Source organism: Anopheles bellator, chromosome 2, assembly GCF_943735745.2.
Source record: "Anopheles bellator chromosome 2, idAnoBellAS_SP24_06.2, whole genome shotgun sequence".
Taxonomy (NCBI): Eukaryota; Metazoa; Arthropoda; class Insecta; order Diptera; family Culicidae; genus Anopheles; species Anopheles bellator.
This window is the reverse complement of record NC_071286.1, coordinates 56,549,838-56,654,394: the sequence shown is the minus strand read 5'-3', so window position 1 is coordinate 56,654,394 and position 104,557 is coordinate 56,549,838. Positions and strand designations below refer to the sequence as shown.

Here is a 104,557-nt window from a genome sequence, read left to right as displayed (position 1 = left end):
ATTTTGACAAAACAAAGGACGATGAGTTTATAAAAATGGCGTCCAAATTGGATCCCCCGTCAAGCAGCATGGCGAAGGTAGACATTACCAAAGACAAGGATCACATTGAATCGGTCGTCCAGGTTTTGGAAGCGTGTAGTGGTGGTCGCCCTTAATACTCAACAAAGATGGACACTAATGTACGTTGCGGAAACGGTGTGATCACTTTTGTTTGACAAAAAACTTTGATTGTCTGGTAGACCTCAGCCGGTCGACCACAGTTTCCAGCCCATTTGCGAGATCTCAAGGATCTTATTTCATTCGGAGGTTTTCTTATTCAACCCCACCATCTTCTGCAACGATCAAACCTTTGTTCAACTTTTTTTTCTTAGTATGTAAGTGAATGTTAATGTTTTACGATAATGATCGCACGAGAGACGCATTCCAGCGAACAAACAACGTAGTGTGATAGTGAGCAGAAGGAGGAACAGTGTAAGCGAAGTGATAAAGAGAGGTGAATCTCGTTCCCCAAAGGACTCAGTTGCTATATCGTAACGAAACAAGTATGGGTTAGAAGGACATAGGAAGGGCAATTTGTATATACAGAAAGAAACTGTTTTATTTAACAAAACGGATCCTAAATGTGATTTACGTTGAGGTGTTTTTGTTCCCCGTACTTTCGATAAAACATTAATGATTCACTAGTTCTTTTCTACACCCTCTCGGACGTTAGGTATTTGTTTTCTGAACTTTTTGCTCACACGCTTCATAAGAGATTTATTTTACATATCAGAATTTTTGAATTCTAAATTATTCGAGTTTCTTAGTGTGCTAGTTCGTGCTTTTGCTTAATTACATTAATTATACACATCTACAATACGTTTAGTGCATAGTTTTGGCAATATGGACAGCATATCTCGGTTTCCTCGATTTTTGTTTTATTATAGTTTCTATAATATGGTATTTGTCTCATGTTATCATATCTAAGTAATTTGTTTGTTCATCTTCGAACATCATTACGTTCCTTAGTCCGCTTTGCTGACTATGAATCTTGAAGTCGTATTTTATTGATGTAAGGTTTCGTACACGAAAAAAGGTATTTTGCAGAGATCTCACAACGATGCACCGTTTTTACGAGAATCTGCTTGATTCGAAGATTTTCGCCCTTTAACAGCATGCAAAAACAGAAAAATCCATTCTAGTCCAATAGTGTCTAAGTTTCTTTTCTGTGTTTAAAAAAAACGGGCGTGGACCGAAGCTTCAGAAAGTCTGTAAATAGAAGAAAGCCCGAAAAACCATGCAGAAGCGTATGCGAAAAGAACCGGAACATTCCGCAACTTTAAACAGAAAGTTCAAAGCAAAGTTCGAAGCATTTGCGATGCCGCGTAGCCTAGTAAGATGTGAGTCACACATATTCCATCCAGTTTACTTTCCAGAAAAGTTTCATAATTATTTCGTTTCTAAGTTTACTAACTATGTTAAGTGAAGTATCGGTAATCTGCTGTGGTGTGGCGGAAAGTGTTATGTCTTACGAAAAGACAAAAGGAAAAGAAAATAGATAATGAACAGTCTGTTTGTGTCCTAGAGCTAAACACTAGATAAGTAATTTATTTGTTTTTAACATCACCATCCTACTCGATTGAGTAGATCCGTCTCCGTTCCGTTCAACTTCGTTTTACTGACGCTTACTTTATGCATATCTTTCCCTACGATTCTCCGTTTTCGACACTCGGATGTGCGTCAGGGCTGATGAAGTGAAGAAAAAATGAAACACATCAGTCCCAGAGCCTGATTGAAGATAGAGGAATCATACTAGCATTAGAGTTGTTCATGAGGTCAAAAAAAGGGTCTGCGTGGTGGCAGAAGAGGCATTCGAACCCAGTATGGTGGATAAGGTTGGCCGGATGATGTGCAATTAGTTCAGATAGAGTTAGCTGAAATATCGAGCCCCCGTTCGCACGACGGCAGACTTGTGGGTAGGCTAAAGTGGAACGATCCTGTGGAAGCTCAAACGTGTGCAATAGAATTTAATCGAAAACGGATGTTTCAAAACTGGAATCGTATGTAAGAAGACATGGTTGTTTCATAATATTGAATATGGTGCATTACAGAACCACACGGAACCAATCTAAAATATTCTTCCAAATTAAACTGCGAAGCTAACGAATTCCTCAATAACGACGTCGTTCTATCCGGTAGATTGATACAGGATATCTGAAGAAAGTTTCTGCAGTAGACCTTGTAAAACGGTACCGGTATGCGTGTTTGAATAAAATTGGGGACGGGTAAACTAAGAATCTCTAGGAGCCACTACGTAAAGTAAGAAACAAATCTTTAAAAACCCAACAAAACACACGAGAACCCTTAACGAAGTAATGCAAATGTACGATTAGAAACTGGATATTATGGATAAAATGTTGAATGTTGAATTAAATTGATAACCCTTTAGTGAAAATGAGCAAAACGAGGACAAACAAACTAAAACAAACTACGCAAATGCGCACCAACAATAAGACAGGAAGATGGGCATGATGGAGCAACATCAACGGTGTCAGAAGAGCTGAAAGCAACAGCAAAGGGGAAAGCAAAAAGAGTTTCAACGTTCTAGACACACTCACGGCAAAGTCCAACATTTTTGTGTCTACCGCAAAGATATGACTTTACAAGAAGTGAAAGACTACACACCTAACAAATGAGAGACCAAAACTAGCTGAAGCAGGAAAGCAAAAGGTGGTTTCGTAAATCGAAGTTCTATGTTGCCATCCTGTGAAATTAGATCGTACGATTGGAAGTTTTTCGACAACGTTTTGACATGATTCGTTTGTCCTGTTTACTTGTTTCATAGCTTCCACACGTGAATTACTCATTGAACCGAGGAACCCCAAATAGATGTTGAAACTCGAGAAAACATTGCATTAATTAACATGATCTCAAATGATGGCGCCCTTTTTCACGGTTTGCATGTTGATTCGCTCCTCTAGCTGGCTCATCCCCAATTCTCGTCTTTCTTCAGGTTAATTTTCGAACGACGATTACAAATCAAACCCAATATAAGTTGCCATGTCGGAAGATCCTTTACGAGAGAGCACAGCGCCCAAACCGATGCGACTCCTATTGAAGGATAAGGCTCGAAACCTGTCGAACTGGGAGGGGACGAAAGCTGTTCACAACATTCTAGAAATAAAAGTTTAGCATGTTGATATAAAAAACCAAAAAGGAAGAAAAAGTTAGAAAAAATACTACAAAGTTGAGAGCAAATCGAAGCATGATGCATACAACTAAAGATTTACTTCGCAAAAGACAGCGTGTAAGAAACACATAGTAACCAGAGCAGAACACGTGAAAAGTAATTCTCACACCGGCCATCGGTAACGGGTAACGGCGTTGGAAAGGGCAAACGAGCGATGCAAGTGGTGTAAAAGTTTGAGTAAATTGAGGAAAAAATACGACAAATTATAATTTTTTAAGTAGAGAAAATAAACCAAATGAAAACGTTCATAAAAACAGAAACCATCGTTTGAAAACTTATTTCGTCTGTGCTTTAAGAGAAAATCCAGAGTTGAAGACTACTTTATTTCCGTTTGACATTTTTGACGCACTCAACAATAATAACTTCAACACTCTTTGGTTTGAACTATTTATTTAACATAACTTAATTTTTGTAATATCACATCTTTCGTTGTTATTTACTTTCGTCGATTTCGCTTTCAGAGCCTGTCTCGTTTCGTTGAGTTTGAATGACAGTTGGCTGTCAAATCACTGTGCTCGTTCCCGAGGTTCTCTCCAACGGTCGTAGCTGTCAAATTCGTGCAAGATTCGAACAACTGAATCAACTGGGAGAAGCGTGAAAAGAAGATTTGCCATTGCGTGTTTTGTACCCGTTTTCCACGGACGATTCGCGCGTTCCGCGCGAGAATGTGACGCACACGACGACGGCTTTTGTGGTGTGGTCCTTCGGTTCGAGGCGAAAATAGCTCCTTACTCCTCTCCTTGAGATGCTGACTGTGAGTGGTGAGCAATGCCCCGTTTATTTTTCTTTGTAATGCACAAAGTTGGTGACTAAAAGCCTCCGTAGCGCAGCGGAGTTAAAAAGTAAAGTGCCCTCGCCAGCGCGCGGTGTGCCTCTCTTTTTGGGGAGAAAAGAGAGAAAAATTGGCTCAGGGTTGCGAAATTGGTTTGTTTTCGTTTGTGGTCGAGGCTCCAAAAAGGGCATTTTTCGTCAGTTTGGTGTGCTGCAAACAGTTTCCCATGATTGGTGTGCATGTGTGATTACGCGCACGGTACGAGAGTGAGAAAATGGTCCCCAAACCCATTATGTGATCCAATACTGTCCGGCATGGCTCGTCCTCGCTGAACAATTGTTTCTCTTGCTTGCTTTTGGCAATGAAATTTGCGGAGTTTGGGTTTTCATTTCCGTTAATCTAGTCGTCTTCCGTGCTAGGCAGGTGAGACTCAATCGCGTTGTGCAATCAACATCGGAGTTTCTTCGTTTATTGTTCTGCATCCTGCTTAAAAGGAAAGTGTTCAATGAAGCAATTTTCGGCAGCAGCGAAAACACAGATCAATTGTTATCAAAGTGTGTGACAAAAAAAGTGACAAAAAGTGAGAGAGCAAGAGCGAGAGAGCGAGAGAGTGAGATCAAACGTCAAAACGAATATCGTCATATGGGTATGGGTGTGTTGTGATCGATCTCGTGTAGTGCAATTTTTCGTGATTTTTTGTGAATTCAATTTGGCCTGTCGTGTTTCACCAAACACCAAACGTAAAGACGAGCCCAGGAAGCGACGAGTGGAACCAAATAATAAAGAGGAATGTAACTAGCCGTGTGTGGAGCCTGTGCTAAATCGAAAAGGTAATAAAATGGTAGAATTCGTCTCTACTGCGAGTTTGTTTGCAAAATGAAAACCAATAGTTATCGTCCAAACCACGATCCATCTTCGGTTTCGACAGCGAAAAAGTGAAGGGTGCAACAGTAATCAAAACGACACGTGGAAAACCCCTGCTGTGGTTATTGGATTTTCTTTGGCCAAAAGAAAATAGAAGCACAACACACATACACAAGCGCAGAGAAGGGATACCCCGAAGGATAACGCTCCGTCAGCTGTGTGCGCCAGTGACCGAGTGAGCAATGAGCGAGTTCGGCTCTCCCCTTTGGGCACGGAAAAATGCGTTAGCCGTGACACAGTTAATCTCGACAAGGAGCTAAACTTGTTTTGCGTATCAAGAAGAGAAGGAAGAAGGTGTTGGAAAAGGTAAATCAAGTGCCCAACATATGATTGCTGATGATACTTTTAACCGCAAAATGGTTGGTTTTGTTTTTCGCCTCACTGTTCGTCGCTCTCGCTGAGCTCACCACGATTATGTCATCGGCTTTGCTTGTGTGCGAAGCTCAGATACGACTCGATCCTCAATATAATGCACTGAAACCAGCAAGCAACCAACCAGGTGCAACGAAACTGCAGCAAAGTTTTGATAATTTTAAATTATTTTCTACAAAAGCGACCGTCACACTAAAATATGCACTACCAACTCAGGTCTCCCAACCCGACGATGAAACATCTGTACAATAGGATTAGTCCACATGAACTCCTCTTTTACTGCTAAATATGACGCGATTAAACTGTCGACACCGGCGACCCTAACCTTGAAAGTGGTGATGATGAGTTTTTTGGCGCTTCCTTTCACGTCGTACAAATTGCGGCCGCACAATGGCCAAACAGTCCCGTGGTCCGGAAAACCGGTAGCGATTGCTTCGTGGTTGCCTGCTTCAGGTTAATTCATGAGCCTAGACAAAATGCGTTTCTAGAAGCCAGAAAAAGCAATCCTCCAAAACTGGAGCTGTAAATAAAGTGAAGAACGTTAGTAAGAAGGTAAAACAGCATGTTTTATTCTTACCAGAAGCACGTTCGTTGCAGAAACATTATTCAACTGCTAAATGTTGTTTGGTTTCGAGTGATGAGACCATGAAACACTCGCAAGTATTATTGCTGGTAGGCTCAAGAAAGCATTAAATATTGCAATATAATATTATAATATTTATTGTAAAAACACAGTAAGGAATGGAGTTTTCATTCACTTTGTTTTTTTCAAATAAATTTACCGATGCGATGTGGTTAATGATAAATTTATGATGTACGACATTTATCATTTGGTCAACATTTTCAGATGCTTAAAAGGGTACTTAAAACCAAAAACCTAAAACTGTTAGATGCCGAATGACGGTAGCTGTCCATCACACATTCAAAAATTGTGACATTCAGTGAGTAATGTGATCTATTGTAAAACTTGATAGACGAATTATCCTTCTTAAAGGATTTGAGACTGCAGGGATACTGCAGGACTGCAATAAGGAATCTGAAACGTAAGGCAACGTCTCGTCCTGGCTTTCGCGTTTCGTGTATGCTGTTTGGTTTGACGTGATTTCATTCCCACTCGCTAGGGTTATAATAATACAATATATAGGGAAGCAAAAGAAATCTCAGCAATAGCAGCAGCATCTAGTATCAGCATCTTAACAACAACGATCACGTTATCAACAACAGCAGGAAAATCATCAACAGCAACGGAACTAAAGTATGTTTGTACCGATTAGTTTCGGTAGTCGACGGTTTAAAAAAGTTTTCGGTTTCAATCCCTGACAGTGCATAAACTTTAAGTTGGTGCTTATTATGGTTCTGTCCGTTTTAATAATAATAAAAAAACAAGATGGCAACAAGATTATTTTTAATTTCACATGAAAGGTGTTACCTTATTTAGCGTGTGTAAAAACTTGTTTATTTATATTAACAATCAATTTCTTGCTTATACACCTTAAGCTATCTGGCAATCTGATAATTTAAAGACGATTTATGGAAAATTGTTCGTAGTGCGCGTTATATGATGGTATATGAACGAAATGTTTTTTTGTGTTATTTCAGTTTTTCAGGAAAACAAACCAGACTCGGAAGTAACAGAATGGCAAAATGATTCAACTTTCCTCGTGTATTGCACACAATCGCTCGCACAATCATAACCCCAACGAACGCACATCATTTCATCAGCAAAAGGTAAGTACGAAACTTAATCTTATCATGTGCCACCCGCCTAGCACTAAGTGTCTTGCTTGATAAAGACGACTTATCACGGAGCGAAGTTCGACAGCAAAGTGACGCAAACTTGTTCTATGATGCGATAAATTTGCATAGTTGCGTTGACCATACTTGCTGTTCGATATACTAAAGTTTACTAACATTCATCGTTTAGACACACATTGGACTGTTGAAGTTTTATTTCGAAAATGTTTGGATATAGGGCGGCTTACGTAAAACCCCCTATTTGGGTCGCAGACCGTAGGGCGAAGAGAATGTTTTCTACAGTATCGTTCCGGTTATATTTGGATCAATAAATCGTTTGCTCTGAAGAGGCGAAAAGCCGTAAAGCCGACGATAGTTCACGAGAATTTCGATTTCAGAAATAAAACAACTTTGTCCCGAGTGCAATGTTGAATCGGTGTGGAGATGCTTAAACACATGTTGCATGTAAAATGCATATCCCCCTCGAGTGGCATATTTCTTTCAATCGTCGGTCTGTTAATTAGTGACTTCATTTTGCAACATGATACACAAACGATGGGAACGGATTACACTGGCCACATCCCGTTGTCGCTGTGCGCCGTCATGTGGAAATGATTATCGTGTTTCCGTGGCGCCGTGGCACCAGTTCCTATAACAGTTACACAAAAATGTAACAATTTAGCGTTACGAATAGATTTCAAATTCATGTTCCATAATGAAATGGCTTCGAGGAATTTTGTGCAAAGCTATTGCTGCATCATTGGGAATTAATTTCAAACCTATTTGTGATGCGGGTGATCGCACCAAAATTAAAGCACTCCATTAAACACAGGTTTCATTCAAAATTTACCGGCCGGTAAAGCGGTACCCAACGGCGGACAAATGGAACAACTGCATTGGTTGGCATCTTTCGTAGCACAGTTTTGAATTCAAAAATAGCTCAAGAGGGAAACGCTTGGCAGAATAGCAACGAAAGTGGGTAGGTGTTCAATCCCACGCTACGCCTGCGGTTGCGGAATGTGCTCACGTGCTTACGGGAGACTGGACATACTAAGCAGACGATAGGGCAGCTACCAAACCATTATATTTGACAATAAACATAAAAATAAGCTCTACTTTCCGCCTCTATTTGGGATTATTCTTATCTGTCACAGACTTACATACTACAGGCTACTTTTCATTTGAGTCTAGAATATAGATCGACATAAATCTACTATTTACTAGATTCTCTGAAATGAAAAAATATGCATGAAAAATTATTCTCTTAGTTACATTCCAATGCATTTCGAGCGCCACGACTCTATTTGCTTATCAACCCTGTTAATTCCCGGAAGCACCAATATGGTCTCTTCGGCTCAAACACAAAAAGTAGCCCTTACCATGTGCATGTGTGATGTACATGGAAATGTGCACTTTCGTGTTGGCTGTTAGAATGGCTCCCGGAATAGCCATGGCGCTGAGCTCCCCAGCATCTCGAGAAGAAATTCTTCCACAAACACGGGATGTGTTGCTACTAAAAATAAGTTCTGACTCACCGACCGAACCTCCTCGGCAGTGGATGGATGAATACTTGATGAGCTGTACCTATGCGAGGTGCCCTCGTGTTCCGTGATTTTCTTGGGTGCAGATAACAAATGTAGGAATCCCCATAGATAAAGCCTTTCATACAGAGCATCACTTGCTTCCAAAGTCCGTTTTTGGAGTTATCGGATTTGTGGGACGCGCTGGTGTATGCAAACAATCTTTCACCGTCTTATGTACTACATCAACATCATCACCCGTGCTGTTCCGTTTGGTAGTCCAAATTATTTCCTATTATGATATCCCTGCATTTGTCAATGTATGTTTCGAATGCCGCAAAAGGAAGTAGTTTAAAGTTTTACTTTCACACTTTCGGCGGAATCTTTAACCTGACGGTGTATGACGTAAGACATAAGTCATGTTGATAAGTGAGAATCCTTTCCGCTGCTCTTGATAAGCGGCAGGAGAGAACTTGATTTCGAAGGCACGGCTTTCGTTACCTATGAAAACCGACGACGGTCGATGTGCTGGCCGATGATCCTCAATCTTCAATCCGTTATCAGTCGCTCATCTGATTCATCCGTTAGATTAAATACTACTAAAGCGTTTGCTTTCAAGAGTACGATGTATCATGATTGTTATCAACACCAGAGAGTGGAACGAGAGAACTACACACCATCGTTTAGCTTATAGCGTAGCGTATTCGTTTATCAAGCAAATCTTTGGCTCCACTATGTCTGGCCAAGCCAAACGCTAGTGTCGTCGACAATGGCCCAGCATCTATGCGATTCAGATCGCAGACAGACAGAGAAAACTTTGTGTAATGCATATTCATACCATATTGTGGCCGGTTTGCCTGTGCTGAAAGTGGTTCTCATCCTTTTGAAAGACGATGAGAAAGGAACAAAGATTAAGAAAATTGGCGATGGCTTTCTCTCTATATCCTCATCGTCTTATGTGATCTTCTTAGAGCTTCTAATGTGATTTCTCCGTTAATTAGCCTGAAAGGTTCGGTAAAGCGTTTCTTTGCATTTAGTATATTTTTTGTTTTCATATGAATAATATAAACATTCCTACGAATTTATTTACAGCATTTTAAATTTTTTGTCTTGCCACAACTGTTGTGAAAAGTAGGTCATTTAAAAATAATGTTCTATCTTAGAAAGATTAATTACCTGTCATGTCTACAATACCGTTGGAGTGATACGGCGTAACCTTATCATATACAGCCAGAACAATCATGTAGATGGCGTTTTATTTTCTCTATGGATCTGTTTTTAATCGAAAAAGACTGCAGTATTCGTTTGTACACTTAAAAGTACTGAACTGAACTGAAAAAAAACATGGTAACTTCCGTTCTAGTTCGTTCTAACAATAAATATCAGTTCTTTCATCCATAAAAAGCTTGTTATTCAATTTGTTCGCATTGCTGTCGGCAGCAAACGAATTTCGCAACCTGCGCTTGTTGTCCGTAATGGTTATCAGTGTCAGCCGTCAGCGACAGAGGGGCAAATAATTCCCACAAAAAAGGCGGCAGCTTTTCTGGTTAAAGTGAACTCTCACGATACTCTCTCACATGACGCCCGAAACTTTTTCAGTCCGTTCGGTTTCACCGTGATTATTTATTTCATTTGTAAAGTACAAATCTAACAGTAAATTTAAAGAAAAACATTCCAGAGCCCTATTAATCTCCAACGTAAGCTTTTGCACTCAAGTTGATGAACTGTCAGCGTTCGATCTGCTCTCTTTCGCATAGAAACTAATGATTCGGTGTAACCCACTTACGGATTATCTTGGGACGATCTACATATTTCATTTTATAATTAACTAACGTACTTACAAGTGTATTTTTTGCCAATTATCCTTGTTCATCACCAGACAAAAAAGGCCTTATAATACCCCAAAATCTCGATGCTCCAAAAGCACCTGGAGCTTTCCGTGCTCTCCGATGCTCCGCTGTTTCTCTCCATGCTCCGGCCTCTCGCAAAATTCGCAAAGTGCATACGTGATTTGGCGCACACGTTTATCTTGAAAACGGGCGAGACCGGCGAAGGAGCGTCGTAGGCAGGGTGCTAGAGGCACAACATGGGTGTTAAACATCGCGGCGAAGGTCATGTTGGCTTGGTTGGAAGGCTTGTTTCGACGTGTAAATGGTTTCTGGTAGGTAGTAATGCTCTGTTTTGTTGGTACGACCAATCAGCCGATTCGGTTCCGGCCACGAAATATGTTGCGTTTCCTTTTTCCGGCTCGACAGACACTGGTGATCGATTTGCTCCGTGGTGGGGTCACGATGTCTGAGAATTGGGTTGCTAGCTCCCAGTGGGCCGACGCTGGAAAACCCGTTTATATCTTGCCCCCGATGCGTCCAGGGCGCTCAGTTCCATTGGCAACCGCAGAAGGCGTCACCTTGATTACCTCAGGTCCTGATACTGCAGCTATCAGGCGAATTTCCAACACGTCGGGCTGCAGTAAAGGGTGCGAAACACGAGCGCGAGTTCACCAGTAACCAGCAGCTGTTGAGTGGGTGATGTTTAATCGAACTCCCCACAAGCAAAGTCGCACCTATCATACCTTGTCAGCAAAACCGGACGGGCCCACTTCAGGTCACGTGTAGTGCAAACGAAAATGTGTATTACAAAAAATGATCGAACTGTGGTAAATATTTATACTTTTTTCTTCATATAAGTTAAATTATACATGCGGTAAACCGTGCGAGGCTTGTTTGTTGCGAAGCGATGAAGAGAAATCGTTGTGAGCGGCTCAAGACGACACGCGAATCGTTCAGAAGAAGAAAGTCACGTGAGTGATTGTGGAGCCGGATGCGCGTTGGTTTTGCGATTAGTTTGTTTTCCTTTTTTGTCCAAACCCCATCGGGTGCAGTGGATCGTCCACCAAGACGTGCCAAGAGACCTGGGTTGGAAATTGTGAACACTTGCCGCGCTATTTTTGCGAAATGTATATTACGAGCACGGTTTGGCATTGAACTGTCGTGAAAAATCGATGGAAAACATCGCACGAAACGAAAATGGCCAAAAAGGTGACAAGAACGGCTGTCATTTTTCGGGAACAAGTAATGGACGTACTTGGTTGACTATGCGAAACTGTTTTCGTATATTTAACACAAAATATGTGTACTAAATTTGGACCACAGGTTTGTTGGTCAGCAATTGTTTAAATCATGTCCTTCCAACAGTGTTGTTTATTTGTTCTATTGATTGTTGGTATTTTTTGAAAAGTCTAATCGATAGGATTCAAATTCTCTGTTGACATGTCACAGTGAATGATTCAAATTGTGCAAAACATCCAAAGTGTTGATGTGCAGTGTTTTTTTGACGAATGTATCCTGTTAATACGATAAGTAGATATAGTTGCTATGCTGATCACATACACAAAATGTCACTACTGTAAAAAATATTTAGCTTTGTTGGTTGGTGCCTTAAAATGCATCCGGGGACCTTCGATGCTTATCATTATCCTTGGTTTATGCAATCTCATCCCGCACAGAGTCATATGACGGCTACGTCATCGATAAAATTTATCTACCTTTTAAAACCTGCGTCATCTTTCGTTTGGGTGAATTCATGTTTTTTGTCTTAGTTTTCCCATTTTTCTATTCAACGCTACATGTCGCGTAGGTTCTCACGTGATCATTCATAACGCCAGCACGAGAGCCAATTTGGCGGTATTTTGGGGTTTTCTTCTTCCTTTTGTCAAGGTCTAGACACGGCTGCGTTAGTCGTGGTTATTTTTAACGATTCGTTCATGTATTTATGTTCAATGTTGTCGGCCACTTCGACTAACTTCGCACCGCCAAATAACGGTTCCCGATCGGTAGAACGCTTTGGTGTGGTTGGTTCGCATGGTATGACGGTGGGTTTAGAAATCTGCTTCACACGACTTGAATTAAGCTTATGTAAGTGTGCGAAGCTGAAGGACGTTATGAGGCAAGAAAATGTTTGCGCAATCGAGCAGCTCTCCTCCTGAGTGCGATTTTTGGCCAACATTTCCATACTCCATTTCACGCTCCATGCACATGCAATCGTATCGTTGATGCACCGTCGGCTGGGTGCATCGCGAAGAATATAATTTATTCCATTAAAAAATAGTTTCCTGTTTCGCGATGCTCATGTTTATGAAGTAATTACTAGAAATAGGCCTATTAGCCTTAGGCTTAACTTTTGATGCAGTTTTCTTGTTCACATAGTTTAACACAAATTTTCCCACAAGCTTATATTGCATCTGAATATGTTTATAACTTTGACCCGGAATTGATGAAATTTTATATTTATCGATGAAAGTATTTCACGATTAACGTCGCTTTCTTCGGATGATCGCTTACCATTGTTGATGCAAATTTGAAAGGATTAATCTCAGATGGTTATTTTGTGTGCAATGACGTCCGGTTCTATTTTTCTTTTACTCTTTCTGAGTGCCATAACAATGTATTTTACTTTACGTACAATTACCCCAGTCTGAACTAGAAAGGCGTGATTTTTTTGGCCTTGTTTGTGCGAGATGACGTAGGAACCATTTTGCCCTAAACGGTTTCATCTCTCGATTCTCAGGAAACGCTGGCAGCATGACGTGTGAAGGAAAGAAGTCACCGAGCGCACATAAAAGGTCATGCTGAGGCGACTGGTTATCTAACGATTGGCACTAAAATTACCCGTTTCAAGTTCACCTCCTTAGCGAGACCTTTTCGCCAGTAGCAGGTTTCGAGAGGCCAAGACAAGCCAGATGTTTGTGTGTCCGTTTGCCACAACTGGATGGAACTTGGTGTAAGTGAACAATATTTTACCGGCGGCAAGACACTTAGCCGTAAGTGATGCGCCGGCAGTATCGCTTAAAGCGGTTTCCTTTCGCACATCGTTTGAGCGGAGCCAATTTGTTGTCAGCCGTGACTCACTTCCGTGGGGAATTTTGCGGTTTTGATTGATTGAAAATTGATTGGCACCTTTGTGAAACAGCTTTCGGTAAGGTTCCGCCCCCCATGGCTATGATCGTGATTATTTGATGTTTTCATAAAGTGCTGACGCAAGCAACGCAATAATTTTAAAACAATTAAATTGCGATTTTATTAGAAAACGAATTTTTCCGACTAATTTTAATGTGCTGCCCTGTCATCTAACATGCTGGTAGAGCAATTTCGACCAACCGTAACCGAACCAATCCAATCGGTAAGAAAGTTTTGTCCCCACCTTTCGTTTGTCATCAAGCATGACTCAATCCGTTTCACAGTCCAAAGATCGAATCTCCGATCGATCGCCGGGCACGCGCTTTTCACGCAGCCTCGTGGCGTTTGTTAACTTCCGCCGGCAAATGGATTGGGGAAAGCAACAGTATATTTTCTGTGTTTCGCCGGGCGGTTATGCTGGCGGATCTATTTTGATCACTAGCATGAGCGTAGCGCGCATCCCGCAATTCGCACCCCACGGTCAATTGGCAGTCATAGCTGCCAATGGCGCGCGGACTCTCATCGGCGCCTTGCTGCTGCTGTGCTGCGATCGTCATGCGCGACGCACCGAGCGCGAGGCGAATGTTAGCGAACTTGAAGCAATTTTCCGAGCCACTTGCTAACAAAGACAAAAACAACACAAAGAGAAGATCGTGGTGCACGAGATGATGCAAAAGTTTGGTTGCTGCTGCTTTCATAGCATGCATAGCCACGCAAGGAAAGTGTTTGCTGAATTCTGAAAGTAGATTCAAATTGTGTTTTAAACCGTAATTTTGTTATAAATATAAACGAGGGCATAAAGCCACAATTGTGAAAATAGAAACAGAACAGTAAACAAAGTAAAGTAAAACCAAACTAAAGAAAAATAAAGTAAAATCCGCGAATAAAGTTTCTAAATAAATTCACAAATTACATTATTTCAGTCTTAGATATTGCTAAGGTTTTGCTTAATTGTGTAGCATACTTTTCTCATTGTTTGAAACACATAAAATCGGCCGGCAACCGAAGCACCCCTCAGCAAGTGTTTCACCGACCGATGGCGTCTCGATGAGTCGTTCGCCCTAGTTTATCTCCGATCTAGTTTGCCTCTCCGCTTGGTTCGGTTGCAGTGTTCAAAGCGCTCGCTGTGCCAAACCTTACCACGGTTAGTGTCGAAAAAAGCCACGAATGCGTTGTGTAACGTACTGAAAACGTGCAAATGTGGGTTTTTCGATAGTAACCCTACGTATTGCTTTTATTTAATTGTTTTTTTTTAGTAAAGTTTGTGAAACCACAAAGCAAAGATGAGCTTATTGTAAAATGTCTCGTCCTCGTGATAGTAGCAGTACTTTGTTCGCGGTGTGCAGTGTTTCTCGGGGCACAACTGTTCCATGACGAGTGCGCCGTAGCAAGACAAACCTAGCTTTTTGCTATGCTCACCTACTTCAAAGCCACACTCAGCATAGCATTCTGCCGGGAACGGTACATTGTGAGCAGCAGCGGTGCACTACTATGCGTAAGTGTAATAATGTTCAGCAAAACCAGACCCGAAACGTGTTGCGTGTTGCGTCAAAAATCAAAACACATCACGAACGACGAGAACACCGTTCATCCTGTGCTCCAGTTCGGCACTTCTCGATTGCTTCACAATAATTGATACCCATTTTCTGTTGCCTTGTGTTCTATTTAACGTTGTAGTATCATTTTCTAACTGTTAACGATGCTGTGTTCTAGTTTTAGTACCAGGCGAAGAACTGTTATACTTGCGAAAGGGTTTCTCATCAGGGCTTTTTGAGGTATAGGAACGGCTGAATGTTCATACTAAATCGATAGTACATACCGTGGCAGAGTAGAACGTTTGTTTTCTAGTTGCCATATTGTCGAGCGGCAATGGCTTAAATGAGCATTAAGTATTCATAACAAATCCCGATGGAATCCGGCCAAATTTTCGATCGAAAATCTCCATTTTTAAGTTTTCTCTTTTTTCATTGATTAGATTATCAGCATATTTCTAACCCCCCACGAATCCTGGTTTAACGCTTCTTTATATGCCGCCCAGACAAAGATTTTACGCTTATCCCACACAAATTGATAAGATAATCGTATCGTATTTCCGTTGGCGCTGTAAAATCAAGAGTTGCTTCGAAACTAAATTTTCTGCTGACTTCCTGTGTTTGTTCACTGGACTTCGTTTTATGTCTCCACCGTTAGTTGTGTCTGCCGTTATTTCCTGTGACATCCGGTCATGCTCTTGAGACAGTAAATTATGCAGAACGTGTGCCGGTGCCACACAGCCGGTGACTAGAGGTGGCCAGGGTTCGTTCAACCCCTGACCTGACCCAATGTGGTGGCTCTCTACTACGCCGTCCCATCGATCTACGCCAGGAAAGGGTCAGTTGCTTCGTGACCGTTTCACAGTTACATAAGACCCCCGACGAGCAGCAAACGGAGGTCACGTGTGGGGTGCGTTACACTTTTGGGTGATTTATGAATTTTGTTACACGATTTAACTAAACCACTGTGCTTGCCCCAGTGCCCTTCGCTGGCTAGACTATGGTTTGGTGGGTTCGTAAGGATCGAATAAAACAATTTACAGCCAAACTTCTTGGCACTACTCATTGCTAAATTTGCAAAAGAAAAAAGTCGTTTTTGGCTTGGGTTGTTGAAAGTATGCCAACATTGAAGGGATTTAGGTAGATCATGTCCATCTGCAGCAGTGGGATGAATAATGGTTTTTCTTGTAGCTTTCACGCGTTACGTGTTTGGTTGTCACGTGCGTTCTATGGGCGGTTCACACCCAGGACTTTAATTCAGAGATACAATGTACATTTAACTATCTTTCGACGTTTTTTTTTATTTTCTGTTCAGCTTCATCGTTAATGTAATGAAAAATTAAGATTTTTTTTTTTTAATTTCCTTTTCTAATAGAAGCCTTGTTTGTCATTATTGTCACATCGTTTGAGTGCGAAAGTTTTATGTACGAACCTGATCTTTGGTGTAATTTAATACCTAACTTGGTTTAGCTTAAAAAACAAAGGAATGCTGAGTGCTCTGCGTGTAGACGAATGTAAACAGTCATAAGTAGGATAATACAATTAGAGGTACTAGTGGCGAACATCTGTTGATCGATGTTAATTAACAAACAAACATTGTGCATTGTGACGCACATAAACATTTTTAACTACAGCCGCAATTGAAACAAATGCTTCAGACGATTCAAGTAGCGGTATCTTACGCAGGCGATATCCTTTATGTCTTGTATTCTTGTTTGACAACAAATCTCGTTTCAACTAGTGTTATCTGCTCCTCTTTAAATTCACTCAAACTCGTGATGAGCTGCAACGCGCATCGTAAAATGATCTCCCACACCGAACTCGATCGCTGCGTGTGATGATTATGTTGTCTTGTTCGTTGAGTCGATCTGTTGTGTGGTATTTTTAATCCATCGTTCACCCGCCGCTTTACGACCAATGGTGCGAAAATGGCAGCACTCTAGGTAGGTGGTAAAGAAGCGATCCAAAAGGGCAACCAACTTCGACGTGATCGCACTTGAAACTGTTAGCAGCCCCACACCCAAACCGTGATTCCGAACATCTAACCTGCTTTGGTTGGCAGACGGTCCAATGGCTTCGGTGGTTATGTAAAACCAGCGTTGCTGGCCGTCATACACTTCGCCAACACCTTTCGACGAAGGGTGTTACTGGCCCGTAATTATGTCACAGCCGGACTAGCACATGGTAACCTAAAAACCAACACCAGCCAAATTTACGAAGCCGTCTTTTTTGTAGCGAAACTTCGAGGCCTGACTAAGAAAGGTCGCATCTGACCTTTAAGATCGTGTGAAGACAATTTATTGTATCAAAATTAAATTCGAGGAATTTATGCTACGGGGCCAATGATGCTTAGCCGTTATTTCTCAGGGAAGCCGTTTTCTCACGAATTAGGGTCAAACTTGTGACGATGGTGGATGAAGTTAACGGCCTTGACATTGGCCGACCGTGAGCTGGTAAGGTCGCATTTTCTTCGCACCATTCATATTCTGTCCATGCTGCATCGTGGGACTTTTTCTCATATTTAATTATTGTAAAATGAATTGACAATGCCATTTGTAATTAGTTTTCTTGCTTTCTATAGATTAATTGTTAAACAGTGTTGTTTTTTAAAACAATGTTTTTGTTTCTTTTTCTGCTTTCTTCTACAGGAACGGTATCAATCCAAACTGGCTGCCTCACAATGTGGGGCCAGGATACCCCTGAGCCCCAACACACAGGCGACAATCGAGAAGCATTTGCCGGGCCTGCCGAGCAAGCGATTGCTCATGCAGCAGGCCTCCAAGAAGGCCACCGAGAAGCGAGACGTTGGATGCATAACAGGTGAGTTAGAACTGGACTTAAAGAATATTTACGTTTATATTCAAAGTGTTGCAAAATGTGGTTCATCCAAGAAAATAAGCGGACGAATAAATATACCTGTACTTTAGCGATAAATGACTAAAAACCGATTACCATAAAGAAAATCGATCTAACATGGACATTGCGAAAATGCACACATTTCGAGAGAGGTGTACACAAACAATCCGTTTCGCGTTTCACAGAAACCTTACCATCTATTTCGTGCTCACTCAAATTGCTTCCCAAAGAGAGTGATTGAACGAAGATACGGTGCGTTCCGATGTGCGCGAAGAGTGAGAAAGTATGATGTGTACCAATGAATACTACATATATCCTTCCCAAAACACAGTCTGTCTCTTCTGCTTGCCTTGACGGAGGTAGTAGATAGAGAAAGTAAGAGCCACAGCCATCAATCATATGGTATTTCGATGAAACCTTCACTCTGAAGCTTGGAATACTTTGCACATACACAGCACGTGATAATTGGGGAAATTAAAGCACTATTTTGGGAAATCGAAATCGCTTGTCCTTGACCATAATTTTCTTCATCGGATGTTGCAGATGCACCCTCTTCGACCGTGAAAGTCAATCAAACGCCCAGTGCACGGTGTACAGAGACGATTTTTTGTCTGTAACGCACTGTCCCACTGAACGCAGTGGTTCAATTTCACCGATCCGTTATGCTCTAATTGTGGTGCCCGCCGCCGTAATGGATGGTGGGAAGAAAGTCCAGTGAAGCGCGTAGGTTTTATCGCTTTAAAGAGGAAGATGCCGTCGGCTATTAGATGATAGTTGAAGCCCCACAATTTGTTGCAATGACTCAGAACCATATATGAACTCAGCAGGGAATTCAACAATGATTTCAACCCTAGAATATAAATATATTTACGACGTGTTATCTGGCGCCTTGCGTTGCAGTAAATTTTTACCACATTACATGATAACGTGTTTGTAGAATAAACAATTAATAAAAGGCAAGTTGACGGGGAACTGACTGGAACGGGAGGTTTACTATTAATAATGTACATATTAAAGAACAGAAGGATGCATGCATCGCTTCGTTAACGCTCAATCAATTTCAAACGTTTCAATTAACAATAAACAATTTACAATAAATATTTCAATCACAAGGAACTTTATGTGAAGTATACAAGCACTGCCGATGCTATGTTGAAAAATTATTAGACAAGTAGTAAATGTTTATAGACTCATAGATCAGCTTGACTGATGGTCACGCCGTACAAAAGTTGCGTTTAAATTTTGGTAATCGAACGAAATTGAATCCCAAATACAACACACACAAAATATTTAAGCTAACTTTAACTATAGTACCAACGAACAAACAACAAAAAACGTTGAACCAGAGAGGAAATAAACAAAATTATGGAATGTGAAAAAGCCTACGCAAGACTCATTTACCGTAACTGTAACTGAAGCATTTTTATCTGAGTTCTAAATGATTTTTGTCAAATAATGAAAACTCAAAATAGTATTAAATCCCTTTTTCGATTTCCACACTAGAACTTGTTTAGCCAAGTCTTAGCTAATTGGCCAACCACCAACTTATCCTTAGAAAAGATTGACAACAACAAAAAAACCATAAATTCTGTAGAACATTGTATTCTGCGTCAGTCACTGCATTATAAGTATGCCATTAGTTGTCGTCGATAGTTGTTGATACGTTGCATTTGCTGTTACAGGGAGGTCAGCCGAAGAAGTTTCTAAAAACAGCTGCTGTCTGTCAATGAGTTTTCAACACGCTCCCCGCTCCTGGTATGCTACTTGTTGAGAGTTTAGGTGACGATCGCTACTGCTCGCGATGCCCCAGATTTCCCCCCATTCGCTGGGTCCAGAAAACTCTCCAAATAGCTTCAAAGTGCGCCAGCATGCACGTGAGCTACGTGCGCGCGTCTTATTGATGTGTAAATAACGTATGAGGAAAAAAGCATATTTTCAAAAAATAGTTACCAGCAGGACCCCGGTGTTTTACGTATTTCACTCGCGCTTAAATTATCACTTCGCTGATGTAATATTTGGTTCATTTTTGTCTCCGGTCTTCCATTTTACCCACAGAATTATGCAGTTCAGACAACCTACCGGAGGTGGAAATTTTTTCCCTGCTCGAGGAGCAGATCCCGCGCTACAAGATCCGGGCGGACACGACAACTACCTTTGGCGGTTACGAGAATCAGGACTGGTTTGTGCAGTATCCGGCCCTACCGATCCCGACCGAGGGCCTCGGACTGACGACGGAGCAGACGCGGGAAGCACTTAACTATTTCCGTAAGTAAATAACATCTATTTTGCCGGCACAACAATCATTTCACATTCCGAGGTTGGTTGGACTCCCTGTTTTGGTTCTGGACGCAAACCAAAACGGTGTGAGCCATCTGTGAGCCATCGGAGGAACTATGGGCGCCTAAGTTCGCCCATTTACCGCGCGATGGCGCTGTAAATCGGGGATGTTTTCGTTGCGATATCGATTTTCAACGGTCGTTTCGGCCTTTTACTTATGTCCGTGTCGTAGTACATTGCTGATAGCGTCAGCAGTAAAAATAAGTAATAAATAGTCTGGCTCTCGATGGCGCTAAGAAGCGTGCGGTAGACATTATTGGATGGCACCGAAGGTAAGTTTGTATGTGTTTATTTATCTTATCAGTTTGAACTTTGTCGAGAAGTTTGCGTTGTGTCGTTTCCTATCAGGAAATTGGCGACTACGTTCCTGATAAGTACGGGTCGAGCGACTTGGTTAATTTTGCACAAGAACAAAACAAATGCAAAACTATTTTATATATCAACACAACTTCTGTAGTTTATAATTTTTTACTATAGCTGAACCTTTTAGTCGGTTTAAGTCTTCTCCAAATGGACAACATTTTTTGTAGGTTAATGGAAAAGGCAATGCCATGCATTCTGCACTAACGTAACCTCTTAAGGTGAATCTTCAAATACAATTAAACACGGCTCTGAAATGGCATCCTTTTGCAACCTGAACGACTTTTCACAGGGTGGATAGAAAAGTGGGCGATAAAAAAGAAGCCTTTGTGGCCAGCGTCATCAAAATCGACAGTTGCGATGGCCCTAATGTGCGACACTTCGCACGTTGTTACTGAAATCGATTAAGAAACGGAGCTCGCGGTTCTGCTTGGGGTGCAGTTTTCTGTGCCACCGCTTTTTCGTTTAACCCGACCGGACCAGTCGGTCATCGGTCAACGACGACGAAGCCTAGTGACGAAGTGATGAGGTTTTTCGGAAAAATGGGAAATTAATTTACTCCGTGGGAACATTGAACTCATCGCCGTCGCCGGCGGCGTCTGCGTGGGGAGTCGTAAATCATATTATCGCTTGAAAGAGTGACCCTTTTTCGTGGGTTTGAGAACTATGCTGTGTGCAGGTCCGTTGGGGCGAAGGAGAGTAAACTGGTCGATTACGATAATTCCTGTGCTGCTAATGTTTTGAGTTACACAAGAGACCACCGTAATAGTGCCGGCATACGACAACGAGTATGCGACCTTCACCCTTGAGGCTTGGACCCACCCATGTAAAATGTGACCTGTCGTGGTTGTCTTTTAAGAAGGCTCTTAAGCCTTCTTAAACGACAACAAGGTTCAAGGTGTTTTTTCTGTAGAAGAAGAAAATCTGTGAATGAAATATGTACATCAGATTAAGGGCTTCTCAAAGAAACCCGTGCGAGTGTTTTCAAATGACTACATTTCAGTGACCCACTGAATCCACTTTCGCGCGGGAAATGATATTAATGATGATTTCATTTTGGCTTATAAAACTCGACGACTCCAATCATTTAGTGTAATTTTCTGCAAGTTTAACTTTCACGGTCATAATTTTTATATCATGCCCTCGGGGCTGTGTGGGGCCAAAATGAAATATTAATTCCGCTACCCACCGAGGTAAGCAATTGCTTTTGATGCATTGTTTTGTAAAGTGCAAAAAGGTTGATTGTTCTGTTGGGGTTGAATAATGTTATACATAAATTCAGGAATTTCGGAACGCATGATAAATTCGAGGTGAAGGTCTCTGTCCACAAAGTGGTTTTTGTACTCCCCAGATATGTTTTATGTTTTCCATTCAAGTGTGAATGAAAAGTTCAACCACAACCCTTAAGTGTCTTGCGATCTTGGCTCACATTCCATCCATTTTTCCATTCCACACCTCTTGAAAACGAAAATGATCATTTTCGGTTGGGGCTCATTTTTCAACTGGTTGACCTTAATTGAAGGTAGAACTTGCTTCGATGATCAGTTGGACCATGAAAACTGACATAGGGTTTAGAATTAGGCATGCGCCAAGATTGCGACTGTGAACGAAGGCAATCCATCAACAGCAAAATACTTTTGAACAGCACTGGTGATTTCTATTTCTTTTCTTTGGTGAGAATTGACGACACTGTTGTAAAGTGTGAGCTATTCCTCCGAAAGTACGGTACGATCGAGCATTTTATGTTGGTCGTTGGAATATTGTGGCTGTAGATCCGCTGAACTAATGGAACTTTCTCTCCGAGCAGTTAAACATTTTTCTTCTTAAAAGCTAGAAAACGCTGTATAGGAACTAGTCCGGAGGAACCACATAACCGTCGCACACAAATGCACAAATTTCCTTATCGATGACGAAACCGCCTGGCCCAGAGGGAGGTGCCCTATGAAAGCAAGTAAACGTCTTCAGTTAAGAAGCTTTCCGTTGCATTCCTTTTTTGCCCAACATTGTACTGGGACTGTGCGTTGTCTAATTTTGCACGAAAGAAGGAAATTGGCACCTGTTAGTCATGCTATAGGGCTGCGCGTGGCCACCTGAAACTCGTCGTTGAACGTTGAGCCAAAGACAGCTAATCGAAGGGGCGTCCAGGCGTAACACGAACGGATTACGACGTTGGTGCGGCGATCGATGCAGTTCACGTGCAGTTTAAAAGTAGATTAGTAGAGTTAAACGCCTCTTTCGAGAGCTGTATTTATTCGCCATTCCCTCGCCAAAAGACCACCAATTGATTTCATGGAAGTATCAAGAAACGGTGGGTCGTAAAATGTTTATCCCCCGGTTTTTTTTTTTGTAACGATTTCTTTATTGGATGGTTCGCTTTTTCGAACAATTCCGACCACCCTGGTTGCGTTGCGAATGCAAATCCGGTTAGTTCCGAATGAAGTATCAAGTTGATCTCGGGAGACGATGTATTTTTGCATGAATCCATATTCTCCTTTCCTTTTACGTTTGCATGATGCATAAATGCAACTAATTCACACTTCTGTGGGGGCTTAGTTCGACATAATAAATGGACGCCACATAAACCGTTGACCACCGACGTGACGGTGTTGCACGATTTTTTCTCATTGAACCGTTCTTGTCGACTTCGTGCAAGTGCCGCGTCACGAACAATAAACTTACCGCCATATGGTGCAATTAGGCATTTAATTGTTAATAATTTATTCAATCGGACCGTCGGATTACCCTCGTGGATATTTCTAACGGATCATAATCGTGATCGGTTTGCTGACTGGATCATACCTTTTAAACCTGCGATGCAGTGTCAGCCGACGACTGCTCTCTGAAAGGGCGTCAATGACTTAGGCGGGCCACCTATTAAAGGTTAAAATATCTATAATTTCGATATTCTTTGCTGTTGTGCTCTTCACGATCCACACAAAAAACAAGCACCGGAGGAACGCGTGAATGAACTTTTAATGAAGGTATCTCTCCAAAGTTGCTGTCCATTCGAATCCAATAAGGCCGGTATGTGTAGCGGAGATCACGACGCTGCTGCGCTGGTAGTTGCGCTGGTCATTAAAATTTCGAGAACATCAGCCTCTATCGCCACCATAATCAATTCGGCATGAGACATGTTCCGGACGATTAGAGGCGTGCGAGGATCGACCGGAAATGTCTTCATCTATGGAATAAAACATGAAGAAGAGATTTTCTGCCTCATTTGCGTTCATGGAATTTGCGATCGATCCGTTCACTACTTTGTTGCAGCCGTTTTAGGTCGTTGCATACCTTTCCATTATTGCGGTGCTGTGTGATGATTAGTTTTCGTTTCTAGTATTTTTATTTTCGTTATATTTCAGCAATTCACTAGTTGCTTCATTTACTGTTGCTCGTGTTTTCATTTTGCTTTGCCTTGCCTTTTCTTACAAATGGGGTTTTCGCTTTTAAAACATACACCGGAGCAGGGGCTGGTTTTTGCTCCCGTTATTGAAGTTGTTTTACAGATGATTAACTCGATGGAGCATATCCTTGCCGTGGTTTCTCATACATTGTTGAACGACCACCGCACCCAGTAGAGGAAAGCCGGATCCGAAACCCAACGATGCCGAAAGTTTCAATTGAGTTTTGTGGTGATCATCATCAGAGTGTACGATGGTAATTCACTAGAAATGAGGCACTGCTTGATGTTTGCTCGATCTTATGTTCCGCAGCTACTCATTTTGCCTTCCTCTGATCCTGTCTTCCCGTGACGTAAGTTGAATCGTTCCCCGTCATGGCACAGATCTTTTCAGCTTGCTTCGACGAGGATTATGGAAGCCCGCAAACGCAGTGGCCTACATTAAGCCACAGACATCAAACGAGGCGTGTGAACCGCACGATCGTTTGACCACTTCATTAAGCGTTAGGTTAAAAAATGTTGATGACTCTATCGAAGAGTAGCAACAACATACTTTTTAGACCAAATCTAACCAAAAGCCCGCCGGACTGAAGTGTCCTTCTCACGTTGTATTACATTGCACGCTTCACGCTGGTTGGATTAAGAGATTTATGGATTTGATGATGGAACTTTGGATCTCATTGCTTACCCAAAACATCGAGGTCAATTGATTAAATCGTTTTACCGATTTGCTAGCTTCAAAGCTGGCTTATAAATTCGTTCGATCTTTAAACTGCAAAAGAAAGAATTGAAACGAGTGATAAGAAAGCGAACCTCGATCGTCACGTACGCCACGATTTGCGACAAACTCAAGCAAATAATCGGTTTTGTCTGGAAGTTTAAATCAATTGCGCATCGGTTAAAGCGGGTCGGATAAGAAATATTCGCGAAACGCGGTTATCTTTATACCCTGCGCAAGTGTGCAAAATTTTGTGTGGGACTAAGTTTGCGAAAAAGTTATCACCAAAAGCACTGAAAGCCAACGCAGATAATTCTGTTGTTTGCCTTTGGTGCGTTAGGTTTTTGCCCACATTTCGGCGATAAAAGTTTACAACCAGTCACCCTGATATTTAGTCGATTATGAAATACATAAACTGCGGTGACAAATCCGTTCCGCTGACAAACCAAACCGAGTTCTGCATGTCGTGTTTTGAAGTTGAATGCATTTGCATGGACTCTGTTCCCACATGTCGATCGCTGGGCCGATTGCAACTTAGAAGCCGGTTCTCGGGAGCTGCACAGTAACCAAATACTTCGTCGTGGAGCATTAGGGATTAGGTGCGCTTAAATCAAACGGTGTCAATTGTTAGCTTGCGGTTCACTGCGATTTACTATTGTTTGGCTTCCCTTCGGTGTTGGGTTTTGGTATGTGATTCACAAGTTAAGCGCCTTTTCACGGTTCGTCGCTTGAGTCATAATTGTATTAACTTACGTGGGCACCATACTTACATAACGGTTTATTTAAGTTCAAAAGTAAACAATAGGAATCTTCTGTAACAGTGATCCACAAATCGTTTGATACAGCAACTGCGACACTCCCGATTCCCGCCAGGAATAGCTTCTTAATCAGGTCGATTCTTCAAATTCCTCAAAAATAATTGTATCGACGTGAAGCGAGTGGACAATCAGAGAGTTTCGGAAAATTTGGAATACTTCATTAGTGTACCGATTCGATATCCGTGCGGTAACCTATTGTTGGGAACCCACAGTCACCATCTTTCCAACAAAGGGTAGTTGGGTTTTCGGGCAGATTAGATAATCAATTTTGAAATGGGTTTTCATACTGAAGAAAAATTGTTTACCAGAATTCGTTTGTCATTGGCATTCCAGGCCAGCAAGCTACTTGTTTCGAACTGTAAGGTATTTTAAAGCTATTTAAGCATTTAGTAAATTCGAAATTTATGTAAGTTTTAGTTTTTTTGCAAGTTGCAAGTCTCGCGACCTTTTATTTCTCTCGTTTTTATGTTGATGTTTCATAAACATTGGTCGCAAAAGACAACAATAGCCCTGTTTACAGTCATTTTCAAACAGAGTTAAGTAAATGTTTAGAGTGTTCTACAAAATTGGCAAACATTAACCCATAATGAGTCACCGAATCCAGCGTTGGCTAGAAAGTAAATATGATCAGTTTAACCTCTTCTGAGCGTGGCAGCTCCGACGCAGGCCGGTGTTTGCCCTTTTCGATTTTTGACTACTTTGTCCGCGAAAGATGCGATCACCACGCATGACGCATACCTCACACACCTCTCTGAAGGCACATTAGTTTGCATTTCTGCGCGTCTCGGTACATCAACATCGGCCGCAGCTCACGTCTTACAGGCCAAGGCGATCCAAGTCAGACAGCGCCCCGACAGCGTCTATTGGTTCTTGTGCGTCAGTTCAACCGTTCGGCGGCGCGTTTCGTCGTTATTTAACATTTGCAACAACTCTCTTGATGAAGGTTTTTGCGCAAAACAAAACAAAAACAACGGATACAAATGGAAGGAATTGGCTGCAGACGCGCTGAAAGCAGCGTAAAACAACGCGGGGAAAATATGGCGAAAAATCAACACCGCGGGGTGTCAGGCTTTTCGCCCCTGGTCCCCGTAACCATTTCGTGGCTGAGCGGGTGAGGTTCGCCCCGATGGGTGGGTTTTGACGTTGCTGGTGTCTATTTTTGCCGATTGTTGTCGATGCTTTGCAAAATGCGTTTGCCGCGCGCAAGTGTCGACGACTATTTTGTCGCTCCCAAGGCGTGTTGAGTATTTCTCGCTCTATCTCTCGGTTTCTGAGACCATAATCGATATTCGCTCCATTCCGTCGAGCACTGGCCGGGGTTTGCAGCTGCTGAATAGCTGCTTTGCATAATAAGGCTTACAAAATTTATCGTTTGATAGATGGTTGATGTAGCACGAGACCGTCACGTTAATGAAATGAACATACGGGATGAAGTTTTTATGGTATCGATGTTTAGATAACTCATAGGCTTAATCAAAATTAGGGTTTACATTAAAATTAGAGTGTCACCTTTGTTAGCTGAGCGAATGCTGGTATTTGAAGGCCGGTTAATTGCACAAAAAATTTAGAGCGATTCGCGTTAGCCAAGCTTCGGTTTCTCAAGGTTCATGACTAAACGGTGGAAAATCGGCTGAAAACTTGTGCTGAATAGTCACCCTAGATTGCCCCAGCTGCACATTCTGGACAGCGCCGAAGTGCGCAAGACTTGATTTTCTAGATCAATCGTTTGTTGAACGACAGGTCCTTGAATTGTGGTGTGTCTTAAACCACTCTCCACGTTGCGTGGAATGGCCATGAATGGCGGCAAAAGCTGGTGTTGATCGTGATCATTCCGCACGCTTCATGGAGATTGACTTCGTGGAAACCAAAAAAAAGGAGCAGGAAAGTATTCGTTCTCTTATCATCGGTCGCTACTGGAGCGGGTTCGCTCCTTCGTTTCACTCCGGTGGGGCTGTTCTACACTCGACATGAAAACCGTTTCACAGCAGCGAAGTCAATGCCTTCTTAAACGGTGGGCGCAAGTTTCATTGGTTCTGGCCGGCAACGGTCTCTGCAAGTTGCAACAGGAGCGAACGGGCAGTGTGCATGTACGTAATAAACATGTTTAAATTATTTTTTCCACCGGAAAACAGTACTGTTCTGTCTGCTGCAACACCAACCAACCTGTTGATTGTGCGGACCCGGCCAGCCGAAGCCATGATTGGTCAGCAGCCCGTTGGGAATAAACCCGTTAGTAGCAGTAACGGGCAGCGATTGCATTCTGGGCCCGTGTCTGGACCACAGGTTTGCACATAATTAAGATACAAACGTACGTTTTGCGGTATGAGCGAACCCATGCTCTAAGCTTGTTTGTACCATAACTAGAGACAAGATTCCTGTCGTTGTAGTGCATTCCACTTCGGGCTGGTGGATGCTGAAGGCGTTGTTCAACCGTTTGCTTACGCATAGCTGTTCTTCAAGATGCACCCCTCTAGGCTGTGGTTCGTTTCTGGAAGATATGGTTCTCGAGGGAACAAATTCCTTACCAGATTTTGTCTAGGCTGTGTTCTACATGCCGCTACAATTTGGTTCCAGCCAATAACCCGCGATGGCGTGTACGAAATCGAAACGCGCTGCCATACGGGGCTGGATCATTGCTCTGCTGCACCCTGCTGTAACGTCAGTATGGCTCGGAGTTGGTATGCATTTTGATTCTTCCCCAGTCCACGTGATACCACAACGCGCTTCGTTGCACTTTAGTGCCCACTAGATCCGGCCGAAGATGGAAAAGAAGGTCTTGAGTGGAAAATTAAAGATTCTCTTCTCTGTTTTTTTGGGTGGGTGTTCCGTGGTCTCCGAGAGTGGGCCAAACAATGCATGCTGAATGAGCGCTCTGCCCGATTCGGCTCGCCTAGAACGAATGGAATTATGATTTGTGCTCCGACAGAGTGTTATGGCTTCCTCCGTGCGCTCGGTATTTTGTAGGCCAACGGTCGCCTGCGCTGATCATCGCGTTTCATTCTTGTTGGCCCGAGTCATGAATCATGCTTTGCCTTGTGCCTTGTGCCGGCTTTCTGAGTTCGGTGCATTTCTTCCAGCACCACCCCGATCGCCGTGAGGTGATCCCAGAGTGATCGGCGATGGAATTTTTCACCGGCTCGGGTTGTCTGGCTGCCGGCCTCTCCCCGACGAATGACTAATCCGCCAGCTCTGGGCCTCTTGTCGGGAGCTGTCTGGCGAAGGTGTTAAGCGGTGGAGTCAGGGCGTGGTGAATGGTTTGTAATTGAAATGCTGAACACATCATCGCGGCGGCGACCGATGCCCCGGTGTGGAGGAAACATTAAATCATAAATTCACCGTTTTGGGAAGCGGTTTGCATTGCATACGACTGGGCCGGCCATTTTGACGGTTTGCGGTGGTGACAGATCGGGCACACAGTAGTGTCCAGCCCCGCTTATAAATGTTCACCGAGACACGATCGAGGTAACGCGTGTGTCGCCGACCTATTAGACACCCGGAAGCTGCAAGATGTGCTCTCCCGGGAGCAGCCACCGTTTGGATGGCGTGTTGTTCTCATAAGGAAATGAGGAAAGTTAATGAAGTCATTACTCAGTCGGCGGCCGCATGGGGACACATAAAAGTTTAATGAGCCGGCAAAAGTACTCCTAGAGAAGAGTGAGGCAGAGTCAAATTTTGTTAGTTCGGTCGGCATCGCCTTTAGAACTTATTTGATGATGATCACGAAAGCCATCATTCCTTACATAGATTTGTTTTTCTTCGATTTCGATTTTAAATTCACGTTTCACTCCCGACGGCCGACATTTGGCACAGTTTCCTGTCTCTCATTTCTTCAACCCGAACCCCTAATTCTATTGCGTGAATCGTGAAGGAATTCCACGACGGCCCGTGTAACACACTCGCGCCTCCTCCATTCGGGGAATGTCTTCGGTACAAAAATAAATCCCACCGGAGGCCGCCGCCGTAGTTCCCATTTCTCGAGATTCGATCAGCGATCAGGTCTCTGTGAGTACGTTTGTTACGCGCGCTTAATCGAACTCCCTGGTTTGGCCAGCCTCGTGCATTCCCACGGGAAGATCGCGACAGAAACGCGCTCTCCCCACCGGATGGCTCGACGGAGATTAGCGTTGTCGGTCGGTTTGGGACGCCCTGGCAACGAGATAGGGCTTCGATTCTCGACCGAATGGCGGTTTCGATCTCGCTCGCAGATTAACTGTCAAACCGCCCCGGGGATCCTGGAAGTGTGGCGGTGTGGCCCACAGATCAACCACCTTTTCTTGCAGGCAGCGGAGATAACGGATGGGCCTGCGTGTGTTCGTATGGAATGCATTTTGCTCCTTTGGATCCGGAATTCTTGTTTGCCTATTTACTCTTCTCCTATGCTCTCTGTTTACACAGCACAGCATAGTGAAAGAACACAAGGTTGGAATCGTGGCGCCTCTGACGGTTGTTTGAACAGTTCGAGTGTAACCCTGTCTAATAACCCCGTTCTGAATAGGCAAATGAACGGCAAATATGCTCCACGATCGGGCACAGTTGATACACATGTTCACAGCATGAGATGGGAAGTAAACATTCAAACGTTGTGATGGTATGTTGGGTCAGCTGGTTCTAATGGCTTATCGCGTTCCCTCTCAGACTCAACTTCGAGAGGACGCGCAAATCGCGAGAGATTGTGGTTTATCGATTTTATCGTTTTTATCGTTTCCAAACCTTTAACGCTCCTTGCCGAAGGAATGGGGCGCAAACTTGAGCAATAGATTATCGAGAGAGAGAGAACGAGAGCGAGAGAGAAACTGATACGAGTATGGTGAGAGAGAAAGAGAGGCAAACACCGGCACGGCTAATGCGAGCGAGAGAGCGCCTTTGGATGGGGCAGCCGTTTTTGCTCTCTGGCAGTGTTATTCGAACTTTCAGACGGAGCGGAACTCTGGAAAAGGTTAGACCCGGACTCGCTGTCCTTTCCAAGCGGCTATCAACGTGCGGTGTTTGTGTTGTGTGTTAACGTTTAGCGGCCGTTTTAAGGAGTTTCTTTTTTCTAACCGGGCCTGTGCGTGCTCGAACTATCCGTGTTTGTTCACCACGGACACGGATTAACGGTTTTAACCTCCTTATCCGATCGCGGCGCTACGTGTTCACCACCTCCCTGTGTGTGGTTGTGCTTTTGTGGCATTATCATTCAATTCGATGTCGCGCGGTGGTCAATGCGCGATGACAGCCAGGAGTGCGAGTGAGTCAAACGCGGATTGACCAACACAAAGACGCACGGGCGGATGAGACTCACATTTTCGAATCGCCGGTCGCGGCACACGATACGGCGCGCGTCATGTGATGGGTATTTATAGAAATTCTCAGCTAAAAGCAGCAGCCGGCGATCCTTACGCCTGGTGCGCCTGTGTTTGTGATGCGTTTGGTGCTCGTTTTGTTGGAGTAAAGGTCGCCCGATTGATTCAAAGTCCGGTCTGGAAGTTGTGAAACCAAACCCCCTTTGTGGGGATGATGTCCTTTCGGGGCGAACACACGGAATCAAGTGAGACATTCGTTGGAAGAAGCGTTGAAGGAGTTGCGACGGTCTATATGGCCCCTCTCGAATCGATTGTGTCATCGATCGCTGTGGGGATTTTTGCTTTCTTTTCAATGGTAACTGGATGTGGTGTGGTACGTTGTGAGTACGCGAGAGACAACCCGTGACACGCCGGTGGGCTTGAAAAAGTGCAAGTTTGAAGTAAAATTAGATTTTCAAATTGTTTAACCGCGACCCCGTCGGAAACGATGATCAGTCAGAGGGAACATCTAGTGCTCTTCGGTCGGTCGGTCGGGGCCCCAGCTCAGCTGAGCTGAGTTTCCCCTAGCAACAGGCTCGACGGATCGGTGTGTGACAGTAGAAAAATTTGAAGAAAAAATAGTTCACAGTTTACTCGATGTGATGTGCATTATTTGTGAGTTGTGAAACGAAGCAGTGCAAATAAAAACCGGCTCCGAACCGTCTGTTGACATAGTCAGAATTGTTCTCTCAGCAGCATCAGCAGCAAAATGGCAAAATTACTGCAAACGTCAAAATCGGAGAGCGAGAGCGAGCGAGAGAGAACACTGCGTTGCAATGTGTTAGTTGCATCGCTAGTTGGATCGTTTTCAAGGACACATCTCCAGCGAGTGCATCTCGTGACGCTGCGTTACGCGTTTGTTTATCCTTTCTGTGTTTGAGTTACCAATCGATCCTAAGGCCTTTGGGCGGTCTATTTTCGATGATTTTCAATCGTTAAACAAGCCACGTCATTCTTTTGAACATGTTTTCGGTTTTATTTCCGGCTTATAGAGCCCACCATGATGTGAGGGCCATTTGGTGGCAGTTGGTTTCTGAATCGAAAGTGCACCGTTCGAGCTGCCAAAACATCTCTGCGCGCAACATATTACTGTCGCTGTGCTCCACTCCCCGACACACGCAGCTTTTCGCCATCGTCTTGGAGGACGCCACGGAGAGAGCGAAATTCGGTTGCCCGAAATCGTTGGACCGCGATCGGGGGGCCAAGCCAACAACATGACGACGCCAAGCCAAGCCGCGCGTTGTTCACCTACTTGTGCCCGATTGTGTGGCGTCATTCCGTCTGAGACCCATCCCCAGACATCTTCCCCCCATATTGGTGTGGCCTTGGTGCGTTTTTTGCATTCCTCTCCAAGACCAAGCGGAGAGTGCTGCAGTAAATTGGAGCAAAAACAAACTACATCCTCCAAACACTTTTGCTGGAATGAAGAAACAAGGCTCCGAACCGAACTCTCTCGAATACCCCGCGATGTGGTGCGTTGAAAGTGCAACATAACTGCTACCACGCGGTATCCACCCACGCCACCGCCACCGATTGGTGAATTTTCACCGTCTTACGGAGGAGAGACCTCACAAAAACATGGACCCACCCGCCACCACCCAAAGCCGTTCGAGTGTGAAGGGGGAGATGAAAAGCGCCAAAAAATTTCATTTTTTCCAATTCGAATTGATGATTGCCGCCCGCTTTTCACTCACCCTTTTTAGTGTACGTTTAGTGGGTAATAGAGCCACCCGTAAGCACCCTTTTTAGACCTTACCTGAGCTGGGCAAGGAGATGGAGACAATATTATCTTTGCTTACGCGGCCACGGACACGCGCTGGCTTTGTTTCAAGAGTTGTAGAGACACCGCACGGAATTCTTCCTTTCTGAGTTTGATAAGATAAAATATGACGGGGACTCCGTGTGTTATCTTTGTATTATAACGAGCACTGTGCACGTGAAGATCGGACTCAATCTTGCGAAACAATGTCCAATCAACCTGAAGGTTTGTCAGAGATTCGATTCATTTCGATTTGGCTTGCAATTTAAACGGTGACGCCTTCCACCGACCATTTCCGGTTTGCGGTTTTACTTAATTACATGACTAATGCATGTTGACGGCACGCGATCATTGACTCGAATAGTTTACAGCATCTTGTAGGAATAGGGAATAAGAGGAAACACTTCCACGAGAAGCACTGATGGTCCAGGAACGCAGTGCTAGACACCAAAACGGTGGTGACACCGTTCTCATAAGGGTTTGGAGGGCCATCATCCAGCACACAGCCGCCATTCAGGCCGCCAAAAGTGTCGTGTCGTACAATTAATCGACACTTAAAAACTGTGTTTCACTAATGCAAAACTCAACACCCTTTAAACCTCGGAGGGCAACAGAAGCAGCATGATGGCCTCTCGCTCAGAAATGATGTCAATTACATGTTTGACATCGCCATTATCATAACCGCTAGCCATTGTTACGTTGCGATGGACTGGAAATTATTTATCTCTTTTCCTTTACGTCGACGATGACGATGATCATCCCCGCGATTCGTGGTGGCACATTAAGAAAATCAACCAATTTTACTTAAACACTCGGTGGGATTTAATTTTCTCAAGAAGACCCTCTAACTGACCGCCCTTTAACGTGTCGAGTGATTGAGGTTAGAGAGTGTAAATGACTTTTTTCGGGATGAATAATTTGAGCCGCGGTTTTTGTGCCGGCACCGAGGAAAGTGTCGATGCAGTGCCGGTGCCATTAGCGCTTCTTGTAATGGGTTGTCGCGTGCTGCTGTTGATCTTCTTGAAACCCGCGTTGGAAGATGGTTGTCGCCGGGTAGCATCTTCTGTTTGCCCGTGGTAGAAATGAATGATAATTTTATCGCTTTGATGAAGCATTAAACAGCCCCATCAAACCGCGGTGCTAATGGTGCGCTGTGTTAAGCGATGTGACCCTAATATGTTGTACCTACACCTGGTCAGTCTGTGGATGGATAGCTTTGCGGTCAAGACGTTCCCGCTTCCGATAGACAGATTCATTTCTTACGACCATTGGAATGCTGGCGCGATGGAAGATAATCCAACGGAAGTTGTGCGGTCCGTTCTGCAAGAAGAACGCTTCGATTCTGGTATGCCATTTGCAGCCTTGAAAAGAGCAGCCGACGACGTAACGGCACATTATGCAGCGCCGTGTTAAGTATGTTTGCCCCTTGAAACATAGAATTCTTGGCATGTCTTTCCTACCATTCGAAAGGTGGTTTCCGCGTTTGCACTTCCTAAGAGAATTTTTTTTGGGCACATCTGAATGAAGATGCCATAAGTTTCTCGGCATAGCGTGTGTCTAAACCATGGAATCGTTATTTTCCCCACGTTCAGCGGACGACCAAGAACTGTGGTGCCAGCCCCCTGTAGGCATGCATTCCTCTCGTTTCCATTTTTGTTTATCTTGGGATAATGTTTGCTTAAATGGTGCTCAAACTACTCAACACTTCTCTTGGTCTCAAGAAGCCCGCGCAAGACGGAGCAAACGGAAGCACACCGATGGTAGATATTTTTAGAGATGCTTCAGACACTGGAATTCGATACGGCACTTCCGGGGTAACGCTCTAGACTCTCTAATATTTATGTTCGGCTAGATCAAGATTCGATGGCTTACGACAAGTAAGATGTTCGATGATCTTTCAATTCTGTCGGTGATCGGAACATGAAAATAGATTGTCAATGTTTGGTAATCCCTAAATAAAATGAACTACCTCTTACGAAAAGTTTGCAATATAAACGCAAACCCATAAAAATAAAGTTGGGCTGCCCCGTAGCAAATACAAGAATTCTTCACTCGTTAATAGTCAGAAAAACTAAATTGTCATCGTAAATTTGATCTTCGTCGCGTTGATGGACGTGACGTTGATTTTATAAAATTGCCTGCATTAAACTACCGGCCAAAATATGCCGCCTGCCGATGCCGTTGCTGTCAGATTGTGAAAAAGTTGTGAAGAAAGCTAAGGTTTAGCGGCAGCAGTTGATGGTGTGCTGCGCTGTGTCGATGCGTCCTCGCGTCGATCCGTTTCCTCCTTGGCGGCTGTCTCCATCGTGGGTGATGGACGTCTGGTGGTCAGTCGTCCAAAAACTGCATTCACGTCTCTACCGCAGTGAAGTGTGGGCACGAGCTAGGCAATCAAGCTGCAATGGGCGGCCCCTGGTGCGCTCTATTTGACGGGCCGGTAACACAACATAAACCAATGGCCACGGCACCAGAACCGATGGTCCGAAAACTTCTATCAAATGCTGTTGCGAGGTGGCAGTTTTTTCCGAGCTGGTTTTCTCAATCATCTCACGCTAAGTGGCGCTTTAGAAGTTGGGCAAGTTGCGTGGTTTCAAATTTCGTCCAATGATCACGCCAATCGAGAGCCCCAGTCAGTCGAGAGGTGATCAGCCGTGTCGATGTTCTTGCGGCCAAGCGAGAGCAACTCTTAGAAATGGTGTGAAGAAATTTCAGTCATTGACACTAAATAGGGCGAAGTTTGTGGTTAGACCGGAGTTTGTGCTGCCCCCCAAAGGCAATCAGCTTGCCAGTAGTCCTTACCTATTAACGTTTTAATTAGCAGCTTATCAGATTACGCTTCAATGTGGGGGCTCAAGTTGCAGTATCGTTCCCCTGAAATCGACCCAAATTCTTCGCATTACACGCGGTCTCCTGCTGCAACATGGTACGTCTCAAATCGATCACCGATGCGCAATGCATCTAATCCCTCACGACCGAACTCAAGGCCCCCCGTCGGTTGGGGTCGTGCGTTGTGGCACCTGCATGGCGATTAAATTTGCCCGTTTTTCCGCTTATTTACGACGACGGAAATTGTTTCGATCGTGTACGGTGAGATAAGATAAGTTGGTTTACGGTGCGACCCTCTCTGTGGTGCATCGTAAACCACCGCACCGAGCGACGACGGGTTTATGCTGCGGATTTCGTTGAAAGTGGTCGGGAATGTAGCAGCAGCAGCGCCAAAAGGTTGCACAAAAAATGTGTTTATTAATTAAGGGATTTGTTTGAGTGGCGCTCTGAATGAGACTAGATATTTATTGTTGCCATTATCCTATGCGGAACAACTCCATCTGCCTCTAGCTATGCAAAAAAATCACTAATCACCAGAAAGGAACACGCATGCGGATCATCGACGGATGGGATGATTAGCACCTATTGGTATCGGATGCGATAAAGCACAGTGATGAACATTCAATTAAGTGTTTTTGTGGAGTCTGTGGAGTCTTAATGTAGGTCGATCGTATTCATTGGGTGCATTAGTTTAACTTTTTTTTAACCACCAACTTCAAAAATCGGTTTGAGGTGGCCAGGTGTGACTGTTTGATTTTTACGCTATATAAATATTATTTTTTGTATAGACATGTTAAAAGGTGGTTCAATCAGTCGCTCACCATTTTTTGAAGCTGTGTGTAGCATCCAACCATTGGAAAGTCATATTGACTTGGTCAATTAGTAACTTACGTAGCACGTTTCCCTTTGCGCACTTCCCGCGGCCAAACAATCTCTCCACAAATCGAATGAAAATGGCGGCACTTTTGGGTTTCTGTCGGCCACCATTGGTAGGGAATCGATTTTCTGTGTCTCTCAGCTGTGGTCACCTATGCACCATTAATGCTTCGGCTTTTAAATTGCGTCGCGAATTATTGTAGTTAGCGAACCGTGCATGCGAAAACATTAGCCGCGTTGTAAAAGCAATTTTCACTCGGTCCGGCTGTCGCTTAAATGTGTTCAAGGTTAATTTCTGTTGGGTGATGGGTTTGAGTTACTTTGCGTTTGAAGCGAGGCCAGTCTCCAATTTTCTGGTTAACCAGTCAATGTTCAAAGCGAAAGTAAAACAGCTTGATTGTTTTCGATAAAAAAATGTGATTTATGACTACATTTTTGTCAACTCATTTTCGACCAATGTTAATGGTGAACGTGGAAGAAACCACTTTAGGCGAACGAAACGCGTCCATATTTCGACACGCTTTTCGAAAGGCTCGCTCACACGTGCCCAACAATGTCAACGTGCTCACTGCATAATTGATAGAAAAACTATTTCCACCCAAAATCGTTTTGCTTTTCGTAATCAAAATAATTCGCCTTTCGTTGGGCGGAGAACGTCGTTTGTCTGGCGCCAACCGGCATCAGCGGACTAGACGTTTCCTTGAATGTCCTTCGCCGGGTGCCACCGAACTCGATTTAATAGCATTCGCTGCAAGGAAGCAGGTCCACGTCGGTATGACATTTTATAGGGTGTGTTGAGCTTAGTTAACCTAAATGCCGTACATCCGGCCGGAACAAGGGACGACAGTCCGTCCCTAAGCGTAAAAGGTTTCAATGTAATCAGCGTATTTCCCGAAACCACCACTAAAAGCAAAAAAACACATTGCGTTCAATTAAGGAATAATTTACAAATTATTAGCCCAAAGAGCTATGGTTTCTCCGAAGGTTTCCATCAGAGAGGCGAAGCTCACGCATCTTGTTTGCGCTCCTCAGCCGATCCTCAATCACCAAACCGCGTCAAAACGATTGTTTTCCCTGCGCTTCCCTGGCCGTTTAGGTGGAGTAATCGTGTTACTGTTCAATGGCGATTAATTTCACGTCTTCGCGCCGCAAATGCTCAGAATGCTGATGAAACGGAAACGGAACTGAAAACAAGCGGCGAGTGCCACAACTTCCCTACTTCCCTGGAGGCACTCGCAGCATAAGCTAATTGAAATTGATCTACTTTCGCGATCTCTGCTGAGCGTTTTGAGGGTATCTGTAGCCGGCTTGTAAAGGCTACAATTACTTTACTCGTTTCTCTCGGGGAATTAGATTGCGGTGCAACCCGCCCGCTGTGCCCTTATTAGGAGACAGGCATAATGTTTTAAACATAACACGCCCTACAGCGCATCTCCTGCGAACGATGGTTTGGCACAAATAGGTGTTTTGGATGATAACGATTCGGTCGGTCCCGGGTTTCTCCGATTGGTCGACCGAGAAACGCTCGCGATGTGCGTGTTGAGCTTTGCGACAGTTTCCCCGATCATCGGTTCTGCTGGATTGCTATCTATGCCGGCTCGTCGTCGATTATGCGGTCAGCGATTTATCAATATGCAACGACGGCGAGTCCCCAGCAGGTGAAAGGCTGGCCGAAATTTATGCGAACGGCTGCAATGTTGGGCTTCGAGCTTCGATCGTTCGTTACACAATTAATTGTTAAACCGAGAGTTTTATGAGGCCCTCGGCGCTTGTGCCTCAGTTCGTCACGATGCCTTTCGGATATCAATAATCGTTTGAGTTTATTGGCAAATTACGGGCAGCAAATGACCAATAACAACGTTACCAATTAGCATAAAATAAAAGCATCATTTTGGTAATGATTTTCCACGAGTACGGTGAACTGGTAGCTTAAATGCAATGGTCACCAGACCACCTTCCGATCACTGTTTCGAACACTATGGGTCTAGGTCCGTAACAAAGGCATAGAATAATAACATTTAGTTCTAAAGTTATCATAATTTTCTTTTTCGTACTCTGCAATGTTTTCAAAACTTTTTTTTTTCTTTGAGACAAGATAAGATTCAATTTAAGTGGGAAATATCATTTACAAACAAATTTTTAATGCATCACCTTTTTGACTTTCTACATTTTGTAAGATTCGTTTAATGTTTTCTATTCAAAAATGTTTCCAAAATCTTAGAACAAAATGTTAGATAAAAGTAAAGGTTGCTCTTTCGAAGGAACCTCATATAAACCTCATGTAAGCTGCCTTAAACAACAACAAAATGCCCATGTTAAACGGTTTTTTTTATTCATGCCTTATTTTAATGCGCCCTGGCTTTGTAACCTTCGTCGACATGGCTCCTTTGCTTACCATTTTTGGCACGTGACACTTGCAAGAGGTCAAATTGCAACTCAAGTTACGATATTGGTAAGGAACGTCATTTGTTACATGGCGACACCGTGACATGTCCCAGTTAAGGGAGCGCACTTTTAAGCGTGAATCTGGTTTCCGGTTTCTTGGCGTAAACTGGGCAACATTTTCATTCCACCTGATTGAATATGGTCGATTGGGTTGCTATTTTTGTTTCATCCCGGGGTTGCTGTAAAAGGAAAAGGATCGTGGTAAAAATATACGATAGCGGAATGCAATATGGATCGAAAGTGATGCCGTAATGCTGCGCAGTTCAACGAAAGTCCCTTTTTACCCTCTCTGTTAAGTTTGCTCTGTCCGCCTGTCGCTGCTGTTTTGGTCCTTGCCATTCTTGCCTGTTGTTGCTGCTGCTTCTTCGATCGCCATCTGTGTGCGCCGCGCAGAAGTTTACAATTGCACCCTTTTTCTTCCCCGTATTTCGAAGGAAACCTGTTTAGGACTCAGAAAAGGGACAAAGGTCCCCACTAGTGGCGTGTAATTATGTAGCGCGTGTAAGGAAAGTATAAAAGAGAACCCGTGCGGCAGCCTGCACGGCGTAGTTTGGCGTGTAGTCGCCGTGAACAACAAGTGTAATCCACAGAAACAACAGTTCCCAACGATCCAGCAACGTCCGATCAGTTCTCAAGTGGCGTCGTTCGAGAGCAGATCGGTTTTATGCAGTGGCCGAATGATGTGATCCTTGGAAGAGGTAGTTTCGTTAACGAGAATGTCCGCGGTAGATACGACCGATTCGTGTGCGATTCGTTGTGGCGTTGTCCGGAATGGTTCGGACGATGAAGGCTACAGACAGTTATTTGGCAATGTCGGTGGAAGTCCTACCGGTTGGCCCGATCCGGAGGATCCCGGGGTCGGAGTGGTGACCGGGTTTCTCAACAGTACTCTCGTGCCCGACAGTGGTCCCGAGAGTGACACATCCACGGTGACCAATGAGCATCACAGGCCGCGGAGCTTGGGAAGTAGTGGGGCTTTCTCGCTATTCGGTGGTGGTGCCGATCACGACTACAAAGGTGGGCTGCTGACACCGGAGCAGGATCACTCTTTCGGCCCGCCGTCGATATCGACTCGGCCGAGCGACTCCAGCCGCGGCTTCCAGAACACGTTCGCCGTGCTCGAGCGGCACCTGCAAAGCAAGCATTTCCAGTTCCGTCAGCTGCGGCGATTCCTACAGTACAACGAGTCGAGCAATACGCCAGTATTTTGCAACGTGACGCCATCACTAGACGATAGTTCAAACTACTTAAGAAGTATTAGCGAAGAAAGTGGCGTCTCGGTGGCGGCGTCGTCGGCCGTTAGCGACGGAAGCGAGGCTTCCACACTCCAAGGTCCCGGATCGAACGCCGGAAGGTACGCCGAGCCGGATGGCGATGGCGAGGAGCATGAACGGCGGCCCAGCTTCCTGGAGCTGGAGCTGGAAGCTTCGGATCGACTGCGGCGGTTAAGGGAACGGTTGGGCGGCAACATTCCCAATCCACGGGACTGTGATCCTGGCGCGTCGACTGAAAAGATTGAATGGCCGCTCGTTAAAGCCCTCTACGGGATCAGCCTGGAGTCGCTGGCTAACGCAGGCACCGACCGAGAGCATCCGAATCCGTCGGTGTTTCTCGACGAACCGGAGGATAAACCGAGTCAGTCGGGCGAATATCCGGACTATCTGTACTACGTCGCCCGTGGAGTCGATGGGCAGCAGCGCCTGAGGGTGATACGCGGCAGCGCTAACGTAACGGGCGATGAAGGTAGGTCAATAGGGCCCATTAACGGGGTCTGTCCGTGAAGAAGTGCTGGACCTCCTTGCAGTGTCACCTGCGCAGGGTGGTAATTAAGACAAAACGTGCGCGCACCGTAATGAGACACTCCGAGACGTTGTGGCCATTTTTATGCAATCCGGATTTGCTGCATCTTCCGCCATTAAGTGCACCGTGGAGCCCCTGCTGAGCATGTGATAAACGACGCAGGGAAACGGTTGTAAAACGGGAAATGGGAACAATTTGTTGAAGTAAAACATATAAACAAGAATGTATGCTATGCTGCTGCACCTGTTTTGCCTTGACAAAAACATGTTTTCTATGTTTCAAGATGATGGTCGAGGTCAGAGCATAAATCAAAAAATGCCGCGCGGGCACGGCGCCAGAGACCACAACGTGGACGCACAGAGTGTGTGTCTGTACGCATCGTTTGTCAGGATTAGTCGGACAAGATGCACGCGCGATGTAGCTCTGCGGTGTTTATTGGTTGGGGAACTCGTTGCTGTTACAGAATCAAGGAATTCATGTAGTAGTTGAAACATAAAATTTAACAATATCTGAGAATTTACTTCATCACTTCAGTCGCCCATAGTTCCACTCTGTTCATTAATAAATTCAATATTTCAAATAATGTTGTAGTAAAAAATTAAACAAATTAAAATTATTATTTTCTTTTCCTTTTCAGGTGAGTAAATCTTCCAATTACTTCGATGTTCCACAAAGCGTATGTATGTTGGGTTGAAACTTAAATACATAGAAAGATATTAGTCATCATTTATTTATAACATTCAGGGTGACATTTTTTTTAAATCCAATGATGGCTGCAGGCAAGAAGGCATGCCTCATGCAACATTTTGAGCTCCTTTCAAAGATTGGAGTAAATTATGGGGTGCTACTGAGAGTTACGCCAAAGGGTTCACGTTTCATCCTGCAGCTAAAATGCACTTAAAACGCCTTCCGAGAAGTGTTTTGCCAAAAATAGTATTTAGCGCGCCCCCGCCGATCTCGTGTGGGGGAGTTGCTAATGTTTTCGGGTTGGCATATGGGGCCTCGGCCTCGTTAATGTAGTCGCGCTTCGTCGCGATCGTTGGCGGGTTGGGACGCCCAGCAAATTGCTAGTTTGTGTTTCCCGTCCTAAGGCGCTCCTTAGGACCCGACTAAAACGTTCACATCTCACGATCCCCACGATCGCGATTTCGCAAGTGGGGCGCCCGTAGGTGATAAAATTGAAAGTAGTCGGGAGTGGACCGGCAAGATGCACGCCCATTTTTGCTACTGTTTTAAAGCGATCCCGCGTAAACGGCCCCGTCCATCAATGTGATTTTAATGAATCCGGCCGGTCGGGTCGCACGATTTGATCTTCTACTATCCTTCTCGCGATTCCCAACCGTGCGCGACTTCTTATCAACATTATAGCACGAGGCGTCAAAAGGGATCTCCATCGTCCAGGGAGACGATGGAGAGTGAACAAAAATAATTGGCCATTTCGAGAGGAGTCTGTGTGTTCTGGCTTGTCTAGTGAACGTGACTTTCGCTTATAGTTTCATCGTGTCATCACCAGATGATTATTCTTCGTCATGTTTTAGCATTTTATCTTCCGCTGCATCGATCTAATCATAGCCTTAAAGTGTAAAAGATGTTTTCTCTGATTCGTTGCCGTTGACATCTCTACAACTTAGCGTGGCCATCATCATAATGGCATCATAGATCAGGTCTCTCCCTCCAGATTGCGGATGATAATGAAACGACCCTTTCGTTATCTCGTAATCAATTCCCTTTCGTTACGAAGTGAAAGGTGTAAAGGTTTTGGCATTAATTTTCTGGAAGCAACACGAGACAGGACACTTGCCGAGGCACCGTGCCTGTTACGGGTACGACAGAAAAGAACAGGCTTTTCCGGAGACGCACGCCAACATTAAACCGGTATCTGGCCGTTTGCGTAATGTCTTCTTTGAAACAACTGTCAAAACATGACGAATGTCGTATACTGGTGGGCTGGCCACGTACGAAAGAAGTGGTCCCAACCCACCGGGTCCGCGAGCTTGCTGGAGTTCACCAACTTCCACGTCCGCGTCCGGTTGTTGCAAAAATGGTGCCGTCTTTTATCTATCGTGTCTCCGTAGGGGGAAGTGCCTTGGGACCAGATTTTCGACCAGCAATCCCGCACCCTGTCAGGTTGTTGTTAGCACCCTTTCACTCTCGGTGAGGCCAGAGGTCGTACACACGGTACCGGTGGTGGCCAGCGATCAGCGATCGTGCCTGCTAACGATTCCTAGCAGTTGTAAGCCGATCGCGCGATCATGGCGGTGGGAATATGGGCAACTGGAAACATCTTAACTTTGACTTTTTGTACAATAATTGACGCGAAACTACGAGCGTAATAAACCTGTATCAAATGAGCTGTAGATCGTGTCAGACGATTGCTACCTGCTTTCCCCGAGGCATCCGACAGCAGTCACAAAGAGACTTTGCCGATTAATTTGCCGAAAGTGTTGAAGTTACATCGGCAATTTTTTGTTCCTTTGCGATAACCGAGCTTGTGTTAGATAATACTAGCAACGACTCGTGACACGCCATCATCATGCTAACAGTTTCCGCTAATGATCGTGCTAACGGGTTTGGCTAATGATGACGAGAGGCAAAATTGGCTACCTTCATGCCATTTACCAATGACATCGATAGGGCCAGGCGGGCAACTTTTTATATTCATCCAAAACAATTTAGTAACTTGTGCCATTCTTTCAAAAAGTCATCCAAATGTTTGCTGAATATTTATTGTACTTGATTCTGGAATGGCAGAAGTTGATTGTCTGTTGCGTAAGTGTTGAATGATGAGTGTTGTAGGAAACCATTGAAACAAGAAAACAAAACAAACCTCTTTTCCACTTTGCAAACTTTCCTTCTGATTATGCCGTTTACTTCCACCACCTGTGATGGCCACGGTTCATGGATTCAATTTTCCGAATATCCAAACTTCCATTTTCCGTTGGAAAAAGAAATCTCTACGCAAAATTGCGGGTAGTGGCTTAAGTGGTAACCCTCATTCTGTCTGCTTGCGGTGAATGCTGAAACTGGAGGAAGCAGATTTTAATTTATCACTTGTTGCTGGACGGACGTATGTAACGGTGGAGTCACATTGGATTCAGTGGATTCCATTTCTCGCAATTTTCCATCACAATCCATCCAAGTTCAAGATGAATTTTCCCTAACTGATGAAGCCACGGCAATTTTGCGAAACAGCAAACAACGATTAGCGAAATTCTCAAGATTTATGGATCGGGAAATTGAATCTGTTTTCGGTGTATGACGTTATTGTTTCGCGGTCCTGCTGATGTGCCGAAAGCAAAATGAAAGATAATGCACTTTTTACGTTCATTGCCTTTTTGTAACGCATGGGACTCGAGATAATTTTCCGCGAATTAAACCCTCGTGATCAATTCACAGTCAGGGCCAATAAACATTAAGGAAGTCCGATAGCGCACACACACGGGATCTGTTTGAGAGGATGTTTAAAACATTCCCTTTTTGAACTGAACGCATCGGAAGATTTCTGAGGTTGAGAAAATGGCATAACGTGGGGCTTGTTGAACCATTCAAACAACTACAGTTCCTTGCCGTGGCCGTGTGTCACTCGAAAAGAAAACCAGCTCCCATAACCTTGGTCCGATGAAAAAAAAACGATTATGAAGGCAATATTTTAGCCTTGAAACAGCGCTCGCAATGACATTTTGTTAGTTTTCATAAGGACGCTTTTGCCATGTTGTTCAAACAATTGTTTTAATGCATAAAGTTTTCTTACCATTGTTATCCTTAGTCCTTCGGTGTCACTATGTTTAGATCGAGCTGGGTTAGTATAAGGTCAAAGGAAAAGAACCAAGGTAACCCAGAACCGGCCTTATCTGGTTACCATGGATCGATATTCTAATTTGGTTTGGGACTGGAGCTTATAGTTTATTTGTCAAGCAACGATATTACCCAACAGAATAGCGTGACCTGTCGTTTGTACGACACCTTGCCCTAACCGGCCACTGCAGGACCTCAATAATTGTTTCGCAATTTACATAAACCGCATTCATTAAGGTGTGCGGCGAAACGGTTGGTGCAATGGACAATATTTAAATCTAGTCGAAATAATTCAGAATTCTCCTGATTTTTTTTTATTATGTGTGTGTGATTACAAATTCATACACCGCAACCACACATTCAAGATTATTAAAATCGGATGCAGTTCACTCTTGAACTGGTAACGGTTTTCGTTGAATGTTTAAATAACTTAAACTCGTGCTGGTGCTTTGCAGATTGCATAAGCAGCCGGGCGTATGACATTCGAGTAGTTCACCGGCTATTCTGTGTTTTCACTAGCCGCCGCATCGCAGCGCTAGCAGTCGTACATCGCTACTCGCTCAAACACAATGAATCGTTAAACGCCCAGTTTATTTTTCGCATCAAATTTCATCCTCTCATTTCTCAAATTCTCACTGCTCAACATTTCCGAAATTCATTGTTTTCTCATTGTTTGAGAAAAAGTGAAATCAATTTACAAGAAGAAATGGGGAGTGAAAAGTCGAGCACATGCTCGTTCGTTCGTTCGTTCGTTGACCAAATTCGTTTTTTGACGTAACTTTGACGTTTCTCCAATTGCGAGTTTTTCCAGTTTTTGAGCAGCAGCAGCTGCGTAAGTTCAACCACGATTTTACGGACGGCCTCGGGCGCGTTTTGTGGGCCGCAAGGTAGTGTTTTTCGTACAAGTTTCACGCCCGTTTTATTTGGTAGGAGCAAGAAAGAATTGCTGTGTAGTTTACGAATCTCTAATTCTTTGTGTTGTGAGACGCCATCGACAGCAAATGACGCATTCTCTTTCGAAGTGTGCGTCCGCTCCTTGTGTTACTGTGAAAAATTGTTGCTTTTGCTCCTATCCAATGCGCGTGATGTGATATCATCATCGTTCACTGCGTAAAGTGCTGCACGATTGCAGCAATCGTGTGTGCCTGTGTGCGTGATAATCTGCGCCAATCAATTGAGCATCAAGTAATAGCAACAACAACAGCAGCTGCTTTGCTCTTTTTTGGTGCAATTGTTGAGTCGAGCAAGAATTTCAATGTCACATTACGCATGCTGTAAGCGACAGCGATGACGATAACGACGGCGATGATGATGATGATGCGAGCATTCAAAGAATGAGCAGCACTAACCGGAACTAAGGGGACACACAACACTCCCAGGAGGATTAAAAGGATATACTGGAACCCTAGAAGTGGAGACGGATCGAAGCGGTTTCCGTATTCCGTATTGTGAAAGCTAGCCACGAAAAGTCCATTTACCGTATTGAACCAGTTCAATCGCCAGCGAGCGTTTCTTCTTCTTTCAACCGTGTCACGGTTACGTGTTGTTCGTGTGTCTTACGATTGTACGTTAATGTGTGGTGGTATTCACTCGATCATTGTGTGCGCGGTGTCCTTCCGTTGATTTTTGCCATAAGGTAGTGTTCGTTTTGGTTTTAATTTAATCCCGCTTTTGTATCCCTTATTAACCAATAAGTTTTACTTTCTTTATTTAATCTGTTATCATTCACCGTGACTATTTGATCCTCTTTTCAGTTAACCGTTAACAATATGTAACACAATTTAAGCAAAATTTGTTTGCAGAGCGTTAACCGCTTCCTGACCGGAAGTTGAAGGTCAGGAGTGTTGGGTGTGGAATCGATTGCTGGTTGTTACCGGTTACCGGTTGGTTTTATGACTTTGATGTGGCTGCCAGGGCCCAGGACATGGTGCGAAATAACATTTTTATTCAAATGAAGCCGTCAACCTGTTTCTCACCGACGAAACCCAGACGAACAACGTTGCAAAAACATTGTTTATAACATGCCATATTTGAGATACGTACAGTGGGCTAAAACATCGCGAATTTAGGGCTACTTAAGCAACTACCATTAGGCGTTAGAGGCCAGCGGTTAAAATGTTGTACTTCGTTGTAAAGTAAAGTTTTAATACTCTTCCATTTGAAGGATATTCAGTGGGCATGCAACGGTTGCGTCATCAATATTCTTACGGTCTGCGCTATAGCGTAACTCTCAACAAACGAAGGATTCGGTATTCTTGAATACAAGCATCATCAGCTCAAGTGTTTCTTCAATTAGTACCACGACGAGCAGACGATCAATAATGAAATACTGTGTGCTAACCAACGCCACTAATACTGAGGCCAATCACTTCCTGGTAGTTCGATATAGTGTCGGCTGGACACATTTTTTGCTGCAAACTGAACTAAATAATCTTGAACCGTTAAGCACACAGTCCACACAGGTGGCAGTAATTGAGCTTGCGGAATGTGATTATTTAATTTTTCTATCAGCGAATTTCTCGTTAAAAAGGCACAATGTTTCGCCCACCGCCCTGCCGAGCAATGATCGTCGAATAGAAAATTAAATTTTCTTCTATTTTCCTTCAACAACTTCGGTGGGGGCTCCACAAACGCGCGGCTTTCACGGTTCCGTGCGCAAATTTTGTGAAGCAACAAAAAAACCCATAACGTCCATTCACTCCTTCTCGCTTCTCCTTTGTGGCCACTAAAACACATACACAGTTGTTGCCACGGACGAGCACACTTCCCGAATCTTTCCGTACGACGGACACGGGGCTGCAGCAGCACTCCAATGGTCAGAGCATTATGTCATCACAATTTTGTGGAAAACGCACCGCAAGTACCGAGGCCACCATTTGTTGTAGCCAAAAAGGAGCAGTAGAATCATTGCGCAAAGCATTTTCGGACGTGAGTTTTCCTTCATCGACACCAATCCCCGACTGAAACGCGGAGCGGGTTGTGCAAGGCGGGGTGCAACCACACATGCATCGGCCACAGACGAGTGTGGGTGGGTTGAAGTCGTTGTTGCCGGCTAATTGTGCTGTGAGAAGTGCTGCTGCGAATGGAGCGTAGCGCAGCTCCATTTTCAAGGTTCGCGTCTCCTCCGGTGGTCATGTGCGCTCCGTTCGGCGCCTCGTGACACGATCATCTGAAAACACGTGGTGTGGGTGGTTGAGAGAAGCGCCGAATGAAGAGTGTAGTGGGGTTGCTGCTCTCCGCCCCATTCGATCGATATTGATTTTTATCGTCGCCGGTGGCGCGCGCGCACAGTAAATGCAATTTCCGGCGACATATTTATTTGATCGTGTGCGCACGAGTTTAGGTTTTCACGCGCGGGATCGAAATTAAGCTAACAAATTGGAGCAATTTTAGAACCGTGCTTTTTACCGTGCTGTTGGTGGCGAATGGCGGCCGGAGGTGATTACATTTCGCACAGGAGATCGCGTTTCGCGTTTGTGGAAAGGCAGCTGACGGCCGGATGGCAGATTTATTGTATCGCCGCAGAATCAATGGCATCACTTTGCTCGTGGGAGGAACATTTATGGGAAACGTGAAGCCCGACGTTGGGTGTCGGGTTCGGTACGTTGTGGTCCTCGTTTACTAACCACAAAAGCGGTGTGATGAGAAGGTTAAGCCATTTAATAGCCACAGAAATTACGCTTTTAGTTTTAAACTGTGGCTATCAGAAGCAGCAATTTTTTGCAGCTCCGTATAAAAAACTACATGAGCTGCAACATATCAATTGCAGTCACAGTTTGTTGGTTCTTTTGTTCAATGTTTTGATGCTCTTCTAAGGTCAGTCGACCGCTGAAACATACTTTCAAACGAATGTGTTTTGTGGCGCTGCAGCGGCTGATTGTATCAACAGTAAGGCGTAAGGCAACAAAATTCCCAGTCGGAGAAAGTGATTTGGAATCCCCGCAGATAGATAAATAATATCGATTTCTGTGATCAGTTGATCTTGTTGGTGTATGATATATGTTTTATTTTTATGTTGCGGATCCACGCACCAGTTTTATGTGCCTTGGAATGGAAAATCATAACCCCAACGATGCTGCCATTTGGAAACGAATGCAGAGCACGGAGTCCTCTCGATGAAATGTTGCTAGCCAGCCAGCATACACGCGGAGATCGTTTTTTATGTGTCGGCGTTATGCTTCTTTCCGAACGGCGGCGGCGACGGCGGATCCGAAAGCTGTACATCGCATGTCCGTGCTAACGACTACGATTATTGTGTAATGTCGAGATTGATGGCGATCGGGTTTTGGGATCAGGACCCCCGGACCCGTGTGTAAAACAGAGGAGACATGAGTGAAAATAAACACAAAACGTGATGACGGAAAAGGGTTTGCCAACGTGTTCCTAGCGTAAGAGCATTGCAAAAAAAGGAAACTACAACGACACTCTCGGTGAAAGTAGTTCGATGCCGTCCTTTGCCACCACGGCAAAGAGAACGGAAACCCGTGATGGGACTGAAACGAAGAGAATGCTTTATGCGCGGCGGTACCCACGGTGGATGCCGGTGGAATAAAATCGAACCCAATGGGGGGCGCCGACGATCGGTTTTTAGTTTCACTTTTATTACGCGACCAGACCACCCCATGGGACAGTTTCGGATTCCGGTTATGATACTCCGACGGTGGCGCAATCGGGAACAGAAATGGAACATTAAAAATTAAGTCATTGCTGTAAACAGTCGAAACACCAGAAAGTGAAATAATCGCGCGAAATGTATAGCCCTTCACAGTCCATAAAGCTGTCGTTCATGAAGTGATGGATGCAATCAACACCACGGCACGCAGCATTAAAAATGCAATTCCGACCGATAAGGCCCATGTGAAAATAAGTGCCTGCATATCTATCCGGGGCCAGCTTTACCCAATCTCCAAAATTTAACAATCAACAGACGAAGGTGTTTAAATGTCGCACATCATTTGCCGCCGTGCCTCCCGAAATTGACTGGCCGGCGATGTTTGCAAGGCAACATTGCAGAATACCCGTGGCGAACAACGCAGCAGAATTCCAAGTGTGCCCAGGAGTACATAAAATTGTGTTTTAAATTGCGCCGATTGTTTTATCATTGTCGATGGCTGCCGAATTCACGTCGAGACGCCACCGAAAAAGGGTGTACAATTATGTGCGAAACATGGCGCTCAGCATTCCGCTTCAATTGTAGCAACGCAAGCCACCGGCACAATTCGTTGCCCAATCGGGCAAAGCTTTCTGAGGACGCTCCAAAATTACTACCTTCGGTGGTAAACACTCGATTAGATTTTATTCAGTGTTTTGGCCACATTGGGCCAGCAACGTTAAACAATCACAGCAGAGAGTTGCCCTTTTTTTTTGTTGGTGCGGGCCTTTGACAATTGAAGATCAGCATAAATTATGGATTAGACAACGCTGACGATCGCAGCGTCATTGTCCCATATTAAAGTCATTATTTCTGCTCTCGTTGAATCGAGCAATTTATGGTGCAGTAAATATGCGATTGATGAGCAAGTGGTCAGCGATCGATCGAACCCTGGGATTGCCTTACGATCGTCCCAGTGTGTCTGTGGTTTGATAGACAAAGCCGATTTGCAACGAAAGTGAATATTTCGAGGTTAATTAAACCAATTCCTGTCTTCTGTACCTCGTACACACTGTGCTGGGAACGCTAAACCTTGGGCCCATTATATGCAAAGGCACTCCTCATCACACTGACTAAGTTTCCATCCATCATTACCAAGTGGAAGCTTTTCGCGCCGTACCACCTTCGCAGCAGTCGTCAACTTCACACTTCTCGTGGGCGCTCTATTAATTGACAGTTTCGTCCGGCAATGAGGGAAAACCTCGAAAGATGGGAGAAAATAAACAACCACCAACAGCCCAACGAGTCTGGAAAGGCGTCTGTTGGAAGAAAAAAATCACTCAATTATGCTCCAGAGTAACGTCGTGGATGTGTGTGCATCGCATCTCCACAAACTCTGACCTCTGTCTGATCTCTCTGACCACCATCACGAGCCTAACAAGCAATGGGTTTTTCGGTAAAAAAAAGAAACTTCACCATTGTTCTTGCAATCACACAGTGAGAAGGGTCCGTTGGGCGTGCGAGTTGTTAAATTTCGCTTGTTTGTCATAAATTGCCCTGTGGGTCCGTGATGATGTTTTATGAGGAACACACAGATCTCTAGAAATCTCATGATAAGAGAGCCCATCCTTAGCCAGAAGGACACCTGAATGAAGTCGCTTTGTCCAGCTACCCACGACGGGCCTCCCCCTCATCATGCTGTGCCGTGGCACCTTAAACAAAGGTTCATTTTGGGTGCGCCCGCCCGCGATCACAACATAAACATTTCCGTCTGCCCGCTGCCGCCGTGCAGCATAATTTCGCAACCCCCCATTTGCCGGTGCGCGGCGCGTGTCACAAAGTCAGTGAACGAAGACAGTGCCAACGGGTCAGTAATTAATGTTTCTTGTTTGTTTGCGCGATCCCCGCCGCACAATTTTTTTTTTTTTGGTTAAACCAACGTCCAGTTTGCGTGCTAAATACATTTTTCTCAATCAGGCGAAGGTGATGAAGATAATGAGCGTGGTCGGTCGGCCTGAAGTAAGTCTTCCAAGTTTGCCGGCCCCTCCGACATTGGGCGCTACAAATTTCGAAACATTTGTTATGATATTTTTGACACTTTTGGTGCCATTCCAATGGAAAACTGAATCACAGTCTGAACTAGTCTCTGGGATGCGGAAAATGCAGAAAGGGGGGTGTCCATTATTTGCAAAATAACGCTAATTTCGAATTGGCCAAATTCATTGGGGCACAGATTTGTACCTCCTCATCCAACAGACGAAGACCGCAAGAGAACTAAGAAAAGAAAGATGGAAAAGCCTTATTTAAACAAAAACAAGATTGACCAATGAAAGCAGCAAAAAGCGTGGAAAGAAAAACCGTTAACAGAAATCGGTTCGAAATTAAGGGAAAGAACGAAACGGTTTGTGCGGGCGGTTTGATTTTGAAGACGATTTTTTGTCGTGGTTCTACGTGATTCGCGGGCCACGTTAAAACGTTGTGAAGCGCTCAAATAATGCGCGGCAGATTCATTGACGGCGAGCATAATCTGATTGGTTCAACGCCACGGCGGAACCCAGAGAGGAGTTGTTAACCTTTGGAGCATCGCCTTTGTTTCTACTTTACATTTCGATCGGCAAACATTCGGCGGCATATTATTAGAACGAAACTCAGATTACGAAGCTTTGCGGCTCTAGTAACCTTATCTAACGCACGTCGGTTGGTTCTCTTTAAAATTGTTCGAAACGTAATTGGAAAGCACCTCTTTCGAGCGCCTCCACTCCTGCGAACAAACTGTGGGTGAAAGGTAAGGAAATGGAAATGCATAAAATTTAAATGAAGCCAGCAGCAGCAGGAAGGAGTTTGCAACACTCTACGGGCGACCGGTGTTAGGTCAAACCGGAAAGTAAACTAGGCCACGCCAAATGTTGTTTGTTGTGGACCAATTTCCTATCCTGCGAATGACGGGCGGTACTTTCGTTTGAGGCTTCGTTGCTAGAGTGTGGATATCGATTTTGCCAATCGCCTGCTCCAGAATGCCCTTGATATCGATTCCACTTCCACACAGTGACTGGTGGTACTTTTAACCTATCCTTCTCCTTCTCCCAAGGATTAGTGACCATCCTTTTTTAATTACATCGTTTGAATCCGAAATGAATTTGACTTTCAGCTTCGGAGTTGAATTAAGTAGTAAACTTTCACCTTCATGCTCTTTTTATTATGTCGTGGCAATTGACACATTTTCTATCATTTTAAAATACCGACACTAAATGGTTCATAATTATTGGTCGGCCAGTCGGCAAAATATCTTCCATCAAAGCCCCTAAAAATGCGGAAGCGAGTTTGTCGTGTCCTGTCGCGCTTGATGTGATAATTACGCTATTGAACCGTGTTTCCTCTTCATCTCACGCATGTCTCGGCCTTGGCGGACCACTGCCATGATGGATGGGGGCCCCTTAAGTCCAATAAATCTCTTGCCGCGCTACTTGAACCAACCCGCAGAGGTGATGGCTTCTCAGGCGAAGGGCCACTCGAAAATAATGTTGTTAATTACTTCGAAAAGCACTTTTACCGTCGACTGCCTGAAGGCAAATTTTTATGTTTACATCAATTTCCTCCAGCGCGGATTCGGGACAAACGCAACGTCAAATTATCGAACTAGCGAAATCGCAAACAAATCCGCTGCCAGCCAAACTTTTTGGCTACGCTATTTTGGATATTTCCTGCTGTGCAATTATGCAATTCGGTCAGAGGGTCGAAAAGCGTGTTCAGAAATCACAAATTGGACCTTCCGATTGAGTTGCTCACTCCAAAAATCTCGATGATCGAAGCTCGGATCGGATGAACGACCACATCGGATCGCCGCCGAGTGGCCGGCCCGGAAACGGTTGGCAAGGAACCCCAAAATCCAAATGGGGGCCCAAATTTAAACGCCCTTTGGCTGTTTTAGCCTTAGGCCAGTAGCTAGCACCTGCCACTAACCTCATCTGGGAGCGATTATGCGATTTTACTCAATCAGCGATCGATCGATGAAGTAAGTTCCGTCCAGTCTGCGCTACCCGCGTGGTTCCAATTAATAATGTTGCCATTGAAAAATGCATTGCAAATTCGCTGAATCGATCGATAATTTAGCGGTTACGAGTATCTTAACAGTCCTGGATTTACGTTTCGGACGGTGCTGGCGTTATGTTTCATCGCTTCCCCTTTTATATCCGGTGTGAAGCGGGGATGTCGTCGATCAATTTGTAGTCAACAAGCGAGCTAGGGCTAACAATATTCGCGTTTGGTTCGATTGATCAGATCAGATATGATTTGAATCGATACGCCAGCTTGACCCACATCGGCAACGGAAATCAACACGAAGCACGACGCCACGCAGGAAGTGACCGTTGACGCTGCTGTGCTGTTGTGTTGACAGCAGCTAACAGAGATTATGTATCCAGCATGCACTGCGAGTGGTGTTATGTTCCACTCCACTCGGACCATTTGTTTTTCATTTTCTTCTCCAAAGTGAATCGATTTTGATCGCTCGTTTAATCGTCTCTTTTTATGTTTAGTCGCGAGAAAGTGTTGTTAATTTGTCAATCACATGCCCGCGAAATGATCAGGTTGATCACGCATTGAAAGGCGTTTCAAGTTTAGTTCACTTTCAAAGATATCGTTGTCGGAAAAAAAGCTTTTGCCTTTGATTGAAAATATGTACGCATGTTATGTGTATTATATTTTGCAATAGTAAAACTTAAAAAATATTTAAACAAACCTTACGATTGGTTTAGCATATGACGCCTCTAACATTGTTTCCTAATGCTTTCACTTATACCAGCAAGATAGAGAATTTTTGCTGCGGTCGTTTTTCTACAAACGGGAAATTCAACATAAGAATAAATCAATCATTTTCCCTCATGTCTCTTCGATCATGTCAATGGCAATGAATTATGTTGCGCTGAATCACGTCACTCGATATTTATTGCATCTCTTCATACGATGCCGTTTCCTTCGACTGACTGCTTCCCTTGCGGCTCAGATCGCGGTTTCTACTGTCACTACTGTTTTTACTGGTGGCGCTCCGACGGTTTCCTGTTTCCGAGGCGATAATCGTGGTCGCAGGGAAAATTTGACAAACAGCACAATGCATGGCGATGGCCATCCTCTCTTCGTTCGTCACGTGAGTGTCTGTGTTTGTTTGTGCTTGGCAGGAAAGAAGGTAATAGTTTTCGACGCCCTGCCTGTCTATATCAGGTGGGAAAAAGTAATTACTTTCTCCCGCGAAGCCAGTGTCGGAAATTTCGTTTTTTCCCATGTCTTTTTGGGAATTCTTCGTCCACGGTTTTGGCATTATCGTGGAAGAAAATTGTTTCCGACAGACGCGCAGTGCGTTGCTAAGACTTGCCTCTCAACCAAAGGATATGCTTCGTCAAGACTTGAAGTCGCGCACTGTCTGTGTCCCCCAAACGAGCGTATCGTCGGTAATGAAATATTTATGAAGCGCATATCAGCGCTGGGCGTTTGTTTGCAAATGAAGTCAAAGTGTGGGTTTTTCGTCTATTTTTTGGACTTATTGTGTGCGATCCATGCCAGCTCAGTCGCGGTGCTCAGCCAGTCAAAAAGACAAGCCATTAAAGCCTGAGCCGACGGGGCGAACTCAAACGGACGACTGACAAGTGATTTGCAAAGTTTCTTTGCCCAAAAAAAGAGCCATCGTTAGTTGAGCCTCCTGATAAATCTTCTCTTTTTTCGTATGGCTACACCGGATGGTTGTAAAATAAAAATATGTAAAACTCGGAACCTCGCTTTGTGCTTTTTACGCAAATTCGGCCATTCAGTCATTCGTCCGGAAAAACTGTGTCAGAGGAGGAACCATTTGCGAGGCTTGCAAAGGCTTGTAAAAGTGTGTTAATTAGTTGCATATTGAATAACAGGATAAAACAAAATCATTTCAGAAACGATAATAAAAGAAAGATCGCTTATAAGGATAAGGCAAATTAAAAGACATTTGCCACAGTCCTTGCGTTGCACATTTCGTGTGAATTATGTTTTTCATTGACCCCCATGAGTTATTATTCGCGTGATTCGGCGTTGTTAAATTAGATCTTGCTCCAAAAATAGTGAAATAATACGTTTCGTGAACCTGTTCTTAGTTTTCACTAGTTACAAAAACATTGAAAGATAGCTCGATCGGACGGCTTCCACTCCAGTTTTTTTCGCTTGGGTTTGGGGGTTTTACTTTTCCATTCCAATCGATGAAAGTAAAAGGAAATTAAAACGTGTGTCGCATCTGTAACGTATTATGTGTTATCAGTGCATGACATAAAAACCGGCTTTGTTGTCATTCTTCTGGCCGTAACTTGAACCTCTCCATCTGAAAGTGCTCTTTTGAACAGCAACTGGCAACACTGCAGAAAACGCATTTCGTTTCGCGAGTCTGTGAATGAAAGTCTTTTCATTCCTAGTCTCCTTTTTCTCCCTCTCTCTTCTCTTTCTCTGCTTTTGTATCTTCACTTTCTTGATCTCTCTCGCTCCGTCTTTGTCACCTTTGCTTCAATGTTCATGTTTATTTGTTTACTTTAGCTTGTTTTTTTCGCCTATTTTTCTCTGTCGATTGCACTTTTCCCCGGCATAGCTCCCGTGCTGAGAAAAGTTTTAGCTCTTCGGTGGAAATTCTTTCTCTCTTTCCATTGCCGTGCTTTGTTTCTCAGAGTAGATGTGTCTCGCCGAAGCACCTCTCTCTCGTTGTTTTCGTTCGGTTTCTTTTTAAACCGAACATTGTTTGTGGGCCTCCCCCGGCCTCTAGCTATGCTCGCAGTTCTCGCCTCTCGAGAGAGATTTATGCACCGGTTTTCCTTTCCATCGGCTTTCCACCAGTCTTCTCGCACGAGCCCCCGTCGGGGAGGTCTCAGGTGTTCGAAGAAGAGATCCGGCTCTGGTGCGCTTGGCGGCATCGCCGGCTTCTCAGTTTGTTTGCATCGGTCCATCGCGACGCAACGCAACTGCTCGTGGAAAATTCCGGCTTGTGTTAACTGATTTTTGTACATTTAAGGAGGCATTTACTCGATTTAAAACGATAACCGATAACCGATAACTTATCAATATCGATCGTATTGTGAGTGTGTGTTGAACATAGCTAAGCTTTTAATTGAACAAACATTAAAATAATATTTAATGTTAATAAGTTTTGCCAGTTGTGACAAATGGCCCCCGTTTCGTACTGTCGATGTTAAAGTCTGATGTTCTAAAGCAACATTAGGTGTGGACCATCGGAAGGCCTTGGGTCTTGCGTGTTGCAGAGTGCGGTCAGAGGTACTTGTTGGATGGTCAGTGACATCGCGCGCGAAGAACGTGCCGTAGCATTTATTACAACACTGAGCCGACCCATGAACGATATGGCCGAAGTGAATCTGCCCCTGGTGCTGGGGGCCAAAGTGTTCCAGACCATCAGCAATATGGATTACTTCATAACCAGTTGAGTACCGATGGTTCAGTCGTAGCACTAGAAACTAACTTCGTTCAAGCGCGCTGATCACTAACGGACTGACTAACGGGCGTCAAAAGCCATCGTATCTCTTGTTTAACTCTTGAACAAGTAGTCACTCTTAACAACTCCTCTCCTTTTATAACTGGTTCAATTGGTCTGTACTTCAAGAGGGTAGACAACGATCCTCAAAGATGACAGACACAGAGGAAGGTAATAAATGGAGTAGATATCCCATCACCCACTAATATGTCTGTTGTTTTAAAAAAATCATTAATTTACCCAAGACTTGCCCGAAGTTGTGCGACTCGCCCACGTTTGCCTGTCATCATTAATCTTTCGGCTTAAGCCGCGAAACAAATGCAGTGCGGTTCGTTACATTTTGTCGCTCATCGTTAAAATTTTCATCTCATTTCTGGTGTGTTGTCCATTCGCCAAAACCTCTTCTGGGGTTACTACGTGATAATTGAGTACCACAAGACCTCGGTTACAGGAGGGCGACGTGTTCGAAGCACCAAATGTGATTTCTACAGCTTGGCTGGCCTTTGGCCGCAGTAGCGACCGTCATAGCTTGAATGCGAGTGCAGAGGCTAACGATTTAAAGAAATGAAATTTAATCTCAACTAATGCCGCTTTTTGCTTGGCGCCAATCTTTACGATGATTGCGTGTTAGATGGATATAAAATGACGATGGTCGTATCTCCCGATCTCTTAAGTGCTATTGGTCCTAATTTAAAATACTCCGTCATCGATGCGTTGACGGTCGCCGGTTTCAGCAGCTTCTCGTTCGTATTTTCATTTTGTTTCCCTGAGTTTGATGTGTTTTACTTCGTCCATTTCGTTTTGGGAGGGGCTTGGAGGGAAATGTCTTTATTTTCTCCCATTTTTATTTTCTCACCAAACCTCTATGATGTTAACATCGCCTTTTCATCATCGCCACCGATCGCGGTTTGTTGCCGATTTTTTATTCCACATTTCTTCCTCGATCCGATACCGCCGTTATTGTTTTCGGTAGGGTGTGCAGCTCATTTGAATAACACACCCAGGAGCTCTAGTGTGTGATGAAATTGATGCAGCAAAAAGGGAAACTGTGGAGAGCAAAACACAGCACGGTCGTGAACTGTTGAACTATGCGCGCACCAAACAACCACCAGGGAGGAGTGCTGAAGAAAGCTGAAGAAAACACGACGCCCCACGCGCGCAAGATCTACTGTTGCGCCTTCCTTCTCCCGCGCAGGATCACGGCGGATCATTAGTTCGCGGAACGCGGATCGAACGATAGATGATTGTTGACGCGTGTGAAAATTAAGCCCGCTCGCTCTCCACACCGTGCCACCAATGATATAGTGTGAATCCGAACCGAAACACTCGGCTCGATTGAGTTATTACACGGGTCCACCCCCGCAACCGGCTTCACGAAACTCGAATAGTTGTGTATTGCCCGCGACGATGTGTGTGGTGTACGCAAATCGCTGATAAAACCTCGGCAAACAGTGATTATGCGGGGCGGATGATGAAACCACAACCACGCCGCGTGCGTCTGGTGGTGTTATCGTGCTCTGATAATCGCTATATCATATGCACGCGCGCACGCAATATCGCCTTCTGTGCGTGAATTTTCCCAAAATCACGCTGCGCCTAGTTTGTGCCTTTTCGGACTGCGTGAAGTCCGAAAACTAGATTTTGATACAAAATGAACACAAACGGGCGGTTAGAAAAATTGCCATCTCGGGCATTTGGGCGCACGAATTAAGGTCAATCGCCCCCCAGTAAAGGATGGACGGGAACCCGTCACCACCCACTGGCGGCGCTGCTGTGGAGGAAGAGCATGAAAAGTCCTCCTCGACACCGTCGGACTTTGAGGTGTTTGATTATGAAGATATCCATGAAGTGGCGGCGGACAGTGCCGGTTACTCGTATCCTTGCGCCGCCAGTAGCTTCCGACGGCGGGGAAGTGTCGACGAAGGTGACGGTGGTGGCACTCCACTGAACCTAGAACTGGCGCAGCTCCTCACGCAGGGCATCGTAACGAAGGCGAAGGCTAACTTCGGTATCTCGAAAAACATCGAAACCCTCGAACGGAGCACGATCGAGTTGGAGAAGAGTGCTGTCGGCCCCTTTAACCAGGACAGCGTCGACGAAGGCATCAGCACGAACTATAAACGCGACCCGGACCTGTACCTTCGGCGTTCCGATGACGGCGGAGCCCCGGAAGAGGAAGAAATCGATTTCGTGCAGCTCAAGAACGAACAACGCCTTCGGCAGCAGCAACAGCAACAATACGAGGATGAGCTGGTGTTTGAAACGCACACACCCGGCAGCTGCACTTCCGGTGGCATTCCACCGACCGGCGGTGGGAGTGGGTTTTTCCGTTTCACCGAACCCACCACCTCGTACCATTCGGCCTGCGGTGGCTACGACAGCGAGCGCATGATGTTTGAAGGTATTTTCCACGAGCACACACGAGTCCTTTGGGGCGGTTAAGTTGCGTTTGCTTTTGTCGCAAACTTTGTGGGTGCTTTACGTAGAAATAGTTTCGATTTCGCTTTGCACAGTCCATTCGAGCCGAGCGGTGCACTTTTGTTTTGTATATTTTAGTTTCGCAAAGCTTTGAATGCACCTTGTTTTTTTATTGGCCGATGTTCTGAGTTAGTTCACAGTAAACGACATATCGATCTCCGTTACGCTCTTGGCCCCATTACCCGGCCCGGAACGGAACGGAACCGATTGCTGCAGCGCCTCCAACGATGTGACTGATGGTGGGTTGCCAATCGATAAGCGGGAAAAGAATCGATTGCCTCCCATGGGCTTGTTGGGGTCAAACTTGTTTCCCGTAGCCACATACTCTCGGACCCCAGTGGACGGTTTCCGGTTCGACATGTCGATCGCGCCACTGATCACTCTATCGTTCAGAGCGATCCGATGATTTGTGCAATTTTTCACGGAGAATGATGATGGATGCCCCGGTGTTGGTTGTGCATTGGAACTAGTCGACTAACCCGGCCGACACGGAGTTACGAATTTGTGCTGCCTTATCGATCCATTCGCCAACGGGGGGAGCCTGTCTGGGCCTCTGTCAGCCACGCTCCGGGAATGACAGTGGAATTTAGGCTAACAGCAAGCGCTCCCTCGGGGACATACTAATCGATCATGAGCGCGCGCCCCGGCTCTTCCCATGGAGAAGCAGAGACTGGGGCAATGGGAGAATTAAATTGATCACTGAGGCTTCGAGGAGGCTTTTCGCAAGAAGACCATAGGGGAAGCAAGACGACTGTACTCTCGATAATTAATGGGTAGTCAGGCATTTTGATGGGTTGTGTACTTTATCTCCTGCTGGCGGGCACAGCATGGGATGATTGAAATATCTCAATTCGATGGTACACGCTGGGTGGTGGTGATCAGAAGGAGAGAACGACCTGTTTGGTGGGTACCGGAAAGACCAGTTTCGTTTTATTGGCACTTATCGATGGGACGGGAAGCGAAAAAAAGACGCTTGCTAGCAGCGAGTTTTCCCGGCTTCCCGGAGTCCTGCAGAGAAAAGGGGCATCGCGGGAGTAATGTTTCACCTGCACGCAGAATGCACACCGGCGGTCTAGTACAGGGTGGGCCGCTAGTTAAAGTGGATGCATTTGTTTCTTGAAAAAGGTGTATTAAAAATAATTTTTGTAGTTTGGTCCGAGGAAATTTATTATAATCACTTTTTAAAAATGACTGGATCCGTTTTCATGGCCCGATAACGTTCACCATTGACGGTTAGTTCCGTAGTTTTTTTATGGCGTCCAAAAAAAGTCAGCACGATACGGTGAAATTCGGTATATGAAACGAGCAAACATCGCACCACGTTTTGGTCATTTTGGTAACATAAAACGGACAATTTTATTTCAGCCTCCAGTTAACGAAAAAATGGGCCCCATCAGACATGTTAAAATTGTAATAAATTGATGCTTCTTCCTACTACCCACCCTGTGCTACAAAACATTGGCTGTGTATCATATATCCCTCCACAAGCAGCATAAAGGAACCAGTTTTCACGCCAATTCCTGTGTACACCTAAAATGGGAGGCAATTTTGCATCCTGCCAAATCGAGGCCAAATGGCGCGCGTCGTAACCTCGCGGTGACCGATCGATGATCGTCCACTAAACTTTCCACACTAAGCCCCTTCACGCGGACGATAGAGGCCATCGTGTCGATACGTTAAAAACCGGTAAAAGCTTTTCCTCGCGAGAAGCGCGCGAAAGCACGAACATATTAAATTAAGTAAAGAAGAAGCGAAACACTTTCATGAAACGCTAGACTTCAACGCCTGGTGAAGAGACGAACACGCTTTTATCTGTTTTACAATTTTCTACACTTCCTTGCCCGAAGGCGCGCCGATGGGTTCCTGCGGGAGGACCGAGTCCGAGACCGAGCGAGTGTCACGCGGGATGGATGCAGGTGCGGCAACCCAGAAACCTTCATTTCCCCAAATGGGGACACTTTTCCGCTCGCTTCGGAACCAAACAAACTTGTGTCGCCCTTCGGTGGTGGCGGTGTGCCCTCCGTCCGGCTGTGGAATGAATATTGAACAACACCCGCAGGTGCCTCTGCTTTTTACTGTTCGATTATATGCATATCCCCTTCGGCATTTGAAGGTGGCGCCCGTGCGCGGCGCTACTGCAAATTTTCCCGTTATCCAGCGTGGCGGGCAACTTTTATGCTGCAGGAAATGTCCGTGCGCAGCGCGCCTTCTACGCCCTGCAGCTGTTCGGATCAGATGAACACGAATGCATTTGTGGTGGCCACCCTTTACTATCACAAAATACGTTGCTGACAGGGCGTGCGCGGGATGGTTCACGCTAATGATATGGTTAAGAATGAAGAGCGCTAATTGAAACACCTCCGAGTGGCAACTATCTTACGGCTTTTCCTTTCGGCGGGTTAGCCAGCACCGCAGAACGACGCGCGTTGGCGTTAAATTACATACGCACACGCCACGCATTCGGGTTTCGCCGCAACATAGTATGTTGGTTAAGAGGTTTGTGGCTATTAATTAGTAACGTCGCTCTCCGGAGCTAATTGTCCCGTGGCGGATTTGCTGCGCGTTTGAAAAGTCGATGGCCAGATTGTGGTGAACGGAGAGAGTAAGAGTAACTTTTACTTCGATCTTTTGAGTCAGTGCGTTGTGACTGAAAGTAAATGTTTATTTTAATTTTGACATTTTTATCTAACACCACACGGCGCCGTGCATTTTATCGTTTGGCTTTCCATCACCCCATCGCCAACGGGGGTAGCTACAGTAAATTTCCCGTTTGCCAATTTCCATTTTGGCCACCCTTTTCTCCGTGTTACGCCAATCGGCGATTTGTTTCCTCGTTTGGTGACACACAGACGCCGTCAGCGACATGCTCCTCCGGGGACGACAACATAGTTAAGCGTACACATGTTTCATGCGCGTGCGCGTGACTTAACCCCCACCGGGAGGGGGGCGCTGCAAACATAAACGATCGTCGCATAATTCATTGATTCGTTTAGATTCAATCGTCCTGTTCCCGGCGAGGAACACTAACGAGCAGGCTGCTCAAGCAATGCGGTCCTCACGATTCCGCCATTCTGCGGAAGTGCGTAGGTGTTGTCGGGCGAACGAAAAAAAGCTAGAGATATTGCTTGCTTCACGATGAACCTTTCCCATAAATTTCTCCATCTCCTGAGGCGGGCGGGCTCCAATCGGTGCGCGAGCATATTCGGTTGGCGGCGGCGGCTAATGGCATGTTTGCTAATCAAGCCTCTTCCCGGTTCCGGTCGCGCGAGACCTGCAAACGAGATCACTAAATCGCAAGACACGATCGTCTTAAAGTGCCTCCCTCGCACACAACAATGGTCAGTTTGGATTTGCATGTTCGCTTCGGTTGCGCGGCGATCGTGGTGCGCCTGTCGTTCCGTCGAATGCGTTTGTTTTTCTCACAAGATCTACTTTCGCGCGCGCGGGCACCCTCACGCACCACCACCTTGTTTCTCGACTGGCCAAAGGTGGCAGCTGAAATAAATTGCTGAACAATGTTGAACAACACATTACCGCCGTCGCCGTCACCACCGTACGTCGCCCGTCATGCGAAGAAAGCATTTTTCGCTACCTCGGCGGCAGCTGTATTGGCAGCGTGTGAACTGCTGCTGCTGCTGCTGCTGTGGGGAGCATAAAAAAGAAAACCAATGAAATACGGGGGGCCCTCCAGCGATCGAGGTGAGATTTATTCACGCGATCGAAGACCAACAACGGGGTGTGTATTTTGCGTCTCCGGAACGCACCCGCAACGCGACGAATACGCGGCAATGTTATGCTACTTACGGTGAAATAGCTTTATTTTGCACACCGGGTTGGGTGAAGAATTGATCCCATTTTGCTTCCCGACCGATCGCAGGGAGGTATGTTGCGCCACCAACAACAATGTGCTATACCCGTGGGATGGCGATCGTGTGTGGGACGGCCTCCTACGATCGTCCAGGTTCGTCGTACATAAATTTGCACCGTGTAGGTGAATGGGAATTGCTCCCCGAGCCTTTTCTTTGCGTGCGCGGGGTGTTGGCGAAGCTAAGTGTCTTATTTATGACACAACATTCACAATATTTGCACGCGCAGCCATTGAAGCCGTTTTGAGCCCTCTTTTCTATTCGTTTCGTTTAGCGCGGCACAATCGGTCTCGGAAGGGTTTTAGCGGGATCTACGAGGGTGGTCGGAACAGTTTCCGATCATCAACATTGAGATGGCAACACAGTGGTAAATGAAAGTTAGTGGATTTGATTGTCAATATTCCTTGGCAGTTGCTGACCAGAAATGTTAGCCAATTTAGACGCATCGTTTTTTGTGTAAGATTCGATCGCATTTGCTTGAGCTTGGGAGGCGATTGAGCGGTCGGGACGTCCAAAAACTGCAACGGACGGTGATTTGCAATCGCCAAAGTTTACCAAATGGGGTTCGAGGATCACCGAGGACTATCAAAGTTGCGAAGATAGTAAAGGTTATCTAAATATCAAAAAACGTGTTTATCACAATTAAAATCAACATTTCGACATGAAAACATTGTCCGCACGGTGGCTTGGGGAAACATTGTCCGCATCATCTGTACAAGATGACTCCGAGAGACTTCACTAGTTGACCCCAACTAAATTACCCTAGAGAAATTCACGCGAATTCTAAAAGTGATCGTTCGTGCACTCGAAGGATAATATTTTTTAATTCATTTTATCAAATAATTGATTAATAATCAACCAAGGGAGTTGATGCTGTGGCCGTGGTTTTATAATATCGCTCATAACGAATTATGAACTTGATAGTAAAGCATTCGAGAAAGAAACGTGGCGTTACGTAATCGAAATTTTACTTAATTGAATAAATCGCCCAACGAAAATGAAAGTACGACTTGTTTCCGTTTGTGTTTCCCTTTTTTCCAAAATAATGCACCTTTTGCTTGCGTCTACAAACTGTAGTTTTCCCTTTCTCGGCGAAGGAATGCCACCCAGCAGGGTCCGCCCATCCAAAACTCGTTTTCATTTTCCAATTTCCGCCCAAGCCACATTTCCTCTGCGATGTTGATGTTGCGGTTTGCTGGCCATATTCTTGGGGGCCCTTTCTTGCTAGCCCAAAAGCCTACCGAATGTGTGCACTTTCCCATTGGTTTCGTACGATCCGTCGTCGGCGGCTTTATCACTGCGACGACAACGTCCCGGCTGATTCGAAAATTGCCCCTAAAAGTCCCTTTCTCTTGAAAAGGGCGGTGTCCTACGATGATCTACAGATACGGGGACAGTCCTGGCATACAGAGTGTTTCACTAGTTTCGTGGTCTCGTTGCATGGATTTACGATTAGTGCACTTTCGCCCAGCAGAAACGCTTAATTCTTACCGTACGGCTCTCCGATCCGTGACCTGTGCAATGTTTATCACTACACTTTTTCCGGAGTCGCGCAACCCTTAGCCCTCAGTCCGCAGCCAGCCAGCACTTTAATTTGTACTGCGACGATGGCAACGAGGGTCGGAAAGTCAACGATCACGAATTGTAGTTTGTCGTCGGTCGGATTTCCATCGGATTAATAGTGAGACGGAAGAACGACCGCGCTCGGAGTCGGATGGTGGACTGCCTCTGACCAATCGATTCCCGAGACTCGGCGTATTATTGCGGCGGTTCCAGACCACAAAATCTGAACCCAAACGTGTCTGGGTCTCGTCCGAGTGCTCCGCCGGTTATCATGCTTTCTGTGCCGACCGTGACTCTATCATTACCACTGTGGCCAAGACGGATGGACGGCTTTCGTGTTGCGCAGCAGTTGTGTTGCGCATTGCATTGCGTAAAATTTGGCCACACAGAAACTCACATCTACCGTCGGTGGGAAAATGGCAAGCGCATTTACTTCGCCCTGCCCCGGATCACCGGAAGTATGCGATCGGCGAAGCCAATCGAATGGGAGCAGTTCTGGCTTTAAAGTCGGTGGAGTGGTCGCCCAGTAATTGAGCACAAATCTTCGCTTTCTTTGGGGTCATTCTGGGGTTTTCGTTAGTTTTTGGCCTTTCGCTTGTGTCGGTGTTTCGCCAACAGCGTTTTTCGCCGCCGGAACACCCCAGGGCTCACCTATTTTCGCCACCTTCGTCACCTTCTCCGGCTCGTGTGAAAAGGAAATTAAGCATTGACCTTTTTAAGTCCCCCCTTTATTTTTCCTGTGGTTTTATGCAACTCGTAGTTTGACCACATTATTATGCGGACAGGCTGAAAATTACTCAATTTTGAGGCGAAAGATTTTCTGGTGTAAAAGTGTTTTAAAATTACCATTTCGTTCTATCTCTTTCTTGTTGGGTTAAAACAATAACCGCCAAATGTTTCATCCAAATGAAAACCACACATTGTGACGGCTCCCACGATCAACGCGATTCGTGGGCATTTTCATTTTTCAACCTTGCCATTCTTGCATTGCTTTGCTCATCCTTCCTTGGAAAAGCCCACGATCATCAGCATAAATTACGTGAGAACACATCGTAATGACAAGGGTCTTCTGCATCTCCTGTGGCTTCATTATCAGGTTGTTCTTTTTGGAAGCGTTTCACATTGGTCGTAAACCGAAAACACAACAAGCAGCAACGGACGATGTCTCGGCCGCACAAGGAGGCCGTCCAGAGAATGCGATCAACAACCTTTTTGCTCCGATACCGAACATCTTGATGCGCGGTTCTTGCTATGCTGACGGCCTTTTTTCCACCCGAGCCTCGAATGGAAAATATGTGTTTGCACGGCTCATAACCTTCCGGTTGTCCGGTGGAAAGCCTCGCCCTGTGACCGGGTTCGGTAGGCTTTTAATTGTTGTGGGCATTATTTAATTAACAACTTTCGGCTATGACCTGACTGGTGGTGGCGGAGAGAAGAATGTAAAAGTCTAACGTCAACATTTTATGACGTGATAATATCGTCGTAAAACGGGTGGAAAGGCCACTGACATTGTGCACTAATATACTTTGTTCGTTTTTTTTAAGGTAAAGCATTTTAATTATGTACACATTGGCAATGGATTGCAACTTATTACTCGACCATTGTGTTGTATCTGTAGTTGCGGAAAATGTACTTTTTCTGCATTGAAGTTTTCGAAATGGAGCGATCTATTGCTAAATGCTAATCGATTTTAGTTGGGTTACTCGAGCCCTAGCAACTCCAACGCGGAACGATTAGTTGCGTTTGCGCCACTTTATGCAAATCTGAGTAACAAGCTGAGTTTGCTGGTAATGTTTCGATTGTTTCGATCTCGTTCAACTATGATGTCGATGTGAAAATGTTATTAAACCGTAAGTTGGCCAATTCCCACCGAATCGGTTACACCGTCTCTGGCTGCACTTCGCATTAAAGGGGTGTCCCTTACAGCGGCATGCGAAACAAAGTTTGCTTCAATAGAGCAGCCGATTTTATTAATTACGAGAATGAAAAACTATTTTGGTTGATCAAAGTTCATTCAAAATATTTGAGAATTATAATTCTCCTATTTTTTGGATCACTGATAGACACAAACAACAATCTGAATTCTACTGGCCAGAAACAAAGTTTATTTTTCGCAATTCTCGCCATCGCACTCAGACAATATTATCAACATTAAATTGACAATTTCATCATCCTCGAGGTTTATCTTTTGAGCCTTGTGAATTGTTGCATTATCTTGTTATAGAATGAAATCACAACCAATAAGATGTTTCCTTCATAATTGAATTTTTGGTTTCATCAAGTTTTAGTAAGTTCCAATCAACAAGGAAAGGTCACAAACGTGACAGTTTCTTTCTAATCTGCTTCTTAACTGAGTCTTACCAACGATTCAATTCGAATTCCCAGAATAAGGGAGGTTTCAAAGTATGGTAATTTTTCGGCATTTTGAATATCCAAAATTGTTAAAAAAAATTCTCGTTAATATTATTCCAAAATAGCTAAATCTACTCCAACTGTTTTAATATCGAGCAAAACTAACGAAATAGCTGTGGAAAACTGGAAACTTCGTTTCGCTTGCCACTACTACTGAACACTTCAAAATTCGAAAGAAAATCCTCTCTTCAAACACCGTTCTGAACAGTGAATGGCTCTTGTTTTTGTATTTTCATGAAATGAAACATCGCACGACTGGCTTTCAGTTACGCATTTTCAATGCTTTAGGATTTTTTTCTTTCTCCGGAAACACCAAGTGTCTATCCATGGCTTTCCATTCGCTCCGGAACCATCTTTAAACCGATTCCGGATCCATCGAACGGAACGCTTGCAGCGGCTTGGGGAGAATTGTTTTAAACAAATAAAATTATGCCGATTCCATGCAAACGATGCTCTCCTGGTTTTGCGATGCGAAATATGTGCCATAACATCGACAGCCCCAGTCTAATCCGCTGATGCGTGCCTGCAGGCCATCGGCGTTGGGTTTGGCTTCAACGTTTCTATTGTTTTGCATTTTACCGATGGCAACGCAGAAAACAAACTACTAAAGCCAAGTAACAGTTTTCTATTTTATTGTCGCTTCTTTGCGCCATAGCGTGTGCCACAAAGTAGTTGCAGTTCCAGGTGGCTGACACCACCGTCCGGTCGATATTTTCTCATTAGGGTCAGTTCTATTATTTTCCTTTCTCGTGAAGAGAGAATGGTGGCGCGTAATGCTTTTCCAGCAACCTTCGTGCCGCAGTGTCGCAATAAACACTAGGGACACTGGGGGTGCTTTACAGACGTCTCGGATACTCAACATCACGCAACACACACGAGGAGCACTAACTAACACAGCTGCCCGGGTCAGCTGGAAGTCGCGAGAAGAGAGCGAGAGTGTATTAGTGGGGCTTTAAATCGAAAAAGAGGAAACGACGAGGACTACACAGGAAGTCAAGGCGACGCACCAAACCCAGTTTTCGTTTGACATTTCGTGCGCGTAGAAGGAAAAGGGTCGCTGTTCGTTGTGTTTCTTCCTAGCGAAAGTGAAAATGTGATTAAAATTTACTAAAACTGCCCCACGGAAACTGTGTTCACCAAGCGGGGAGCTAATTGCCAACCCTGTCAGAACTCAGTCAGTTTCTTCCCTTTTTGTGAATCTCACCTCACTGCCAATCTGATAGAAGTATTGCTTTCTGAACCATTTTGACCTTCGCCAACTGATCATACTATTGAGAGGTTTTCTAGTGACTTAGAAAGACTTTTGCATACGTTTTTCTCGCCTTCCACGCGGCGAAAACTCTACACAGCAAAATATCGATTCTTACGGCGCAGATTCTCCGTTTCTGAGCTGTGAAGAAGAACCAACCACAGACCAGGTGTGCCTTTTTCATTGCCAACCTGTGCCCTGGCACCTCTCATCCGCACGACATCACCGCTGTTTTGGAGTTGAATGTTTTTAGTGTGAGCTGCAATTGCTGTGCTTTTTCATGGATCATGTTTTTATGCTTTGCTTGTCGATGGCATTGAAAGCTTTATTTATTTGACTGGCATTCATTATCGTTCTCACTAATTTTAAGAGCACCAACGCCATCATTTCATACGCTGCTGCTGCGCTCCTTAGTGTTGGTTGCTTCTCATATCATCGAGTGCGCATGTACCGTTTTCCACAGGAGTTTTCGCACCACACTTTTCCATTGCCTCTCCGTGTTTTGACGGAAATTGTCAAGCATTTCTCGCTACGTGTTTTGTTATGACGCACCGCGAATTAGTAAACGAACTCTTATTTCTGCTCGATCGGACGACAAACCGTAATGGTTTTGTGCCTCTTTGTTTGTCTTCATTAATTCTTTCGTTTTTATGTATGTTAAAAACAAGTTGCAATTTTTTTCCAATCCCGGTTACGTAACCAAAAATCATTATCTTTTCGGCCGACCAAAAACCAACAAACCCTTTTTGGTGGGGTGCATCTAAGAGGTAGTCCTTTCTGCGCAGCATCCGTGTCTCGATGTTGCATCTCTTTCGGCCACAAGCAACACGAGCCCTTCGCTGGCACGGGATTGTCCTACTTCATCCGGAAGAACCATTTGAACTGGCTGGACATCTGATTGCATCAGATAAGTGTTCAGTTAGGGTTCCGCAAGAACAGAAATCACGACCTAGAATCGTGGGGAGTACGGATTTCGAATCTGTGATGTATTTTCTTTTATCAGGAAACGTCCTTTTCTCAAAAGGATACTCCATAAATACGTGATTGAGTTTCGGGCGGCCAGCCTGAGTGTGGAAAGCTATGAAAATTAGCCACCCAAAAACAGTTTACACCCTTGTTTTCACCCTGTTACTGTGAGTGTCCGCCAATGTGTGACGTTCGGCCCCCCCATCGGTTGGTACTAAAGAAAACTCTCGACGTGCTACGACACGGCGTGTAATTTCCTCGTTTTCCCATCGCCGGTCCGGGAAACCGGACGGACATTTGATAATTGATCGGTTGATTTTTTCTGTCTCGCTACCAAACTCTTTCGCCAACTTCCGGTGGAAGTTTCGGTAGCGCCAGGTTACACTCTCTAGTGGTCAATGGCTGTAACCGTGTGTTCCATCGGCCAACGAGCAAATAATTGGACGTCGCGAACCGCCGGGCATTGCTTTCTGCTGGTGCTTTTATGATTGATTTGTGACGATAAATGTAAATGGAGTGGCAAAATTAGAAGAGGTGTGCTCTGGCTGGAAAATGATTGAGTGGTTGACTGTGGTGAAAAATCGGCCCCTCCCCGATGAAAAGTGAAAACTATTACTTACGGACTCCCTTTTGTTGGGCCTTTTTTGCTGCGACACGAGCGATCGACGAGTTTTGGGCTGAATTAAAGGCACACAGCCCCTGAGCGCTGACTGGGAAATTTTCATGCGCATGTGCCCGGGTTCGTCGTCGTCGTGCAAATAATATCCCCGCCGGTTGGCTGAATTTGATGCTTGAAGTTGGATTTTTTTTTCATCCTCTGCTTCATCATTAACGTAAAAAAATATTGCCGTCCGATGAGGCGGTGAAAAACTCGACGGAAATTTACGCAGCACTCCCAGCGGTTGAGCTCGCGGAAGGTGAATTATGGTTTGTTTCCACTTCTCCGGAGGGAAGTGTGAACACAACCTGCCACTTTCAGAGTCACCAACCAATCCTCAAACTGTGTGTACGTTCACGTGTCCCGACACCGAACCAGTAGCCGCCGTGTCCAGCACGTTCTGCTGCACGTTGAGAGCTTTGAAAGAGAGCAATTTTCCTCTACTTCCAACGGCACTTTGAAAATTGTTCGAACCACGTTCGGGAAAACCGGCGATAAGAGGGTCATTTATCTGTCGCGCCCCGACGACGATGACGACAACGAGAAAAGGGCGCCCAAGCAGAGTCCAACCAATTTCCCAACAATTTTCAGCCACAGCAATTCTTGCCTCGCGCGGACTCTGCAATGTTGTCATCCTTCGGCATCGGGAGCTGCGTATTTCCTTGCCCACATTTCATAAGCACAAACGGGAGGCAAAACGCCTCGCTTTCCGCGCCCCGGGGGGTTCCATTGACCTCCTCCCCGTGTGTGACATCAGTGTGACGGGAATTCTTCATCATCTCGGGCAAAACTGCCATCAACGGTGTGGTTGATGCGTGGCAGATTGTGCAGATACCACGGAAAGACCTCGATAAAGCCTGGTACGCCGCCGACATTGACAGACAGAAACGGGTTGGCAGAAAATGCATCCCCCTCAACGATGCAACAACATCGCGCTGCAATAAAAAAAAATCCTCATACGGCTGGAAAAGGTTAAACAACGATCGTAATCGCAAGAATGTGTGTGGCTCATTACATCCCCCGTGGAAATGCATTATGAAAAGGAGCCAACATCGCTTCGGGTTTTCCGCCCCGCCGGGTGCGTCACCCGCCCACCCTGGAAAAAGGAGGTCACACAAATGTGCGCAATTGTGCGCCGATCGGATGCCGGGCCGGGATTGCAACAACCACTTTCTTCCGGCGGAGTTGTGCCCCTCGAGCTGTGTACAGTTATTGCACCTGATGGAACCGGTGTCAACCCCGGCAGAGCTGCATCCAGCGGGGTGTCCTACTTTGAAGTGAATTAGTTGTTGTTTTTTGCCCGCTGCGTTGCGCGCCTCTACCATCGGGCTCGAATGTGATTTATTCCATCCTAATGGTGTGACGTTAGGAAGGAACAGAAAACGGGAAAAGAATTGTAAATTAACCTGAGCCCCGTGGCTGCCTCGGGGTCTGCCCTTGGCAGTGATTCGTGAGGTGGGCATTAGCATTAGTGGCGTGGAAGATGTACACCCGGCGGATGACTAATGAACGCACCTCCCCAATGCAGTATGTTGTGGCAGCATTCGACGAACCATTTGTAATGCTCCCCTTCAGGGCTGCTTCTCCGTCATCGGATTGGGCTCCCGTCCGCAAATTGTTTCTGGTACACAGGGCGCACTGCGCCTCGTGATGATACTGTTACACACCTATTAACTGCATGGACTCCATGGAAAATATGCAGATGCAGCGCCGTTTTTGAAGCGATTACCAAGCTCTGGGCACCATCTGGCGTGTTATCGTTCCTCTTCGGTCCTTAACTCCGCTCCGAAGCCAGAGCCCCCACCCGGGGGGGGGTTGGCAATTTTCCACCATCGGCCGTTGCTTTTTATGTTGCGAATGCGATTTTCAAAACCCCACAACACACGCGCTATAAACCGTGGTTCTGAATTGCGCGCACTGCGCCAGCCAGCAATTCTCCTCCAAGCGCTCGGTCTGTCCGATTAAAATTAAAAATTAAAAAAAAAAAACGAGTACGCCCAGAGGAGGACCGTTATGCAAATGCTTCTTGAAGAGCGAGACGCGCGTATGCGTCCGTTGGGTGGCTGGCTCGTGGAAAGGTGGAAATGGGCCAATCATAATTTGATTATTTATCGCCAGGCCACGCGCGCTCCGGCGTGTTCGATTTTGCGATTTTCCGAGCCAACGGGAAAATCAGATCAGCGGCGGTGGCGGTGGGACCAGCTGCGTTGATTGGCGGCTAACGAACGAACCCGATGCCGGAGTCGTCGGAGCCGATTCTCTGTCCGGGCTGGCCCGTAAAGCCCACAAGTGCAGTTCAGTTGCTCAGGTGCTTCAGTCGTTGGGAAATGGGGTGGTGTACCGTTTATGCTTCGCTCTCGACGTTGTTACTCGAGTTCTGATTCAGAAGCTTTTGATTTTCAAATATCTTCCGAAGTGCGAAGGGGAAGTTCAATGAGGTTGTGAAACTCCAGACATCCAGTGTGGCCGTAATGTGAATTAGTCGTACGTAGGTGCTCCCTCAATTAACGCTGCTTGTGAGAAAAGGAGCTAAGGAAGGACTCTCGAAAACCTGCCCAAAAACCAAAATGTTATCCCGTGCGGTGAATGTGTTCCGTAAAAAACGATCGAAAACATCGTCGACCAGCCTTGACGACGATGACGACGAGGAGCTCCGGGTGGCCGTCGCCGGTGGTACTAGTGAAACGGAAACGGACAGGCACTCTTCTCCGAGTTGCCACTCGGAACCGGTGGGCATCGTCGGCGGTGGTGACAGTGACACGGCTTCGAACGCCTCGTCGATCGCCTCCCACAGAAGCCATCTTGTCGAAGGAGGAGTGAAAAGCGAAAGTTGGATATCGCGTCGCCGCCGCAAACGATCCCCGAAAGGAGTCACCCTCGTCGCCGATGCTGGACAGAGTGTCTCCAGCTGTAGTCCTGCTGCTGCTGCTGCCGCCCCCTCGTCACTGTTTGCCGCCCTTCGCCGGGCACGATCTCGATCTCGGTCTTCGTCGGCCGCAGCACAGTGCGCCGAGGACGATCTCCTCCGTCAGCAGTATCAACCGCCGCCTCCGTCGTCGAGGCTACCTCGAAGCTCGAAAAGTACGCCAATATGTAGTGACGGTTCCTGGTGGGATGCCGATCGGGACGAAAATCGCTCGCGACAGCGACCCGACCCGATCGAAGGCCTGTGGCCGCCCGGTGATGGGAAGAGTGTCGTGGTTGGGCACGGTGGTGTTAGACCAGAACGGCAAGGTTTGCACTTTTCGCTTTCGATTCATTCACCGTCACCTCTACGTTGTGTGATTTGGTCTATTGGTTTTGGTCTTTTTTGTGGCGTCCATTTTCCTTTTTATGTCTTAAGATTTTTACAGTTCTGTGTTCGTTTGGTGTTCTTTCTGTGTTTCGTTTGTTATTTTCTGTGTTTATAGCTTCTTTTTGTTCTAAAGGGTGGTCCACGAAAGATGTTTTTTTGATTGCATGATGATGAAGCATGAAATACAGTTTTGGTTGCAGATAGTTGGGAATTGTGAAAACCGTTTTTCCCAAAGTGGTAGGTTTTCAACTCAAACGGTACGATATTTGAAAAGCTCGTTTCTTTTGAGCTAATTTCCTCCTCGGTGCTTCTATTAAAAAGCTGAATTGTCTTTATTGAGGATCGGAAAACCTACTCGTCGTGCAAGAGAAGCCAATGCACCCAAAACGTGTGACTGATACGGATTTACGATCTCGCGAAAAACCCGGAAACCATTCACGACCTCAATACCCAAATTAAAATTGCTATTGCCGAGATAGGAGCAGATACAATCGAAAATGTACTCAAAATTGCTCGTTCGAATGGGTTGCTGCTAACAAGGCCAGCCCTGTTGGACATTTGATCAAAATCGTTTTACATAAACAAATGCAATGAATTAACCTTTCGAATAAATGTTCAACTATCGAGAAATATTAGGCCGTTTATGCTTTATAATCAAACGAAAAGAAAAAGACTCTTTCGTGCACCACCCTGTACAATAATAGCATGTTTCATATTCACTCAAATTATCGTTCAAATTGCATGTCGCATGTGACACTAAATACATAAATCTCTTGTGGTCTCTCCAATTAGATTTTGGAGTACATTTTATTATGTAAACAGTAATTATTTGATCCCCACATATAAATGGAATCGCGAAAGACTCACCATGCATAGCCAGTACCCTAAGGTCTGTTCCGAGAGAGGTTTATCCATTTTGGAGATCTTGTTCTCGTTGCGGCTACCGACAGCGCACCACCACTAATTGCATCGGAACCTCTAAATAAATGGAATTTCAATTTAATTAAAAACAAGCCTTTGCGGCAACAAGTGCGCTGGTGCAGTTCACTATTCCCACTATCGACTCCCGATCTGGACGAACATTCCCGTTAACGTGTCGGGCTGCCGTTTGGCGCCTCCGTCATTCGTTTGAACTTTTCCTCCGATTAGCAATAAATATTTTAATAGCCCCGCTTGGTTTTGGGTTGGCTGGCCGCACCGGTTCGCCGATTCGTGTCGAAGGTGTGGCCGGCCGCTCGCGAGAAGAGGTCTGGGAAATTTTTCCATCTCTCGTACCGAGCTCTAATGTCAGGACTGGCACACAGCAAGTGCTTTTCCTTCGGCGAGTGTAAGAAAAAGGAACCACCACGTCCAGATAAACCAAGACTGGGCTTGGCTCTCTTGAAGTCCACACAACACCCACCTATCAACACACCCCCACCCCGGGGCAGCATAGCTATGCGCTGTGTTTGCCGATGAAAGGGAACCATCATTGTGGGCCCCCAAGGGAAGGCTGTACGCCTGCAAACGGGTTGGTATTTTGCTGGAACGCCATTCTTGCATTTATTATTTCGTTCGCCCTGAGGAACCGGCGCGCAGCCCTTTACCGCGGCCGCAGGCGCCATCGACTTCATCGCCGCAACTATTTATGTTCCACCTCAACCGATCCCAGGCGCGCTTATCGGGTTGATGTGATCTGCAGCCTTTGGTACCCCGGAGGTGCAGAGGCTTTCGGTCCCCGTACCTGTCGTTCTCGCTGCAGCGAGCCAATTTCCCATCTAAACATCGATGAACTATATAAACGATTGAACTGGCACTGCTGACGGCCCCGGGAAGGTTACCAAGATAAACCGGGAAGCTTTCCCCGTTCTCCAGGCCAGACCCAAGGATTCACCGTTTGGCCTGCCAAAGGTCTAATTAGAGCCTGCCGGTAATTGTGTGTCCGACCTTACGACGACTTCGGGGTTGAACCGATCTCCACTGGTAAGGGTCGAAGATGTTGCCCTACCGAGTTTCCCTTTTTGCAGCGGAGGCCATCCAATAGAAAAGTGAATTTATGGTGAAAACACTGGGGTTTTCTCTCGCCAAGATCGAATTAGAAGAACCGCTCGTAGTTGGGGCGCGCGCGCGCTGCTTATGGGCGATTGTGTTCGGATTGGAAGTGAAAGGTCGGAACGATTCCGGATTCGGCAGCTTCCGTCCACCGGGCTCCAGCTTTAATAAGACGCCTTCGTTTGTTTGTTTCGTAAGGAGCGCGCCTAGGAGATAATATGCTCTAGCCCGGCCTGGATGGGTTGATCATACATCATCATCGCTCGTTTCATCGTCTCGGTGGCGAAGGGCCAATGAAAAGAGATTAAGGGCGGATCGTTAATTGGTGTGCCGCATCATCTCGGAAGATGCTAGTTAATGATCGTTTGGGAAAATCGGAGATCATCCATCCAGCTTTGAAATTTTTGTTGCTTTTTTTTACTTAAGCACTGGTTGTGGAATCACATCTTCAGCGATTAGCTAAGATGCTTGTTTTATTTTCAATTACTGTCCACACGAGAACCCCGTTCGAAAGCTGTGTTTAAGGACCCCCCAGGCCAAACGCCAATCAATGATTTGATGAATGCAAACACAAATCATTGGAAAAATATTAATTCAACGTGTTGCGACGCATTATCTACGTCTGGAAAATGACGTATGATGGCTTCCTTTCTTCTTGGCCGGCCGGGTTTCCCATCAAATTTTGGGCTACTTTTGTCCCCGCGATCGTTTGTCAACGACGGCGGCTGATCGCAATATTTTTCACCAATCACTCACCTTCGCGGTTTCCTTCAGCGACTTCTCTCCAAACATGGTAAACGAAACAAAATGTTAACGTCATCGCACGACCCGAACGGGCCATTATTAATTGGTGTTTCGCGTAAATCGAGTTCGCAACTCCCGAAACACAATCAAAATGTGGAGTGCCGGGGCTACGACGTAACACCGATCACACTCCCGATAGCGATCTCTCTGGGGTCTCTGGGCCACGAATCATTTTGTGTCCCCGTGGCAAAAAAAGCGCAAACAAAACGAAATGAAATTGTTAGCGAATTCTCCACCTTTTTGCGAAAGGGAACAATATTTGCAACAATGGCTGCCGCGGTGCTGGTGTCGTGGTCCTCCTCGTCCCTGAAACCCCCGGACAACAGAACAGGTTGGCGGCGGCAAGTACGAAACTAAATGTTACCCGCCACGTTTTTCGTGACATTTGATGTTTTAGCCAACACAATCCAACAACAACACCCTGCTGTGAATGGATGATGCAGCGCAAGATCCCCCCCAAGGTGGTGTCTTTTTAAACCAGCGGCCGGAGGTCACACCATCGAGAGTTACATTGTTATTTGGGAAGCTGACTGCCGATCACCGATACACCAGCGATCCTTTCAAGGGTCACCCGTGGAAAGCGTGATCTTGCTTGGCACAGCAGCATAATCCCGCTCCCAACCCGGGGTAGCATCAATCCCGCACACAAAAAAGCAGAACAAATAGAAGAATGTTGCATAATGACTTCATTAGAGTGGCGTCTGGCTCGTTCCATCGGTCACGAAACCATCACACCGGGTTGTCAAGCCCGCCCCGTGGGGTGATCCGTTTTTCAGTGGACTCGCTGTGAGCGTCCCAACAACAGCACCACACGGAGGACTCCTTCCTGAGGTGGTTCATTTGTGTCAGGTGGTTCTCCCCATTTTCGGACAGCTCATTTGCGCTCGCCCGACGACGTAACGGACCCCCGGGACCCCGGACAGCAGGATGCTTTCTATCCCATGGGGGGTTTCCTTCCTCATCTTCTTCATCAATCTTCCCATAATTTGATGTCTTATTGAATACAGTTTTATTGAACGCATTGAACTTTTGACAGTTTAATAACCCGAGGCAAAACTTTGGTCAATTAGAAAGTGGCGAACAAGCAGTCCTCTAGTGGCCTACCCCATTAGTCTGTCCAATTTACTGCAGAATTCTCTCCCTGCGTTGTTGGTTGGCCCTAGTTTCATAACACACTACTAATGCAGCTGTGGCGGGCGCAAACAGCATTACCAACCTGGTGGAAAAGCACAGATTATGGCCCCCTTCGGCGGTTGGTGGAGAAAAAATTGTTATACGATGGTGAAAATTAAATGAAATTACTCAAAAACCATTGGCACAGTAACAGGAGAAAGAAAACAAAAAATAACAAACAATAAACCATCCGAATGAGCGGCTGAAAATTGAAACCCCGAACACTGTGTGAAGGGTAGCCAGTTTTAGTTATTTTTTGCTTCGGCTTAAGCATTTTCCTTTTGCGTGTGTCGACTCCTACGAACCGACGGTCACGAGCCGGTGGAAAACTGGAGCACCGTCGCCGTCGCCCATTTCTTTCGGAAGGTCTACGAAAGTCGCGCGCCGATTGCATAACAACGCAACGCGATCTTCAACCGCCGCCCCCTGGGGCGTGTTGCATCTCGTTGGGCCAAAAACCGATGGCCAATGTGGCGCTGTGCGCTGCCCTAAGTGGCCACTTCTTCTGCGCTGATGAGCGCCCAGCAATTGCTGCGTCTGCGTAATTGTGCTAGGGCAGTGTGTATTTTCAAAATAAAAGGTTTCGGGAAAATATCGCAGCCACACGTAAAAACAACACAACACCCTGTAAAAGGGATGGAAAATTGTGATGGCGTCCCCCGACGACGACGACGACGTCGACGAGTGTCTTAACTACTTTTCGCGCTGCAAAACTCTCGTTTCCTCGTTTGGTGTTTGTTTGTGGCTCACTCCCGCGAAGGCCGTTTGTTGGGACTGACTGTGACTCAACCCAACGTCAACATGAGCGTCTTGAGACTTGTGCCTACAGCAAAGGCGTCCTTCTAATTCAATTTATCAATTGCATTAGTAACGGGCACCGGCACCTATTATTTATTGGCACGCAACTTTGCCCACCTTGTGCGAGATAGGCGATGTTCTTCGCCGATAGCAAACTTGCCGGCACGAGCAAGGATTATCCTTCATGCTTTCCTTGAAATTAATATAATAGAGCACAGCGCACGAAGGCACGGTGTTTGCAGCTATCGACTTTGATGTGTATTTGAATATATAGTTTCTCTGGGCCAGATGTTGTTAGCTTTCCCGAAAAAAAAACTGGGAAAAAGAAATGTGGCAACTCTTCTCCCGATCCTTCTTTAATTATTTTCTTCGCCTGTTCCGTCCCACAGTTCTATGCGGTAACCGAGTGAGCCAAATGACCCGCGCGTACGATGACATCGATGCCGTAACGCGCCTGCTGGAAGAGAAGGAAAAGGACCTGGAGCTGACGGTGCAGATCGGTAAGGAGCTGCTGGCGCAGAACACACATCTGGAGAATCGGGTCACCGAGCTGCAGCAGGAGCTGCAAAGCACGAACGAAAACCTGGCCCAACTGTCGCACGAACTGCACCAGAAGAACGAGCTGATCGGCATCCTGACGAACGATGCGGACGATACCAGCGAAAATGGTAGGTATTACTACTGTCGGAGCACTTCAAACTTCGCTTCGTCTAACTACTTTGAACATAATAGTCCTTTTCTACAAACTGAAATCATAAATGGCGTAGATCGCCTCTTGATGTAATATTTACGATTTAGTTTTCGGACCTCTCTTCGGGGCACAGTTTTATGGCTATCCATCATTGTGATTCACACACTGTTGAGACTGTTATCTTAATTACTATCATAATATGACATGAGATTCAAACAAAAAGATGCTTCGCATCATGAAATGATATTTTCGGTATTGATGTCGTCGTACGAAGTCGTTTTGATGGAGCAAGATTTAAATTTTTCATTTAGCTGCGTACTATTGAGCTATACATAAAAAGTGATTTTAATAGAATATTTGATAGAAAATTACTCTAATTGATTAGCATTATGATGTGATAAAGGACATGATAAAAATTGTAAGCAAGACTGCCATTTAGTCTTTCTCGACCATGTTCGTTGAACGAAATCCTGAGTTCCGGGATCATCGAATCCGACCGAGACACGTGTCAAACGAACTTCGCGCTCGTGGGACGTGAGATGATTTTTCTTTAATTTAACAACCATCACTAGATGAAAGCGAACCCCTTTGTTTCTGTGCCGTTTTACCAGCGGCAGTAATTATGCGATAAGCAACCAAATATAGAGGCGGTAAGCGGGGATCGATTGAACGAACGTGAGACGTGAGTGAAAGTTGCTGGAAAATCGATTGACGTCTCAATCGATAATTACACCACCATCGATCGATCCGATCGAACCGGCTCTAAACCATCGTCTCACAGAGATTGGGAGAGATTTTGTGGCGATGCGTTCCGCTGTTTCCCTTCCAAAAGGTACATTGTGTACGCGATGTTCGTATGGCGCAGAACTTTGGCTCGGTTGCGTCACATTTGACACGTGCTCCGTCTGACGAACTACGAGAGGAAAGATATCGCGAATCTGGTTATCTGTTTGCCAGGAATTTATAGGGACAGGAGAGATGTGTTCACTTTAAAATTTTCTTGCGGTTCTTTTTCTGTTCCCAGTGCCAGTGCCCGCGCGCCATTGCTTATCAGTGGTGCCATTTATTTTCGCATCTTTGCGGCGCAATAATGGGTGATATTGCACCCAGGGTGCAACGGCTACGCTGACTTTCGACGGCGTGTGGGTCTCATTGTATTGGGGCTTCTAATTTTAGACCCCACACAACACAGCTTTTGGAGCGTGTTCTGCCACAGGAGGTTATGGTAACGGAATTGTGTATCGAGCTGAAAATCGATGAGGCTTTTCCACGGTCTCGGAGCTTTTCGGTGGCGCCTGCATTACACAACGCTGTTGTGTTCTCCTCATAGGCGCGCCCCGTTATGAGGGGTTTCCGTCGTGTGGCCAGAATAAAAGGATAAAATAAAATGAGGAGAATCAATAACAGAGCGGCCGAGGTTTGCTGTTACGAAATGGGTCGTCGCGTGTCAGTAGTGCCAGTGCCGTTTGGGTGAAACAGCCGCAAGCTACGTCACTTTGGCCGGAACGTCGGAACAGGGTCAAGAGCTGTTTTATTCGCCATCTCTCGAGCTCAGAGGCCAATTAGAGTGCCAGGGGCCTGCCTCTCTCAGCGGTCGATGGAGATAAGCGAACTTGTTCTGTTGATGGCAACGGTCCGACCACCGTGGTGTTACCATCGCCCCTATCGTGGATTCTTATCAGTCTCGGCTTCGGCTATGCAGTGCTCTGGTGTGCAACTTTATTTCATATGACCGCGACGACGACAGTCTAATCCAACGTTTGTGCTTTCTGTCCTCTCGTGTACCCATCATCCAGTTACTCCTACGGCATCGAAATCCATCAACCTGGAGTTGCTCCAGCGCAAGGTGAAGCAATTGGAGGACGAAAACAAATCGCTACGCGTCGAAGCGGCCCAACTCGTACAGGAAACGGACGAATGCGAGGAGCAGGAGCGCAAGCTGATGGCCGACATCGCGAACCAGCTCACCACGGCCAACAGTGAGTTCGACGGATTGAGTAAGTAGCCAGCCGCTGCACTGCTAGTTTCCAGAGTAGTCCTGTTTCGGTCGAAACAAAGAAACTAATCCCCATTTACCCCAACAGATTTGGAGCTCGAACGGTTGAAGGAGGAAAACCGGCTACAGCATGAGCAAATCATCAGCCTCACCGGACGGCTGGCGGAGGCCGAGATACGGCTCCATCAGGTGACGTCCGAGAACGAGGAAGCCTCCTCGCTGCTATGCATCACCAAAGAGAACCAAAACCTGCTGGCCGGCGAGTTGGCCGAGTTCAAGCTGCGCTACCAGGAGGTGCTCAGTTTGCTGCAGGAAACGCAGGAGCAGCTGCGTCGCCAGCGGAAGCGCTCGCAGCCGATGGCGAGAAGCTCGCTTATTCCGGGCATCACCATGCCAGCCGCTCCGGATTCGCTGCAGTGCGAGTTGATGGAAAGTTCGCTCTACTCGGAGCACAGCCTCGACTCGGGCATCGAGTCCGTGCGGGGAGGTGTGCTGGGTGGCTCATCACAGGCGGTGCCCCCGTACCGGAAGGTATTCGAAACCGTGCGTTCCGCAAGTCGAGCCAACTCGAACGGTTTCAGCGACAGTTTCAGTTCCACGCTCGGTGCGATGACGATGAGCTCTTCCGCTCAGCCACGGATGGCACCGTACGTTTACCCGGGTCTCGGAGGAACGGTCACCGCATCGGGGGTCGCCGCGGCCGCCGCGCACACAACTGCAACACACTCGTACAAGAGCGGTCTGTCGCTCTACAGCACAATGTACGGTGGAGGGGCAGGCAGCTCCCTAGGTGGTCGTTCCTATTCGCGCGAAAGTCTCGCCACCGACTCGGACGACGGTTATCCGGGTCCGGCCCAAGCAGGCGTCCCCGGTGCTCCTGGTGCAAAGGATCTGGAGGCGGCCCTTAAGCGCCTAACGCCGGCGGAGGTGTTGGCGCGCCGGGCGATGCTGCAGCACGCCCCACTCGGTACCTACAGCTACGATGAGCAACCTTCCGGCATGCCGCTCGGGTGCCGCACCCCGGACAGTATTATGTCGACCGGCTCTTCGGGACTGTCGGGTCTGTCCTCCACCCAGTGGCGGTTGCCCGAGAAGCTGCAAATCGTGAAACCGATCGAAGGCTCCCAAACGCTGCACCATTGGTCACGGTTGGCCACACCGACCCTGAGCGGGTTGCTGGAAGAGCGCCCCGGTGTGACGATACGCGGTGGCCGTGGGCTTGACGAGCTTGGCCTCCAAACGTACTCTCTGTCGGATGTGGAAGAGGACGCCGAGGAGCAACCAGGCAAGCGGTTCCAGTCCTTCGGTTGCACGTACACTTACACCAACAGCACGGTTTTGCACCCGGACGATGGCACGACGGCTGTCACGTTCAGCTTGCCACCGTCACAAATGTCCTCCCAGATGGCGTCCGAGTGTCCTTCGCGGCAACCGACGGCTCCCTCGACACCGCGGTCGAGCCTTTCGCGTCGCAACTCGTGCTCGACGTTTAGCGTTAACCTCGGGCTGGCATCGATGCTGAATGAGCGTGGCATCAAGGCCGTCACTCCCAGTGCGCTTAACACCCCGGCCGGGCCCAACTTTTCGCCCACCGTCACACCCTGTAACAGTCCCGGTAAGTGAAACGTCATCATTTCTTTCAAAGTGACGCAATCCTAATCTCTGTTTCATTGTGAATTCTCGTCTCATTGCGCCCAGATGGTTCACCAACGCGCCAAATGTCCCCCGAGCCTCCGCTCCTGTCGGGACTGCTAGCATCCGGGGCCGACATCCTTCGCAAGCGATTCGCCGCTACAAACGAAGGGGCTGGAGAAGGTTCAAGCAGCACCATCGGTACCGGCGTGAGCGCTGTCAGTGAGCGGCCCTCGAGGATAATTTCCCGCAACAAGGTGGCCCTCTCGCGGCTCGAAAAGAAAGCACTTCGGTCGATCAAGATCATGGAGAAGGTGGAGAGCATCGGACTGGAGAACATCATGTTACCTGCGCATCCCCATGGGCCCGGCATTAGCCCTCTGGCACTGCACGGCTCATCGGCCCTCTACACGTCGACTGGACGTGGCCGTAGTCCGATGGCCCAGCTGACAAGTCTGAAACACCTCCAGGATCAACGTCGTAAACAGCAGCAGCAACAACAACCACAAGACGAGCTGACGATCGACAAGGAAACGATCAAAGCCGTGCTGAGCAAGGGTCTGTCTCACGACAGTCTCAAGAGCATGGCCAGCAGTGGTATTAGCAGCAGTGGGGCTCTGTCTTCTTCCTCCTCCGGTTACTCTGACTCTGATACTTCCTCCGTCGCCAGCGACCTGTCCGATCACCACCATGGTCGGGTAGCGAAAGAGCCACCGACGGAAAGTGCATCCGGTGCGCCCACTTCTTCACCGACAACGGCTGCACGACTGAAGCAAATGCAGCGCCAGAAATCGCGCCGCAGTTTGCTGAACGGAGCCAACGGGGGCTCCCAGCGGCCCGACCTCGGCACCGTCAACGGCAGCAATCGGACATCCGGTGTTCGGCCCGATCTTGGCACGGTAGCAAGTGGAAAGACGGCCTCCAGCAACAAGACTGCTGGCGCGGCGGGAAGTGGTAAGAGCCTAGGTGCCCTAGGTAAGGAGCATCGCCGATCGGAGCACCCACACCACCAACAACCTTTGCAGCCTCCACAGGCGAAGGAAGAAGCAAGTCGTTCGCTCGGACAAAGTGTTTACGGCACCATCAGCTCGTTACTGTTCGGTCGGAAGGGAGGACTGCTTTAAGTGCAACTATGTAGTGTAACACTGAGATGGTGCTTGGCCAAGACTAGAGCAGAGCGAGAGGTGAACATACTCTGCAATATCCTGTTTTTGGGGGTGGGAAGATCTAAAGCTAGTATTCAATATCAAGGACGCCTTTTAGAGGGGTCTCTTTCGTCGTTTACATTAGGTTTTTACTACTTTAGGCTTGCGCCTTTGCCCTAGACTGTCGGGGACAAGAAAGTCATGTTTCCTTTCGTTTCTTCCTTATCATTTTCTTTAATTGAGTGATTTTCTTTTCTCACTCAGTCTGAACTGTACTTACTTCTGATCGTCACAATCGTCTGTGAAAAATTTCACACCTGAACGATTCATCTTTTTATTGAAATCTACGCCTTGCACCGTGTTATGGCACCGTGACTTCGGTGTGAAACAGTCGTAAACAAACTCGATTCAACTCGTTTATCTTTAAATCGCTTTCGCCGCGTAATAAATCTCTGCGATTGTGAAAAAAAACTGCCAATGATAGGCTTAAACGCGTCAGTATTTCGTGAAAGCGACGCTCATTGTCGGTCGTCTTTGAGTAGAATATTTCAAACATTCCAGTGAGATCGGAGTTTGTTCGCTATGTCCGAGGACCATACTTTGTCTCACTGCCTTCCGTTATTAGTGGTTAGATACGCCTGGTTTGACACAAACTTTCCCGCAATCTAGTTCTTCATTTAAACTTCCACATTAGTCATAGTCGCTACGCATGTTTATCGAATCGCTCGGGAGATTTAGGGAAAAAACGAGAGCTCCAACTTCGCAAAACCCTTGCTTCTTCGAGTTCGAATTTTGGCAAATATGAATCGAGTGTTGTTGACTGTTTCACTCTGAAATGGTGCCCTTCGGAGAAGGTTGAAGATATCCTTGCCTATACGTGGATCATTGCAATTCATTAGGAAGGACCAACATTTGACGTAATTTCTAGTCGAACAAACAACGAATATGTAATAAGACTTTGAAAATGGTTCATACTCAAATCCCCGTTCTAGTGCTTCCAAACCCGGAAGAGTTCACATATTTCTTCATTTTTGTTCCCATTTCCAAATGCGTTCGAATTCAACTTCCAAAAATAGGATAATGTTGTCCCGGTTCCGATCCTTTCCGTTATTCATCAGGAAAGATTCGTGCTAACCATCGATAGGACAGTATTATCCAGTAACAACATCCAGCGGCTCCGAAAGCAGCTGAGAGCTCATCAATACCTTCCTGTCTTTCGAACACACTATACGATTGCTCCCTAGTGGTCTGCTTTCTAATGCTGCACCTATTTCTGAAATGTATCGTCGGTGCGATATATCTTTTGCAAAACACTCTTCTTTCCGAGACACAAACACCATGTCGTCGGCAGTTGACTCACGCTGTGGAAATGGGTTATTAAAAATGGGAAAATGCGAACATTGAAGTGGATAAGTTGATATTGTCGTAACAATATCGTGCCGAGCAATAGTATCTTACCGAACGATGACTGGTTGCGGTATTTTAGTCATGTTTTCATTAGACAGTCTTTTTTCTATTATAAAATAAATCCGGACGCTGATCTTAGTTCTGCCGGAAAAACTATCAACTATACGCTTTAGCTTCGGTTAGACAACATCTTTGTAGTGCGCTGAGTGACGGGCCGTAGATAGAAGACATTATTTTTAGAATGAGGGCTTAAAGTGCTGCCTCCCTTTAACAGTGAGAAACATTTTGTAGATTTTGTAGCTATTGTTTCCTTACCCTTCTGCTATTCTGCTCACTCTATCCTTTACTTTCCACCAGCCTATGAACATCACAGACACGCACAACAAAAGTAGCGACGAAGGAGAACAATTTGTATTTGTTTATGAAAGACTTTGTTTCGTTTTTCTTGGTGCTGTGAAATAGAAAAGAGAGAACGTGGAAATAAGAGCAAAAGCCAACAAGTGTTAGTATTGCAGTATTGCAGAAAAACCGTGAAAACAAAAAATCAAATTGTTAATCCAACCGACGGATAAGATAGGCCTTGCGAGAGGAATAAAGTAAAACGCGTCTGTTGTTGAAGAGAAAATGTATATAGCGTTGATTTTAAGATCAGCGCGAATGGGATACGATCGTTTGCAGAAGAAAGGTAATAACTTGTGAGAGAAAGACACAAACGTAAAGGCATAGGGGGCTCTAGGACAAGATGTGCCGATGTGTAGATAAATAATTTAAACAGAGTTCAAGTTCACAACGGAAAGCGACAAACAGTTATCTGTAAACACACATGCATACATAAACACACAAGAGTTTGTTACGCCGATAGGCTGTAACGAGAAAGTTAAGTATTTATTTTTATATAGAAGAATGAAATAAACGAATAAAATAAAGAAAACAAACGTACGTACGTTACACAAATTGGTCGAAAAGGTGAAAGGCAAAGCAAAAATGAACACGAGCAAGTAAGTCCTTATTATGATGATGCTAATGGAAGAATTACTACGTAGAGTACTTATCGCTACAGTTTTACCACCATTAACTACATTTCGAATTCAATCCAGCAAGAGAGCTTTTAGTTGTTTCCCACTTACAAGACACTGAAACGAATTTTAGTATGCAAGCGGATTTAGTAGACAGAACAGAAGCATAAAGCAGCTTCTCTGAATACATTAAAACACCTCGTAAGAGACTCGTTTTGAAATTATCCGATTTTTACTAATTTTTGTTCCCAACAGATGTCCAAGATGCAAATGATAACGTTGATAAAGTCAACTCACTTAAAATCATTAAACGATTATGGCGGCCGCTTGCGTGATGGTGAAAACGGGTGCTTGGAACATCGTAAACGCTGAGTGGAATGCTCAGGAATCTATACGGTTTATCATGCCACTCAATGAGGTACAGCAATAAAAATAAAATCAAAAGCATACCCTTTGAGAACCTTCATGAAACACGGAAAGAACGTAGCACAAACCATCGAGGAAATGTGCTTTCATAGTTACGTTTTATTTTCATTCGAGCAGTTCGAATTTCGAGCTATCGAAGCACACCTTTCACATACTGTAGTAACCTTGGTTGTTGCGGTGAAAGTGACAGTTCACAAACGAAAACATTGGCATGTGCGATATGTCGATTTTCTTAAAGTGTAAATCATGTCGAAAACATTAGTTAAAAAAGCATTTCTGCTGGCCGAAGAAGGACTTCCCTTCAGCAAACCGCAAACAGATGGTAAAACAAGCGTCCATTTCTCCTATTTCCTTTGAGTTACACCCTATCTTCTATCCATCAGTCAAAACCAACAAGCGGAAAGCGAGCGCCTTGGAGCTCATACCGCGACACCAAAAACTTGTCGAGCTGGTGGGCAAAAAAGGCCACAAAGTGGAGAAGGATATAATACGGCGCCGTGAAAAGTTGACCATTTCCGACATCCGCCACCAGATCGCCAATCGACACGATCCGACGGAGGACAACGTTCGCCGGCTTCTTCTCCTGAGCAATAGCTCGACGCTCGACGAGGAAACGCGAAAGAAGGTCCGTAGAGTGGCTAACAGAAGCATTGCATTTCACATCCCTAACACCGTTTATTATGTCTCAAACACCTACCGGGTTTCAGATTCTAAAACGTGCCCAAACCGGTCACACCGTAACGAAGGTGAATCTGTCAAAAACGGCGCGACGCCAAAAGGCGATTAATCGCAAAGGTCGCAAAAATCGGCCAGATGAATCGGAGGAACCGGCGGCGGATGAGCCGGAGGGAACAGGAGAAAGTGTCTTTACGGAGGACGATTTCGCAAACTTTGCCCAAGAACTGGCAAAGAGTGGTCTGTGAGGGGAAATAAATTCACCGTTCAACCTAAACCAACTCCGGTACATCGTCTTCGTCGTGCGTTTCCGGTGCGCAAATGGTGCGAATATTGACCGTGCCCGCAAGCTCCTTGCGATCGTTAGACCTGTTCGCAGGTTTCGTCGCCGGTGCCTTCTCATCCCGTGTCGCAAGTGGCACAATCTGTTCGGGATTCAGTTTCGGCATTACAATCAGCATGTGGCCAGTGGTCGTCGAACGTTGGCAGGAGGCACGATCTGGATGGATTTCGTGCTGAAGAGCAAGCTGAAATACTTTTCCCTTGACCGTGATGCGCACATAGTTCGGCTGAGCGTCCACTTCGACGAGCGAAGTGTCGAGAAAGCGATACAGATGAACATTCAGCTCGTAACGGTCCGGCTCGTCACGAAACTCAAAGCCGAGCCGGGGTTCGTTCAAACTGTAAGGACGGCCACAGTCGGCAAACAGTTTCCGTGTACGTGGTGGTTTCTTTAGCTCCAGGTCTCCGGATGTTGGTCGATCTTTGGCGGCCCTTCGCGAGTATTTAGCCATCTGGATGCGCGTTTCCGGACAGTGTTCGCTTTTCTGCTGCCAGAAGTCCGTCACCTTGCGCTGCTCATCGTCGTCGTTCCCGGCGTCGTCTTCGTTGGACGCGAGTTCCCGACCAACCCGGACTCGCTGCTCGTCGCGTTCAATGCGATTTTGTGCCTCTAGCTGGACGATTCGTTCACGAAGACCGGGGAATTCTTTCGCCGCCTTCAACCGTTCACCCCGAGTCACTTCCTGCCCGTCAAGGTGCTCGATCTGCGGAAGCACCGTCACAACGTACGTCCTATAACCGGGGTAGTCGGTGCACGGGTTACCGGTTAGAAACAGTTCGCGGAGATTGTAATTTTCCCGCAGGCTTTCCACGCTCGTCAGCTCGCCAATAAAGTTAAGCGTTAGGTCAAGCTTGCGGAGCGATTCCAGTCCGGAAAGGTTCTCGATTCGTTCAATGTTGTTGATGGCCACGTTTAGGTATTCGAGCCGCTTCAAGCGATGCAAATTCTCAAGCCGCGGAATGAGGTTCGATTGGAGAAGCAGTATCCGCAGATCCCGGCACCAGTTGCCAATATGCTCAATCCGTTCGATGTCTTCCTGGTGTAGAGACAATTCCTCCAGCGTTCCGATCATCAGCTCATTGTGTTCCGCGCGTTTGCGGACCAGCTGTTCGGTGACTGAAACGGTACCACACCTGAAATGATTTCCTCAAAACATCTCCTTCGCAAATACTCACTTTGCACCATTTTACCCTCCAATCGCGAAGCTGACTTTGTTAGAAAATTCGGAAAAACATGCCAGACCGTTGCCATGGTGCTCCGGAAAAGAGCATGCGTGTTTGATTGGTTAGAAGCAACAGTTGGCCAAGACTTGATCCCCAATAAATCTTTTCAAACAGCAGTTACTCGGTTGAATTTATTTATTTTATTATCATTATCCCTTTATTCAATACTTCCAACGTGCATGTTTATCGAGAAATGAAAATCAAAGCGAATCGACGAAAAAAACTAACATTGTTTGTTTGTTCCTTCGATCGCGCCACAAATTCCACGTCGGCGCGAAAATCGTTTTGCGCAAAACTCGTTCTTCGACAATCGACACCGAAATTCTCCGTTTTGGAACAGGGTAGCAGGAGCCGTATCGGAGGACAGGTAGCTCAGAGCCAGGTCCATGGCAGATCGCTGAACGACACTAATGTGGTACACACTGTACGATCAGGGGTCTCATTGACGTGAGCGTAAATCAAATGTACACAAACTTATTACGATTAATCAGAAATTGGTCAGAAATATGCAAACTGCAAAATAAAAGGATTTTAAACTGAAAAAAAATTATTTCAAATAAATCTTAGTTAATTCAATTGAGCGCACAGTGCGGGTAAGTCATTTGTTCGATCGTTCAAAGTGATCGTGGCGACATCTTCTTAGCGAAACGCAAATAAAACAAACCCCAAAAATAGTTTCATTTCATTCTTTATTACTTCTTTGTTTTCGATGATTGTGGTCGTTCAACTTCCAAAGGCACCTGAGATTTTATGATCAATCGATCCACAATGCGTCGTGAATATTTGAAAGGCTGTCACCGGAAGTATTCGAATTGAACGTGAACGACTCATAATAACTTTACATATCACTTGTGAAAAGCACTGCACTCTTCGCGCAGTTTAATCTGTCTGTCTTGCTTACAGTTATTAAAACGCACGACTTCTCTTACACAAGGCAGTAGGTAGATTTTGTTTCTTATTTTAGGTTTAGTATATAAAGAAGGCACACGCGAATAACAGTCTAAGCCTCCCGCGAAACAAGACACCTACGGTCAAGATCTTGGCTTTCAGTTTAAATTAACTCTTTCTATCAGTTAGTTATCGTTCCTCACGCTACTATGTACACGATTAATCTTTTACAAAACACTAACTCTCTCTCGTGTCCGGCTTCCAAGTGTGTGGGTCCCCAGTGGCCGAAATGCGAGCGCGATCGTCGTTCATTTGGATGAGATTTTCTTCGAAACCATTCAACAAATAATATGCTCACGAGCGTCAAACTCAAAGGACCCTTCTTCCTTTGCGCATCGCGCGTCCTGTTGCAAGCCTGGTTCCTGGTTTCTTCGTCATTAAGACTTTTTCTCACGCTCGAAATCGTTTTCCACCGTCAAGCTGTGTTGGGGCGGCACATTGATTTATCACCTTTCGTTGTTTTATTAATTTTCCAACGCCCCTCAGTCCCCTTTCGCTTTTCGCGGTACTTTTCCACCTTCCAGCCTCCGTCTGAATGTATTTCTTTTGGCCTTTTTTGAAACAATCTCAAAAATGCCCTCGCGGGTTATGAACTACTACTTTACAACTTAACAAATATTCTCCCTAACATACTAATAATCCGGAGCTAAACCTAAAGAGTTGAATTTGGACGCTGACGTCGTCCGGCAAAAACATTAAGAAAAGAACCACACAAAATTAAGATTGATTTAAAATGTTGAAGAATAGTGCCTCTGGAGCGTAGGAAAGGTATTTTCGTAGCACGCATCCGTCCGACTACGGAAAAAGGTTGGTTTTGATTGTTTAAATATGATTTTAAACGGATTTTGAGTAACAGGTAGGGAACCTTTGTTTGTTTCCTTTCTTATCAAGTCTTTCATGATGGTCTTAGGCGTTTTGAACTTCGGTTTTTCCCCTTAAACACTCAAGAGATGCACTATCGAAGCGTAGTGCTCATCATGATGCGATGCGCATCGTCTCTTGCCAAGCCCTTTTAGCTGCCTCCAATGGTAAAGCCTGGCACTCCAGTGTCTTTTACGGTAGCCCGACATTACGAGTAGCAACAGGTGATGATCGTGCGGGTGTGGTGGCATCAACTTTCGCGTCCCGGCAACTTGGGACTCTTTTTCGTCCACGAGGCAGGCAGAGAAACTGGCAGATCATACTGTAGTGGAATCGGACCGCGAACGTTCCGCTCAAAGTACCGGAATCCTGGGTACCACCATTCGCGTCCGATGTAGTTGTTGCCGTTTTGCTGCGAATGAACGACCAAAAATTCAATAAATATCAAGCACCAGAACTTTGAACAGGATTTGAACTGACAAACGTACCTTCAACAGTAAACTATTGTTGGCCAACGTGTGGTACGTCCAGAAGAGCCGCGTCGTGGCGTAGTAGGCAATCAGGACGTCGACAGTGTAATGTCCATGTGCCACCAACACCATAATCACGCCGGTCAAACTCGTCGCCCAGTACAACCAATGGATGGGCCAAAATCGTCTCGGTGAATCTGGGGACAATGAGGGAAACGCACAGTTTAAACCAGTCCTAAAATCGAATGCTTGACACCGATCGTCCTTACATTCCGAAATCACCAGATAGCCCAACACGAGCGTCACCGTGTGGCCACTGTAGATGTAGTCGCCACAGTAGATCTGCTTCCCGTTGATCGACAGGCCCATCCCGGAGATCAGCTGAAACGCGCGCTTCACGATCACGCCCGCACTGCTGGCATTCGACTTTGGGCTGCAATAGTACGTCCGGCTGGACACGGGCAGCACCGTTACGTACATCGTCATCGAGCGCATCAGATAGAGGATGGACAGTAGCAGAAACACCCGGCGCATCACGATGAACCGGTGCTTGTGGAAGGCGATCAGCAGGACGCACGAGTTTACCACGATCATGATGAGGATTTCGCTGACGTCCAGCGCCCAATCCTGGGGCGCCACCCAGTCGAGGAATGCATCCGGTAGTGGCTCGTGAGTGTCCCGATCGGGGACACGATCGTGCACGAGCGACAGCGAGATGGTGGCAAGGAAGAAGTTGAGTGCCAGGAACACGAGGGCCAGCACCGTTTTGTGGACCTCCTTCGGGTAACGCTGCTGATCGTCGCTGGATCGTATCGGCGACGGTACGTCGATCTTGATCATGACCGCATCGCTGGTGGGACTGCCGGCATCGGATTGGCACTGTTGTTGCTGTTGTTGCTGCTGCTGCAGCGTTTGCTGATGGTACGGTGAGGAGGGATGGTGATGTTGGCCATACGCCGATTGGTGGTGATGGTTTCCGGGGCTATAGTCATACGAATCGGGAACTTCCTGCAAAAAGAAGCGACGGAAGGAGTATCGTTAATATTCCGTAGGTAAACAAAACAGGTAAAAGCCGGTCCAGCGGGTGGCAGTAGATACCCGCGGTTGGTGAAAAAAGGTACACAGAAATGCACTTTTCGTGTCCCTTGTGCCTATCGGAACACACCTTCGCCGGAAACAGGGCGAGTCTGGCGCGCTGCAATTCGCTGCACAACCCATCTTTCGTGGCATTCACCGTCCGAGAGACCCATTTTTAGAACCACTCAAATATTTACTTTTATAATTGCCAACAAAATGAAAACACGCCGCTGTGGGCCGATAAGGGTGTGTCCCGTGGTCACACAGGTAAAGACATTGTGCAGAAGAACATAAATCATACGAACGGAACACACGATAGCAGAAAAATGTTTGCTTCTTCTTCTCCGCGTGACGACGGGCAGGTTGGTTGTAGCAGAGATTTGTTTGCCGCGAGGACATCAAAAAGATAACGGAACACACATCGCGAAATACGAGCAAAACGACGCAGGTATTTTGCCATCCAATCCTGACAACAGACGGACGCGCCACAGCCAATTCTCCGCTGATAGAAGCCAATGTTGTGAGTACATCGCGTCATCAGGCCCGAAGGTAATTCTGTTCTGTCTGTAGGCCAACTTTATCAGCCCGGAGGTTTTACTGTCCCAACCGGCGGGTCTTGGCCGGGGGTTTCGTAAATAATTCTTGGGAGCTAGTGGCACGAGGGGCAGAACATCTGGTTGATTGGAGGCCTGTAGCATGATAATGGTTGTGATTATTGCTCGGAATGTTGATAAAGATCCCTGTTAGCTAGCACCAGGCACGGTACTATAAAAAATGAAAGGAAATTGTTATATGACGGCATTTTTCATTCGTTTGCATTGAAAGCAGTATGATCTTTTGTTCAAGATCATAAAATATCAAACGATTTCTTGGCTATCAAACTTGGTATGACTTTCTGGAACAAGAGTGGAATTTTAAACACAACAGAGGTATTTTTTATCGTCTACGTGAAACCTTAAACCTATAAATGAATATCCGGAAAGACTTTCGGATCAACTTAAGGTCAACTCAATAAATGATTCTTCATATTTTGTGTTCTAAAAAATCAAATCCAAGTCCTGCGATCATAAGTTTCTCCGTGTCCCGCGCTTCGTCGCGCAGGTTGTGACCGAAAACAAGACCCATCATAAAATTTTTGCCTTCTCAGAATAGTCAAACAGGAACCTTCATTGTCTCTCATAATGGAGTACATGAGGCTTTTTACTCGATCGAAACTGGTTTCGTTCCTTTTTACGGATTCAAACCCATGACGCACATACACTCTTACTGTTTTATTGAGTACCGGAACCGGCAATCTGTTGAATTACTTTTTTACCATTCCAAGCACTGACGGACGAATCTTTTCGTGTGCGTCAAAAATAAATGCGTGCGGGCTTCCCCCTTCGGGCGCCACCACCCTCGAAGGACAGCGAGGACACGTGAATTTTTATAGCTTTTTCGGTAAAATGCGCATCAGTCAAATCAGCCACAGGTGCGCCCTGCGTAATTTTGTGCCCTTCCTTCCGCTCCAGTGAGGATCACCCATAGTTGCGTGACATTCGTGTGGAGCAGCCCCTCAACTTGGCCTGGCCGTGCGTGTTCCAGCCCAGCAAATCCTGACTATAATCCTGGCGTGATTTAGCAACAGCGAACCCCATCGTATGCTGCTAAATCTCCGCGCCACAACCCGGGCCCATTTATCAGTGTGGGACAAGCACTGGTAGGTCTTTCACCGCACTCACTCCCGTGCGTCGATAATGAGTTGATAAAACCTTTATCCACTTCCTAATCTAGGCGACACATCCGACATAACTCCATCCCCGGGTGATTGCGTCAAACTTTCGAGATATGCAGGAAGAAAGCGCCATGGACAATGATTGGAGGTAACACAAATTGTTATCGGCTTTGCGCCACCATTCCGAGGTGACTAAGAAGTTGGCGCTCAGCAAACAACCCCCCCGGGGAGTGGATTAATTAAATCACCATTGCACCACTGGGTTCATGACAGTCCCTTAACAACCCTGTTGCCTTCCACTAGGTATTCCTCCATAGAAACGCGGCCACTTTCCACAAAGTCGCTCTAATCTCGATTGTTGAAGTTCTTTTTCAGATCGAGCAGATTTCAGTTTTATGACCAACCGAACGGTGTCGGATGCATCCGGAATGCTTCCATCACGTGCTACTGACTCCGCTCTGATAGGAGCCACTCATGATTGACATCGTAAAGATGGGCGCGATTTGGGGCCTCCGGCTTTATTTATCGCGCGAACCCATTTCGATAACGGAGGGCCAGATCCGTTTTTTTGCTGCTCACTTTTATATGACGTACGTACTAATCGTAAGTGAACCGTGTTCTGCGAATCAGCCTTAGCAACCAGATGGCGATCGAGGTTTTATTCAGGAGGAGTAATATTACGCGGCGATCGATCGAATTGTTTCGATTGTAATCCGAATCCGTTGCACTAACACATATCGCGTACTAGCGAGTACTTGGATCGTAGATCGTTAAGGTTTAAGGCACACAGGCGCATGCGCATCGGACGATTGATTTCGATACTGATCGTCAAACACGCGTTACGAAGCGTTACGAACAGCCTCCTAACGGCTGAGACCGAACTTCTTCAAGGATCATACTTTAGGTTTCTGAATGTTATGTTTTTTTATGTATTCCAAACAAAGAGGCGCACACCACGACCATAAAGGCATGATACGCAAAAGTACGGGGCACACACCCGATCGGCGATCGTCTTTCGCGGCTGTTATGTTCAGGTTCGTTCCGCGCCGGTCCTTCAAAGGGTCAACTTGCCTGGCAGGGGAAGTAATTCCACGGATACACGCTGTACATGGACGAAAGCCGTTGCATGATCTTCGTCGATGGCCATGTCGCTTTGAGAAACACTTTCATGGTCACACTCTGCGCGCACAGCAACCCCGCAAGTTTACTTGAAACGCACGCTGACCTCGCACTTTGTAACGGCGGAAGATCCCCGCGACTTGTCGTTTTCAAGAAGACATAAAACAGACACCGCCGCACACACCGAAGGGTAGAACGTTTTGCTCGAGACTGAATCTAGCACGGAGCTGGCGCGCTCGCGACTCATATTCGCGGCCGTCGGTCGTCGCGATGGCGCTGCTCTCGGCTATCCTTCGGGTTTTTGCGTTCCGAGCGAATGCAGCTTGCGCCGCGCGCGCCACCGCGTCAACCGTGTTTTTTGACTTGTTTTTGTCGCTCTCGCCACTAATCTGCGCGCTACCTCACGGGGGCTTATCTATTCACCCGTAACATCATCTGCCGGGCGCGGCTGATGTTTCACCTTTACTCCTTGTGGTGTGTGGCGGACACATCCATCGAATGCTGTTATCCAAACCTTGGCTGGTTTTACTTCAGCGCAAACAGGGGAGAAGTGGTTATCGGTGGATCAGATAGGGAGGAGAACGGACCACAAATCTGAGCGGAAAGAACGGGCCACGTGTGTGTATACGTCGCGGGTCACAGAGGAATGTTGTGGCAACGTTGTATTTGAGTAAGGAATAACGAGTTACGGTAAACAGTTCCATTATCACACCGCAGCGCAGCTGCTGTCCGTCAAGGGCCTCTCTAACCATGTGTTCACACAGCTTGTCAACAGCGGGGACACAACAATGAGAAGCACTTCACGCGAGCCCGAGTTCGGTTTAGCGGTGGGACGCTACCCACTGTAGTGGTCTTTTCTGCATCAATCACCCCCACTATCAGCCATCCTTGATCGGTGATAAATACTTCACATCCTTAAAATGTCAATTTAAATGTGACGTGCCGGAGTAGTAGTGATTGAGAAAAATATTATCTCGCCACCAATTGAATTGATTGGGGTATTTATGAGCTGTGTAAAACACTGCCGAAAAACTGCACTGCATAAAGTGTGCCCTTGACGAAGGGCATATGCATTTACGTAATTGAGTGATACGATACGAGCGATTCGGATACGTTCCCGATCGATGGTATCCAGAGCGGGTCTCAATGATCGGTGGGAATTGCCGAACGGGTTCGGTTTAATCAAACTAATCGATCTTCAGGGTCTTTCCTCGAAGGGAATAAAGTGGAGATCAAATGTCTGCTTTCGTAGTGGGCCATCCTAATTCGTGACCCGCATATACGGTCTAATGCCGAAGGACCCGCAGCGCACGCACGGTGCGTTGCCTAATTTCCGTGCATTAACTATTCCCGATTCAGTTCCCGGCCTGTTGGTGCCAGAAGTTAAAGATAATGATACACATAAGCGAGTAGTCGATTATCAATTACACCGTGTGCATTACCATGTCATTAGTTCCGTGTGTTGTCGTCATGGAAAATGTCGATCGGTCGGTCGGTCGGGTCACAACAGGTGTTTGTGAGGAGGAAAAGGGCCGAGGAGTTTTCCGAACCACCAATCGTTTGAGCCAAATTTCTATGATCCCATTCCAAATGACACGGATAAGATACTTATCGAACTCGATTAAAGCAAATTGTTTCACGAAAAGAAACGGTCTTAGGATCAAGTCTCCATAGCTCTTTCCTGTCATTTTACGATCTGCGAGCGATAGGAACAATAGGCCCGGGCCCGTTCATCAACGCATTTAGTTGTACTTTTGTGGACAGCAGATTGCATTATGTTCGGGGTCCATCCGAGCGCCGAAAAGAAATTAGATTGCAACCAAGGCGACACATTAAACCCGCGGCCTGATAGCGGATGATAATAAGGTGTCTGCAGCGCCAGTCAACTCTTATCACCACGTGGCCCCCAAGGACAATCCCCCTCATCACTGTGGCCGTGGTACGGGCGCATATATTGTGTTTGTTTGATTGACACTCGCTCTAAGTAAATCATCCATCTGTAGGTTCGCGAGTTGCTTCCTCGCGAGTACATTTGCACTGCGCGCTCCGATGGCCAAAGATAGGCGCGAGACGATGACGCTGACGAGGCGGCGGGAAGGTGGTAATATGAACAGGTGAGCCACTTTGTCACGTCACGTTCCCCTTTTTGAATGCCCCCAATCATCGTTCTTTGTGCAGTTCAATTTACAATTAACGTTGGTGGCCGCGTAATACGGTACCTCCGCGTCCATTCCGCGCCCGTTGGAATGTCGCTGTAAAGACGCACTTCCGCTGCCAATGGAAACGAATTCATAAATCCGAAGTGACGACAAGTAATGCGCATAAATTTGCATACCACAACGCGGCACGGCCAGTCGGCGGTTCTTGTCTGTTCTGGCCGAAGGCGAAATGATTACATTGCTTATTCCGTCGGTCGATTGCACCAGCGACGGATGCGTGTGTGTCCCCACGTGCGCATCGATATGCCGTCGTCAGCGTACATTCCAATCAAACTTGATCAAACCCCATGCTTGCCACAGCAAACAACAAATAAGCCCCGCTGGCTGGAACTTTAACGAATGTGAGATCTTCGCGCAGTGGCCTTCAAAAGTGTTTGTCCAGCTACGAAGTTATGTCCATTTCAGCCCGTAGAACTACAAAATAAATAAAATCATCGGTGAAGTATTCGATCAACCGATCATCGGGGGGACTACAGCAAACGAAGCGCCGTTCGTCGATCATTGTTCGAACCCGTTCCGAGCTGATCGCCATCAGCTGAGAGGCCGACGGAGCACAACAACAACCGTTCGCGTTCGCGGGAGGATCGCGGGCTATAAATAATTGCCAACCAACGCGCACACACCAACCAAGCGCGGACTCTTTGCACAGTTGGCGGTGTGCCCCCCGTCGGTCACACTCTCGGATGCTGATCGTTTCCATTCTGCTGCTCCGTGGCGTTCAAAAGTATTTAAACAAACGTAGCAGCTGATCGTCATCGCCGAGGGATGAGTAATGATGGAGATGCTCAGATGGAGATCCAGACCGGATGTGCACGATGATGATGCTGACGCACTCAGGACTGGGGCTAGACTCGTCAGCGATACGATCACGGTTAAACTGCTAGCAGCGATCATCTCACGAGCCACAGTTAAGGTCGTCCCGCGCCATTTGAATTCGGGGTACACGGTAGTGAATTAGAAAATGATATACCATGGAACGTTCGTTCAAGAACGTTCCGGAGACAAATGGGACCCCACCGCGAGGGCGATCACGTTGTAACGGGTGGTGGTGGCGTTTGTGAGCGGAATCCATTGCACAACCAACCAACGGCCACCGTCACCACGCAGTCAAGGCTGTTGGAGTACCGTGCAGGGCCAGGCCACGATGGATAAAGTGTCAAGTCTGTGTTCTCGAGTGTGCACAATGCCGCTGCCGACGGCGACCGAGATGCTAAGTAGCCTGTAGTAGTTAAGGGCTTAGCTATTTGTCTGGCTTCGAATGATAACGCGCTACGTCTCTCGAGGTGGAGATTATGATTTCTGCTCTCGAGTTCCAGTACAATTTGCGTAACCCTTGGGCTTGGTCGGAGAGGCGCTGTTTGTACGACGATCAGCGACGACTGATGAGTCATTAGCAGTGCAATGGAAGGTGTTGATTAGTGCAAGGTTGCTAAACAGTACGACCTCTCTAGAACACGATGATTCAACACACCTGCCCGCAACAGCTGTTTCTCCGGTAACTACACTCCTACAAGAGACCTACGAAGAGGGTGATGTAAGATAGGTGTTAGTGTCTCAGTAGAACGGATTCGAACGCAGCCCCGTTTTCATTCCCACGTCTTACTCTGGGTGTAAAACAGGGCGCTTAACGCGCGCTGTCTACGGCTTTTGCGTTTCGATGCGCGGTTTTGTTTGGCTTCCTGTTCCGACGGGTCCACAATCGGTAACGGTGTGCGTGTTTCAACCACCCACCCACTAACGGCCTGATCGCCGGTTGGTGCTCTGACACAATTTTGCGGCGTAAAATGTTAAAGTCAATCACAAAACTCGGCCGGCCACGTATGGATCGAAACATTGTCCCTAGGCCCCCCCGCCAAAATGCGACACAATCTTCCCGAAAATAGAAAACCGTCCCACTACGAACGGATTTTCGTGTTTTTTTCTTCCGATTGTTTACAACGTTTGCTCCACATTATCGTCACACGGCGGCGGCGGTGACAGAGCGGCGGTATTTTTAGTTCCCATTCAACCGGTTTTCGGTGGGTCCAAATCAGTGAATCAACGTACTCTCACGGCGGACGCCCCATGGCGCGACGGGTAGACAGGATCGAGACACACGGCGGCGACGGCGATCGCGGATATTTCTTTTGTGTGGTTCCCACTCCAAAGAGAGGCAGCAAATAAAGACCAATCAATTGGGTGTCCAGCCAACCCAATTCACTTACTTCATAGTGCAGCTTGCGGAATATCGAACAGTTGGCGTACAGCTTCTCGTAGACGGCCTTCATGGTGCCCGTCTTAGTTTTCGGCGAGTAATAGACCATCGGGGACAGCAGCACGAAGCGATCTTGTACAGCACAGCCTCCGGCCTCTGGTTCGATCTGACTCTGTGTCAGTGTGCGTGGAATTTGTTTATTTCGGTGACGAAGAACAGACACACGCTAATGGCACTTAGCGAGAGGAACTCCGGAGACTATCCGGAAGACGGTCGAAACCGTACCGTTATCTCCTCGAGAGCGTCTTCCGCGTTGGATCACTTAGAACACTCTGATCAGAGCCACCAGACGTTCTCTGCAGAACCAAGGCCGCCCGCCCGTCAACGGGTTGCGTTGCGGAAGAACAACTTCAGCACCGCCTCGACGGGCTGATGCCACAGTTCATTGCACTTCTCTCGGCCACCTCTGAACGAACACTGGGCTCGTAACTCACTCGCCTAGCTCTTTCCTCAATATTGTCACGCTTATCACCTGAAAACAAGTGATCGATTACCGGTGGTGAGCGAACGAGAGGGAAGCGGCAAAGAGTTGCACTACTAATTGATCGTCCTTCATTATCTCTCTCTCTCTCTCTCGGAAGGTATTCACAGTCAAATTCGGCGCCTGAGAAACAATGGGGACACTGTTGCCGCGCCGTCGAGAACCACCTTTCAACTGACAAACACTGCGGCCGGGAACCGCGCGGCCAGGCTCTCTGCTCTCTCTCTCTCTCGGCTTTCACCCGTCCGCACCGAATGCGGGAATGTGGCGTGCGCACCAACACATCGCCAAACCCGTTACACGTCACGACGGATTTTACCAGCTTCGCGGTTTGGTTGCCCAGTGCTTATGTCCGTAGCGCGTATAGTTTGGGCACTTGTTGTGATTCGCTGGCCCGCGAACGGAGCCAAAGTAAACAAATGCGGCGCCAATCTCCAACCAAGCGCGCGAGATGCCTTTTTTGCGGCTGTATGGGTGATCGCGTCGTCGATCGCGGTGTGAGAACGCGGTTACAAAAAAAAACAAATCAACGACCGTTGGTTTTCTTTGCCCGGTCTCTCTCTCTCTCTCTCGCTCTCACTCTGGGGCTTCGCACGCACACCACCGCACACACATTGTTCGATCGATCTTTCGAGAGGTTCGCGCTGGTAAATTTCCGGCTTTATTTTTTTCTTCCACTTCTTTTGCCTCCTTTTGCAGGGGTCGCGTCAGTTTTCTCCGTCGTTGGCGTCGGCCACAGTCATGACCATAAATAGAGGATCGGTGGTGCAGTTATATGAAAAATTGCGACCAGACGAGAATCATACAAAATCGGTGCGATTGATTCGGAATCTGTGATGAGCTGTTAACCTTCTCGAGGGAGCAAGTTAGTAAACGGTCCACAATACTTTATACACAAATTGATACAAAACGGTAAAGTTGCCCACATATTTCCACTGCAGTGTGTTATGCTGCAACGGAACTTATGCATGCATGCTTGAGATGAAAGCAGATCTCACCTCGAACGCGGAAGTTTTGGGTGGAGCTCTCTTAATTGTTGCACTCTGTAAGCACATTGCTCGAATGTAATTTGAGATTTAAAGGATTAAATCGATACAATAAACCACATGAACAAGCCAGATTTTCTCCGAGTAGCGTTTAACGAGTCTGTAAGTTGTCTATATTTATGCTCTATTATTCCCATGGCTCACGATCTTCCGTAGAAAGGTGCTGCTGTTGGAATACCGTTACAGGGAAGTAATGGAAGGGAAATATGTAATATTGCGCTGTTGAAAATGAGAGAATAACTCAATGTTGTTACCTTCCTCCAGAATGTTCATATTGAATTGAAAAACGCATGACAATGACGTGCATTTACACATTACTAGGGCAGCGGTGACATAATTATAGACCTTCAACGACCTTTCGCTGACTCATCGTCTAGCAGCGCGACTCATAAGCGTGATCGAATCAAACGAGCGTTGAGCGCCGGAATTCTATTATGCTCTGGGCGCGGCAAATAAGTTAAATTCGATTGCTCAACAATTCAATGTACTGCCTAGAACCCAGAAACCCGGACAGGATTGTATCCCTGATGTGAAATCCATTATCGACACGCACGCACACTCGGGGCGTCGCGGTTGTGTCCTTGGACACGGCTCCGACCTGAGACTGCCCGTCCGGCGCTCCATTCGTTGACCTAATTCGTGGTCAAACACCGCCGTTCCTAGTTTGTGATTCGTCGTCCCGGTTAAATCCTTTCGGTGTGCTTTCCCTTCCTGTCTTTCGCTCTGGTGGCCAGCGCTCTACAGGTTTTGCCAAAGGAAGGAAGCAAAGGACGGCGTGGCTGGCACACCCAGTGTCCAGTGTCTGTCCTGTCGGCACAGGCGTGAAGAAGGTCGTGTCGTGTCGTGCCTGACCCTAGCGTCCTGGTGCACGATTGATGGCATTCAGAACGTAAATCGCTCCTCGTATGTGTTCCGGTAACTGTCCGTAACACATCCTTATGCATCCTTAGAACTTTGCTCTGCTGAATTGTGTTTTTTTCACTCAACACTACTTTCAACACGTTTTACAGTTTCTACTTTAGGTGAAAAAAAAAATACGACTCCACAAAACGTGGCATGGCGATGCTTATCGATCTTTAGTGGAACGTCACGCAAAGGTTTTTAAAGGGCCGATGTCAGATGATTTAAAGAGCCGGTAACGAAGTTTCTCTTCAGTCTCCAGTCACGGAAAGTCAACTTGGCAGGAACTAATACCACGTTGGGGCGCGGAAGATCACTTCCAAAAGCCGATGACGATGCAATGTTCTCAAGACTCGGGTCCAAGTGTGACCTCACTTGATTGGAGAACAAATCAATCGTTCGCCATCTAGCGACACGTGTCATCTTGGTGCTTTGGCGGTTTGCGCGAAGAATGAAAAGGACCGGCACAGCGAAGAGCCATTGACATTGTTTATGTGGCCTTTAAATGGCGATAGGCAATAGTGCCCCGGGTGGGGGTCAGTAAATTGAAGTGACGGTGAGTTACGCCATCCAGAGGTATGTGAAAATGTTTCTCAACATTTTATTGGTTTTTTATTCACTCAGTAATTTATGCTAAGCCTTGCATTGCTTCCGCTGGCCATTACATTCCGCTTCGATGCTCTTTCATATTTCGCTAACACAGTGGCCGCAGTGGGTAGAAGAAAGAAAAAGTAGCACCTTTTCTAACGATCTTTCCCCAACGTGGGAGAGGTGTGATAACATTTTTCTTATCACCTCATATTCTCCCCGTATTTCATCGGGCGGACGTCGAAAATAATTCATTTCCGAGGCTATTGAAATGTCTCACAGAAAACCTTGTCCACGGATTGACACGTGGCTTGGCGTAGAAAAATGCCGATCTTGCCCAAGTCGAACCCTCACGGGCGCAAGACCCAACACCGATGCTTTGGAGACAATTAGTGATGGTTCACGGTTCGGCGATAACCCTCGCACCCGAAGCCGTCGTGGGGTTTGACTAAACACTGACCTCACTTTTTCTTCGCGGAGTATTCGAACTTGGTGATAGGAAAAATAACTCTCTGCATAGATACTTCTTATCACGTGCATCATCGTTCAGCGATGGTGCAGTTTATGGGTTTTACTAGGCTTTACCGTTTTGGCGTTAGGTGACTCATTCCGGAGGCGATCCGGTGGTGGTCGTAATTCGCGCGCGCAACATGCTCGTCGAATGATTCATTCCCTTGGTTGTAACGGGTATATTAATCGAACCCGTCAAAGATGTTTCTTAGAAACAGAATGAATCTTTACTTGATTATTTTGGATTTGGCAGCATCAGCAACTGTATGTTAGACAAAAAAACATCCAACACTGACGCAACCGCGTTTCTAAAACACTGAATCACCGAATGAGTAACGCGAAGTCCGATCGCTTACGTTGATAAGTAAAAGTGCTGTAACCTAAAAGTAATGAGCCCAACTTGGAAATCCTTGGGTGCTTCCAACTTTTGCTCCAATGTTTCCTTTCATAGGACATTCGTCCGTTTCGGTTGGGCGAACACACCGACGACAACACACCAGATACTAGCGAACGGCGAAGAAGAGGTCACTGAACACACATCCGCCGGCAGCACGGACTGACCTTCACCACGGCGATGCAATATTGGCTCTAGGCTTGGTCGTTGAGCTGGTAACGCAGGCAACCTTGACCAGAGTAGTGACACTTTTCAATCCCCTTCCAAACGCCACCGAAGCCGAATGCCGAAATAGACTAACTGACCACAAAACGTGTCGGGCTTACAACAAAGCTTGTTGTTGAATCACGGTTCCCCTGTGACGTCTTTTCCTGCCAATTTCCGGCCTCCTGGGTCCTGGTCGTATTTATGAATGAAATTTAAAAATAGTCCCTTCGAAACCGGTCCGACCAGTTTCCGTCATCGTCGCGGTCGAGCCGCGGCTTGTGATCGTTACTCATTCATAGAAACATATTCCTCGTCACAGTTTTGGGGCAAGATGCTAAAGAGCGGATCGGTGTGTCCTTTAACCGCCCCGGACGTGATGGGTGCCGGAAAAGCCGGAAACCCTGGAACCCAATAATAGGATTATGGAATCAAACTACTAGTGAACCTCCGGCCGGGGAAGCTATTTTCGGAGCGAAAAAACCGGTTCGATGACAATTCGATTACAATTCGATTTACCGCCTGTCAATCGATGTGCCTCGAATCACTAGAGACGATTACTTTAGAATGGGAAAAAGGGTTCAAACATAAGCTCCGGGTTGCCGGTAAGCCATTTAAGCAATTGAATGTTTGAACATTAACAACCGATCATTCGGAAAGCAACGGTGAGCCGATCCGTTTGGAATATCCGTTTTTTAAAGTAACTTCAAAGGTGTCCGAAAGTTAAGCCGATACGTAGCATTGGTGGGAAAACTTGACCTCCACGTAGCATACCGTTTCAAGGTTCATTCACGGTTTTTTGGCCAATATCGGTGGGTCGAACTCACTTTCGATTGGGAGCCGTGGCTTTGTCTCACTTTCCCGTTGCTGGCCGCGTGTTCCGTAATGGTTAGCTCAAAATTCAAACGCTGAAGGGTGAGGTTGATGCTCAAAAATATAATAAACAAAACTAAGAGGAGAAAAAAAACACACTTACCAACTCAACCGTGCTCACATCCACCACCGGCGTGGCATTTCTCTTTCCTCGGGTGTTGATTTCCATTTTGAAAATGGGATTTTCTGCTTCGCCGGTCGCGCAGGTAGTACGCTCCTTGGGGATGCGGCCCGCGTCACCTGTGCACATAAACGCGCTTTTCTGGGTGTTATTACGCCGCGTTCCGGGCTTCTACCGCTCGCGGTGCCGAAGGCCAAGCCTCAAAAACGGACCACAATGTCGACGGTTGGTCGTGGCGCACGGAAATGACTTTAGCGATGACGCTTTATTTCGGTCCGCGTGACCACCGAAACTATCGCCAACTTTCACCACCGCCGTTCTAGGTGTGTGCGTACGCCAAGAACACAAACATTACACGGTTCGGTTTTCAGAACTTTTGGTGGTTTAACAAACAGGGTGTTAAAACTAAAACGACTACACTAACACTAAAACGAAGCACGACGGTAAAAACTATGACCCGGGGCGTTATCACAGTTGCAGGCCATGTTGGAGGAGCTTCCACTTC

General features: G+C 46.1%; 4 protein-coding genes across 8 annotated transcripts; 2 read left to right on the top strand and 2 right to left on the bottom strand.

Annotated features, from left to right (window-relative positions):
- The first annotated feature begins 20,069 nt into the window (after positions 1-20,069).
- LOC131211204 (trafficking kinesin-binding protein milt) lies at positions 20,070-86,027 on the top strand. 4 transcript variants are annotated; one of them, XM_058204595.1, is made up of 7 exons: positions 20,070-20,159; positions 78,109-78,387; positions 80,207-80,407; positions 80,495-81,068; positions 81,159-82,021; positions 82,105-82,982; positions 83,064-86,027. In XM_058204595.1, the coding sequence occupies exons 2-7, from the start codon at positions 78,135-78,137 to the stop codon at positions 83,160-83,162; spliced, it is 2,868 nt and encodes a 955-aa protein (XP_058060578.1). In that variant the 5' UTR covers positions 20,070-20,159; positions 78,109-78,134; the 3' UTR covers positions 83,163-86,027. The 4 variants fall into 4 exon arrangements, with proteins under 4 accessions (XP_058060578.1, XP_058060575.1, XP_058060577.1 ...); XM_058204592.1 differs by having other exon boundaries at positions 20,093-20,159; positions 80,495-82,021; positions 82,105-86,027; XM_058204594.1 differs by lacking the exon at positions 20,070-20,159 and adding an exon at positions 72,435-72,699 and having other exon boundaries at positions 80,495-82,021; positions 82,105-86,027.
- Positions 86,028-86,256: 229 nt separating this feature from the next.
- Positions 86,257-87,153, top strand: LOC131210511 (uncharacterized). The gene is made up of 4 exons (XM_058203769.1): positions 86,257-86,354; positions 86,416-86,657; positions 86,740-87,020; positions 87,087-87,153. Exons 1-3 carry the CDS (start codon positions 86,279-86,281, stop codon positions 86,953-86,955), a joined length of 534 nt encoding a protein of 177 aa, XP_058059752.1. The 5' UTR covers positions 86,257-86,278; the 3' UTR covers positions 86,956-87,020; positions 87,087-87,153.
- On the bottom strand, positions 86,980-88,235 carry LOC131207755 (protein tilB). Its single transcript, XM_058200379.1, has 2 exons — positions 88,226-88,235; positions 86,980-88,166 (listed from the first exon to the last, which is right to left on the bottom strand). The coding sequence occupies exons 1-2, from the start codon at positions 88,233-88,235 to the stop codon at positions 86,980-86,982; spliced, it is 1,197 nt and encodes a 398-aa protein (XP_058056362.1).
- A 745-nt stretch (positions 88,236-88,980) lies between these two features.
- Positions 88,981-104,142, bottom strand: LOC131209056 (phosphatidylcholine:ceramide cholinephosphotransferase 2-like). Of its 2 annotated transcripts, none has more exons than XM_058202029.1 (4): positions 104,035-104,142; positions 90,822-91,560; positions 90,571-90,749; positions 88,981-90,494 (listed from the first exon to the last, which is right to left on the bottom strand). In XM_058202029.1, exons 1-4 carry the CDS (start codon positions 104,098-104,100, stop codon positions 90,333-90,335), a joined length of 1,146 nt encoding a protein of 381 aa, XP_058058012.1. In that variant the 5' UTR covers positions 104,101-104,142; the 3' UTR covers positions 88,981-90,332. The 2 variants fall into 2 exon arrangements, with proteins under 2 accessions (XP_058058012.1, XP_058058011.1); XM_058202028.1 differs by lacking the exon at positions 104,035-104,142 and adding an exon at positions 98,886-99,368.
- Between the last annotated feature and the right edge of the window lie 415 nt (positions 104,143-104,557).

What these genes read in the sequence shown, in the direction of transcription:
- LOC131211204 (XM_058204592.1), top strand. Translation starts at nt 78,135, where the DNA reads ATGACCCGCGCGTACGATGACATCGATGCCGTAACGCGCCTGCTGGAA. An exon ending in GGACGATACCAGCGAAAATG is followed by an intron (nt 78,388 to 80,206) that starts GTAGGTATTACT and finishes CCCATCATCCAG; the next exon opens with TTACTCCTACGGCATCGAAA. An exon ending in CACACCCTGTAACAGTCCCG is followed by an intron (nt 82,022 to 82,104) that starts GTAAGTGAAACG and finishes CATTGCGCCCAG; the next exon opens with ATGGTTCACCAACGCGCCAA.
- LOC131210511 (XM_058203769.1), top strand. Translation starts at nt 86,279, where the DNA reads ATGTCGAAAACATTAGTTAAAAAAGCATTTCTGCTGGCCGAAGAAGGA. An exon ending in CAGCAAACCGCAAACAGATG is followed by an intron (nt 86,355 to 86,415) that starts GTAAAACAAGCG and finishes TCTATCCATCAG; the next exon opens with TCAAAACCAACAAGCGGAAA. An exon ending in ACGAGGAAACGCGAAAGAAG is followed by an intron (nt 86,658 to 86,739) that starts GTCCGTAGAGTG and finishes ACCGGGTTTCAG; the next exon opens with ATTCTAAAACGTGCCCAAAC.
- LOC131209056 (XM_058202028.1), bottom strand. Translation starts at nt 98,984, where the DNA reads ATGGTCTATTACTCGCCGAAAACTAAGACGGGCACCATGAAGGCCGTC. An exon ending in TCCGCAAGCTGCACTATGAA is followed by an intron (nt 91,561 to 98,885) that starts GTAAGTGAATTG and finishes TTCTTTTTGCAG; the next exon opens with GAAGTTCCCGATTCGTATGA. An exon ending in CTATCTGGTGATTTCGGAAT is followed by an intron (nt 90,750 to 90,821) that starts GTAAGGACGATC and finishes CATTGTCCCCAG; the next exon opens with ATTCACCGAGACGATTTTGG.